The sequence below is a fragment of the Sabethes cyaneus genome, chromosome 2, assembly GCF_943734655.1.
Source record: "Sabethes cyaneus chromosome 2, idSabCyanKW18_F2, whole genome shotgun sequence".
Lineage (NCBI taxonomy): Eukaryota > Metazoa > Arthropoda > Insecta > Diptera > Culicidae > Sabethes > Sabethes cyaneus.
In genome coordinates, this window is record NC_071354.1 from 56083252 (window position 1) to 56226260 (window position 143009).

Below are 143009 nucleotides of genomic sequence, written 5' to 3' on the forward strand. Positions count from 1 at the left end.
AAAAAGCACTGACCGGATTGCCGTTTACAGCTCCAACACCTGTTTTGCGGGAAATGTGCCGCCGATATGAGGAATTTGTAGAACCATTGGAACTTCGCATCGGTTGCGGTACATACAATGTTAACGGTGGAAAGCACTTCCGAAGTGTTGTCTACAAAGATGTTTCTCTAGCCGATTGGCTGTTGGATTGTCATCGATTGGCAAGATCGAGATGTAGGTTATTGGAACATATCTATCAAGAGCAAACTAATAATTTGTTTAATTTCAGCCCTTGTTGATGTGAGCCATCCTGAGGAAACCGAAGAGCCACCGATCGATATTTTTGCTATCGGTTTTCAAGAAATTGTCGATTTGAACGCTTCGAACATTGTCGCGGCAAGGTGATTAGAAAATTTGAGTTATAAAAAAAAACTTGGATTAATTATCATTCAAATTTTTTCCCGTTTAGTTCCGACAACGCAAAAGCATGGGCTGAAGAGCTGCAGAAGGTTATTAGCCGTGATGAGGAATACGTTTTACTGACGTATCAACAATTGGTCGGTGTGTGTTTGTACATCTACATTCGACCTCAGCACGCGCAGTACATTCGTGATGTGGCAATTGATTGCGTTAAAACCGGTCTGGGCGGAGCAACGGGAAACAAAGGTGCCGCCGCAATTCGTTTCGTCATTCATGGAACGTCTATCTGCTTTGTTTGTGCTCATTTTGCCGCCGGGCAGTCGCAGGTTGCAGAACGAAACGCAGATTACGCCGAGATTACGAGGAAGATTGCTTTTCCAATGGGACGATCATTGAAATCTCATGACTATATATTCTGGTGTGGCGATTTTAACTACCGGATTGATATGGATAAGGACGAGTTGAAGGAACTGCTCAAACAAGGTGATATCGGCGCAGTGCTACAGTACGATCAATTGAGAATCCAACAAAATACTGGCAGTGTGTTTAACGATTTCCTAGAAGGCGAGATTTCTTTTCCTCCGACATACAAGTACGATCTGTTTAGTGACGATTACGATACAAGTGAAAAATGCCGTGCACCAGCGTGGACAGACCGGGTACTGTGGCGGCGACGCAAGCAAAGCCCAGACGCTGACAGGCATCCCAACTGGAATCCTGGCCGGCTAGTACATTATGGGCGAGCTGAGCTAAAGCAAAGCGATCATCGTCCCGTGATTGCAATAATCGATATAGGAATTTGTAAAATCGATCAGCAACGAAGATCGCAAGTATTTAATGACGTTATAAGGGATTTGGGACCACCGGACGGAACTATTTTAATTCAAGCGACAAACGCTTCTAGTGGTGGCACGGATTCTGGTGATGAAGATGAGGGCAGCATTTATGATGAAAATTTGATGAGCGCGTTGATTCAGGAATTAACTCAAATTGGTGAAGTGACATTGGTACGCTTCGTAGGTGATACGATGTGGGTTACATTCCGGGATGGACAATCCGCCCTAACTGCTGCCCAGAAGAAGTTTGTTCAGGTGTGTGGTGTCAATCTGGCAATCAAACTAAAAACAGAAAATTGGGTGCAGCGCGTCGAGAAAGAGATTCTTCTTTGCACTCCGAATACTGTTAGTTTCTGTGACAGTCAAACGGGCGATTACAATAGTCTCGGTATTCCCGAAGTTCCTTCTCGTCCAAAAAGTCCACCAACCGCGCAGCAACCGCCAATGCGACCAGCTCCTCCCGGCCGACCTCCGCTACCGAAGTCTCCTCAAGCATCGCCGAAACATCAACCCGTTCATCATCATCCGCATCATCACCACCCGAAGGCCGGTGTAATCAGTTTGGGAGCCGAAGTGTTGCTGGCCTCTAAATTGCAGCAGAAACCTGCCATTCCTCCCATACCGCTAGTACCGTCGTCGTCGGCAGCGTCTAAAACTACTCCTCCCATCGAGGAATATGCCAGCTCTAGTCCGATCAGTGGCTCCCCCGTTCATGGGACTTCGTCTGCAAACCACGCCCCCGTCCAGGATACCGGTGCGATCTACGAGGAAATTAGCGATGATATTGTAAGTTTCTAAAGTTTATTTTAGCGTCCTAGTAGATTGCGAAAATAGAAGGAAAGTAAAGTCGAAACTATTTTCAGAATTATATTAAAAATGGGATGAAAACCATCCGCTTACCATCACCGACGCAAAGGTTTTTAACAGCTGTTCGGCATGAAAGATAGATATGCCGGAAAGTTTGGAGATCTACCAGAGATACTCCTCCACTGTACTAGACAATAAAATTAGTAATAGTGCAATTTAATTGTGAAAATTGTTTCGATTTTTCTACCTTTCAACAATATGACGGGTGTTTTTTAGACTTATCGTACAAAATGAGCTAAAAAAACTAACAAATTAAAGCTCCAGTGCTGTCGGTTTTGAGCTGCCTTTCTCCAATCCCGGCGAGCATCAACTGAACGTGCATCATCCTCGACAATGGTGCGCGATCTGCCTCGAATTCTACGACCACTTTCTGGTTCTCTGCTGATTATTTGGCTAAAATAGTTTGCAGCCCACTGCAGCGTGCCACACTGTACCAGGGTGGCAACTACCTGGAAAAACCTGGAAAACCTGGAATTGTCAGGGAATTTGAAATTACCTGGAAAAACCTGGAATAATCAGGGAATTTTCAACAAAATCAGGGAATTTTTCAAACAACCCCAATGATCGATTCATTGAGTAGTCAAGAACACTTAGAAATAGATAAAGAAATACGGCACACAAGCGATAGATTGGGTTATCGATAATTAGCTCAGTGTTTTGCAAAGGGCCTTATTTTACAAGTGAAGTAATATAACAAATTCACTTTGCGCGTTTCGTTTGGCGTTGGTCAAGTCAAATCGAATGACATTGAAGTTTCAGGACGGACATTTTGCGGCATGTGACACAATTCGCAGAACATTGAAATGCCAGTGGCACCGCAACGAAATTCGGGTTTCGAGAAAAATGTTAGAGAAATTCCACTGATTCACGGCAGTACATAAACTCGCCATACTGTTGTAACAAATTGTAACCGAAATGCGGGTGTAGCGACACTACCTTCCACGTTACGAATTTTTGGCTCTATATTGGACCCGGAAGAGTAAATCCCGATCAATCCATGCAATGTGAAATAAGCCATGTTGGTCAGAAAGTAGAACAGTCACCAGTGGTAAAGCTAAATTACAAATTAGCTTAATTAAACTGCTTTTTTGCATGGCTTATGGCTCGAAGAACGAAAATTAAACATACGAACATTTCCGCGTGGCTGGCAGGAAAAGCACCACGGCGGGTTCGAGAGCTCGCCGCAATGGGCACTAAAACTCCGCTTGCGCCTGAGATTGCGAATAAACTTGCGCGGGAAAAAGAACAGATGAGGAACTCACGGGAGGAGTGTAATGTGCTGGTCGGCAGAATACGAGAAGGTGATTGAAGAATTCGCCTAGAGAAATAGAGTAGGTGGGGAAATTTTTCCTCGTAGATTGATAAACAATTAAAATATCAATGATCGAAAAACATATTCAGTTAAAATTATATCGCAATATGAAACCTAGAATTTTATTAAACACCGGGAAAAACCTTGAAAAATCAGGGAATTTGGTTTTTCTGATCCAGTTGCCACCCTGTGTACTACCTTCATCAGTATATCTATATACATGACACAGATCGTGGTTGACCCGTCAGTAGCACACTCCACTTTCCATTATGCCGCCAACTATGAAGCGAGTTTGCAAACTACGACACTTCAACTGGCTACGTAATCCGTAGAAAGACGAATTCACGGCTGTCGTCGTTTTACTTCGCGGCTTACATCGTTGTCACACGTCGTGAGCATGCGGCGGAGATCTCACCCGCTATTCTGCCGCATGATTTTAACTCATATAGCGTCACACGAATCAGCGTAGCTAGGTTGGACGGAAATCTATTTTCTAGCATTATCTGCCTTAGCTCATTTCGTTTGACTGAATCATACGTCGCCTTGAGGTCCACAAACAGATGACGAGTGCAAACGCAGAATTGAGCAATGTTATACCCCGATAGTTTTTACACTCGAGACGATCCTTTTTCTAATGGAACAAATGAAGTCGTCGAACTACTTCTCTGGCATTGATTTTTCCTCTCAGATCGTGACAATGATCCGGTGGATTGCTTCGTACAGCCGCTTACTCCTCGCTTGTAGAAGTTCCACCCTACCCAGCTGCCTTACCCTTTTCAGCTTACTGATTGCCTTTTTATACTTCTCCTGTACTGGTGGCTCCACAACTTGGATCAAACTTCTTCCCAGTGCTCCTCGACTGGTCCACACTTTCCAGGTCAGGCTTCACTTGGTCTAACCATCGAGCACGCTGCGCAGTTCTGCGTCTGGTACCAACCAGATTCGAGAGTTCGGAGCTTGAGGGTAAGAGCGGGATAATTTCAGTAGAAATAAGCTGTTATCAGGAGCTGGAAAAGAGTTCACAAATTCTAATAGACAAAATTAAACAAGCCTACCGTTTGAGTTGTCCGGAAAAAAGGCGTTCTACAAATAGGGATGTGTCGTGGTGGAACGATAGGCTAGAGAAATTAAGGAAAAGGGCCAGGAAATTATTTAATCATGCCAAAATCACATCAAATTGGTCCAAATATAAAGAGGGCCTGAATACAATAAAGAGATCAGAAGATCTAAACGTAGGGATTGGAGGTTCAATTGTGAAAACATTGAAAGTGTCCCGGTTGTTAGTAGGCTTCAGAAGGTTCTCTCAAACTCTCGTTCTAATGGCTTAGGATTTCTCAAAAATAGTGATGGTTCTTTCACTTCAAATACAAAGGAAACGCTAGATGTACTGATGAAATTTTTCATATTTCTCTAGCAGTTCCCAATCAAATGTTAGACATTTCAGACTCAAACTCTGAAATAATGGACAAGTGTGCTGAGACTAGACCAAACGACTCGCCGGATAGATCAGAAAGCTCTAATAGGGAGAATGAAAGTCTGGCCAATAAAATTTTCACACACCCAAGAGTAGAATGGGCAATTGATTCATTTGCCCCACTCAAATCTCCAGGAGTTGATGAAATTTTGCCAATATTTACTCAAAAAAGGCAAGACTGTATTAGATCCTGCTTTAACAAAGCTATATAAAGCAAGTCTTTTGCTGAAGTATATTCCTACAGTATGGCGACAGGCCAAAGTAGTGTTTGTACCAAAAGCAAATAAAAAAGACAAAATCATTTAGACCAATTAGCTTGTTCCATATTCCTGAAAGTAATGGAAAAACTAATTGATGAATATGTTAAAGGTATGATACTCTGCAAAAATCCTCTAAGTAAAAATCAATTCGCGTATCGAAGTGGCATGTCAACAGTTACTGCTCTCCATTCTATCGTAAATAAAATAGAACAAACTTTTGAAGCCAAAGAAGTCTTACTAGCAGCATTTCTGGATATAGAAGGAGCATTGGATAATGCTAACTATATCTCAATGGAAAATGCAATGAAAAGACATGGTTTTGCAAACTGCTTGGTTGAGTGGATAGTTGAAATGCTGTCGAAACGAGAGATACTTTCCAATCTTGGAGAATTTTCATTAAAAGTTATAGCTGTTAAAGGTTATCCACAAGGGGGAGTTTTATCTCCACAGCTTTGGTCGTTGGTGGTAGATGACCTTTTGCAAAACCTGGAATTGCTAGGCTGTGAAGTGATTGGTTTTGCGGACGACGTCGACATTATAGTCCGTGGCAAATTTGATACAACAGTCTCAGAACGAATGCAAACAGCATTAAGTTTCACCCTTTCATGGTGCAAAAAAGAAGGACTGAATATAAATCCTAGTAAGACCACAATTGTACCATTTACAAAAAGAAATAAAACTAACTTCATAACTTTGCACTTAGAGCAAACTCCTCTACCGTTTTCTACAGAAACTAAGCGTCTAGGAATTACTCTAGATAAAAAACTCAACTGGAATACACATATCGAACAAGTGATCAACAAAGCTACTAGTGCTTTTTGGGCATGTAAAAGAATGTTCGGTAAAAAATGGGGTCTAAGGCCAAAAATGTTACATTGGATTTACTCGGCTATAGTGAAACCTAGAATCACATATGCAGCATTAGTTTGGTGGCCGAAAACGAAACAAAAAACGATTCAAATTAAACTTCGAAAGCTGCAAAGGCTCGCTACTATCGCTATAACAGGAGCAATCGGTACTACTCCGTCTAAAACCCTAGATGCTCTATTAAATCTGCTGCCATTATCTCAGGTCATTCAACTAGATGCCGTTAAAAACGCAATAAGACTCAGACGAACCAAAAATCTTTTCAGTGGTGATCTAAAAGGCCACCTAAGTATCCTAAAGGGATTTGAAATTAATCCTCTTATTTTTCAAGCTGAAGATCTAATGGAAAAAATCGATTTTGACCATTTATTTAGCATCCATGAACCAGATCCTAGTGAATGGGAACGAGGGGGCCCCTATGTCAGAGATGGTTCAATAACTTTTTACACTGATGTTTCGAAATTGACAGACCGAGCGGGGGCTGGCATTACTGGTCTTGGACTAAATAGGTCAGTGGCAATGGGCAAATGGCCAACGGTCTTTCAAGCCGAAATATATGCTATTCTAGAATGTACTTCGATCTGCTTGAAGAGAAAATATAGGTATGCAAATATTTGTATTTTCTCAGACAGTCAAGCAGCTCTGAAAGCTCTAAAATCTGTTTCTTGCACTTCCAAATTAGTCTGGGACTGTGTAAAACTGCTTCAACAGCTATCTACACACAACAGGGTAAACCTTTTTTGGGTTCCCGGGCACTGTGGTATAGAAGGTAATGAAAGAGCAGACGAGTTAGCCAGATCTGGATCTGCTATGGAATTTATAGGTCCCGAACCTTTCTGTGGGGTATCCAATAGTACGTGAAGATGGAACCTGAATAGAATCAGGTCATTTTAATTTGGAATAATACTCTATCAGCCCGTCATGCAAAACGGTTTATTAAGGCAAATGCCTCAATCACGCAAAAGCTATTGAATCTTTCAAAAACAGTCACTGTCACTGGTCACTGGTACTGTCCAAGTAAATATCATCTGAAGGTAATAAGAAAGTTTAATGATGATAGATGTCGTTTCTGCAATCTAGAGTGTGAAAGTGACCATCATATACTGTGCGAATGCACGGCATTATTCAATAAAAGGCGCAAATTTCTTGATAAAGGACTGTTGGAGCCTTCGGAAATACGGGCTAGTTCTCCTCAGAAAGTAGTACAATTTATTCTCAACATATTACCGTGTTGGGATGATGCCTTCAATTAAAATAACAATTACTCAACAACATAGTAGCTGTTAATAAGTAAAGGCATACAGCAAAAGAGGACACACCACAATAGTTCAAAGAACTGGTCGTAGTGGTCCAAGGTCCCCAACAAGGAAGAAAAAAACCGGATTCGAGGCGAAAACCATTTATGCAGGGTTGTTGTCCGGCATTCTCACAATATGTCCCGCCCATTGTACCCTTCCAGCGCACTTTCTGGATACTCGGTTCGCCGAAGAGCTGCCCCAGCGCGTGATTCATTCTTATGCTCCGTACACCGTTCTCACACCTATTCACCTATTGTGAGGGTCGGCACCTCACCAGCTCACCACCCTTCGCCGTACCGATGTAGGCATTCTCCCTGCTGTCTTGGTATTCCGTTGACGCGCCATTCAGGTGCTCTAATTATAGTGCTGCTTCCACCTTTCGATCACCTTACGTTCATCCGACAAGGTTCCTCCGCCTTTATTTCGACATGTTTCTGCTCGCGGCAGAAAGCCTTTGCGGGTACATTCAGTTCCTTGTAGAATTTACGCGTTTCCTGAGAGTGATACCGCTGTTCCATGTCCTCGCATTCCATTTTTTCCAGCGGCACTTATCCCGGAAAAAGTAGGCTTGCTTTCTTCATTTCTGTCTGTATCGTTCCACGTTTTGACGGGTCCGCTGCTGCAGCATCGTCACCCGCGCTGCATTCTGCACATCTAACATCCTCTGGCATTCCTCGTTGCCATTACGTCGACTCCTCTCAGCGAACCCAGTGGCACCTTCCGCTGCGCCGTTGATGGCTGTTTTAACGCTATCCCAGCAGTCCTCGAAAGCGGCTCTCCCTCAATCGGCAGCGTTTGTATTATGGGGGGCGACGGTACCGAGTGTTGGTAACAACCGAAAGTCTGTGGTGCACTTTAACCATCAAAAGGTAGTGGTCAGAATCGATGTTTGCGCCACGACAGGTTCCAACGTCGATGATATCCGAGAAGTGCCTTCCATCAATCAAAACGTGGTCAATTTGCGAGTCCATAAATTTTTAATCTAAGGGATATGTTCCGCTACTCGCATAACAGTCCCATTTATATAGGAAACTCCATAGAAAATGGTACTGTTATGCGAGCAGCAGCAGATATCCGAGATTCGGAAAATTTTCTTTAAAGTTTTGTAGGAAATCACACAATTTCCATCATAAGTTCATTAAGCTCGTATACAAGATTTCATGATATTACGCGGCCATTTCCCCCATTTTGTACGATTATTTTTTAAAAATGTCCAATATATATATCCAAGATATAGGCATGCAACAATGAGGGCCTCTGTTCGTAGTTAACATATGCATCGTACCTATATCACAGCTAAAATACATTACTTAATTACAGGCCATACCGGAGCCACGTGGTCCACCGCCTCCTCCGCCACGCTGTGACGTATACGATCTGGATATCGTTGGTAACAACAACAACAACAGCCACAACAAACCACACAAAACTTCTCCTCCTGGTACATCCGGCGGCAGCTCTGGTGCTGGTTCTCCACAATCCTCGATGCCCTCGATGGGATCCACTGCGTCAGACATTCCAAAAACTAATCCTCCTCCGTTACCGATTCGACGCGGAATGCCGCCGCCGATACCAAATCGAAGCGGCGGGGCGCCTCCTCTTCCTGCTCGACCGAACAATCCTTAAATGAAATGTACTCCCAAAGTTTATGTTTAGTTCTTGCTCTTATAATACACAATCTTACCGCAATAATATATAAAAAGAGCCGTTTACCCATAATGAGGATCAAACTCAACCAGCAGAATCTAATCAGTAGCAGGATAGTCATTCAAAGTTATAAATTATGTCATTTATGTAGTACTATTATAGTATGGCTACGAAAATCAACAATCTGCATGATGAATACGCCATCCTGGCGTATCAGATCAAGAATCATAACCTGACTGTGTGTTGAAAACGATATTTACTAATAGGAAAACAAAAACAAGTGTACCAAACAAACGAAGGCATTCCAATGTTGATTGGCATTAGAGAGATTTTATCTCAGTTGCATTTTTCTTGAAATCCTAATGCCGTTATTGTTAAGAGCAGCTTTAAATGTGTATATAATTTCTTGTATTTATTATTAAAATATATATATTATAAATAATAGGCATGTTACTCGATTCCTTAATCCTAGTTTGTTAATATGACGTATTTCATGTACTAAAAAAACGCGAAATTTAGATTATGTTCTGAAAATACGCTCGAAATTATAAATACAACAGAAACAGACGATGACGGTGGGTAAACTGTGCGTTCACCTCCCTTATGTTATGGCCATTTGTTTTTTTTTTTTTTTGTTTACTGGATAAAACCCAACTATGGAAACATTCTATCTAGAATAAGAAAGACATGGAACAATAGCTATTAGCCTCTAATTAGCGACATTTTATTGTGTAAAACAGGTACCGCTATCTAGTGAAGGGTATTGCAATGGAAAAATATAGCAAAAACATAAAATAACACATTTGCGCAATTATAGGCATATCTGTTAATAACAATAAACACAAATAATTGCAACTCAGATTTTTATTCATTCAAGTATTAAAACATCACTTCCTCAACAACCTCCGGTTCGACATCGGTAAGCAGTACATTTTCATAAATTTCGGAAGCAGCGTCCGTTCGATGGGTAGCAGCAGCAGCAACCACATTACTATCATCCGGCTCGATACCGTGTTGTTCCTTCCGATGGTCGCGCAAAGCAGAAATCCGGCCATAGTGAGCCCCGCATGTGTCGCAGCCGTAGGTAAGCTTGTTGTTCGCCTGCTGATGTTCTTGCATGTGTTTTCGAACAGCATACAAGGTTCCAAACGGCCGGCTGCATTCGGAACAAGAAAACGGTTTAGTGTGGACCTTTTTATGCCCATTTAATTGCACAGCGGTCTTAAACGCCTTCGGGCATAAAGAACAGCGATAATTTCGTTCGCTTGAATGTGTTTTCAAGTGGTGATTATACGCAGATTGGACTTTGAATCTGAAATAAAATTGAAAAAAAAAATTAATTACTGCAGTGTGTAGCAAAAAAAAGTGGGTAGGGTCCAGATTTTGTGCCTTCTGGACCCAATTCGTGTTCCATCCTTGTCAAGGGGAGTGCTAACCTGCTCTCCTTTCAAAAGACACAATTTTTTCGGCAAAATACTAAGTATTTAAAAAGAACTCATGATAAATTAATTCTATCGATGTATATAGAACCTTACAAATGTGCTACAAATTGAAGCCATCGCCTCAATTAAACCTTGATGAAATAAGATAAATGCAACCTACCGTTTCTTGCAATATGAACAAACAAAGGGTCGGGAATCTTCGTGGGTTCTCAGGTGGATCGTCAGGCAGTTCGAAATACGGAATCGTTTCCCGCATATATCACAGCAATACGGTCGCTCGCCGGTGTGAATACGCTCATGCTTAACTTTTTCGTGTGGACGCTTGAATCGTTTGCCACAATAGTTGCAAGGATACCCACTGCCGGCACTGGAATTGATCCCGGTCAGTTGGACAAAGCCTTCACCATGGCCCAGAATGTGCAGCTGCAAATGTTCTCTATTGCTGAAAGATCTATTGCACAAATTGCAATGGTTGTCCAATTTTACTCTGGCAGCTGGGCTTTTTCTTCGGTCGTGCATTTTTAAATGAAGCTTTAGACTTCTTGCACTTAGCAATTCTGTTTTACAGACTCTACATTTGAAACCGGAAGACTCCTCTGAGCTGTCCTCGTCGGTAAGTTCTGCTATTCCAAAATCGTCTTGATCATTGGGCAGTTGTTCTTCCAATTCGATCATGACCTCTTCGTCTCGGTGGTACTGCCGGATGTGTTCCTCGATGGAATGAAATGCCATACCGCAGGAGTCGCAGTTATACACCGTCGACGAGTCCTCGTGTGCTTGAACTGTTTCCTCATGTTCAATTATTTCGTTTTCATTTACTATAAGAGATTCCTCTGGACATTCGTAACTGATAACGATCGATTCGGCTACGTTGGCTGAATCCAAATCATTCGCTTGGGCATTGTGCAAACCTAAAATTGACAATTAATTTAATATTGTCATTTCACTGATTCAATGCTATTTATACCTTCCATGCTGAAACGTAAGTAAACTTCTAATGCTATACTAATCGCGCACTTTTGAATACCTATATTATTAATAACAGTTGCTACGAGAAACGTGATTTTCTTCAGAAAATGCGCTAAATGTTTGAATACTGTTTATCGGGGACAACTTCACTTTAGAGTGAAACAAATGCGATGTGCAGTATTGTATTTTTATCTCTTGCGTATTTATTTGTTATTGGAAAAAAAATCGTCAGAAACGAAACAGATGATTGGAGTCGATACAGTAGATTTCAATCTGTCACAATATTGCACCATTGCACGTTAAATTCAACTTGATTGATATTTGTTTGCTTTATACAAATTTTTCATTCCACAATTTTTAAAACTTTTCTTCAAAATAAACTTAACGCAACATAAATAATGCTAATATGATAATTATGTATTACAATCAATACGGGGCGAGTTAGAATGAAATGTACTTCAGTCTACAGCACGAGGTGGGGCAGTTAGAGCACAATCCGCCTAAAGCTGATAAGGCCATTACAAATATTTTATAAAGTTTTTGTCCTACCTGTGTTCGACCACTTAAGGAGGTGGGCGGGGGATCTGCGAAAAAAAAACAAAGTGAATTTTTTAATTGAGCAAAAAAAACTTGGGTTTAATCATTTTTATTTAAAGTTTAAACGTGAAAACCGAATCTATTCTTGCTTATAATATATACGTTGTTATTTTCTGTGCAAAAAAAAAAAAAAAATGAAGGAAAATTGTTTTGGACTATTTTCGGAAATTCCATTGTTCGAATTTCCATTTTTGTTTGATGCTAAAAGCGTTAACTCAACTTGTACACTCATTTTTCGAGTTTTTCAGACTGTAGAGCCCACAGACAATTTTATAAAAAAAATTTGACTCATATCCTACAAATTATTTTTCTGCCCCCCCAAATTTTTCAAGCCAATTTCCAAGGGGGGGGGGGGGGGGAGGTCGGTGACAAAAACTTTGAAAATCATTTGCAATGGCCTAAACAATAAAATAAAAATTTTAAAATAAAACTTTAAATGAGTTGATTCAAATTCAAAAAAACTCAAAAATATAATTAATTGCTCATATTTTTATCTAAGGCTTTCTGCCCTAAGAAATAATCTGAGAAACAAAATTTCTCCAAATAACGTGATTGTGGGCTGCCGTTTTTCAATTCCTTGATGGACGCTGGGTACTCGCACCAATATATCCGCCCAGTTTTCGCCAACTTTTCAATCGTAATTCATCGTAGAGCTATGCGAACTCGTGGTTTATATACTGCCTTCATATTCCGTTTTCGTGTACGCCACCGTAGATCATTATTCGTCTTTCAAAAGCTCCGACTGCTCCGACTACTTGCGTCCTTTGGAAAGCAGACGCATTGATTAGATTTGTTGAAAATCGCGCCCACGTTTTGATATCCGCTCGATCCATCATAGTCGGCGAAAAATGAACACTTTGTAAAAGGCATTGAGAAATCAGAATGATCATCACATAACCAAGGAGAAGCTCTTGCCCATGTGATCTTCTTTAATCTGCATATTTTTAATGTAAACCCCGGTAATTTGAATGCGTTCACATTAGGCCCGGAAAAAAGCAAAAAACCTTAATACGTTTCCTCTTGCTAGTTAGAATTGCTCCTAGTCCATCTTCCTTTTTTCTACAATCCGAACGTTGAAAATTGGCACATATTTGAAAGGTTTTCAAAGCATTTGCTTTGCTCAAATCAAAACAGCAAATTCATAGGGTATGCAAATCTGAACGAGGTTTCATTAATATTCTGAATATTACCGGGGGTCACGGTTCTCGAAGTCTAGCTCATCTCCTTTCCGGTTAAATCGATGAATCATCCATCCTTCCAGTTCCCCGGTAGCAGTTTTCTATTTCAAATCCTTACAACCAGCCAGCTTCGCCGGGCTCATTTTCATAAACTCCGCTCCAATACCATCCTTCCCAATCGATTCATAATTCTTCAACTGCTTGCTGCCCCCCCTGAATTTTGGTTCAGCTGCTTGATTGCCCCCATAATGGCCTATCGTTAGGTATGGCATCATTTACATCTTTGTCGCACTGGCGAATTAATGGTTCTCCAGCTGGCACTATTTAGGGATTCAGGTGTTTCTCGAAGTACTGCTTTCGTCTTTCGGTCGCCTTTCTTATCCCGACACTTTTAAGCTCACTTCACAAAGCCCTTGCGGGATGCGTATAGTTTGTGGTAGAATTTTTGTGTTTTCTGAAAACAATGTAGCTGCTCACGCTTCGTATACTCCTGGTCTTCCAGGTAGCGTATTCCCGTAGCTGTACTAGCTTTAACGATGGCTGGCATCTGTACCGAATTCGGTTTACAACGAAGAGTTATGGGCGCATCCTTATCAACACTAGGTAGAGCTCGGAGTCAATGTTAGTATTGCGCTGGTTACGGAACTACATTATCCAGTCTACCATTGTTCCTCATCAAACGGTCCTCCACCTTTAATAATAAAAAAAAAGATTTACGTTGGACCGTGGTCGTTAGGGTCTTGTGGAGTCCGTAGTAAACACAACTGCCGGCAGGTATACGTCTGCGAATTTCTCTGCTGCAGTTGTTAGCCACCGTCATCAACGACTCGATGTATTCAAATTCGTCCACGAACACGAACTCTTCTCCGTCGACTACCATACTATTGCCTATGCGAGCTTCATCGCGCTCGATTTCTTCTGCTAACAGGTTTGGTGCCCTTCTGGCGTATGTAAAATAAAAATGAACCATAATTAAGCATGAAATATCACATCAAATAACGCTAGTTCTTACACACAACCTATGTATGGAATAATGGACTGAGTAATTACAATTCCTGCAATTAAAATTCAAATAGTTTTCGCGTCATTGACCTTCTCGATATCAAACGCAAATTTTATGTGCAAAATGATAATTTTTAAAAAGTATTTTTGTTCAGAAAGAAGACAGTGAATACATTTTTACGAAAAGAATTATTTTCAGCATAAAAACTGCTTTTGAAGTCTAAAGATTTATGATGACTACCTATTTGAACCACAGTCCGTACAAAGTAAGTTCTGGCATCTTAACTGAAAAACAAAAATGATTTGAAAGTTTCGATTAGTTTTTTAGCTATTTATTTATTTATCTAGTACCGTAGGGTAAATCTTTTTTTGGTTGCTACCTCTGAAGGACACGATTGGTAAATCCTTTTTAAATATCCTAAATATGTTACATACTAATCATTAATCTAATGATGGTTCCTCTTAAAATTTGCTACAACACCCCAGGTTTCGGAGTTAACTTGCTTGAGATGGTACCACCTTCTGAACGCGTTTTGGCGGGGAGGTGACTTACATGAGCATAGTGATTAAGTCCGTACACGAAGCGTACACAAGGCTATACGTAATCGACTCATGAAATTAGCACTTGTATTGATATGTAAAATTTCACCGAAAAGGAAGTGAGGTAATATCGGGTAATATTTTTCAGCATTCGTGTCAATTCTTCATCCCGGTCATACTGGTTGATAAAACCATTCCACTGGAAGTCTGCTTGGAACAGAAAACAGAAGTCCATCAATGGTTTGGCCGTCCGATATAACATCTGGCAGCAGATCCATCCGTCCTCGCATAAACATTCTTTGCTTTTAGCTTGAATAATGTGTTAATCTGGTGAGATCTGTATTCATCAATTCGACGAGATCACGTAAATACTCAACCTGGCGGCTAACTATCCGCAAAAAGTTGAATGTAACAGTGCCTGTTGGCAGATCGTTCACGTGACAACAAAACAGTAGCGAGTCAATCACCAATAGAGGGTGAGGAATAGTGTCGTATGCTTAAGAAACATCGAGTGAAAGTAATACAGCGTGCAGCAGATCCATTTTTATCGACACAACACTTTTTCTTTTGACATATGATGAATCAGGTTTTAACGGGATATTAGGCTTTTTCTTAATTTAGTAAATGCCTTGGAAGTGAAATTTTCAGATCCACACAGAAAATCTTTCGAATCAAGTAATTCTAAAAACTTCCTTTGCCAAGTTCCATCTTTGCTTCCGCATGAAAGTTAAGCTTGAACGTTATCGGTATTTTTATGTGGTAATAATAACCCTTGCATACTTACCTACCTGTTAGAATCGAAGGTTGGGCCATACAAGACTTGGTGCAATGAACATTCCGCTAATTATACTAACATCTTTTTTTGCATTCCATTCTTTCCTCTGAGAAGATATTTTGCTTACATACGAGAAGGATTAAATTTATAAATTTGAAATTAGAATAATTTTTTACCTTACTTCTACTAATAGCATTCGATCATAGTTCTACTAAACTATTTTATTGGATCGTTGACATTTCCATATCCATCTACAGTATTTACATTTTCTGATAGTGCCTAAGTTTTGTCAAACTTCAAACTCTTCAAACTAGACCTAAACTAAAACCAATTTAAGTTTTGCAATCTAGTTTACTCACATGTCATTAAATGCCAGAATGTAGCCTTATAATCTCAAAAAATTTAGTTTTAGTGAAATTTCTTTTATTTCAAATTCTTTTGCGATAAAGCTCTCGCCGGTGCGGGGGCTTGCGGCATGTCGATTGTGGTTTTGCAGCACAACACAGCAATTTTTTATACCTTCGATTGACTGCCAGTAATAATTTAAAATTTTCTCTTATACTGAAATGTGCTAAAGCTACTCACACTACTTTTTCGGTTCCTCCTTCGGTGCATCGGGGTACGTATTCGGAAATCCCAGATAGTAGTCCGCTATCCGTCCGGCTTCCCGCAAGCCACTGAGCAGAGCTCCGTGCACCGTGGCAGGGTAATTGCGTATCGTATGTTCTCCGGCAAAAAATAACCGTGGAATGTCTGCTTTGCTATCGTCTTCATCATTGTGTCCGTTGCCGGACGAATGGGCAGTTCCATTAACCCCGCCGGTACCACTCGTTTCAAAGCGTGGAGTAACCGGTGCTGCCAACAAGTCGTAATCGCTTCCGGATGATCCAACTGAAACGAAGCTGTAGGAGCCCCGTGCCCAAGGATCCGCCCGCCACCGCGTCACTACAGTTTCTTTTGGTTGAGGAACTGCTGAATTACCGAAAATACCCTTCAAAACTGCAATACAACGGCCTGCAAATTGAAAAATTATAACTACCACGAAGAGCGCATCATTTTCATTAACCCTTACCTACGATTACATCATCGGAAACGTTTTCCATTATGGCAGCTGACTGACCGGCGACCAGCGCTAGCAGAACTGGTGACTGAGAAATGTTCCAGAATAAAAATAGTTCGCCTCGACTAGCGGTTGTACTTCCGACATGGCCAAACAGATTGGTATTTGGATCCCAAAAGATGCGATCGAAACAAAGTACAACCTTGTTGAGATTACCGAAACCAAGACGTTGAATTGCGGACTGCTTCCATTCAGGCAGTGGAGGCTCGAAACGGACTGTGTTCGTCTGGGACGATTGGTCGGAAATGGCCACTTTTAGGACACCCAGCGTCAGCGTGCATAGCACCAAATCGGCCTTGTAATGGACAGTGGAATTGTTTGATTTGAGATCTGCCGTCACTTCGACACCACCCGGAAAATATTTAATTCGCTTAACAGCTGTGTTAACCCGTACATCTAAACCTTCGGTTAGCGCAATAGGAACACAAGAGTAACCGTTTCTGACTGTCGTGTGATTACCAATGAATTCAAAATCGTCATCCTGGTCCCAATGCTTTAGCGAGAGATTACTCAACGGAGTTGCGTTTGCAAATTCCAAGTTGGCAAAGTGCCAATCAAGTATCTGTCGGTCTTTGGAGGAAAGATAAACCTCACTGACTTGTTCGTTTTCAAGATCCTTTAGCTTGCTTTCTATTTGTTCCTGGTTAGTGCGAAGTCGTTCCATTTCCTTCCACGCTAGTTGTTCTTCACGAACCGTTACCCTTATGCTAAACTCATGTTCAATGTACTTGGTGTCGATTTCACTCGGCTTCGGTGGTTTTGTTTCCAGTAACTCCTTATGCTTAACACGCAACTCTCTTATGCGATCTACGATGTCCTTGATAGAATTTTGGTTATCGATAAGCTTTTGTTGCCATGAAATTATGTTGTTCAAGTGTTGAACCTGCTTTTCTTTAACGTGTTTTTCTTGTAGTTTTATGATCCATTCCAACGCTTGCCCTAGTGAAACAGGATGGTTTCCAGCATAGTTAAAATCCAGCTGATGGGAGAGATAGCTTGTAGCTTCCAAGAGGCGGTTAAATTCCCGTTCTACCATATCGTCCTTATGTTTCGGAACAGGTTTTCCCCCAGCTCCGTATAGAGGGCACGCAGTTTTTATCGGGGCCATTTCCATTCCAGTTTGTTTGCTAAGAATCGTTATGGGATTGCCCCAAATACCAGTTACTACCATTGCTCCTAAGTCAGCTGTGTATGAGTTCTTTCGAAAAGTGGCTATTCTACCTCCAACCCGATCTCTTGCTTCCAGTACGATCACGTCGAACCCAAATTGTTGTAATTGCTGAGCAGCCGCCAGACCAGAGATCCCCGCTCCAATGACTATTACCTTTGCTAATTTCTTACTAGGCAGTGGTTTGAGCCGTTTAAAAATGCCAAAATTTATAAATCCATGGCGTTCTAGAAATGCATGCACTTTTCGCACTAAATTTGGATCACTATCAAATGGCTGTTCCATGTTTTTAAGAGTGTTCTCTATGGTTAACTGAATCGTAGGATTTTCTATCCACATTTGTAGTATTCTGTTGCGTACATTAAGAAAAACGCGTTGAGCCACTAATCCGTGCTTAGTGATTTCAGGAAAGCACACCGCTTCTGAAGCAGTCATTTTTTCGAAAGGTAATCGCGATTGGAAAGCTGCTCCTTCCAATCCCGTTAAAATTTCCCGATGAGGATTCGGTTCACTTTCTCCTTTCTCGTCTTTAACTGTGAGCTCTGGATCTCGCTTTTTGACCTTTGGCTCAACCTTCATTTCCGGTTTCTTCTCGCTTGTGCTGTCGGTTGAATTTGTAGGTTTGGTGTCGCAATATTCAACCTTCGGTTTCTTGCGTCGACTTATTCGACGCCCTTCCGTGCTTTCGTCCCCGTCTTTGTTATCTGTCTGGTTAGGACCTGGACCAATTCGTGCTTTAGTCCTTGACGTCACGTCCGTCATCTCGACGTCGGAATCGTCACTAATAATTGTGACCGTTTCGATTTCCTGCATGGTGCTTGAGGCATTCAGTAAACTGCCACCACCGGTTGCGGCCGCTGTAATCGAGTTCGTATTCATTCGACGTTTGTAATTTTCGTCCACAATTTTGTGCGTTTGCAGCTAGCGGCTTCTTCTTTTTCTTTGTTGTCGCTGAAGCAGCACCAAAAAATCGAACTTCCAGCAACTGTTATGGCACCATTCTACAGCGGTTTTTGTTGCTTCTGCCAATCTTGTGTTTCTGTAATGAAAGTAGCAATCATTTTCACTGCACAACAAAAATTATTCATTATTTTTACGTTTTACCTTGCGCTTTCGTTTCGATTAACGAAGGATGCACAACAAGATCTTGACAAAAACCCAAAAAACAACCGCAATGAAAATCGTTTGGGCGTGTTGCAAATATAATAAAATTGGTTACGTTCAGAGATGCCAGATTTTTCAGAAAATACCGAAACTGCTCGAACTTGTGCTCGAATACAAAAGCTGCTCGAAATACGAATAATCAGACATCGTTCGCAAAAGACGTCCGGTATTTTTCGGCGTTTAAGAACCCCCTCCCCCACACTCTTAAAAAGAGTTTACCTGTAAATAGGTCAGATTTAGCTAAAACTTGGTTGAAACTACTCAAAATGCCCTTAAGGTGTAGAAACTCAAATTTGGGTAAAAAATTCAACCATATTTGGCTACTTGCCACCCCATCGACATCTCTATATCGAACTGCAGTAAACGTCAGCGACATCATGTCCGGGGCTCAAAATTTGACAGCGGGCCCAAATCAGACTGCTGGCAGTTGAGTGAAACGTAGTGCTGACATGCTATCTCATTTTTGCACACACGAGATGTTGGCGGCGAAAACATGGTTGTCTGCCGATGGGGTGCTACTTGCTACCGATAATTCTAGATGGAATTAACAAAAGGGCGAATGTCGCAAGCGTAAACAAAACGAGTGAGAGTTATTTTTTGCTGGACCAGCATATAGGAAAATCAACCCTCACTCGGTTTGTCTACGCTTGCGACATTCGCCCTTTTGTTAATTCTATCTTCAATTGAATTATTATCTGTGCCAAATAACGCACTTTTAAGTTCCTACTAGGGTAACCAACGTATTTTGGACCCCATCAGCAGCTGTACATAATTTGGAAACTTACAGCAAAATCAAACGCAAGTGTCCAAATTATGTACAGCTGCTGATGGGGTCCAAAATAGGTTGGTTACCCTACCAATTTTTTGGTTGAAAAACTATTCAAAATCTGAGTTTGTACACTTTAAAGGCATTTTGAGTAGTTTTAATCAAGTTTTAGTTTAGCTATAGAGCTTGCTAAGGGATGCAAAAACTTATCGTTTTTCACTCAAACTAGAGTGACTATATACAGAGTGGCGACAATGTCAAAATTGGAATGATAATTATCTGTCAGTGTCATTCCAATCGAGCAGACAACCTATCCAACGCGTATGCAGGAAAGAGAAAGAAAAACCTAGGATAAACCGCATTGCATACATTTGGGATGACTTGGCGCCACTCTGTATATAGTCACTCTAACTCAAACGTATGTTTTTTTACCGGGGTATAACTGGGGGAAAACAAAAACAAACGTGTAAAATCAATGTAAAATCTAACAACAGCAACAACAAATCGCGCGTCGATGTGTGCGTGCGGTAAACGTCAGCAAGCTCAATAGAGCTTTCCAGTTATGTGTGTGGTTGAAAATGAGGCAAACAACAGTAAACAAAAGAGATGCATTCCTTTGTCACCAAGGTACAGAATGAATTTCGTCTTCCGTTGGCTTAAATACCAGCAAATTTTCAAAATATTTGCTTGAATTTGGAACAGGATGGAAAATTTGACCGAAATATGTGCTCTGCAGTGTGGCAAACGGAGAAACACAACTAGTAATCGCTATTTTTCGGTTTGTTCCTCCAGCATCAGCTGTTCCCCAAAATGAGTTTGAGTTTGTACACTTTAGGGGCATTTTGAGTAGTTTCAACCTAGCTTTAACTAAATCCGACCAATTTACAGGTAGAATCATTTAAGAGTGTACGAATCACCAAACTAAATTGACTGTCAATCACCGTCAAGTATTACCGTCAATTAACGATGAGAGATAACACTTGAAATAACTATCGATATTACGGGGTTATTTATCGATGATTTGACGGATACTATTTCGAACAAAACTAGTCAAACATCAATAACAGTAATAATAATGATAATTAGCATAACAACACGATAACATCAAAAGAAGACCGAATTTTGCCACGTGTGTGTCACAAATCGCAAATCATTTCTAACAATGAAGTTTGACGATACTATCGATACCACACTAGCTTCGATAGTATCAACAAACCTTTGTACCATTCCCTTCGTTCGGTTTGTTTACTGATGAGCTTTTGATGTTTTTTTGGTTTTTGCATAAGTAAAAAAGGGAAAGAAATATATTGGATTTCAGTTTTGACATATGCTTGCGGGTGGCGCCGCCATCAAACGAATCGCCAAACTAACAAATGCGAGGGGTAACTTCGGGTAACTTTAACGTGAACGAGGGGTTATTTCGAAATGGCCGTTGCAAAAATTTACACAGGTTGGGTATGCCAGCCTGGATGTCTGTTCTCTGTGAGGACACATAGAAGAAAATCCTTTAAAAACCATCGTCCTGCACATTTTGCTTGCACACTAGTACCCTCTGTTATGCATGTTGCGGAGTAGCTAGCATTTGCAGGGTTTTATGCTGTAGGCACAGACAAACAGACATAACTCTTGGAAGAAAAATCAACAAAAATTATCGTACCTCACATTTAGCCTGAATACTAGCACCACAGACAAACAGACATAACACTCGTTTTCCATTCATCGTACCGATTAAACCGTCATTTCAAAATTGGGCTTAGTTGGGAATGTCTCCGTTTTGGTCAAAGTGGCGCTTTTTGATGAAAGAAGGGGAATTCCCCATAAAAAATACTTGCTACTTCGGGGGATACCCATATTGCTATTTGATATTTGGGAATGTCGATCATAGATGGTGCTAGTGTTCAGGCTAAATGTGAGGTACGATAATTTTTGTTGATTTTTCTTCCAAGAGTTATGTCTGTTTGTCTGTGCTAGCACCATCTATGATCGACATTCCCAAATATCAAATAGCAATATGGGTGTCCCTCGAAGAAGCAAGTATTTTTTATGGGGAATTCCCCTTCTTTCGTCAAAAAGCGCCACTTTGACCAAAACGGAAACATTCCCAACTAAGCCCAAATTTGAAATGACGGTTTTATCGGCACGATGAATGGAAAACGAGTGTTATGTCTGTTTGTCCGTGTTTAAAGGGTGCGCGTCTTGCGCGTATGTGAAATGAATAGAGTTACCAAATATTCAGATTAAAAATGAACTCGCCCAATCTGAACAAGGTTTTTTTCATATTAGTGGGGGTTGAGTGTACTGTAAACTGGTGTGAACATATTGAGCTTGCTGACGTTAAGGCCCAAACAGAATACTGCGTCAACGCATCCGTCAGCGTCAATTTGACAGTAAACCTATGGGAAAACTGTCAGAATAACGCTGACGGACGCGTTGACGCAGCATTCTGTTTGGCCCTTTAGCCGCACGCACACATCGACACGCGATTTGTTGTTGCTGTTGCTAGATTTTACATTGATTTTACACGTTTGTTTTTGTTTCCCCCCAGTTATACCCCGGTAAAAAACATACGTTTGAGTAAAAAAGCTCTATTTGAGTGAGCAAGCTCTATTTTGATGAGATAAAACGGATAAAACTACCCAGGTAACCAATAAGGATTAAAATAAGCAGTAAATCAGTCATTTATTAGCATCCCTGGCGTTTTATACTGCAGGTTGTTGTTTATCAGCTTTTTGACTGCATAACTGTTGCAAATTGGCATCCAAAATTCTATTTAAATTCTTCTTGTTGGTCACTAGCTGCAAATAAGCATTGTCAGCACTATAAGAGGGCTAGCAGTAAAGTAGCCGCATATTTTGCCAAAATAGCATTTAAGTAGCATTTAAGGCAACTTAAATGCTTATTGACTTGTTTTTAAATTGCATTGGAAATGCTTATTGGTTACCTGGGTATTTGAATGTGAATCTACTGAGAGGTAAAATGCGCAATATGTATTTATTAATATCACAGTTAATATTTAAAAAAACACTGCTGCGTTATTGCGACATTTGCCCCTATTTAGACTACCCCGATTTACACGATTATCACAGTCGAAGCTCGCACACGATTTCGCTCAAGGAAAATGAAGTGAAAAAAAGGGAAGGAAGGAAAACGAAGTCCGACTTATAAGTTGATTAAACTAAACGCCACTCTAGTGTCAGATTGACAGTGCAAAATGCGGTATATTTCATTAAATGATTATCACAGTAGTCTAAATAGTCATAAGAAGGGCAATATATCAGTTATATAATATATGAACGGAACTATATACATTTTCATCTGGGATGCCGTTAATTACGTCGCAGAGTTATACGTGTTGCATAATCATTGCAGAATTAGAATTAAATTTTGGATTTGGAAACTTTAATAATTAAATTATTCTACAAAAATTCGAGCGGTTCATGCAAACCGTGTTGCGTTTTAACGAAACGGTTAACCTTCATTATCGTCATTTTCTGACATATTTGACGAAATATTTACAATTTTCACCGTCAAAAAGCCGGGCTTCGGTAAAGCAGAACCACCCTGCTCTACTTTATCAGCCACGTTGGAATTTCTGACGGACGGATAAGAATGAATGATCGTCTTCGTTTTTCTTGCCAAGTAAAAGTGTCGGTTCTCGAGAATTGTGTCTAGAAAAAGTGTTTTATTGCGAGTTTTTCGCCAGTTTCGTTTGCCTATTCTTGTGCAGGTTGGTTTTACTTTGTGAAACTATAGGATTTTTGTAAAAAGACGCTGCAGACGACCGGCTTACGACGGTTCTTATTACTGATATAATCTATTTGTGTGTTTTGGCCAGCTCATCAATTTGTTTCAATTGTATATTTTTCGCTTTGCTTGTATAATTAGTATTGTTGCGTGTAATGATAGTGCCATAATTAAAAAGTTATCATTTGAAATCAGTTTGTAATTACTGAAATCTACATATTTTTGTAATGATTTAACACCTTTGAAAATGAATTATTTTCTGTTCTTTTTTTCAGTGAGTGATCAAAATGAAGTTGAAAGAGCTTCAGAAAATGGTAAACGTTGCATGGTCTCCGAGTCAGCAAGACACAATTATGCTTGCGGCCGGGACAGCAGCTCAACAGTTGGATGCGTCGTTCAGTACTTCTTCTTCGCTGGAATTGTTTTCCATCAATTTATCAGATCCAAGCTACGACCTCCAGCTGGTTGGTAGTCAAACTACCTCTCATCGATTCCACAAGGTTCTGTGGAGCCCTTTTGAATTTGGTGCTGCTCATCCGAACGGTTTAATAGTGGGTGGATGTGAGGGCGGTGTTATTCAGGTTTATAGTGCTTCAAAATTGCTGGCTGGAGAGAATGCATTGTTGGCTCAACAGGATAAACACAGTGGAGCAGTTCGTAGCATGGATTACAACCCGTTTCAGAATAACCTGCTGGCTTCGGGTGCTTCGGATTCGGATATTATCATTTGGGACATCAACAACACTACTGTTCCCATGAGCCCAGGTGCGAAGGTACAGCCGCTTGAAGATGTGCAGGGATTGGCATGGAACAGACAAGTTAAACACATCCTAGCGTCGGTGTTCTCGACCCGATGTGTCATTTGGGATTTGCGGAAGAGTGAACCGATCATCAAACTTAGTGACAGCCAATCGCGAATTCGTTGGCGAGTGGTCCAATGGCATCCGGAAGTTGCCACTCAGCTGTGGCTGGCTAGTGAGGAAGATCAAGCACCGTCCGTGCAGTTGTGGGATCTGCGATATGCTACGGCGCCGGCTAAGACGTTCCACATTCATCAGCGAGGCATGTTGGGCCTCACCTGGTGTCCGCAAGATTTCGATCTCGTAGCTTCCTGTGGTAAAGATAACAAAATCTACTGCTGGAATCAAAATTCAGAAGAACCGGTATGAAAAGGTTTAGAATGTTTTAGCAACAGTTAGTTTTTATTTTACATTTCAGAATGGAGAAATATTATCTGAACTGGCGTCCACTAATCAGTGGACTTTCGACGTATCTTGGTGCCCAAGAAATCCTGCACTAATTGCCGGATCAAGCTTTGACGGTAACGTTACTGTGTACTCGATTTTTGGAGGTGTTCATCAGCAGGTTCAAACCACAAATAAAATTGCGGATTCGTTTCCCGGCATGGAAAGCATCGGTCATGAGCCTGTCTCTCAAGCTAACGTACAACCTCAGTCGGTTTGTAGTGACTTAAAACGCGCTCCGAAGTGGTTGAGGCGTTCGGCTGGTGCTAGCTTTGGCGTAAGTTATTGTAGGTTAATAGAAAAAGGAAATACTAGTTTTGATTTTGCAGTTTGGAGGAAAACTTATCACCTACAATGGAAATAGTCGATCGGTAACGGTAAACCAGGTGATAACCGATCCGGAATTAGTTGACCGTGCTACGCGGTTGGAGCAAATTCTTGAAAAGGGAAATTTCGCTGAATACTGCCGGGCGAAAGCTGACCAAGCGACTGACCAACATTCACGGTTGCTGTGGTATTTTTTGAAGGCCAATTTCGAAGAAAATCCGCATGCTGAAATGCTTAATCTGCTCGGTAGGTGCCTTTGGACTGTTTTACAATAAGTTGAATCAATTTATTTATTTTGGATTTGTAGGATATCATACTGAAGATATTTCAAGTAAATTTAAAAAGTATACAGAAAATAACGATAAAACTGTGGATGATCATCGAGCCAAAGCCAATCCAGTGGATGGATTGACCGATCAAATGGCAGGTCTTAGTCGGGTAAGTTTTGGCAACTTTTGTCGTTAATTACTTTTTTGTTCCAACCTCGATTTTGCTTGTATGCTTTCTGATGCGAATTGGCTGCAGTTTATTCAATCTTTTTTTCATTTTAAATTAGGGCTTTAAAAGGATAGAAATCAAATAGTTGGTATGTCCAATTTTTTTAGATTTAAAACTGCTAGTGGCTTATGACTATGGCTTTTGCTCCATCTAGGTACAAGTTTAACAGCAGTAGTAAACGAGTTTTAGGAAAGCAATAGACAACACATTGCTGACAAGTGTCGTGCAAAATAACTCTACAGCACGTCATTTGAGTGCATCTTATTCTGCATATGAAACCCGGATCCAGAAGACTCTTTGGTGAAGTTTATGCTCCGTTGTCAAGAGCAGTCCAACAAGTGCGACTTCGGGAAGTCTGCGACAGAGAGCAGATTGATCAATGTTATCGATAAAGTTTTTCTGTTCGCTCCAAGTGACCTGAAATAATGAAATTACTGTAAAAGTCAACTTTAACAATGATGAAGTTATGAAGTAGGTTTATGTAAATCGGACAAGCATCAGACTTGAACGACCAGCTGTTCTACTAGTGGTCAGGGATGGTTCGATTACTTTGACTCCATTTTGATTTATTTGACAGTACCGTCTCAGCGGATCCAAATATGACAAAGTTATGTATGAGACGTTTGTAGAGCAAGCTATAATCTATAATTTTGCTGAATGAAGTTTTGCTGTATCTTTTGTAGTTATGGTGCTACGATGCTAGTAGTATCTTATTACTGACTAAATGAACGTTCATTTAGTCACTGATGAGTTACTAGCATTGTAGCACTGTAACTACAAAAAGACACAGCAAAACTTTGTTCAGCAAAATTGTAGAAAAGAACTTTGTCATATTTGGCTCGGCTGAGCCGGCACTGTCAAATGAATCAAAATTGGCTCAAAGTGATCGAGCCATCCCTGCTAGTGGTCTTTCCGTAAATGTTACGTTAGGTCTAACAACCGGATCTGTAAAGAAAGGGATTGCGGGCGCAACATTTAAGTATTTATCACATCTACTGCAGTGTCGACAATAAAGTAGAGCAACGTGCCGCATTGGTGTTACACGGGAAACAAATAAAGAATGTCATTAGGTGGAAGCCCATTAATTGACCGAACAAAATTTTCCCCCGTTAACCTCTTCTTCGGTGTCGATGCAACCCATGAACAGTGGATGTGGAATCGTACGAAGAAGTGCTGGTACTAAAAGCGATACAAGCGAAACAAACTCTATCGGATCATCCAGCTCTAGAGGACTGCTCCGCGCTCGTCCTATAGACAAAAAAGCCCGTGCAGAAGATGACGAAGATGATATGCAAGATGAGAGTAACCTAAGTGTTCGGAGATGAGGGTAACTGTTCTAATGGCTAAATTCTCTAGTTATAACCTTGCATCTATTAACATTAACAACATCACGAAGGTTGACCCACCTCGCAACTTCATACGAACACCAGAGCTAGATACCGTTTTTCTCCAGTAGGTAAAGAATAAGTAGCTTTCTTTTCCTGGTTTCAACGTGGCCTGCAATATGGATCACGCGAGATGTGAATCAGCAATCGCGCTTAAAGATTATATACCCAGCATTCTCACACGTGGAGAAGAGCTTGGATGGTCGACTCGTCGCAATACGCGTACAAAATACTGTGTGCTTTGTTCGAACGACTCTTCGAGTCCAGACACAAGCCCATCTGAAACTTGTACGGCAACTACAGCTGCACGACTTGAAGTTGTACCACAACCGTAGCTTCCACGCGCAACTACATTCCCACTATTCAGCACACGTTTGCTCCTTTACATACCACAAAGCTTCAACAGCCCGAATTTGCCTTCCCCACCTTGACCGCGAACAGGGACGCGGCTTTTGGTAGCTTCGTCCTCATCTGACCGCGCAAACATAGTGGATTTCCAGATACAGTGGGAGTCAGGGTCGTTAAATGTCCTGCTTGGTGGCACAAATTTGAAGACATTTGACATTTTTTCTTGCGGCATGTTTCAAGTACACGCGCAACAAAAAGGATCATAGCACTGGCCCCACAATTGTTTTGTATTCTAACAGCTGGCGGCGAAGTCTGTCGTATGAAACAAAAGGTCAAGTTTCGATAACGGAATGTAACACCTAGACTTTGCTTTGCTTTTATTTCCAGTTGCGCACGTAAGCACAACATACAGCTTTCCCTCAACAACGCGGTTTTCAGTAAGAACTTTGCCAATAAGGACGGCTTTGAGTAATAACATGCGGGGTAACGTGTTCTATCGCTTGTCCGTATTATTCCATCTAAAACTGTGTCATTTCTATATGACATTTTGTGTGACTGATCATCGCACATAAGAGAATAATTGCTTACTATCACGTACATATTAGGGCTAGTTTCGACGCTTACAATAGATAGGCAATGTCGATACATTGCAAGCCGGGTAAACGTGTAGAAACAGTGTCAACCGTATCAGTCGGTGGTGCTAGTACTAAATTCGTCAACGGAGATCTACACCAGCTAGTTGACATAATGGATATCAATTGCGAAGCCAAAAATCAAATCCGTCTTCGTTACAAATCGAGTGAAATATTCGGAAATTTCAATGCGGAAATTTCGGCCTAATATGGAGTAAGAAGGAAACTTCCAAAGAAGTCGTGCCTTGATAATGCAAGAGTCCCGCAGATGCGCTGAACTTTCAGGTTCAAAGTTACAAAACTTACAAAAGCAGCAGGTGTCGGATGATGCCTTGCCAATATTCCTGTGTCCGGTTAGGAGTCCCGTTGATAGTGGGTAGTTCACTACTAGGTAAATTGAGCAGTTTTTTAGCTACTGCAGGATTTGGGTAGGTAAACTGTTTAGCTTATTTACAACCCTGTGTTTGATTCCAACGGGATCCTATTTCTAGCTTTTCCCATGTTAGTAATTCGCCTTTCACGGCGGATATGGGGGTTCCCAACTATACTTCGTTATCAATCGAGCTTCCCGCAGAGTTTATCGTGTTAGTTAAAAGGAGAGGAGATGATATAGACCAGCGAGAGTGTATCGTTCGATCGTACTGCTTAAGGTCGACTTCAAAATCCTCTTGCGTGTGATAAAATCCCTAGTAGAACAAATACTCCGAACTCATCGTGTACTGAGCAACGTATAGAAGTGTGCAAATTGCGATCGATCTATTTCTCAAGCTATGCTCTCACTGCAGGATCGTATAGAACATCTCAAGGCAAGTAAGTAAGCAGAGAGGGAAGATGATTTCTTTCAAACGCGAGCATGCGTTCGATTGGGTTTTTTCACACGCATTTCTGCAACGAACTCTCCATGGGATTCAACGAGGATTACGTCTGCTGACTCTCTAGAATTGTTGATGCCTCTTCGTCATGGCTATAAGTAAACGATCACCTGTCACAGCCGTGTCGCATCGAACGATCTGTTCGTCAGGGAGACCCGATCTCAATGCTGCTATTTGTACACTATCTCCATCCGCTGGTTACACGAATAGAGCGTGTATCCAGTGGAGACATTTGCCTTGCTTACGTCGACGATATAACGGTAATAGCAGCCTCTACAAATAAAATCGTTCGGATCTATCAGCTTTTCAATGGATTTGAGACCGTAGCCGGATCCAAATTAAATCGACAAAAAACTTTTGCTCTCTATGCCGGGTTTATGAACGGAAGCCCTTTGGTAACGTCACTGACGAACTGACATGACACATAGAAGAAAATCCTTTAAAAACCATCGTCCTACACATTTTGCTTGCACACTACCACCTTCTGTTATGCATGTTTCGGAGTTGTTTGAGTATGCAGGGTTTTTACATTTGTATGGGTTTCTACTGTTAATTAGAAGCAACACTCGCGCGCCGCAGTGTGGTCATGTTGCAAGACATGCTTTTTTGAATGAGTGGTTTTTGATTGGACCATGGAATTAACGCGAGTGTCTGTTTGTCTGTGGTAATACCATGATTAAAAACAAATGACAAAACATAGGTTTGCAGCTCATTACACACGCGCTTAACCTGCAGCAGAAAGTGATATTGATGAACACGTTTTTCACAGCAGAAATAGGCTTTCTGTCATCAATCATGCTACCACTGTGCGTCAACACGGCAAAACTAACTGCAATAATGGGAAATTTCCTTTGATGAGTGGATCGGTGAACGAGCTGGAGAGAACTTAAACAAACAAAGGAAGCACATCCACGATGCGATTAGTACTGCAGTGCGAGAAGAATTGAGCCAGAACATAAATGTTGGTTGCAACTGTGATGCGCCAGAGGAGAAAGAGATACTAGAGCTGTCGAAAAGAGACTTTATCGTCGTAAGAAACGCCAGCACTGGAATCGTATTTTGCGGAAGTGGAAAAATTCTTCGAGAGGAACGATACGTAAGCTTCTTTAAAACGATCAACGAAATTAGGACCGTGTCCAGTTATGTGCAACAACAAGGAGGTGAACCTGACTTCAAGGTGGTGTTCGATTCAGTTTAACGAATTGCGTGGTGGCAAATTATGCTTTATTATGGATTTCCAACATGGTGATAGTTTTGAAGTGACTGATGAATTTGTCAAAACGATATAACGCAGAAACGATATGCACAGTAAGTTAGATAACCTCTCCGAGAGCTCCCAGGCAGCAGGTCTCAGTCAATGTAGCAAAGACCAAGTCTATGATAGTGAACACTGACAATTGCACCAACTTTATAGAAACGGGACAACAGGTTGAGCAGGGGGAAGCCTTTCACTATCTTAGTAGCTAGACAACGGCCAATTGTGATACCAACACTGCTGTAACCACATATAACAGGAAGGCCAGGGGTGTTTTTACAAGTCTGTGAAACATTTCGCGATCAAACCAGATCACTCAAAGCCTGAAATTTCAACTCAAAAGTTGAATTGCTATACGCCTGCGAAATATAGATATTTGTTAACCGCTGCTTGCGATATATCATTCGTACCTAGTGGCTGTCCACTTGATATTCAACGAGGAACTTCATTGTCGATGTCATCAACGGCTGATAACAACAGAAGTTCTAGAACGTACTAGATCAGACATACCTTGAGGAGCAGAGCGAACGAGATCTGCAGAAAAGCACTCAACTGGAATTCGCAAGGACAACGTAGAAGAGGCAGACCCAGAAGCTCATTGCGATGCAGCTTATCCAATGACATCCGGGTTGTTGACGTGAAGTTGCCCTGGCGACCAGTAAAAGCCATGGTGGGTTGCCAGTAGGGGGTCACCGTAATCGCAACCGTGTCTGTTTTGACAAGTGAATGGTCGGTGGTTCGAATCTTAGTAGAATCAGACCATTCGATGATAAGTCCCATTGGCATGGGTTTATTTTCAGGCCCATCATTACCCTTCTTTCATGCTTAATTCTATATTACTCCGATGAAGCCTTTTACAGTACAAAAGTCACTTTTATAGTTAAGTGTACTGGTCAAAGGAACGCAATGAGTCCTCGCCAGGAACGGCGATAAGCGGAGACAACAATAATGTAATCCGTGAAGTAAAAGCCGTAGATCAGCTACAAATAGGGCATTCTACGGTAGCCAGCACGTTTACATTAGCGGGTAGTATTGCAATTGTGAACAAAAACCGAGTGTTTCTGACTTGATCAAAGTAAATAAATCGTTGATTGAATTATTAAACTATCTAAAATACCACAACAGTGAACATTTTCATTTACATTAGGAGGTAGGGTTTTTCGAAAAAAAGTTATAAGTTATTATTAAAATTTCGAAAGCGCAAAGCTGTTTTTCTAACTTAATTTCATTTAGCTTAAATTTGTTTTTGTGCTTGACAGTGTGTCTGAATATTAGTTACATTAAACGTTCACAAAGAGACTGTTTTGCTTACTGTTACTTTTAATCCATATGAATCTCGTCTATATCGAACCATTTGCAACAACATGTCATGCTTTTTTCAATATATCACGAATAGAACAATTCAACCGAAACGGATCCAAGTACCGACGATAGCACTGACCTTTCGGTAAGATGATGTGGTGTTTTCGTTAGAGGAATATATGACGTGTACTTAGTTAGTAAGATATTTATGTCACTGTATCGTAGACGGTTGACCCCTGATTTAGACAATATTATTTCATTGTTAGGCTTTTGTACTATTCACACTACACTAGTCTGTTGATACCCCTTTAGACAGCCAGCCATTGTAATGCTTCACTCTAGTCGTTGGTTATATATGAAGTTTCTGTATGCGTTCATTTCGTTAAAAAAACTCTAATTTTTGTTGTAGAATCTGGATAACAATGCAGTCTTTGATGCCATCGCTGCTGGAAATAAAATTCTTGCCGAACAATCGCCAGATCAAAAAACCGACAATGAAAACGAGAAGAAATTTGAAGTCCCGTTCAAAATTCGTACCGGTCATGATAATGAAGGCTTAATATGTGAGGCTCTGTTGACTGGAAATTTGGAAGCGGCTGTAGAACTTTGTATGGAGGCTGGAAAGACTTCCGAAGCGCTAATTTTAGCTATGAATGGTAACATTATTTTAAAAGGAAAATCGAACTGTTTAATTTAACTCACATTGTATTTTTAGGTGGTTCGGAGTTGTTGGCCCGCGTCCAGTATCGGTACTTGAAGAACAGCGAAAGTTATCTGTCCAACATTATTTCGGCTTTGGTGACAGAAGACTGGAGTGGTGTTGTTACACAATGTACCATTGACTCTTGGAAGGAAGCACTGGTGGCTGCGTTGACTCATTGCAAGAACCAACTGCCTTTGCTATGTGAGAGGCTCGGTGAGCGGTTGCAAATGGAAGCAGCCGGCGACATGGAATTGGCCAAAAATGCTATTTTGTGTTATATTTGTGCTGGAAGCACTGAAAGACTGGTTGAAGCATGGAATTTGCAGAAACCGAACAATTCAATGAACGATTTTGTGAATGGCGAACCAGACAAAAATAATAATAGTAACCGTGACTTGCAAGAACTGGTTGAGGTTGCAATGTTGCTGCAAAAAGCTTTAGAAAAGCAAGGTCGAGCATCTAACGTATCAGGAAAGCTGGCCGATTTGCTAGCGCAGTATGCGCATCTACTTGCAACTCAAGGTGCTTTGGGTTCGGCATTAGTTTATCTCGTAAACAGTACAGATCCTAAGATGGAGCAATTGAAAGATCGTTTGTGTCATGCTTTGGGCCATATCAATGCCGTGCCAGTAGCACAACAAAATTCATATTATCACAGTGGTCCGCGAGGTTCAATAAGTAATCAGCAGCAACCTCCGCCATTCAATCCAATGTTTCCGACTATCGGACAAGCCAGCAAGATGAAGAATTGGCAGGCGGCGAACGCTCCCTCTGCACTACCCCAACCGGCTGTTCCTGCCGCTGTACCAACAATTCCGGCTTCAATAAACCAACCTTCTTGGAATACTTCTCCGTTCCAGCAACCTCCAGCGGTGACACCGTTTAATCCAACTCCATCATTACCGCCGGTGGCTCCCATTGCATCGAAACCCCCAATGGGTCCTCCAGTATTAGACAACAGCCAACCCCCACGACCTGCATCGGTTAGTTCTCAAACCGGTGGAACAACTTTGGGTCGTGCCAAGTATGTTCTAGATCCATCGGTCACTACGGGACCGAATTACGGCCAAACCGCACCCAACCCTTACCAACCCAATCCATTTCAATCACCACCAACACCACAGTTTAATCAATTCAACAATCAACCGATCAACCAGCAACCCCAGCCAGCACTTTATAATCCAGTTCAAGTTGCTGCACAACCAACAAATAATTTCAAACCGTTTACTCCGGCTCCACTGGTGCAGCCATCTTCGTATCTTCCCGGGGTACCTCCACTAGACGTATCACAGCAAAACTATCCGAGTCAACCGACAGCAACAGTACCACCACCGCCATTTGGTAACATGCAAAAGAATCCCACTCCACCACCAGGATGGAACGATCCTCCAGCACTGAAAAGTGCTCCTCGAGCCCAGGTAAGCTTGTCAATTCAACCATTTCTCTCAAATTACCCTCTAATACCCTCTTCTGTCCTAATTTCTTTCTCTATCTACTGTTTTTCGTTCTCCTATGGTGAACGAACGCTTTTCTTCCGTTATCAACCGCGTCGTTCTACATGTGTATATATATAGTTTAGTGAACAATATGAAATGTCGGCAATCCATGCTGGCACCCGCAGATGGCGCAAAATAATTGACTCACATGACCATTCGTCAAATCGGTCCTCACCGACGCAGGTTAGACCGCTTACCTGTTTGCTTTGCATTGCATTCCTGTGTTCTTGTTATTTTCGAATCCCCCTCGATAGGTACTTACTGCATTTACTGTTTCGTTTTTCTTTTCGTTGTGGTTTTAAACTCATCCCATTTTAACGCCCACATAGTACGTCCTATTTCAGTCTCCGAATGAGCATATTGAGACGTATTTTTTTTATTTATTTGTTCGAAGATTCATCTGACACTGTTGTCTACATGAACAAAAACACTAACTAAATAACTTAACTAAAATTTATTCTGGCTATATTTCGTGCGTATGAATTTTGGTGCAAGAAACTCTCTATTTCGTAGAAAGCGTGGGATGACACTGATCTTGATTTGAGCCATGACGGCGGGGCAAAGTTTCCTAATGTAGCCCCTTTCAATTTTTCGTCTTTTTTTCCAATGTGTTGATATTCAACAAACGAAAAGTTTTGAATGAAATTGTGTTGAATGGCTTCCAGTCTGGATGACTAAATACTTATATATAAGGGCTCCATACCACAACTGCGTATTCAATTACGGATCGCACGAGAGAGTAGTAAAGAGAACCCTGGCAATGTGGATCCCTAAATTGGTTGGTGACTCAAGGTACACCGAGGTCTTAGATAACGGAGACTCTATCCAACGACTTGCCATCGAAGTTGAAGTTCCATATAATCATACATAAGTTGACATCTTAGTAACACTCAGCATACATCATACAGTGAAAAGAACAAAGGCTTGGAATTGCCCCCTTGGGGGACATCAGATCGGTTACAAAATTGATTCGAATGTGCGTTTTCTAGTCTCACAGAAAGACGCCGGTTAATCAGATAGTCCACAAAGTTGGACACCACACTCAGCCGATTTACCTTGATCAGTTCTTAAAGATGATCGAACGTATAGCATCTGGTTCCGGTTACATTGAGAAGTTTCGAAGAAGTCAATTTCGCGTCTCAAGTATTCCCTCTGGATCATATCGAAGCACATTGTCGATTATTCGTGTAGCAAATTTTTCACTTTGGAAGGCACTGGAGAAATGATTTGCAAATAAGTAGCAGGTTTTGCATTTCAAATACGATTGGAACCGTTTGGGATCCCGCTTGAAACTTCTTTAAGTACGCTGCACGTGTGTAGCTGTTACTGGCTAAAACGAACTCTCGTTTTATAGATAGCATAGATTTAGCACGCTCTTCTTAATGTTCGTAGTTTCTAATTGGCCCATGGGGGTTTCTGTCTAGGTCGAGTTGCAGGCACGTGGATAATAACATAACATTCCATTCGACGTGTGTATCAGATAGTCAACCGCTTCATTGACGTAGTTAGCATTGTACAAGGGGATCCAATAAACCATCGCTATGGAACGGCTTAAGGCAACAAAATTAGAGAATTCGTAGGGCAATACTAAGAGATTATGGCGGAGCGTAATACTACGAACCAGTCTGTCGAATGTCGATTTCAAGACAACGTATGATAAAGTCGAACGAGAACAGCTCTGGCTGATAAATGAACGAGTATGGATATTCGGATACTTTTATAACGCGCTAAGGGTTAAGATAAACGGCGTATCAAAAAGGGAAGCGGTACGTATTTCAACAAGCTCCATAATCCATTCCTAGACCTCGCAGACGACTTCGACATTATTACTAGAAATTTTACGATGACGGTGGCAATCTACACCCGTTCATAAGAGAAAACTAGAAGAATTGCACTAACAAACAATGTGTCGAAAACCAAATATATGATATCTTGATGGAGAGGACAACTTTCGCCTTCTACGGACAGTGCATATTGATGGCTAGCCAGCTAGACTTAGGAGGTTCAACGCCGCATTCAAACCTACTTTCCACTCGGCAAGCTGTTTTGATCAACGAGTAACGTTGTACGAAACGTGGGTTAGAGTGTTAGAATAATGGTTCTTCCCGGTCTTGAAACTGTAACTGTTGCCTGCCAGCCAGTTCGATATCCAGTGAAAGGTAAGCAGTGGCTGAGTGGAGAAGAAGAAGAAGTGACCAAATGACAGCAACAGCAGATGAATTTTGCTCATTATCTATGATCATATAAACTCCATCAATAATATACCTAATCAGGCGAATCATGCATTTACAAACTTTGAACTGTCTGCGACCTGTATTTATGCAGCAGTGAAAATGTCTATCATCAATTTCTATGGAATTAAAGTACACTTTTGCGAGCAAAATGTTATTTGTACAAAAGCAGGAAGCAGTCCCAATTGCAAATTACTGCAGCTTTATGTAATGTTTCACCTGGAATAAGATTGCAAAGGGGTTATACACTGTTTGTTCGCCTCCCTCTAAATGCTCTTTTAATTTATCATGCCTTCAATTAAACTAAATTCTGCTTTTTGAAAATACTTCAATTTATCTTTCGTTAATTGAAAAACTCATACATATACTGTAAGTACTTATTTTGTTTTATTCATGCATCATTCAATTACAGCCAAAGGTTGATAACACCCCCGTTGCGCCAATCACTGCTCCTCTTCCGGGTGGATTTCCGGTTGGAACTCAACCGCAGAATGGATATCCTGATCCGAACAGCAACTATATGACCGGTCAGTACTTACCGACGGGTACTGGCCCCGGGTTACCTGCTCAGCAACCGACTATTTTCAATCCCGCTGCAGCTGGAATGCAGCAGCAGCAAACACCGGGAGGTATAAACTATCAGAACTTCCAGTCGAATCTACCGTTTCAGCAGCAGCAGCAGCAGCAGCAACAACAACAACAGCAACAACCGCCTGTGGGTAATAATTTCAATGCAAACCTCAGGCATCAGCCTGTGCCAGTGGCCCCAACTGGACCGGAACCTCCCAAACTCAAACCGCCACTACCGGAGGAATTTGCGTATTTGCAAACAGTATTTGAAGACCTGAAGAAGAATTGCATAGCGGCTGCAGGAAATCCGGTATGCTTAGAAAACTTCCGATATAGAAAAAAACTAATTCAAACTATAAATTTTTCCAGCAAACGAAACGAAAATTAGAAGATGTCTCGAAAAGATTAGAAACACTATATGATCTGCTACGTGAGCAGAGAGTATGTATTATTAACAATACACATCAGAAGTGTAGAATTTACCCAAACTAATTTCTGCGTCGCTCTTTACAGCTATCTCCAAACACGCTTGCTGCATTGACGCAGCTGGTGCAACTAATCCAGGCTGGCGACTATGCCAACGGAATCGGTTTACATACGCAGATGGTGTCTGGTCCAGATTTTTCCCAGATTGCGAGCTTTATGCCGGGCATCAAAGTTCTGCTGCAGTCCGCGATGCAACTGCAAGTTTACTTACGATAAATTTTTGTTGTTGCGGTGTCGAAAGTTGTTCAGTAAGGATATGCTATAGGTATGCGAATTATATAGAGTATATCAATAGGTAATTTGTAACACGATATTTACCTACTGTTAACACTAGGGATGAATCAGTGAAAATTGGAACTGAGTAACGCAGCTTGCATTTATTCTTTCATTTTTCTTATGGTCCCTTTATACGTTGTGCTTGGATCAAATACGTTCAATGTCTGATTATTTTTCCTTAATCCTCCTTTTCGTACTGTGTATGATCGTACTTGTATGCAAGCCAGTGCTATAAACTCTGAGATTGTGTTTCAGAATTTGAATTTTTTCATCGATTCGATAAGTTTATTTACATGTATTCTCTTTATTACTGTTTTATGTATCGAAAATATTGTATCGAGAAATAAATTCAATTTATTAACCAATTTGCGTAATGTACAATGTATTTCTCTGGTTTTATTTTCAGATTTATATTATACTGTAAGGCTAATATCACTTGTGAGTTGTGACGATACGCTAAGCTATTGTATATATATAAGGAAAAACCACTTGTGCAAAGCAGGTGAGTCTTGTGAACGAATATTTATCTTGTCCACTTTGTACATTGCATCACTATCGATATATTAATAGATTTAAAATGTAAGAGGAAATCGTGTTACAATATTTTCCCTGATTTATTATACAAAACAAAGAATATCTTTATGTAGAGTTGCGGCATTAATTTTTTTAGCGTTTCCAGTGTTTCTATTTTAAGCCTACCTTGATAAATTGGTTCTTCAGGTACAGGTAACACGAAAACAAAGTAGGCCCAATAATTAGAAGCATGCCGAAAATATCCTATGCCCTGTGTCATTTATAAATTTCACTTAATAGACCATCATACAAATTCGTCTTTTGCATCACCCCATAGCTATGCCTTTTGCCTTGGTTACGTGTACATAAACGACTGCCGAGGATTCGCGATTGCAATCGAAAAGAATTGAAGTTTTTTTCTATGAATTTCAGTGAACACTTTTGCCAAAATCATTAAAATATCTCTCTAAATTACTAATCGGGCGGCAAGGCAAAGTTTTCTGTGCCTCAAGTTAACTTCCGCGAGTGATTCGACGAGTTGCGAGCTGTTTCTTAAGATCCTGTTGGGTGCTCTTGACTGCCCTGCTGTTCTGTCGCAGCTTCAACTATACTGTCCCTTTCGGCCTCAAAGGAACCAACAGTTCCAATGCGTCGATTCACACCGTATTAACTATGGACTTCACGAGTCAGTTCGTCGTATGGCTTTGGAATACAATCGTCGCGGAAATAGCATGGACTTTTAGCTACTTTTTTGGGCAGTTTTTAAATGTTCTTTTGTGTAGTTATTTTACTGATTCTATGTATATGTCTATGTCTTGTTCTATGTATTTTATTGTATATCGATGTAAAAGACACTGGGTTTTTGTGCCACTTTGAGTAAGAGTATGTAACTTACTCAAGGTGGCTTTTCCCAGTCCAATCAAATTCATTAAGACGTATAGTCGGATGAATTACTCAAATAATAATAATAATAATAATAATCTAGTTCGATGCATGGCAGTTGGTCTCCAGTTCCGCGGGCATCCAATGCTAACAAGAGCTTGCTCCACCTGGACTTGGCACCTCGCTCGCTTTGCCCATCTTCGTCATGTTCCTTCTGGATTCGTTGCGAAAACCATTTATGCAGTTCGACATCTTCTATTTTCGGGGGTTCTCTGGAACATCAAACTTATCCACTTATAGTGAAATACTGGTTCCCCGGAATCTGGTTGGAGTCCGTTTTCGTCAGTTTTTGATCGTATAACTTCCGGGCACGGCTTTTCGAGACCGTATTATATTGGGGCCTTCTGAACATTGAACTTACGCAATTCAGCTTGAGTTTTGGCCTTCTGCACGAAACTTTTGCTCAGATTCAGATGTTTTTACTACGCAGGAGACAGTTTCCCGCCGAAGGCCCCAGCCACGCGACTGTGATCCTTAACAGTATACGGACGCCTTTTTTCTCCACATCTTGACTCACGACCGGCAGTCAGATGTTCTTCGAACCGTTTTATGACACGAGAAACCGTAGAATTCGGAATTACCATTTTTTTGCAGATGGCACAATATGATAGATTCTTACTTTCGATGTAGGTACTTGTGCAGATTTTTTTCGCAAACGAGCTGTTCTTTCGACTCCGTTTTTTATATTTTGGCGCACCTGAAAAAGACACACAGTATAAACAATGCACTTTGAGGTTTCTTCGTGCAAAGTTTCAAATAATTTTACCCAACGGTTCAAAAGTTAGTTAGTTGATAACCTTAAGACATACACTTTTTTGTTAAAAAAGTGCCGTGTCTGCAGTTAAAGCGCTATTTGAAACTGTTTGTCCGTGATGAATAGGAATTTTGTTACGGCGATATAATATCATAGATGAAACGCGGATTCGTCACAGTGAAGAGAAGACGGTGAAAGCAAGTAGGGTATAAACTGCTTCACAAGAAAGAGCGTTCAAACGCATGGCTGTTAAAAAATCCACGGTTTTTCGAACATATCCGAAGGTAACACAAAGTTTGGTTCGTGAATCGTAATTTACCGAACTGCCAAACCAGCCAGAACAGTCAGTAGGCAAGTGTATGGCCTCTGTATTTTGGATCCCGCATGGAATTTCGCTCATCAGCTTTCTATCAAACGGTCAGACATTTCACAGAGATGACGCAATTAAGCAAAAAAGGTTTTACATGATAAGGAAGAATGCTTTTGGAATTGAACTATTGCGGCAAAAAAAAATGCAATTACATTTTATTTTGTGGCAAACGGATGCACTTACTATTATGAAAATTAGATTTCAATCACCCATTATTCGGGCCCCCAGAATTAAATCTCACCTCAAATGTCTGAAAGGAAGTTTGCTGAAAATTGTTAATGAATTCGACGTTATTTTTAAGGGGTTATATACAGGTAGAAGGCTTAAAAAAGTCGTTTTTTCTAGAATTCGACTAGAGAAAACCCTTCAACTGATCAAAGTGAAAATTTGTATACATCTTACAGTGGCTTTTGGCTGTATTTTAACATATTTTGTTTTTGGAACAAGTTATTTAAATAGCTGCTTTAGTTAATTTCCTTAAACTCTTCTAAAATAAGGCGTCATGCGGTGACCACGATATCTTTGGACTGAATAATCGGAAATCGAAAAATCAAAAGGAATCGATGATAAAATATAATATCTATAGTTTGATCAAAGGATTTCGCAAAATAATCATTTTTGACGAAACGGCGGCTTTAAATTTTGCTCTCAAATTGTCCATAAAATGAGAAATATTAATCGGTAAGGAAAAACCTTTGATTAATCTCTAGAATATATCCTTAGAACACTTGTGTCAAAATTTGAAGTGATTCGGTTCAGCCGTTTTTGAGAAATATTGCTCACCGCCTTTGAAAACACGGTTTTGAGAAACGCGCGTTCAAAGTTTTGCGTTCCTTCTTCAATTGCTCTGACACTTCGTTACAAATATATGACTTCGTTAATATTTGCCGGATTGGTATGAAATTTTATGTGTGCATACTTAAAAATATATGTACACTACGATCATGAAATAAACAGAAAATCAATTTTTCAAAAATTCTAACTGTATATAACCCCTTAATAGTAAAAGCAGAAATATTGTAGGTTTAATGTCTAGTCACAGAATATGCTTTGAACTAATCTATCAGTTGAACCACCAAATCTTAGAGGGTTACATTTTGCATTTCATTGAAAAACAAAAAAAAAAACATTTCATCAAACTGGGATGGTTGTGTCTTCGTTCTTCTTTTTAGATTATGTATATGCATTAGTATTAAAACAGTGCAAAATGAATCATCAACCTTAGGTTTCATCATCATCTTTTAAATTTAAAAGTTCGCTTTTATTCTAGAAGTATGTCAAAATAAAGAAAACTACTAGCCATTCGTTGTGTTTGTCTGTATTAGATTTTTTATTCACGACCATAATATCAAAAATCAGGAAACATGTGAGAATGTCGGTTAGCTATTTGACAATTTGAGCATTAGTATCACTTACGGTTTGAAGATGGAACGCTTTTATTAAGAGTTATATATTTTTCAGACGTAGACGTGAAATCAACAGTAAATTTTACTTACAAAGCACCCTAAAAATTCAACATCAACATCATCATACCAACTAGCCAACAAACAAGATCTATTCGTACATTATTTATTGCCATATTCCCCTTTCAGTGTTCCTAACAGTGTAACTGCGCTATGATAATCGTATAAACTTTAAAAAACATCGAGTGTGGTGTTGATATGTGCTGCTGCTTACTTTGCCATAGTTATTGATAAGCTGGTAATATTACAAATCACAATCATACTTGCTATTACTAACACATACTAAGTATCAAAAATGGACGCATTCGTTGGTACATTAATATTTCGACAAATAGTTTGAGCCTAAGTGTTTAAGTAAAACCGATACTAAGTAGATCACGATTAGCGTCGAGATGGTTATGGTCATCCAACCGAGGAATGTTATTTCGGTTTCCGGAGGATGAACGTGATCCTGTAGGCCTAACCAACCTCCCTTTTCGACTAGCCAAGCACTGAGGTCTTCCTCGATCACATCGGTGGTGCCTTCGATCAGCTGCTGCAAGTAGTCATAATGTTCCTGGCGTACGCAATCGACTGCTAGTCCACCGGCAATAGCGAACAGCGAGATCACCTTTCCCCAGGTGATGTCTGTTTTGAATAGATCCTTTGCTACCACATGCAGCAGGTAGCAAACTGAATCAGGCTCGGTCAGCTCACCCCAAGGTTCAAGCGAAATTTGTCTGGTTACGTTCGTATACAATCGCGGATGCATCCTTTCCAGTTCCTCGCCCATGCCATTGAGGACGGGAATGGTTTCCCGAACGACCACACAGTTCGAAACTTCCATTGTGCTTCGCAGGCGTTGCACTATTTTGCGGTTCAGCAGACCAGCTCGCTTCAGACGAGCGCGGATATATTCGCCACAGAGACATTTTCCCTGTTTTGTTTTTGTAGCAACACAAATAGAGAGACGGAGAATAGTGTTAGAATAGTTGACCTTGAATATCGTCAGATAGGCGTGACGGAAATGAATGTGTTGCTGTATCTACTGCTGTACACTGTTATGTTTTGTTTGTAATGAATTATTATTTGGTGCTTGACTTTCTCCGAAATGCATAGCAGATTGATTCAAAGCATGAATTAATGATTGCCTTAGCACCATTTATTAGATCTTACCTGGCTGACTACATCTTGCGTCGTGGTAAGGTGAAGAATTGGACTGCGTCGGTTGGTCCAGCCTACAACGTTGGTAAACTTGCTGGTTGGCGTCTGGGGCGTCTGCGATGACATTCTGGTGCCCTGCCAATGAAGAAGAGATTGTCCAGTGGGAAGCTGCACACTCGAACGATCGCTGCTGCTGCTGCTGCTACTACAATCGTGGCCCGGACAATCAGACTAGTTTTATAACTTGAATTTACACTCTGCTGCACATCGGAACCGATCGCGATCTCATCCGGATTATGATGTTTGATCTATTTGACAGACTGGTTAGATAATTCAGTCGTGACCAGCTGCTGTTGCTGACAGAACAGTACATTGAACAAACCGAAATCACAAACCTCACAAACCAGATAGATGATCGTGATCGTGCACTAGTGTGAAACGTCAACCGCAAACAGCATATTTGTGTTTACATCAACACTTCCTAAACTATACTATCCATGCACCGCATGTGTGTGGAATTAGAGTAAGTGCGCAATGTTTCTCCCTAAATCAGTTTATTTGAATGTTGAAACTCCCTTTTGGAATAGTTTTTTTTTTCAATTAAAAAATCTTGCATTTTGCATTGCAACTTTAAGCTTCATTTTTTTTATTATAACAGATGATCCTTATTTGTTCGGCAAAACGTATACAACTGTGCGTTTGTTTAACAGGTTTATTACGATCATCCGAGAGACGGTCGTGTGATCGTGGAGTCGTCGATCGCAATGATGTAGCCAATGTATACGCAATATCAAAGGTAAAGTGCAGCGTTTCTCAAGTCGTTATGACGGAGCCAAAAAGATTTTGAAGCCTGTTCGCATGCAATTATGTATCAATATTTGTCTATAGATAAGAAGAATTTGAGTGGAACTTTTATATTTGATTTCTTTCTGATTTGAAAGCATAATATATATTTTAACCCATCTTTTAAATGTGACAAAGTGTATACACTGAACATTAATGCGTGTGGAATAAAAATGGTGAACTTACTAGGCAATTAAATTAGCAATTGCTGAATCAGAAAGACAAGCATGAAATCTGTAATTTAATTTATTGTTGATCTTCATGTTGACTTTTTTAGTTTTTTTCCATCATAAGATAGATGTTCATCAAAATCTGGTTTTGAATACCGAGTATCATTAAAATGTATGACATGTTTTTAAAGATATTTCATGAGTAAAAGTATTAGTTCTGAGAACATATTTTGAGATACAACTTCCCGAATAAGCTGATAGAAGGCTGTGGAATTCACTGGAATTATTCTTTTTTATTTTCGCACTAAATAAAGAGTTCAGCTGGGTTCCGTTACGTAAATATATTCGGAAATAAATACAAACCTAGTGTTTTCAACAAATAAACTAACACGAATAAAAAAACAACTAAACTAGCTCCGACGAAACATCGTCCAGCGAAAGTGATTTCTTCCGGCGGTGGTCGCACCTTATTTGCAAGACCAATCTAAAAGAATCAAAAAAATTTCATTACCCGGGGACAAAGTTTTGATTTGAGCATTTCTCACCCAACCACCGTTTTCGGAAATCCAAACGACCAGCTCGTCCTCGATCACATCGACGACTCCTTCGATCAGCTTGGGAAGATAGTCCGGGTGTCCTTGGCGGACGCAATCCACCGAAAGGCCGCCGGCAATGGCGAACAGTGACACTATTTTACCCCAGGTGATGTCGTTTTTGAACAAATCGCGTGCAATTGCACTGAGCAGCACTGGGGCAGTCTCCGGAGTCTTTAGTTCACCGCGACCAATCCGGGTTAGTTGTCGAGCTATTCCGTTGTAAACTCGTGGATACATTCGCTCTAGTTCGTCGCTCACCTGTAATAATATTTATACGTTTTGCTCAAGGCTCAACATTGATTGTTGGAAAGACTTACGCTTAACAGCGCAGGAAAGACCTCCCGAACAACATGTATCGAGGGTGTTCCAACGATGCTCCTAATTCGTTGTAATCCTAACTTCCGATTGAATACGCCGGACTTTTTTAGCCTGCATCGTATGTACTGACCGCAGAGACACTTCCCCTGGGTAATGATATCCTGCGATGGAACGACCGGCTGCTTCCAACCGATGGTGCTGGATAGTTTTCTAGTGACGACATCGCTAACGTTACTCAGTCTACGTCGCGCGGCCGAGGCAGTGCTTGTTGGCTGCAAAGGTCCGGAATTAAGCGAATCTCCTAGCAGCACTGTGGAATGTAAACTAGCAGGAAAACTAAACTTTCGGCGTGTTAGCATGGGAGCACTTAGGCGGTCCGAAAGGATGAGGTTCGATGTTGCTTCGGCTGTTGCCATTGTTGTTCAGGAGCTTCTGATGCAGTTAATCTGTGAATGAGAGCAAACAATAATACTTTTACTTATGCAAGACTGTCATGGGATGTAATTGGATAACACGCAAAAACGTTTAAGTTACCGCTAAGAGCATTCTACAAAACGAACAATTGTATGAGGCGGTAAATCTTAAAAACTCCAAATTCGATGAAACTTCTAGTGTCAAAACGGTTTAGTTGCCCGAAACGCTCCGCTCGATTTATTACCATTCAAAGGTATTGTTCAAAAGTCCTGTTGAAATTTAGCAAAAAGTGTAAAGCCACAGTCTGAGGTTAGCGAAATTAATTCACTGTAGACATTTCAAAGCGAACACCATTTTTACGGAGTTGTTGTCCGGCATTCTCACAACATGTCTCGTCCATTGTATCCTTCCAGCTTCAGCAACTTTCTGGATACTGGGTTCGCCGAAGAGTCGCGCCAGCTCGTGGTTCATGCTTCTCCTTTATACATCGTTCTCACATTCATCGCCAAAAATGGTCCTAAGCACACGATGTTCAAAAACGACCAGTGCGTTCAAGTCACGGTCGAGCATTGTCCACGTTTCGTGCCCGTAGGGGACAACCGGTCTTATTAGCGGTTTGTACATGATACATTTGGTGCGGGGGTGAAGCCTACCAGACCTTAGGGTCTTCTCCGTAGTCCATAGTTAGCACGACTTCCGGCAAGAATACGACTGCGTATTTTTCTGTTGCAATTGCTATCTGACGTCATCAACGAGGTATGCCAATTCGTCCACTACCTCGAACTCGTCGCCGTCGACTGCCACACTATTGTCTATACAAGCGCAATCGTGCTCGTTTCCTCATGCTAACAGATACTTGGTTTTAGACGTATTCACCACTAATTCAACCTTCACTGCTTCACGTTTCAGTTTGGTATACTGCTCAACAACCGCCTGGAACGTCCTTCCAGAATGTCCACGTCATCAGCGAAACAGATAAATTGGCTAGATTTACTGAAGATCGTGCCCCGCATGTTACACACACGTTTCATAAGACCTTCTAGCACGATGTTGAGCAGTAGGCAGGAAATATCATCGTCTTATCGAAGTTTCCTGCGTGTTTTAAACTAAACTGACTTAATGACGCGCCCGATGTCACACTGCACTGTACATCATCTATCGTGGCCATAATCAGTTTTGTCAGCTTCCCGTGAATGCCGTTTTCGTCCATAATTTTGCATAGCTTTTCATGGTCGATAATATTATGGGCGGCCTTGAAATCAATGAATAGATGCTGCGTAGGGAGTTGGTAACCTGAGCGTTGAGGTCTCCAACGTATAAAGCGTCCTTATCTCCCTCGTAGCTTCCTATGCGTAAGCTATGTTGAAGAAACGGTCTCTAATTCCTATATGAATGTTCTGTAAACCCCTTTCAGCATACGTCCCGCAGCGTTACTATGTCGAATTTGCGGGTCCTCAAAAATTCGGAAAGAATGTGGATACTTCCCAGAAAATTGAGAGACTTGCAGTGCCATGTTCCAAGCTTCCAATCGTTTATCCCTTTTTCGTTACCTTGGTCTAGGTGAATTTTTACCGGTACTTATTAACATTATTTGCTTCCTGTGCCGCTAATTTTACGGATGGCTTGTAAGGTCTGCACCAATCCCCTGTGTCGTCGGAGAATCATCGTGACAGTACAGTTTAGCGTCTCATACTGACACGAAGACGATGATTCCCACTTTCCTGTCAGTATATGACCTTATACTGACCTTATACTGATCGGGTTGGTTACCCGGTTTCCACTATTGTTACTCGTATCCCGGCTGGTACCACGAAGAGTTAGGGACAGTTGCTAGGCAAGACTCTGAAATGGGGTTTATTTTATGCATTATCCAGCTGTTTACCAAGCTTATCGCTCATTCAATAGCAATGAAAGTGCGGATTACTGCAAAGACCTAAGCGATATTAACCTTTTGCAGCTGAGGTGCCCTAATCTTAACGATTTTGCTGACGTGGTAGTCTGCTGGACACCTAAACTTAACATAATAATTTCGATTATTGAATAATGTTAATTTAGATTTTAATTATTTTTGAATTGAATACATATCTTTAACAATCTATTGGATGTAATTAGACAGCAGATATGAGCTTAGCTTGCCACTGCAAGCTTAAAAATCAAAATACAGTACAAAACGCATCTGTTGCATTTTTCTGATTTCTGGTGTCTGTCAGACTACCACCTTAGCTGCAGAAGGTTAAAATAGATCAATGTACTGCTGGCGACGATTAATTGCCACAGGACAAAAGACTGTCGTCAAATTTTTATGACTAAAAAGATACATAAAAACCCGATTTAATCCACCTAGTGGTGAAAGGAACCTTTGTTATACGGTCTTACTTGCTATTTGAGATAGAAATCGACACGTTTTCGGAACATAATTCATCTATTGGTTAACGTTGCGTAATGCGTTCGTTTACATAAAATTTTTGAAAATTGAATACGTTTACAAAATTTGAACAAAATAGGAACACTTTTAAATTTGGATAGCTCCTTTTTTCATGAAATTGATGAGTAAGGATAAGTAAGTTGTTATTAATCTGAGAAGTGAAAATAAAAGTAAGTTGTAAGAGGAAATCTTATTCTTTAACATATGGGTCATTCCATGGGAAATTTACAGTCAAAATTTTTTTTCTCTTCGCAATATTTTTTTTACGTTCTTTGTTAAAAAAAATCGACACGTATTTTTGTATTTCGATGTTACTGTTGGAATTCGCAAGATATGATTTTTTAAAGTATTGTAATCCGAAAAAAATCACTATTTTTTAAATACTGATTGTAAACATAGTTTGTAATATCAAAAAATGACTTTCTACCAGATGTGTTCACTATTCCACGAGCTTTCAAAATTGGTATACCATACCTCCTCTCGATTGTTTTTCAATAGTTAAATAGTGCATTTTTATAAACAATTGCAATTTTTTCAAAGTTGGAACTTTTTTTTCTCGATTTTTTCTACTTTAAAATATGTGTTAATCTTTCTCGAAGAAGCATGCAAAATTTGGAAATGGAGAAATGAAAACTCTAGAAGCTATGAATTTTTATATCGAAGCGCGCACGTTAATGCAAACGAGCGGACGAACGCGTGTGCTTCAACGACACGTTACGCTTAATAGCATCAAAGGCGGCCTCGTCATGAAGCTGCCCGTGGGTTAGAACATCTATTGAGCATCACCGCTCGCTTTACATTAACACACGCGCTGAGACATAAAAACTCATAACTTCCAGAGTTTTCATTTCTCCATTTCCAAATTTTGCATGCTTTTTCGAGAAAGATTAACAAATATTTTAAAGTAAAAAAAATCGAGAAAAAAAAGTTCCAACTTTGAAAAAATTGCAATTGTTTATAAAAATGCACTATTTAACTATTGAAAAACAATCGAGAGGAGGTATGGTATACCAATTTTGAAAGCTTGTGGAATAGTGAACACATCTGGTAGAAAGTCATTTTTTGATATTACAAACTATGTTTACAATCAGTATTTAAAAAATAGTGATTTTTTCGGATTACAATACTTTAAAAAATCATATCTTGCGAATTCCAACAGTAACACCGAAATACAAAAATACGTGTCGATTTTTTTTTAACAAAGAACGTAAAAAAAATATTCCGAAAAGAAAAAAAATTTTGACTGTAAATTTCCCGTGGAATGACCCATATACATTGCCTTGTAAAGGTCTAGTGTATAGGTTTTTGAACTATAAATAATTTCCTGTAATGCCATTCTATTTGATTCACATCAATAGAGTTTTCTTGAATAATTTTCGTCAATTTTTATTAACCTTCGGTTACTCACGCTGTTGTATTTTGTACAACACGTGTAGGTTTTCCAACGCCATATTGCTATAAGATTACAAATCGTTGTTTAACTAACGTATATTGTTCAATAAACTTATTCTGAGCAAAATATCATAATTATTCAATGCATTAATAATTTAAATTGTTGGGAAAATAGATCAGCATAAACCGACATCACAGAATCGAAGCAGAATCAGCATGCGAGGTGTACCGCAATTGACCCCAACTGGAATTTTCTCTCGTTTCTTCATACGGAAAAATGGTGTCTGTATGCAGCAAAACTAGCCAATGTAAAATGTTTAAAATGTATCCGTCTGCTGGTAGTCGAGTCGAGTCGAGTCAAAATTAAGGTATTTTTTATAATCAAAGTTCTACAGTTCCTAAACAAGCAAACATAGACGTATACTATATTCAGCAAAGCTGTTTATTTTTATCATTTGTACAACTTTGTAATACATGAAAAAGTCATACAACAATTACAAAAAGAGCAAAAATATAAAAACTGATTTTACATATTCATATACAATAAATAAGATTTTTCTATCTTCACTGCAGAGATAGAAGGTTATAGTCTTTAGTAAAAATTCTTGTAATAATATGCTCTATAACTTTGCAGAACACATCAATGTGTTATATTGACAGTGAAGAAAAATAAATTTATTTATTTCACTTTTAGGGGGATTAATCAAAATTTAAATTCCACCAGACGATAGAGCTTTTAATTTCAAGAAACTCTTCTAAAGGTTGGATAAACCTAAAACCAAGTTTTCCCAGTCAAAACTCTAGTACGCACGTTTTCTTTGGTTTGAGGCTATTGTGCGCGCGAGTAACTGTGTTACAAAAGTTGGCGCGAGTGTTCGAGGGTTAATATCTTTTGACCGGTACCACCAATTCTTATGAAATTTTGCATATATATTCGTAGTGTCAAAACCTCTCGTTTGATATTAAAATAATTGAAATTAGGTAAATTATCTTGGTTAAAATCATTATAAATTATTGTTAATTTTGGTGTGATGTATACGGTTGCTCATAACTTTCAAATTAAACGTCCAATCAAAAAATCATTCAATAGTGATCTATTAGGATATATTATCTTTCAAATGAGACTAATAGCGCATAAATCGGTTTGGCCATCTCTGAGAAACAGGCGATAATTATTACCTTGTCAAAACAGATTTTTTAAGCATAACTTTTAAACTACTTGTTTGTTTTCAATTAAAAAATCCTGAATAATTTAGCTTTAATAAGGGCTTTCATTTGATGCTAAGATCGTTGTAATCGGTCGTGTAGTTCTGGAGAAACCCGTGTCACGTATTTTTCACATTTTTGTCTATAACTTTTAAACGAAACGTCGTGTCACGAAACAACTCAATAGTGATCTACTAGACAATAATACCTTTCAAACAAAAGTAATAGCGAACGATTCGGTTCAGCCATCTCTGAGAAACAGGCGATAGAAAAAATCATTACATACATACACACACACACACACACACACACACACAGACATTGCTCAAATCGTCGAACCCTATCGATTGGTATATGTGACTTGGCCCTCCGGGCCTCGGATCCATTTCGTGTTTTTCGACCAATTTTTAAACCTTTGTTATAGTATAACAAAGGTAAAACATGAATTCAAGCTATAGACGGATTTCACGCCAACTCGATCAGAGGTTGGCATGACCCTCTCAGAATTTAATGAAACTTTGTGTGTGTAAAGAGTTCATGTAAATAAACAACTTTGCATACTTAGTTTTTCCAAAATTTGTGTAGACTAACTTTTGGGAAGAGCTTAATTTTTTTTCTCTTTTTTTATAAAAATTACTAGCTGACCCGACAAACTTCGTATTGCCACAAATTAAACTGTGTTGTACATAAATCGTGAATTTGTCACAATCTCAAGTTTTGCAAGTTTCTGGGGAGTTCATGGGTGTTTTAATATACAAATTTTCCTCACAGTAAAGTAGAAAACAACTCCCCCCATTGCTTAGCCTGATAAAATAAAGCGGTTAGCATTTAAATATTCGCCATCATTCGCCAAACTATTTCGCCGAATACCATTTTGCGGAACACCAATTCTCGGTTGACCATAACGCGGAATATAGAGTTACGCAGAATACCATTTCGCGAAAAACCTTACGCGGGATGTACCATTTCACGGAAAATCTTTTTTGTAGAAAGTACCATTTGTCAGGGGTGAGCTTACTGAAGGAAAGTAATAGAGGTCAGTAGATCCTAGAAACCTAGATAGAAGTGATCTCTACGGGGGGCTGCCCCCAGCAGTGGCCGGCGCTTACGACGGCAGGTCGCCGGCTACACTTGCGGCCTGTGGCCGTCTCGCGCTGAATTATCTAATGTTACTATTGATAGTTTTTGGTGGTCTTACGCAGTCTTACGAGTTACGCAAAAATTTCTGTTTTATTTGTATGAGAGTCCTTATCTCCCTACCACAGCGGTGAGGAGTCTCAAACCATCATTAAAAAAATTCCTGCCTCTAAAGCCCCCCACATGCCAAATTTGGTTCCATTTGCTTGATTACTTTTCGAGTTATGAGGAAATTTGTATTTCATTTGTAAAGGAGCCCCCCCCCCCTCCTAAAGTGGTGAGAGGTTTCAATTCACCATAGAAAAAATTCTTGTCTCCAAAAACACCCACGTGTCAAATTTGGTTCCATTTGCTAGATTAGTTCTCGAGTTATGAGGAAATTTGTATTTCGTTTGTATGGAAGCCCCCCCTCAATGGGGAGAAGTCTCAATTCACCATAGAAAAAAAAATACCTTCAAAAACACCCACATGCTAAATTTGGTTCTATTTGCTTGATTAGTTCTCGAGTTATGAGGAAATTTGTATTTCATTTGTATGGGAGCCCCCCCTCCCTAAAAGGTAAGGGGTCTCAATTCATTATAGAAAAAAATCATGCCTCCAAAAACACCCACATGCCAAATATGGTTCCATTTGATTAATTAGTTATGTTATGAGGAAATTAGTATTTCATTTTCATTTGTATGGGAGGTTTCATTTGTATGGGAGCCCCCCCTCTTAGTGGGGGAGGGTCTCTAACCATCATAAGAACCTTCCCTGGACCCGAAAACCCCTATATGCAAATTTTCACGCCGATCGGTTCAGTAGTTTTCGATTCTATAAGGAACATTCGGGCAGACAGACAGAAATCCATTTTTATAGGTATAGTTTTGTATATGAGACCCCTCTCTTAGGGGGGGATGGATCTCAAACCATAATAAGAACCTTCCCTGGCACCAAAAACCCATACATGCAAATTTTCACTCCGGTTCAGTAGTTTTCGATTCTAAAAGGAACATAGGGACAGACAGACAGACAGATATCCATTTTTATAGGTATAAATAACTCGAAAAACTATAGAAATTACAAAACAATGATCTATTGACTGAACTTTTAGGAAAATTTTCAGTATCTTTTAGGTGACTTTTAGAAAATCTTCTGAATTATAAAAAATACTGAAAAAAATAAAAATTAATTTCTACACTCGGAAAATCATTTTAAAAACTAAAAATCGATTTTCTAAAATAGGCCATCTCAGAAAACGATGAAAATTCTTTTGAAGATAGATAATTATATAACCTGCAAATCTACCATACATCGCGAAATGGGCATATTTAAGGAAAAAAAAATTTTTCTAACGACAACTTTTTTAAGTCCTTTCCGGAAAAAAGCATTTCAGTACATATTTTCGAAAATTATAGCACCTACAAAAAATGATCTATTGATGACTTTTAGAAAATCTTCTGAATTTTCATAGAAAAATAGAACAGGCTTGTCTCCGCATCGCAACTCGAAATATAGTGCAGCTAAGTTTTATAATGGTAGTCTTTCTAATAGGTAAAGGCAACGGTAGATGTAAGTAATGAAACAAAGGCGTTTTGTAGTATACGTTTGGAGAAGGTTGTTGATAAACGTTTGGAAAAAACTTTTATGACTTGTGAGCTTTGAAGAATGTTCATAATTTCATCTTAAATAAGTGTTATTTCATTTCACATTTATATAATATTATTGGTTTTGGCGTTTTTCTCATTTTCGTGCATTTTGCACCTTAAGTCAGCTCAATTTTATTTAATCTTTTTTATTATTTTATATTACCTTTTTAATATTTTAATAGTCGTCTCAGACTTGGTTCAACGTTGTAGCGTTACAGTACAGTTTATTTTACAGAGATTTTATTGTTGTACAATATAAAGAAGAAATCGTTAGATCCATCGTGGGACTCGATTCCAGATAGATCAAGTGTGATCGCACCGCTAGTCTCCGTTGACACTATTTATCTTTTCATCTTAATTTATTCCATGTGTTTACAACCTTTTACATGCGCTTTGAACATCCTACGCTCTATCCGCGGATCTGGCAAAAAGGTGTAGTAAAAATTGAAATCTTATTTGCATTACCGTTCATAATCGATTTATCATATTAAAATTATGCATAGCGGTATAGAAATGCCTTCGGGCTAACGAATGCATTCGAGAAACGGTAAACTGATATTACATTGGAATGATCTTTTTCGGTTGCTTTTACCGTAGCTTGGAGACGGCTTGGAATAGCACATTAATAACATAACTATTTACTCACGTGTCAGTGAATAAACTCGGCAAAACTATAAGCGTTTAAGTAACACATTAATTTTGTGATCTTATCTCTTTTTTAATACTACATTTTATCTGTTTCATTAATCTCTGCTGAAGTAGCGATAAAGCTGGTTTTGCGGTTGTAATAAAAATGTCTCATTTCTGCATGCCACACAACCGACGAGCGTCCAATCAGTTAAGCCGCGCCCACCAATGTTTATTAAACTGTAATACGCGGGAAGCTGCCTAGGTGAAATAGAGTTCAATAATCTCTTTAAAACCAGTACTATTTGCGCTGGACGAAATGATGCTGCTGTAGTCAATATTTGCAATAAAGCCATCGTGTTGAATTTTATTCCAGGCATAAAATAGGAATATTTACATTTACGTCCCCTGTACTGCGTGCCCGAAATAGGGTCGGTTATGTTTTCGGTTTAATACTCGGACGAACGTTTTGCACCATTTTCCACCAACGGATAGGCGACTTAGGCGTAGTTATAATGGAATGGCTTACTTGAACTGACTGTGTATTGTCTAGACTAGGCGGCAACGATAGAGGTGATTGTTTTGAGTGCCTCCGCAAATAATTACTGATATCAGCAGCAGCATGTCACCACTTCAACGCTGCACGGTAGCAAACTGCATAATCCGATCGGTTGTTTCTTTTGAAATTATCGTTGCTATTATTAAGTTTAATTTATTACAGAAGTTCTTTTACGGTTTGTTAATTGTGACTTAAAACTTACTCATCTAAGAGTTTCTGGTTGTGTATTTATCAAAATCAACAGATCAAATTATAATAGATATTGATCAAATATTCAACATCATTCGCCATCAATGCAACTTCGACTTCCAGCTGTCCAATTTGGTTTGGAATTGGCGCTTGTTGCATTTAACGGCAGCATAGAAGTGTGTGGAAAAGCACGTTGACAGCAGCGTAAAGCTGAGCGTAAAGTAACAACGAATTCATAAGGGCGGAAAAGCGGCTTTCATAAAGCGGTAAATTATGAAATTAACTGTAACAAACTCATATCTTGTACATCGACGCCCAATATGGCAGGTACAACATAACATGCACGCAGTTTGTCGTATTCCATAAAGTTGTGCAGATTTTTTGTTGTTGTTCAGTGTCTGATGCCGCACTTCGATACGCTCGTTCGATAGAGCTTTATAAAGGAAATTTATAATCGAAGCAAATATACACACCAGAGTGTGTCGGTTTTTGGTTGGGTTCGAGTGATCAGAAGAAAGAAAGCAGGTAGGACATATTTTAATATTTAGCCAGAACTGTTTTTGGCGTTTCACAATGCTATGGTGGAATACGTTCATGTTTCATATTTGGTTTAAATTTAGTCATGCTATTCATTAGCTTGTAAATTGCATTTATAATTAAAGCATTTCGCACAGCCGGATATTATTTGGTGGCGCGGCAATGCGGCCTAGTTTCGAGCCAAATGAAAGGCATAAAATTGTCTCTTGGACTTCTTTCGAAATAATCGGAAATCGGAATATGATTTTTGATGCCATGCGGCTTGAAACATATGAAACATGAATCACTGATTTTTTGATTTCATAGTTCTACAAAAAAGTTGATTTAAACGTACAGAGAGGCGAATACCACTGTTTGACCACTAGTCTCTGTGCATTTAAGGGCCCTATTTTCATAGCCACCTTCTCATTTCTCCCACGGACCATATTCTTGCTGTCACAGTGTCACACTCACTCTTATAGGTCCCATTTGTTTTGTGCAGTGACTCTCAGAATCACAAATTGTGCTTTAGCCTGTAAATGTAGGTGAAGTCTTTTTGTAGGTGAATGTAGGTGAAGACTTTTTGTTGAACAGTGATATTTTTGACATAATTTCTAGAAATATTTTACCCAAAAAAAACGATACGTGAAAAGTGAAAACCAAATAATAAGATTTATGAGATTTAAAAAATTAGTGAAAGAGACAGAAAACCAAATATGTATTGATTTTTGCGAAAAATAAGAAAAGAAAAAAATAAATAATAAAAGGTTATCTTCAAATAATATTCTTCTGTCCATAACTTTCTTGATGAGGTAGATTTGGATTTTAGAGATGCACGTATATGATGTTTTCGTGGATGTAAGCTACTTATAAAAATTATAACTGTTTTTTACCGTGGATATCTTTTATATTCTTGTGCAGTTCCTGCTTTGCATTATTTTCTTTTCACCAGTAAATTGCCTTCTGGAATATCTCTGCAGCAACCACCAAAAACAGCAAACCCACAGTTCACTTCGATAATTTTTTCGATTACAAGCGCAAAAGAAACATAACGATAAGAATATAAAAATATGTTTATGACAAATATAATCAACCTGTCATTGCTGTTTTCATTCAAATTATATTCACTCGAAAGTATCACCAGTTTACAGTCCACTTTTCGTGCAAATCAATTCAAATTTTACAGCATTAATCTTTCTTTTCATTCGAAACAGACGTTACCCACAAAATCGATTGCTTGAGAGAAAAGATTCAGTTGCAGAACTTTCAGTTTCACAATGCGTTGCATGCTTTTTCGACTGTACCACCAGTACCTTCTAGTAGTTTTTTACGGCCAATTTCTTCAACGGTAAACTTCAACGCGAAAAGTGTCCAAGCTAAGGTAAAGGGCGTTTTCTTATTGAATCATAGAAGTTGGTCTTATAAGGAATTAGTTAAAAATTATTTCCGCCATATGGCGACCTCGGCTGACTCGGAGGGAATCCAATACTTGAGCACATTTTGCAGCAATCAAGCGCGTATATTATTGATAACGTTGCGAATGTTACGTATGAATACTATGCGGCTTAGCGGTGTAAACCATTGCTTTCACATGATCCCACAAAAAATAGTCCAATGGTCTTAATCTTGGAGGTCAACTTTCGGAACTATTACACAAAATTTTTCGTTCGCCGAACATCCCAATTAATCAGTTGTTGCATGTTCGGTGCGACATGTTACGCCGTTTTGTTGAAACCGCAGCTACTCCACATTAATGGAGCTCAATTGTGGTACAAAATTGGATGATCATGTCACTGTATGTAGTGGTCATCTTTTAAAGCGGTTGTTCTCCCGGCTCACAACATTCGTTAAACAGTGACATTTTCAGCATGTAACGGTATTTTGACAATGGCATGAAGATACTTTTCACTCTGACACGAAACGACTCGCCAAATTGTAAAAAATAAAATATTTCTATGCTAATGTTGTAGTTTAAGTCAAGGTATCCTAAAAACTGCTTCTCGCTTTCAGCATATTTTTAGGTCTTCTTCAGGTCCCGCTTGACAATGGCACAATATTTCTCGATTGAGTGGAATTGGGAGGGTTTTTGTTCCTGGACATAACCTGCAACCTGCACTTTGTTGACGGCATACCATTCCATGGCCTTTGTTTCGTAATAGTAGTATGCCACATACGGCTAAAATAGCACAGCACAATTGTGTTGCTTCAAGAAAAGTAGCATACGTTGTTCCAGACACTCATTCATGCAAATTTCCTGGTTGGCGGCCTCAGTTGGAATAAAAATATCGCTGACCTGAAGTCACAGGTACAGATAGCCCGCCAAACCAGATTTTTTTTGCGAGCTTCGACAGTTTCATATGCTTGAAAATGTTTGTCACATTTCCCTCTTCCGGTTGCCGAATGAAACTCTTGTCCAGGAAGCAGCTGCCTTCAAGTCTGCATTGATGTAGGTCACATCTTCAATGCTGCGAAGCCCTCACGCGTGTGGTCTAATTTTCTTCCACGCGCGACCACATTCTAACGCAGTCCAGCTAGCCCAAGTAGCACACGTTGTCACAATTGAGTCGCAGCGGCTGATATGCGACAAATTTAAATGTAAAACTTCGGTTGCAGTAACCTAAAATGTAACAGTTGTGTAACCGAAATAGCGCAACTTATGTAACTAAATCTGGTTGCATTAACAGTTACTCAATAACCAATATGTAACATGTATAGTTACAAAATGGTTACTATTGAAGTTACACATAAACTGTAAATTGACTTTCAATTGGTGGCAAATTAGTTATCTTGTAACTTTTATTGCATAGCGAAAATGTAGCAGGTTTATTATTTCAATCTATGGCTGTCAACGTCAAGCAGTAAATTTAACTGTTGAATATAGAAGAGTGTATAAATTATTATTTCAACACAAATTTTAATGCAGTTTCAAATTTATGGTGAAATGCTTGATTCTAGCTTTGAAAAATTCACGCGCTCTTATTTAATATAGCTTTTCGTTACTTACTTCTTTGAAAAATTGATGTTTTGCAAATCAAATATAAAAATTTAAATTTAAATTTTTTGATTTTTTAAATTTATTCTTAGCAATAATGAATTAGTGGAGCATTCACCTAGAAACAATTAAAAATCAAGTTGTTTTCGCTATCACTTCTATCACAGTAAAATTCATAGCCATTTTGCCTTTGGTTCTAACTACTACACCATCGTCCTTGAAGTTTTGTATCGTTTTCGGCATATTGCATGAAATGATTTTAAGCAGCCATTGTTCATTGTTCACATTGTTGATAGCGGGAAAAGGTATTTTTAGTGATTGTTGTGAAAAGAAAGTGTTAATTTAATATCAAAGAATAGTTTCAGTTTGAATAAAACAGTTACCACCAGTGTTAATCATAGAAGGTTACATTTCAGTTACATTCTAGTTGTACGTAACCTTAGCCTTCGACCTGGTTACGGTATCGGTTATACGGTAACCAATATTAAATCTGTTGTAGTCACTTATTTCTTATGTCGTCATTTCTAAGTTACACTGTAACCTATTTTCATTGCCGGTTTCGTTTCGATGTAACTTGATCGTTTTGACGTTTGAGAATAATCATCATTTGTTTACTTAATACCAATGTCTGGGTGGAGAAGATTCCAAGTACCATCAATTAAGTAAATAAACGCATTTACAAGAGCATTTCACAACCCGTGTACCAATTGTTTATCTTTACCATTAGCAATATTCTTCAGGTCTAGTTTTTCCTTAATCCGTTGTGTTTACAAGGAACAGTGAACAAATTGTTGCGAAAATGTTACTAGCCGACTTTTTTTGACTTCGTAATTGCTCGTAACGGAAAATTAACTGTTTTGCGACCAGCAAGTTGATGACAGTTTGGAAAAAGGTTTCATTTGTGTCACTTGATACCAAATAGTAACTCGTAACTGAAAGGTGGCTGTTTTGCGACGACCAAGTTGTTGACAGTTCGAAAAAAAGGTTTCAATTTGGTCATTTGGTAACTACCTGGTAACTTTTTGAGATTTTTGTCACTAGAAAACTAAAAAGTAACTATTTTTAATTTTATGTAACCTAACTCGTTACAAGTATCCTAAATGTAACTGCTGTGCAACCTTTTTGTATTTTTTTATTTTTATGATTAGTTACATGTGCTACTTGGGAGCACCAAATCGTGCATCAATGTATGTGAAAATTATCGTAAATAACTCTTAACAAATTCGGAGTCGTACCTAAAGCTTAATAAAGTACGTTCAAGTTGATTTAAAATCATATATAATGATAATAACTGGCAGACATACGATTTTCAGCACAAAATTGTATAACAGTATGGAGCGAGTCGCGCTTAACCGAATGTAAATACTTATATAGATGAAATGCGTATAATTATTGCTCATCGCCTATAATGCCTCCAAAATAGCAGAGTTATGCCAGTTTTGCGCATCAAATACGATTTATTAGCATACATATTCGCACGGAATGCTGATTTTTAACTCTTATATATCTACTAGCTGATTGCCGGATCTTACTCGGGGCCTCTTTACCCTTTATCTCTCAGTCACTTGTACATTTGTTGTTGTAACGAAAATTCTAATAATGCTAGAAACAAAACCTTTTTTTAATTTGAATGTGTCTACTCCCTTTGTCAGTTCCCCTCTAACCACTTGTAAAACTATCTTCTTCTCGGCAAAAGCCTTTTTTATGTTTTTGAACCGCCCCGTTGTTTACGGCCACCCTATTCCCCCTTTCAAAAAACCAGGAACTTGTACAACTGCTATCGTTGCAAATGCAAGATAAATGCACCTATTTACCAATTTGAACCTTTGTATCTCTTTGCAAGAGACCGTCTTCCTCTTTTATCAACGCCCCTGCGCTGATACTTTTGCCAAAAAACATGTGTTCGACAAACAACGTTTGATGAAGAACAGTCCAATAGTTCCGAGGCTAGGGCGGAATGTACATTCAAACTCACGTTCCTCGTCCCTCTACCTGTCGGTTCCTTCCCAGTCAGCCCCCCTTCTGCCGCGTAGCTAATTATGCATCGGTTTGCTCTTTGAAAATCCCTATAAAGAAAATGAAACAAAGGTTTTTTTACCATATATTCTTCCTCGGTGGAACCACCCTCTTTTCTCAGAGTCACTTGCACAATTGCAATCAGTTTAAATGCAAGAGAAATGTAACCTCTTTTACTTAAAAACCTAAAAATATAAAAGAAGAAAACTTATCCAATTTAATTCTACTATGTATATTTTATTCACGACAGATACGTATTTCGTCTACGACTTGCAGGCTTCCTCAGTGTCTGTTTTCGAACCTTTTACTTATTTGGACCTCCCCCCTTCTGTCAACCTCCCAGTGCTAATTCCCTTATGTCATGGAACTTGTCATGTCAGAAACATCCAGGCGTTTCAGAGTTAGGGCCTCCACACTGTTAAGAACCCCATCCTTTTGTCAACACCTTCAGTTCTGATTCCCTTATGCCAAGGAACGTGTATGCTAAGTTTGATGAAAAACCATTCAGACATTTCGGAGTTATGGCCTCCCCCTGTTAGTGACCCGTCCTTCTTGTCAAGCCCCCAGTGTTGATTCCCTTATGTCAAGGAATATGTATGCCAAGTTTTATGGAGAACGGTTAAGGCGTTCTGGAGTTATGGTGGAACAAAAAAACATACTCACGCTCACTTTTATATAGATAAGTAAATAGAAGATAAAAATGCTAGCTGAGAGGGCGTAAGATGAAGAAGAAAAGAAGTAAAGCAAAATCTGTAACCTTACACCGTAGTGTGGCGATCGCGGGCTGTTGGCAGATCATGAATTGTTGGCTTCGTGCAGAAAGACGCTACGAGGGAGTGTGCAGGTAACAGAATGTTTGCACAGCGGTTGTTTGTCTTACGCTTGCGTCGATGGAGTAAGCGTTGGAAGCTATGCTTTTCATACTCGTTCGCGTGAGAGCGGACATCGTTTGCTTCTCGTTCGATTTGCAACATTGAATCGAACTTCATTAGATATTCCTCTTTCAGGGTCGTATTTTAGCTACCTTATTTTGTTTATCATCGTGATTTGGAGGCACTACTTTTTTATGTGTCGAGAGCCCGGCCCCTTTCGTTTTGTCGTCGCTGCGGCTTTCGACTTTCAATTTCCTCCTCATCTAGACTTTGGCTTTAGATAGTTGATTAGGTTACTTTTGATGATTTCGGTAACTCGATGTGTTCGGCTTTTCGCGATGCGGGCGCAAAATTTTAGTGGGTTCCCCCTATATGTTGGACGCCATTTTGATAACTGAAGAGCGGATGTCAACACCAAAATACTTACTTACTTACTTAGGTGGCTTGCCGTCCTAAGACAAAGCCTGTTGAACAAAATTTCTCCATGTAACTCGGTTGAGGGCTACCGCTCTCCAATTCCTCGGGCACCGAGTACTCTCCACCAGATCTCGCTCCACCTGGTCTAACCATCTTGCTCGCTGCGCTCCTGGTCGTCTTGTTCCTACCGGATTTGAGGCGAACACCATCTTTGCAGGGTAGTTGTCCGGCATTCTTGCAACATGCCCTGCCCATCGCATCCGTCCAGCTTTAGCTACCTTCTGGATACTGGGTTCGCCATAGAGCTGTGCGAGTTCATGGTTCATCCTCCGCCTCCATACTCCGTTCTCCTGTACGCCGCCGAAGATCGTTCTTAGCACTCGTCGTTCGAAGACTCCGAGCACTCGCAGGTCCTCCTCGAGCATTGTCCATGTTTCATGCCCGTAGAGAACAACCGGTCTAATAAGCGTCTTGTACAGGGTGCACTTTGTACGGGGACTTAGTCTGCTCGACCGCAATTGCTTGTGGAGCCCATAGTAAGCACAACTTCCGCTGATAATACGCCTCCGAATCTCACGGCTGGTATCATTGTCCGCCGTTACCAGTGAGCCAAGGTAGACAAATTCATCGACTACCTCAAACTCATCGCCGTCGATCAATATACTGTCGTTCGGCCTCAGTACCGCTGGCCAGCATGTACTTTGTTTTAGACGTATTTACCTTTAACCCAAACACCAAAATACAGGTGTAGTTTTGTACGTACACACATGTAAAGTGAGGGGTGTTCAGTTTAAAGGAAATGCGTCCAATTTTGTTTGTAACACTCTTTAAACTGTACATAATAAGTAGTAATAACTGTCAATAAAGTAAATAGCCAAAGAAATAAGACGCTTGCATCAATTTTAACTTTGAGTGATTTCGTGTAAAGTATATCCATAACATTTGTCTTAAAATAGTTCCGGTTACAGCTTTCACGCGCAATATCATGAAGCAATTTATCCCAAATCGTCTTCAAACGTTGCTTGAAAGTCAATCATTTGGTGCTCCCTGGTTTGAATAGCATGTAACCCCATGCATAGAAGCCGAAAGGATTCAAAATAGGTGAAGAGGTAGGTCACTCTTTCGAAGAAATAAAATCCGGAAAATTGGCCTCACACCAAGCCTGTGAGTTTTCGCCTGGTGAGACGGTGCAGAATCTTGTTGGAAGTAGTTTTTTGGCGATGAGAAGCAAATAGCTCTTCGAAACATTATCCATGTAATATTTAATGTTGATTTTAACACCATGTTTAATCAATAGCAATGGTACTTTCAACTTTTTGGAGAAACATCACGGAAAAGATTGCAGAATCAAAATCTGAAATAAAAAATTCAAGAGTTTTTCAAAAATTTTAGTCGATTATGTTCCCTTAAAGTAACTATAATTGAAAAAAAAAATGTTCCGAGGAACAACAAATGTACTCCTAGCACTCCTAGTCCTAGTTTTTTTTACAACTGACTTTCAGATTTATATTTAGTGAATAACTGTGAAATAATGCATGCGGTGATGAAGATCAAGTATGCAAATTAACCAATGCTATGGAGGTCGATTCGAAAAGTGAATTTTTTCATCATTCAGCTCATTTGTCCAAAAAAATATAATAATAATATAAGATGATATGATCAGCTACGTTCCTTAGTGCGGTAAAAGTACACACAATCCTGCGTTCAACGTAACGTTGACAGTGACAGGCAACATCATCACGCTATGTCATATGTGCTTTTTACGCTAAGTAGCAAGCCCATATCATATTGGCAGATTGTGTATGAATTTAGCTCAAAAGAGCCATCATTTATTGAAGGCTGCCTACGCGCAGGCTACCGGATGATTGCATGGGGCACGCTGTCGGAGACTCAGAGATAATTTATTGCTTCTTTCACACGCTTCCGAAATGCTGCGCCGCCACCAGTCAGCCAGTTAGTCGGTGGTGACTGTGACGATCTGGGTGCGTACAAGTCCGGTAAAGCAGAAATGTCTATATGTGGCGTTGAAGTCGACGGTTTTCATGCTGACACGGCGAATGCTTTCCGTTGGCCGGTACTAGCCGGCGTCGACTTTGTCTGAGCTTGCAGATTGGAAAAGGAAACCAGTAATGATAACGGAAAGGTAGTCAAATTTATGTACCCCTGACAATTGATTGATCTTCTGCGTTATTCCCGGCGAGTTACTTGATCGCTTCTTTGAGAGTTTATTTTTTTAATTCGCGTAGACATATTTACATCGCACTCTCGATTTACCAGTTTTTCAAGATTTATACTGCATCCAGTTAGATCAATTTTTCAAAGTCAATCTACATTTTTATTTGAAAGGATCTTCATTATCTTCATTTTCTTAACGACTAAATGGTAGGTTTTGTGAATATAACAACCAGCGTACACACTGATATTAACTTAAGCTGTATTGTACCACGTGACGTAAACATCACAAACGGTATGTCTATCGTTTATGAACGACACACATAATTACATGTCATTAGAGGTAAATAAATACACAATCAGTATAATTATGTTATTAAGTACTACTGTAAGAGCCCGGTATGTGCTGAATTCATTACTGTAAACTCTTTCAGTGCAGGTCCACAAAGACGGCGGGTCAATAGAATTCACGTCGAATTACATTAAATCGGTCCTTAATGCTTTAATTTCTTCCCAGCGGTCACATTCTGCACTAGTACCCTATAATAAATTTATATAATAACTTATTTAACCGAAGACTAGCTGCATCAGCCACTGGCAACGAACTTTTTTGCTGTGGAGATGTAGTTTAACGATGGCGTTGACTTTTTTAAATTATACCATTATAGCGGTAGTGTACCTAGTATTAAGCGATGATCTCGACTATCTGTATTAATAGCGAAGGCATGCGCTAGGCCGTTCCCGTATCATGTTCACTTTCGTTTTAGTGGGAACATTTTTTTTTATATATTCGCTGTTTAATTCGCTCTATACTGGTCATAGCAGGGCTGCTTGGTACGGTGCAATTTTATTATGCCCAACAGCGCAGTCAGAGCGACGAGGATTATTGCTGTCGCTGCAATCGTCAGCCAAACCGTGAGAACCGCCGGTGACGCCGGACCACCGGGACCAAGGTCGTTGGTTGCATTGGACGGCAGTAGGATGCGAAATGAAATCGTCGCCACTTCCGACGGAAACTCGTGCTCCACGGTGGCGTTAGGTCCGCTATTGATTGTCGTTTCACGCTTCGAACGCAGGGTAGCGCAGTTTTCCTGGAATTTAAAGTTATGGTGAATTTATTGCTATTGTATTACGCTAAGGTTTGAAGGTAATTTTGAAAACAGGGTGTCTTATCTGAAGCATTTTTTCTTCTAATTAGTACCTTTTTCATAGGTTAATTTCTGCCATTACATTTTAATTGGGACTTAAAATTTGTTCAGGTTTTTACTTCGTGCTTTTTATTGATGTAGTTTAATTACTGATGCCTCTAACTTTTATTTAATATTGCTGTAAGGTAGGTTCGTTTCGCGCGTCATTATTCCTAGTATACGGGTTTCCGCTTGTTAAAAAGTATATCACCTACTCTTTCGAACTAATGAATTCAACTATTTCCGTTAAATTTAAAATTAGTTACTTGATGATGTATTTTACATATTCTTTAAAAAATCCTTCTGCGACTGTTTTTCATGTTGGGCATTTTATCACTGCGACCATTTGTTTCATCTATTGTGATATATCCCCTATTTCATTATAGCTATGTTGTCAAAATGACGCAGCACTATAAGAAGCAATCGTCGTTGTTGGACTAATAGCGTTGGCCCAACAGATGAAGTGCATTACTGTGCTGGTAGTCGTTCTCCGAATATCAAACGGTTTTGATAACTCACTGTTGAAGAACTTTCGTATTTTATTGAAAATTGCTGGACATCGGCATAACAGATGTTCTGAGTCTGCGAAATATATCATCTTAAAGTTTTCTCATAAGTTTCCGATGATAGCGACTCGGACAATGTCCTGTTGTACGACCTGTATAAATGCTTAGATCATTCTTTGAAAGCTCCAGAATTTGGCGAGTCATAGAAATGTTAGGAGAGATAATCCGTTTCGACTGCCTAGCAATGAAAGTGTTACTCCATTTTGATTTCACTTTCGTACATTCGCATGCTTTATGCTTCATTTTTTAAGGCAAAAGGGTTCAAGTCCTGCGAATTGATGAGATGATCCGAGTCTTGCAAGCTCTTTCATTTTCATTAATACCACCATGACCTGGGACCCATTATAAGTTGACTTGGTTACGACAAGACAGTTTTTGAAGTGATTGAATACATTCCCAGACATGTTTTGATGTCGTCGACTTTAAAGCATTTAGAGTTGCTTACCCTTGGACATGACGCATAGACTTCAATGTGTATAGAATCTGCGTAAACATACAGTAGATCATTCTATGATTGCTAGAATTCCAGCTTGGAATATAGTTGGTCACCTGCCTATAGGAATTGATATGTCTTTCTATATCTATCTATACGTCTGGGCGAGTTACTCCTGCTCTCACTGGATTGTTCATTCTTGCACCATCTGTGCAGAAAACAATCTCACCTGAGCGATGATCGGGATCACCCACCCAGAGAAAAAAATTGAACCCTTTCCAAAAGTTAGTCTAGACCAATTTTAGAAAAACTAAGTATGCAAAGTTGTGAACTGAACTCTTTACACACAAAAAGTTTCGTTAAAATCCGAGAGGGTGTATAGACCAGTAGGTGTGAAATCCGTCATATAGGGTGTTAGGTAACTTTGTGCAAATATTTCAGGGGTGATAGAAAAAAATCCTACGCATATGGTCAAATCTCAATTGTTACAGAGTTATTAAACACTAGCTGTAACCCCCGCGCGTCGCCTCGCGTCTAATTGGGAGCAAATTGGAGGTACGCTATGTAACGCTATGTAACTCTATGAAGTGCAACTACGTTACTTTTGCTCGTCTTGAAAGTAATCTGGTATGTTTGGTTTGAGTCTTTGCTTAATGTGGGCTATTATTATCACGACAATACATACCGCGCCCCTCGTTTTGGCGATAGACATAAGCCTCTTATATTTATGATGATTTTTAGTTTTCGGTTCTGTTTACAATAAATTAGCTCTAATACAAAAACTATGCTGGCTAGCTCAATTCTGGTACTTTCATTCGAAAGCTGAGAAAATTTTGTACTGAAAATTGGTCCTAAACCTTCCACTTCATGAAATTTACGAACTTTTTAGAAGCAAAAAACTTTAAAATAAGTATTTCTCAAGGCATTTTCATCGAATTTCTCCTAAAAAGGTGTGAAAAAACTAATTGCTTTTATTCACCAGTTTAAAGCCCTGGTACTGTTCTCCAATTCGTTCTTTGACGTAAAACGCTTATCTCTTTTAGTTTCGTTCCAATTTTAATTTTAAACATATTGTGTTATTTGTTGAATTAGTATCTGAAAACTACCAGAATTCATACATCACACATAGCACACTAGATTACCGCGTGCGACGAGCACAGTCTGACATGTATGAAAAAAAAACAACAGCAACAACAATGTTTTTTATAAATTGAGGGCACACCTCCACTTTTGCTTGCATAATCTTGCAAAACTCAAGCCGCCTAGATTGATTTGCAGGAAGCAGCGCTTGAACCTGTAGTGTGGAAAGGATGCATTTTTACCCGACTCAGCACGCTCCACACCTTCAGAGAGACGTGAAGCCGTGCCACAATTTGCTTGTCTTAAGATCATTTCCCACGATCCGAAAAAAATTTATTGCCAATCGCTGACATCACTTTCTGATGATGCTCCCCTCGAAGCCTCCTTGAAAATAACGCTCCTTCTCGGAAGCGACGCTGCGTTGTCGTAGATATCCCTGAATTAAAATCATGGTGTAACAAAACGAACACTTCTGGATTTGTGTTCGCTTACTTGCATTAGGTAGCCAACAATCAGAAAATCTACAACCATCTATATGATAGTCAAACTGCGTCCCGCAAGCCGCATGTGGCCCTTCGAGATGATTCGTGCGGCCCGCGGACTGATTTAAAAAATGGTGGACTTATGAGAAATTTTTTTGATGACATAGGAGTCCCTCAGTTTACTCGTAATACCTCATGCATGTTGAATCTGAATGCTTTCCGGTTTAAATCTTGGGGTGATTCCTAGAAAATAGTTTTTGTTGTCGCATATTTTACAATTTGTTATGCACAGAAATGGCCGGTGATTATTGCGGCCCGCGGCTTTCATGGGCTATCTGATTTGGCCCGCACTATGCTTATGCCTGGGCACCACTGATCTACATCCTGCTGGGCTGTCGTTGTTACACAATTAGCAAAGCCATAACAAGAGTGAATGTCCGCGAGTCGTTCCGGAGAATACATTTTAATACTGCAATCGTTTTCAGAAACGTCCCAGAAAGACCCGAGAAGTCAGTTTCGTTATTCTTTTCCATATGTCCGTGTCCGTAGCACGCGATGCGCAAGTGTGCTATGCATGATGTATGAGTTCGTGCAATTTTCAGATACTAATTCAACACCCAAAACTATACATTTAAAATAAATTTGCAACGAAACTAAAAGAGATAGGCGTTTAAGCATAAGCATAAGCATAAGCACTAGGAGCAGGAGCATAGGATACCGCCCGTGTGCTGCTACTCCGTTATTGACCAGGACCGATGAAAATTGCAAAATGATGGCTGGAAAAAGCATACTTGGGACAGCACGCTATTTTTCATTGTGCAACCTTATCAGGTCCCTGCATGCTGATCAATACCGACTCCGGCCACGTCCGAATGCGGGTCCTGGTGGGATGGAAAGGAATGTTAGTCCAATACTTGTTGCTACTAAAGACCAGGGAATCCTCTGCATCTTCACAAGTATTCCGGGAAAGGAATTGTTGTTAGTAGATGGGCGGAGCTAGATGGATAATGTAAGTATGTAAGCATCAGTCATATGAGACTAACCTGGATATTCGAAAATTTTCTTGTAAAGTCAGTAACTACAAAAATTAAGATATAAAAAATACTTCTTTAACAAATTTAATACAATACCAATGGTGCTTATATACAACCATAATTTAATTTATATCGAAAAATACTATGCACATGCGAGATTTACGGTTCAAAAACCACGTAACAACTTGAACTTATCCGCGATTAGGGAAATCAGGGATAATGAAACGAGCCAATATAGTCCCTAAGTTGATAAGCATTTCCTCTTATCAACGCTAATATGCAGAGATATAGCGCCCAACACGCTTGTCGTATATAAATTTTGGTATTGGTACTCAAAGTTGAAAACTGTTACAAGTTGTACTGGAAAAAATTAGCTTATTTTCCAAAATGGACATGAATAAGTTTTTGTTAGAAAACTGTGCGATGTATAACATAAGGCCATTGCAAATTATTTTTAAAGTTTTTGTCATCCCCCTTTTTTGGTTCGCTTGGAGTTTTGAGCGGGAAAACTTGGTTTTAGGTTTATGGAACCTTTGGAAGAGTTTCTTAAAATTAAAAGTTCTATCGTCTAGCGAAATTCAACTTTTGATTAATCCAAGCAATAGCAATAAATAGAAGCAATCAAAAAAATATTTTTCTTCAGTTTCAATATATCACACTGATGTGTTCTGCAAAGTTTCATCGCATATTATTTCAAGAAATTTTACTGAAGACAGTAACCTTCTATCTCTTCAGCAAAGATGGAAAAATCCTATTTCTCATATATGAAAAAACGTTAAGATCCGTTTTTCTATTTTAGCACATTTTTGTAGTTGTATGACTTTTTCCTGTGTTACAAAGTTGTACAAATAGTGAAAATACAGAACATTGCTGAATATAGTGTATATCTCAATCTTTGCTTGTGTAGGAGCTGTAGAACTTTTGATCTAAAAATACCCTAATTTTGACCCCGAACTACTCGCAAAAAAGCATCATTTTGTTCAAATACTCTCTCCAGAAAACCAGAATAGTTTCATGCAGACTACAAAGTTTTATAAAACATGTTTAAAAGCACAACAAAATTTTTAGGCTGACAAAATCGGGTAAAAAAGCTGATAAAATCGGGGGTAGACAAAATCGGGAACTGACAAAATCGGAACATTATTGTATATGAAAAGCAAAATTAGATTTGGTTGAAACTAAAAGAGATAGGCGTTTCACGTCAAAGAACGTATTATAAAACGGTACTAGAGCTTCAAATTGGTAAATAAAAGCAAATAGTTTAATCACACCTTTTAAGGAGAAATTTGAGAAAATTGCTTTGAATAACTCTTATTTCAAGCCTCTTTGCTTCTAATAAGTTACTAAATTTTATAAAGGAGGAGGTTTAAGAGCAATTTTCAATACAAAATTTTCTCAGATATTGTATGAAAGTAACAGAATTGAGTAATTTTTTAAAGGTGGTGTCTTCGGAGAAGTTTAATAATAAAATATAGCGCATCTTTCTGCACTATCAGGAGTATTAGGACTATTGCGTCCGTGAATTAACCTATTACGGTGATACGAACTTTTGTTCTTTTTTTAATATAATTTAAAAAAAAAATTCTCCAAAAAGTTACAGAACATACTAAAAAAAGCAACTTTGCTAAATACAGTAACTATCTATCTCTTACCGGTTGCGAAATATAATGTAACACATAAAAGGATCACTTAAAAATCAATTATGCTCAATAACTTTGCACACGATATTTTTATTGCTTACAAGTGTTATACAAAGTTATTCAATATGTTAAAATAAACATTTTCTCTGAAGACTGTTTGCCACTAGGATGCATATTTAATAAGTTATAAAATAAGATGAAAAAAATTGCAATATTTAATTTTTTTTTCAATTTCGAACAACTTCGCGCAAACCAGACAACCACTAGGTGAAAGTACAATATTTTATCTATAAAAAAAAAATTTCCATCAGATCTCTAAACGAATCTCAGAAAAAATCAGTTGAAAAAGAAACGTAAAAATGAGATATTTTTGAGGCATAGTATCTTTGGAGAAGTTTAACAATAAAATATAACGCATCTTTCTGCAATCTTAAGATGACCATGAATTCACCTATCAGGGTGATGCAAACTTTTGTTTTTTTTAATTCTCCAAAAAGTTGCAAAACATACTAAAATTAGCAATTTTATATTCAGCAAAACTAGCAATTGTAACTATCTATCTCTAACCGGTTGCGAAATATAATATCTCCATCACTATCAATGAGAAGTAAATGTTTTATACTAGTTCTAGCGGGTATCAAGATTTTCGACTGATCTGATACAGAACCTCTACTCACCACAATACATTCACGCCTTTCCACACAACCAACAACGCGCACCCTTAGTACCATTTCATCTTCACTGTGCATTCCCTGGAACATGGCAGCTCGGAATGCCAACCTATTGCTCAACGGCGATTCCACAATTGGAGCTGCCGGACAAATGGCTTTCATCGCCGGATTAACGCATCCATTGGTAGCAACCAAGATGGCGGAATTTAGCACACTTCCGGTTGGCGATAATCGTTGCATTACCACTTCCGACAGTCTCGTATAGTTCCAGCCTGAAATGTAGAATTGCAACTGGCATTCAGGCATTCGAGTCAGTAGTGACGCAGTCAAACTCACCATCACCGCTTCGCACCTGTGTTTTCAGGATAAGGTCTTCACCGAGAGTTACAGCACCTCCAGGTTCGAGTGAACGGGTGAATCCGCCGCTGCCACTATCTTGCCTCCGAAATAGGCCCAGTTGCGAACGAAAGGGCCGCTGGGATCCACCGAAAGCGAAAGTTCCTGAAGCACTTCTTCCCTGCACATTATTACTGACACCCAACCGAAACGCGTGCGTGCGGGCTACCACCCGCTGTTGTATTTTACACTGTAAAGTTAAGATCGCATCCGCCGCCGTGCGCATTCCGGCAATTTGAGGAAACCTTAAACGAAGGCACAGTTCCCGTGCATTATTCCCGCACTGTACGACACCACACTTGGAAAAATCACTGTAATCAATGTTCACTAGCAGTCTTGTTTGTTGCACACGAATATTACAACCGGTTAAGTCTCCACCACTCTGATCGCCATCAATAACTGGAACACCATCGATTGCACTTTGTATTGTCAGCGTAGACCGGAAGTAACCTCCACTGTTCTGAAGGCAAGTTAGCTCATTTAATTGTAGCCTAATAGGATGGCGGTCATTGCTAACTGGCTCGTCCCGTAAGGCTCGTCCTGCAGGGGGTAAGTATCCATTAGCAGGAGGATTATACTGATATCCGTCATTGCCTCCGGCTGGAAATACAGATCCTTCATCCGCTAATGGTGGTCGAGAGCTCGCTGGTGCATAATGATAGCCAGGTTCTGTGGTGACGATTATAATTTCGTCTTGCTGCGGTATTTGTTGTTGTGGAGGAAGATAATCATTAACGGGGGGATCGGAGAAAATGGGATCATTATTTGGCGGTAGGTATTGGTTGTCCACAGAAGGATATTCGTCGGAAAAAGGTGGTAGCTGCGGTGGTGGCAGTGGTTCATCTGCGAACGGTTGTTCTGGGGGCAGATATTCACTATGCGGAGGATCGTAATAATATCCTTGTGAGTCACGCTGAGGAGCTGCAGTTGTGCTGGTTGATTTTCGATTAATTATCACTTCCGGTAGAGTAGTTGTTGTCGGTTTTGGTGGGATATAGTCACTATCACGTCGCGGCGGAACAAGTGCTCTGGTTATGCTTTTGGCAGCAAAAATATCTCCACGCGCTGCATGAATGGACATATAAAACACGACACAGAATATTAGAGCCATTTTTAAGAAGGTGGTTCCTCTTCCGGCTAAATACGCAACAAAACTGAACGTTCAGCAAAAAATGGTCCTACATTTATAAGCAATACTGAATGAGCACTTCCTCGTAAACTGTATCGAAAATCTGCATATGACCGCTGACAATGATCACGCGGGGACAATTTCCTCGTGCTGTTTCGAAACTAATAAAAAAAATCCGCACGATGTAGGTATGTGGCCCGAAGAAGCTTAATAATATTTGGTAACCCTTTAACCACGACAGGCGATGAACTTGCTGACTGCATGGGCTGCATTTATTTTCGAGCCGCTAATGGGTAGCTGCGAGCGGGCTAAACAAATTGAGTCACATTACTCACTTTCGGTTGTGTATTGCCAATCGTGATGGCCAGCTTGTACCGGGAGTACACTGCAGAAGAATTTAATTTTACTTTCTTCCCGCAGAAGTGCAAAGTGTGCGCGCGGGGTAGTTGGCGCCTGCTTCACGATTATTCGAAACAGGGCGGCCTTCGACGTAAATTTCAGTCAGGCAACGACAAAGAAATAAAACAAAACAATCGACTATTGAATGGACTGTGGAGCGCAATTTGAACAACCACGACTCGAGGAGTTTGCTGACACCTTCCTTCGGTGTGAATCTTGATGAGGGAGCTGACGGGCAGACGGGTTGTGAGCCTGGTTGAGTAATCAAATCACAGTGAATACAGAGTAATTTTTCCTGGCTTCCTGAATATCGCAAAAATTCTTTCGAATAATGCATACCTTTCTGAAAGCGGGAGCTTTCTGCTTCTATTTGTGTCATACATATAGTGACAATACCCCGTTCAATGAAGGAATAATCGTGAAGTATGCTATAATAGCTATATAAGGCATTAAAAATTTCGAAGCGGGATTCATTGTGGTAGCGGCAACGGTAAGGCGCAGTGCCTTCTGTTGATTGATTGACAAGCTAGCCGGGTTTGGAAATGGTAAATGAGGTATTATATGTTTGTTGAAAGATCACTTCATTGGGTATGACTTTAACCTGTTTTAACCTATCTGTATTTTGTTTTGGTTGGACCATGGAGACCTATGTTTGATGAATCCGTGCCCATCGCAGATTATTTTTCAGTGAGATCTTCTTAATCTGATGAAATATTATCTGTAATTTATTACAGCTGGATGCTCGTCAGCAGGGCCATTATTTTTCATTTTTGGTAATTCATTCTTTTAGTATTGCATTTTTATATAACCAGATCTGTTATCACTGAGCGAAATAAAAATAGCAGCACCCAATTTTTTCCTCGATATCAGTTAAATTATTGACTGTCGTCTCAATGATTTCCAATGATTAATAAGCAATGATGATAATTTGATCCAAATTGTGTAATAGGTAAATCAAGCATGAATTACATTTACTTCGTTCAACCGCATTGCTTAGAGCCCCAGAAAGCTGAAAAAAGGATGCGAAACAAAAATAATACCACACAAGTGGGTGATCATGTGTGTATGTGTCATTCTTACGGATGACTTCAATCAGACGCGAGTTCATGGATAAAACCAGGGTTTCAAGGTTTTCCTGCGAGATCTTCTCCTAGCACTCACGAATTCGACTTATGAGCTGGTTTAGTTTAGACGTTAAACTGATTGCCGTTTTCGTAACCACAAGGTGCAAGGACAGTCTAGCCGATCACCCTTTTTGTAGATGGGCCAACCATCCTTCCATAGGCGGTCCTTCCCAGCGGCTTTATTGGTCTTCAGCAGCCCGATTTCTCGTTTGACTTCTTGGAGATCAGGTGCAAGGACATTACTATCTTTCATGGGCGCTCCTAGGTTAATTTCCGTTCCACCTCCTTCTGCGACTTCGCCATTGAGGTATTCATCGAAGAACTGCGCGCTCGTTTGTGATTAGATTCCCTCCCTCGTCTCTACACATGTCAGGTTTCGGTGTGTAGCCCTTCCGAGTTTGGTTCACCTTCTCATAAAACTTGCGCGTGTCATTAGCTCGGAATAGTTGTTTCGATGGCTGAGCGTATTCTGCCCCAACCGTCTTCGAGGTTTGAAGTACCTAACTCCTCGAAAGAAGGCAGTGCCTCATTCAATACTCGCGCGTAGTTCTCGGCAGCTTGCGGATTATCTAGCTGCCTGATGTTCATCCCAGGAGGACGGCTTTGACGTGTCCGGTATACGGTGGACAGCTTTGAGCGCACATGTACTGCTACTAGGTAATGGTCAGAATCAATATCCGCACCCCGTCGGGAGCGTACGTTCGTGATGTTAGAAAAAACCGGCCCTCTATGAGAACGTGGTCAATTGGGTTCATTGTACGTTGGTCAGGTGATCTCCAGGTAGCTTTGTGGATATCCTTGCGTGGGATAAAGGTGCTTCGGATTACCAGGCATCGGGAAGCTGCGAAGTTTATACATCGTTGGCCGTTATCGTTAGTGTCGGTATGCAGGCTATGTAGTCCTACCACCGGTCTATACATTTCTTTCCTACCGACCTGGGCGTTCATATTCCCGATGACGATCTTAATGTCCCGTGACGAGCAGCTGTTGTACGTTGCGTCCAGCCTCGCGTAAAACGTTTATGCGTTTCATTTTATGCGCTTTACTATTTTTCAACCAATCTCATTCTCAAGGAAATGTGAAGACTAGTTATAATTTTCCCTTAGACAAGAAGCTTTATTCGCACCTCAAGCCAGTACTATTCCTATAACTAACTTGAGATGGAATGGAGACCAACTGCCGTCGTATCAAGATCTCTGTTCTCTAGTCAACATGGACACGATTCAATGCAGGCATAGAATAGCTGATATAGTGTTTTTTTGCAAACATTTTATCTGGACGAACCGATAGTCAAACACTTGTCGCACGGTTGCACTTTAATCAAAGTCAGGTTGTGCTCTGTAACAGACGTGTTTTCAACCCGCCTCATACAAATAGGAATTATTCTCTTCATGAACCAACGTGGTTTTATGAAAGCTTTCAATGATCTACAGCTTGTAATAGAAATTACTATGCCACCAACTACCATTAAAAATAGGCTTAGTTTATATTTAAGGGGACAACTGTATTCCTTTTAGTCATTGTATTCATTTGTATTCATTGTGTTAATATTAAGTTTTTTTTGGCAACGGGCTTGTAGCCTATACCTTAATGACTAATAAAGACAATAAAGACAACTAGTGCCGGGTAGAAGCTTCATGGTCGGTAAAGCCTGTTTCAGTACTAGGGGAGCATGTGTATGTATGTATGTGTTTTTCCTCATTATTTTGCATCAGCAATCTCGTTTCTAAAGCCAGGTAATGGAACAAGCAATAATTTGTCCATGGACAAGATGCTTCATTACATACCTCGAGCCAGTATCACTGATATAACCCTTTAAGCACGGAGGGTTGTAGCTACGATATTTTTGGTTTTTGGATCAATATAAATTTTTTTTATCTCTCGAGATACCAAAACCAGTATATTCTATACATTGCAACAACTGTTTGCTAAATTTAGCAACCTACACAATTGTGTGGGTTCGGCCTTATCTTATACCATTGCACTATGGGCAAAAACGAGCCGAAAAAACGGATGCAATTAAGATATGGCCTGCAGGCTGATAAAATATACGTGATCTTATGTAAAATTTTCCGGAGAATCGCATGGTGCTCACCGCTTTCCTGTATGTCATCGGGAAGTGCCCCATTTTGCTCATTTTCCCTTATTTTTACCATTTTTTACCCTTTTTGGACTATACCAAACCAGGCTTTGAAAAAACAAAACATGAAAACCTAATTATTTTGTGTAAAGAAGTCCACAGAGTTGAATAGGGTTGACCCCGTTTAGTTTGGAGCGAGATCATCGCTTCGAGGCTCATAGACTTCAGCTTCTGCAGTAGCGGAACGTAGCTATGGAAATACACGCAACTTTTTGCAAGTTAAGTTTTTACTAACCTTAATACAACAGATATACCGGAACGTCCAGATTGGCTTAAAAACATTCAAATGTTGATCCAAGAATTTGTCTTAGAAAATCCCGTAGTTGAATACACATTTGCCACACTTCTTTATTATTTTACAATTTATAAAACACCAGTTTTAGGTTCCGGTAGTACTCTAAACGGAAGTTCCGTAGTGTGGAACATGAACGAATGCTCTACAGTATAATGTATTCATACTTACTGACTCAAAATGAGATGGCAGCAGCAGATTTCGTTTTATTTCATCTGTTACTTACGACGTGAAAAAATAATCCTACTGCGATCTGGAATATCTCCGGGAAAATGGATCCAAAATTTGCTAAATAATTTTTTCATTGAAGGTCAATCTAAGGTGGTTCTTTGAAGACAAGTTGTACAAAAATCGATTAAAAAATAGTAAAGATAGAGCCAAAAGTGTAACGGTAAGTACACTAATTATTGAAGTCCCGGCGGGAACGTAAAGGTAAAAGTAAGTATACAATAAGGCCGAACCTACACAATTGTGTAGGTATGAAAAACAATGTGCATAAGTAAGTTGTAAAAGTTATTTTCCGTAAATTTTTAATTACATCAATTAGAAATACTTACTACCAATAATTTTTTATTTAAGCAATTTCGAAATACGGATCCAATAAGAAAATACGACAGATAAAACTTTTTGCTGTTTTCACAAGATTTTGAAGACTAGACAATAATTAATCCAACCGCAAAAGAAAACTTCTTTTCAGCTATTTTCTATTTTTTCTACGAGTTACGATGTTTACACAAGACATTGGTGCCATATATGTAAAAGTACGACGTTTAGAAAGGAAAGGAAAATTTTTTATAAGTAATCATATCTCACCCACACAATTGTGTGGGCTCGGGCTTAAAGGGATAACTTAGCCTGGCAAGAGAATTTATTGTTGTTAAATGCATAACTTAGTAAGAAGGGAGGATAAATGGAGGGGTCTAAGAATATACTTATGCTTAAGTCACAATAGCCTGATCCTACTAAGATTCGAATTCACGATCACTCGCTTATTAAGATAGACCTTGAGGCTAGCTGGCGAGGCCTTGTGCAGATTAAGAAGCGAGGCTCTTCTATATATGCCAAAAGGGCAATGGGTTAAAAGGCCACTGTGAAAGTCTTAATGATCGTCTTTTGGGGCAGACTTCGATTTCTGTACTGAGTTTACGGGCTGTTCATACCCATTGATGAAATTGAGCTAGATAGTTGTAATCCAGTGCTTCAATTCTACATGGTTAATAAAATCAATGACCTTTTAGAATTTGGGTTCTACACTCGATATAGAGCAAGAACGAAACTTTCGAAGAAGTTATGCCTAGATAAAGCAAGAGCCCCGTAATTGTAGCGTAGATGCGCTAAACTTTAAAGTACAGAATTACAAAAGCGGCGGCTGTCTGCATCATGCGATATCCTTCAAATGATAAAGCGGGACTGTGTTCAGTTAGAAGTCCCCTGATTGTGCACAGTTCACTATTTAACTGTTTAGTCTACAACCCTGTATTTTCAACGAGATGCTTTCTTATCAGCATAATGTAGGTAAGGAGCCAAGTGCAGGTTTTTATGCAAAATTATTTCGAGAAGTTCTGAAACCAATCAGTATAGGGGAAGTATGTGTTCTTCGCCTGGTGAATGGTCGACTGTTTTTTTAGGGTTTATATTGAGCCCCTCTAGTCAACAATTGCTTGTGAAGGAATGTGTCGCCCACCGGTTACCAAAGCAAGAGTGAGAGACTTCCTTGTGGACTTGTTTTCATCACCGGAATCGTGAACGAAGTATCTCTCAACGTTGCTGTGATTTCTTTGCTTGAAAGCATGGGTTGAACCGTAGCTCGTAGTCGATTCTGTTTTGAAAGAGAGCCGTAAAATCGAAGCGAAGGACGCGTTATCGAAAGCGCCTTCAATATCAAGGAAAACACAAATGATATATAAACGATTTCTCAATTAACTTCACAGCGCAATGCAGTTTCCGGGTAGAATACCATCCGAACCTGAAGATTTCATTGGTTCAAAAGAGCTAAGTGCTCATTTGATCGAAGCCTCCGTAATCAATCGGCGTGCAAGCACAGCCGAGTCCACTAGGATTATTAACATTTTTCTCTAGTCATCACCAAACGCGAGGCCCCCCCGAAGCGCGAGGCTCCATTCCACCGCACAGGTTTGCCGGCCTAAACTCCGGCTCTGGGCTACAGGATCCCGTACTGTAACATCTGGCTTCGAAGTCTAGCGATACAGACGGGTCAAGTCTTCGAAAACGTTTGAGTCCAAAGCTTTGCTTTGCCAGGTTAGGTCAGGATTGATTCACTAGTTTTAAGGTATATTTTAGCAGTAAAAATTTTGTATATGATAAAATAAGCCTCAACTGGCGATCATTTGCTAGAACCTTTAGTTTCCTGTTTACATAAGGCTTGTATAGAAGGCCGTAGTGGAGAGGTCAGTAATGAAGTCCGCGCTTGAGGGCCATCAACGGGCACCGCTAACAAAAATATGACGCGAAAAATTTGGAACTCAGAACGTCGAGTATTCCACTGCGGACTTGCCAAGTTTCATACACAACGAAAACATAATGGCAATCCTTTGCTCAATAAGCATTATTGTATTATGACCAGAACTAGAGACGAATTTAGAGTTTCACGGAAAAACATATTCGTGCTCTCTGGACGATGGGAGATGACTGATCGACCACTCAGCCGAAAGCTGACTACCACTTTTACTAAAATCTACAGGTTCGAGCACCCTGTTGCAACGTATAGTTGCTTCATAATACAATTACTGATATTACTTTTCGAATAAAGCCTGTAATCTGGGTAGTCGAACGAATCTTACTGGATCAGTCTCAGACTCGTTACGCCGATATCGTAGCACTGCGAATTTTACCGGCCAGGAGAGAAGATTAGGATGTACAGTACAGATCGGTATCGCAACAAACGGGCCGGGTGCTGGGTTCACCATGTTCAGAAAGATACGAGGTCATGTGATCGAGTGATAGATGATCAATAATAGGTTACTTTTATTGAGGATACCCGATATCTAAAAGACTGAAGCTGTACTGCTTTCACGGCACACGAAAGTTTTACGCCAGACTCAACGAATCTCGCAAAGGCTTTGTGTCGTGGATCGAAATGTGCAGAGATAAAAATTGAGGTATTTTGACTGACGATCGGGCGGTAATCGAAAGGTGGAAGTAGCACTACGATGATCACCTGAACGGCGTGCAGGCGGAAGACCATGATAGTGGAGAAGAAACGGAGCAGTGCGACCCCATCGATAACCGAAGTTAAAAAAGTCATTCAGCGGCTGAAGAACAACAAAGCAGCGAGAAAAGATGGCATTGAAGCGGAACTTATTAATATGGGCCCGAATAAGTTGGCCAGCTGTTTGCATCTATTGATTGTCAAGATTTCGGATATGCAACGACTACCGGAGTAGTGGAAAGACAGGGTTATTTGCCCTATCTACAAGAAAGATAATAAGCTGGCTTGTGACAACTACCGAGTGATCACTATCCCGAATGCTGCATACAAAGTGCTTTTCCAAGTCATCTTTCATCGACTAACACCAATAGCTTCGTGGGAAGTTATCAGGACGACTTCATGGGGGGTCGGTCTAAAACGGGCCAAATCTTCACCCTGCGGCCGATTTGCCAGAAGTGCCGCGAATTCCAAATCATCACGCATCCTTCGTTCGTTGATTTCAAAGCCGCATATGATAGTGTAAACCGACGATAGCTATGGAAAATTTGGGACGGAAACGGCTTTCCGGGTAATCTTACTAGCTTGAAGGTGTTACAAGACGAGTGGCGATCGAAATGCGGCGCACGGTTTTCAACAGATCCAGTCAATTTGCCTGCTTTGCTGATGACGTGGATGCTGTCGGCGGGACCAAGCGCGACAGGGCCCGCTCAGGCAGTACCGTCGTAATCGACGGGGATAAGTTTGAGGTAGTAGACGAGTTTGTATACTTTGGTTGATTGTCAACAGAGGACAACAATATCAGTAGAAGACGTATTACCAACGAAAGTTTCAGGTGCACATTGTACAAAATGCTTATTAGACTGGTTGTCCTCTACGGGTCCATACCATACCACCCAGTTAGCTCCGTGGTATGATGCTGGCTTAACAAGCCAGTCAATAGGATCTTTGAACTAGCCCCGTAATTTTCCTGTATTCTAATAACCGGCTGCGAAGTCTGTCTAAAAAGAAGGGTGAAGTTCTTAAGGACGTTTAAACCCATGGCTCGGCTTTTTTGTCCTCTACGGGTATAAAACGTGGACATTGCTAGAAGAGGACTTACGAACATTTAGGAGTTTTCGAACGGCGACGGCGGATGCTAAGAACCATCTTTGACCGTGTGCTGGAGAACGGTGTCTGGAGGCGAAGAATGAACCAGGAGCTCGCGCGTCTCTTCGGCGAACCCAGTATTCAGAAAGTGGTTAAAGCTTAACGTTGGGCAGGACATGTTACTAAAATTCCGGACAACTATCCTGCAAAAAAGGGGTTTCTCATCGTATCCGTAGGAACAAGACGGAGAGGGACATAGCGAGCGTGGTGGCAAGACCAGGTGGAGCGAGATCTGGCGAGCAACGGGTGCCCGCGGAGCTGGAGACCAGCTGCCGTGGACCGAATTAGATGGAGAACTTATACCACGCAGGCCTTGTCGTGACGTAAAGCCAACTGAAGTAAGTAACATGTCCAGTAGAAAGCGTTTTATACGTAGCTGGAGTATCTTTATGACAATGAGTCGCGTCGTAACTTCAAGATCGTCAATCACATGAACTCTTAGATAGGAAGAAAACAAAAGTACAAGTCGATGATTACCGGCTAGCACAGTCGTCACCTAGCCGACAACGACTAGAGGACTAGCAATCCAATGTGTCTTTTTCTCCCCAAGTACATCTACAAGACCTTAAGAAGGTCGTTTCTATGGGCGGTTTTTCTCATACATCACCTGAGTACGCATCTATCGTAGTTCGCACAACGACTTGGACCACTACTTATCGGAGATAAGCATATGCTAAAATTTGCTGTTCAGGACTACTAAAATTGCTGGTGAGGATTGCGCTATCTATGACAGAGGGGTCAGCTTCAGCATTTCTCCACCAGCCATTAGAATCCGCGACGACGGAAGTGATTAATCGGCAAAAGCGACTAGTATGATGAAGAAATGTGTTACAGCGGCGACAAAGAAAAATTGTTCATCGACGAATAGAACCGCGTAAAACAGTACTTAGCCAAGCATAGATAGGCGCGGTGACCACCGACGACCACACCAGCTAGAAGATCCTGCCTTTCCCTTCAGAAAAGGATGAAATCGTGTCGGGTACGTTGCCGCTCGAAGCTAAATTTATGCAAAAACACTAACTCGATCGGTTGTATTTTTTGGGCATTTTTTGGATGAGTTCGTTGAGATCCTGTAAGCCTTTACAGTTAGTATTCTGGGGTGGGAGAATACATCGTAAGGATATCGGGTACTTACTTACTTATTCAGCCGAGAGACGGGGTGGCTCTTGCCGTATCAAGAATTCCTCTCCATTGTACTCGGTCCTGGGCTACTCGCCACCAATTCGTTGCGCGTCTCGACACACGCAAGTCGGCTTCAACCTGGTCGAGCCATCGTGCACGTTGAGCTCCTCTATTCCTGGTGCCGGTGGGGTTCTTGAAGAGAACGGATTTCACTACACAGTCGTCCGGCATCCTTGCGACGTGGCCGGCCCACCGTAGTCTCCCAACTTTCGCCAGGTGTACGATGGGAATCTCTCCAAGCAGTGCCTGTAGCTCGTGATTCATACGCCTCCGCCACTCTCCGCTTTCCGTTTGTACTCCGCCAAAAATACTCCGCAACACCTTTCGTTCAAAAACGGCAAGTGCACGTATGTCTTCCGTAAGTAAAGTTACTGTCTCAAGTCCGTAGAGGACTACCGGTCTGATTAGCGTTTTGTACATCGTTAGCTTTGTGCGACGGCGTATGCTCCTTGATCGAAACGTCTTGCGAAGGGAAAAGTAGGCTCTATTTCCAGCTTGAATGCGTCGTTGGATCTCCTTACTCGTATTATTGTCGGCGGTGACCAGAGATCCCAAATATACGAACTCATCAACCACTTCCAGTTCATCGCCGTCAATAGTCACTGTCCGTGGGAGGTAAACGTTTCTTTCTCGGGAGCCTCTTCCTACCATATATTTGGTTTTCAACGCATTAATTTGTAACCCTATCCTCCTAGCCTCCGTTTTTAATCTGGCGTAGATTACCTCCGCCGTCCCACGGTTTCTAGTAATAATGTCGAGGTCGTCTGCAAAGGCTAGGAGTTGGCTACTCTTACTGAAGATCGTTCCCCTCGTTTCGATGCCCGCTCGACGGATCACACCTTCAATAGCGATATTGAATAGGATATCGGGTGCTATTTTCTTTTAATCATTTACACAACTTTACAAATTAAAACAAGTTGAAAATATGACATCCAATTCAGGTATTTAATAAAAAATCGCTGATAGCTAGCAGATTCCTCATAACAATCCATAAAGCTTTTAGCTCTGGTTCTGCAGGTGACTCAAAGCACATGTAAAGAGAGTGGCATACAAAGCAATATTTATTCTAAATCGATCAACGTAAAATAGCTCGGTGACATTTTGTTTACAAACGATTAATGCCAGCAACACATCTTGCGCTTGTCCTAACAAGAACTAGCCAGTCGGGCGAGCCGTTTATAGCATACAAGCCAATGAATGCTCATTTATTTCACCTTATTAGCCACCGTCGAATGTTGCACATTGCCGCATGCTGTAACAATCGCAAGCCAATCAAAATTCTTCTCATTTCATTTGTAATGTGTACCTACAGTACAAGCATCGACATTTAAACCACACCGAACTGAAATAGGCCAGAAGCGAGAAATAAAATGCGCGCTTAGATCGTTCTTTTATCGCATGATTTATCCCAGACAATCATTTGTTTTTACTACGGCCATAATTGCAGACCTAGTATGACCGACGGTGAAAAAAACCTACATACCACAACGTCTTTGGTACCGTCGTCAACGTGAGGGCCTGAACCCTGAAACTTGCTGACAACTAGCCGCCATTTAGTAACCAGTCGCTCTCCCCAATACGGACTATCGGCTGCCAACCTCAGACCGATTAGGCGCAATTTTCACAAAATGTGCTAACAGTTTGCAGTAAGTGCCTGTAATCAAATTAAATAATTATAGATCGATAGTTTTTATAGCTTTTTAAAGACCGAATTAAATGTTCCATTAAAAAGTGAGAAAAAAGCTACTAGAGTGGCACCCATATGCAGATGCTCATAGTTGTCTCATTGAGCTGAATCGGTCATGTCCATGTTGCAGGCAAACCCGACAGTCATGCTGTAACTGCGATATCAGTTCTGGGATCACAACGCAGACATATAGTAGTCATACGACCCTCTACTTAAGGCCGTAAAGCATACGACGATGATTGGTTGTATGGCTAACCAACCATCATCAGCGCAAGTCCGGTCTGCCTCGCGAGGACCGATCACCCTGTCAGTAATTATTCTCTAATGGGAAACAGCATGATTGCGGGGTTGAGTGCAATTTTCACTCGTTAGCAAAGCAGTAAAATGTAAAGTGTTTATGAATACGTCTGCTCCGGTACAAATGATTGACCAGCTGGTTTTATTGAAACGTGTCGAAACCGTTGTTTACAGCAGATGAAAACTATCAGTGTGCGGCGTATAAACTATGCCTTAAAAGAAAATCCTTAGTCAAACAGTTGACTCAGCAGAAGAAGCTCAGAACAGACGCCATTCGGATATTCGCATGGTATCATGTAATCATATTAATCACGCGAACATCGTGAGTGGCCTGTGCACCCTATTTAGAAACAGCATTGAACCGCTTATTAATAGCAAAAGTTGTGTGGACACTACACCAATGATTGGCTTCGGGTACTGAAGGTAACGACTATTTTCTCACTTCCAGTTAGAATAACCATAACATTATCTGATGAATACTTTCAAATAATTACATAATGCTGCTTCAAAACGTGTTATCTGATCCATCGTCTGACACTCATCCACGCTAACCAATCTTGAAGCGTTAATTGATAAATCAACCTCGATCTATCGGCATTCATTCGCCGTTAATTATTATTTCATTAATACGCTTATTACGCGCGACCATTACCCTACTTGAGACCAGGCAGGACCAACGCAAAATGTGCTCCTTCCTCTTGCGCCTTCATGCATCTCATAGCAAACTACCGTTTCAAATTACAATCCAAATCCATGTGCATCAGCCGGTGATTGCAATGATGCGACATAAATCAAGCAGTTCAATGCGAAACCGGTAGCCGGCAGGCATTCCGCCGACAAAATTGTCAACTAAACGAGCAGCATTAAATGCAATTACATGCCTCCTGTGTCCACCAGCCAGCCAGCAGCGTGAGGCTGAGAGAGGTACGACGCGTAGTCCGAAGAAGTCAAATCCCATGTCGAGAGACTATTTTTTGCACTGAATCAGCCACGCTTCAGGCATTATCATGATGCAGCGGAAAATGTTTAATTTATGTTTACTTTTTTCATATGTGTAATTCATAAGACAGCGCCAAATCGACAAAGACCTGACTTTGGCGGGTATGGATTAATGCTTTCATATCTTTATTTTCGTTAACTGTCACGTGATTGCACCACTACACCCTATGATGTATGGTAGACTGCATTCGCGCTAAAAACTCACCAAAAGAAATAAATTACTTTTAATTGCTTAAACCAGTCGTTTAACAGATCAGTTAGTATAAATTATTATGTATTTATCAGTATTACACCGGCTGTGCCAGCGTTCCTAGCGTGGCAAACATAATTTTAAATCGCGCATTTTGTGCCACAGCTAATCCCTAATGACTGCCAAGATTTACGACTCGAAGTGCTGACAGTCAAATATTTGAATGACATTAAATTAGATTAACAAGTTGCATATGAATGACCTCATAGTTGCAGGAGTGGTAAGATACTTTTCAATAGCAAAACTATTTATTCGCGCAAAACTATCAAACTTGTTAGTTTTACAATACAACAATACATTTGTTAACTTTTACAAGATTTTAACGTCACACGATAAATTTGAAACTATGAGTTATGCGTAAACTAAAGGATTTGCTGAAGAAATGCGGTTGCGTCGTTATAGGCCGAACAATGGTACAGCGACAATGGCGTCACTGTGATTTCAGCGAGTGGACTCCAATCAATACCGGAGAGCTAAGGCCGATTGAGGAATACTGATCAATCATGAAACTAAACAAGCGAAGATGGAGTTTGGGTTACCAAACAAGTCGGAAAAGAGTTCATACGTTTTACCTTTCATCAAGGAAAAGATGTTGGTGAAAATCGTTAATTAAATCTGGGACTGCATGGTTTTTCAGTATAGTTGTTCAGTATGACAAATGTGCTCTGTTGGCTATAACAGATTTTGCTGGTGAACTGTCGGTCTTTGTCGGTGAGCCAAGGTTTTAGCCGCCCGCACTGCTGTATTTTTAACAAATATTTTGCGTAAGGAGAATTTCTGGAGATCTGAAAGCGTGTTTTATGTTTCTGGCCTTCAAGAGTGTCGATTGTGTAGAAATTACCGGGGTATTGCTAATTTCTCTGCTGCAGAATTAATTTGCAGCACCTACCACTACATTTCTTTTGGCCAGTATAGATTCATGGCTGTGCACAGTGGTCCAAACAGCGAAATACGTGATCGTTTGATATAGCGCCAAAAGCGTCTTTAGGAACATTTCTTGGTATAACAAGCCCCTTCTTGTGTGAGAGAAATCTTTGGGTGATTAATTCCTTTAAAAGTGAGATACGAAATTTATTTTCTCGTACATTCGAGATACAGGTTTAGTACTTTCGACAAAGTTGTAGTAAATATCAATACAAACAACTTTGTCAAAGACACCATACTTTCATCTCTTCATGGAAATTGTCTATGACGTGGACAAACCCTTTAAAACAGTTTTTAAACCCTGATATATTCTGGTAAACTTTTACGTGTTCATAGTGTTCCAGAAAGTCGTTTATCTTGCTAAAATGTTTTTGTAGAACATTATTATACGTGATTTTCTGCAGTTTCGGAGATTTTGAGCATTTTTGATGAAAAATATTACTACTTTGAACTTAAATATTTCCCAAGGTGGCAAATCGTGGCAGATCACAACAGTTTGTCACATGGCTGCGCTCGTATTTGTGCGATAGAGTTTGTTCTATATTAGTAGCTAGGTTCGCATGTGCGTCTTTGTTCACAAATAAATCTGAGGAACCTCAAGGCAGTAATTTGGGACCATTTGTGTTTATCTGTTCTGAAACTGGTTGCACATTGGCATACGCTGCTGATTTTAAAAATCTCCATAACGATTCGTTGCATCAAGGGTTGTTATCGTTTTCAGTTTCGGTTATTGGATGATTACCTGGAGGGTTCCGGCATTGTTTTACATCAAATATCGAAGACGATTATTGGTGACGGTGACGATCGCGGGCAATAATGGTTGAGAACAAATCTCGAGAAGAATTGTGTGAAAGTATCATGCAAAAGCCGCAACGTTTCATTAACGTCTGGCATACAGTGCACTTATGACTATCAGGATCACTAAAACGTGTAGGAGTAGAGCATTGTAGATGTGCTAAGAGCGGAGGATGCATAGAATTAACCGAAAAAAGCGTTTCAGGAGGTTCGGCAAGCCTACACAATGGTAGAGTAACTTCATCTACAAACCACAAATCGGGTATTCGGTTCATGGCAGTTCCTCCTAAACTTAGTTGCTTCATGTTAAGCGACAAAATATTTGTAGTCATGATTGAATAGTTACACAGAAGTTGCGAAGTCATCGATTTGACTATGAATAGAAGTGCGCTCAAAAAACATTTATACTTCTAGGCCAGTTACATAAGAAACTAATTGCAATTGCAACGGTCTACGATTGATTGACGACGAATAAATAAATAAATAAATAGATAGTCTCACCAGAGAGCTAGTTTTTTGTTGAGACAATGTTGTAACCGTTGTCTATTATCGCAATAGCAAAATCGACGACCTTGTTCTTAATCCTCTAACATTTTGATAGTAAATACTGAGAGACGTTGCGTGTGAAAAGGGGCTTCGATATTCTCACTCGAACCTAACAAAGCGAAACCTGCTGTTGTATTTGGCAGGTTGCTGCCTGTGCAAGCATGATGGAAGACCTCTATGCCACCAATAACTACCGGATCGACGCCTCTAGAGGGCTGACTGCGAAAGGCTCGACTGGGTTGAAGTTTATGGGATTTTCCAAAATGCTTTCTACGATCGGTGCCGGTTTGATGTCGTCTGAGCTGATAGATACATTTATTTCGGGCTCGACTGTTGGTCGATATGCATTCAGAAAATATTATAACTTTTGTCAGTTTATAGTTCATGTGTCATAAAATGTCAGTTTATAGTTCATAAAATTACATTTTTATGTACGATTGATTTACGGTTTCTCTGGCAGTCAATATGACCAAAGCAAGTAGGGTAAGGAAGCGATTAATCAGGGGTCTCCTAAGAAAAATGCGTCGTGAAAGGTCAGATGAAAATGTGGCTCATTATAAAGAAGTTCTGCGGATGTTCAAAGCGGCTCACCGAGAAGAATATGAGGTATACTTAGGTGAATTGCAAAGTAATATAAAAGGTAACCCGAAACATTTCTGGAATTTCGTAAATAATCGAAGGAAAAACTCTGGTATTCCGAGTAACGTTAAATACAAGGACATTACAGCTACTAGCGCTCAGTCGTCAACGAACCTTTTTGCGGAGCATTTCAAAAGTGTGTTTGATGTACCTGCGAATGCTAATAATATACCACATCAAGACAGTAGTGCTGAGGTATACCAACTATCGCAAAATAGTGTTCGTAATAGTATTCGCAGACTGGACAAAAATCTTGCACCTGGCCCCGACACACTACCGAACAAACTTTTGAAAGAGTATCAGGATGAATTAAGGGGGCATAGTACTTTTTCAATTTAAAAAAATCGAAATTTTTTTTATTGATTATTTCGAAAGATTAACATTTTGACCATATGTGTTTCAAGTCATTTCGATGAATTCCAAAAATTGACAAAGTTACAGCTATTTGTACCGCGCATGTCTGGAGCGATTACACAGCGAATAAAAACTTCAACGCCGTTTTTCTCGAAACCAGGTTTTGAAAGTCGGTACCATAAATATCTCAAGAACGGCTGAAGCAATTCTCATGATTCATTTTTTTGTTTCAAAGCTAATAAAATTATCTAGTGTTTGACCCATCCTTTTTTCGATATTACAATTTTTGTATTTTTTAGAAATGTTTAAAGTCAATTTTTTCGACTAAAAACCTTACTTTTATGTTTGAATGTCCGCCATTTTGTTATGCATTCGAATTTTAAAAAAAGGATGGGTCAAACACGAGATAATTTAATATTCTTTCATGTCGTTTTGGAATTTTTCAATTCGGATAAGCCCCCCAGCGCCAATCCATGGTACCGCAAATCATGTTTTTTTCGAATGATCATGTTCAAGGAGCCGTAGGGGAGAGGGGATGAGGTTCACGTACGCAAGCAAAACTGCAAATATTAGTATAAAGTGCAATGTTTAGCAAGCAATAAACCCGAATCGATTCGCTTTTCGCGTTATCGAGAAAAAAATATTTGAAATAAGGCAAAAAATATGGTGTAAAAAGTACTATGCCCCCTTAATGGAACCTCTCGCGAGTTTGTTCAATGCGTCTCTCACTTTCGGCTACTTTCCCTCGATTTGGAAGGTGTCTCGAATTAGTCCAATTCATAAAAAAGGATCTCGTTCAGATGTGGAGAACTACCGCGGAATAACTATCAATCGGCTATACCAAAGCTTTTTGAACAGATTGTGTACGACTATTTGTATGAAAAAGTTGCGGAACGCATTTCCTCTACGCAACACGGGTTTTTGAAGAGAAAATCGGTTACTACAAACCTCTGTGAATTTACGTCTCTAGTGAATGACTCCATCTCGAAAGGATGTCAAGTAGATTGTATATACACAGATATGAGTTAAGCGTTTGATGCCGTTAAGACCGAAAGTATTATGCAGGCGGCTGCTGATTTTGGCATCGGAGGTCCGATCTACAATTGGCTAGGAAGTTATTTGCTACACAGAGTTCAAAGTTGAAAGGAAAATGTTAAGGAAAATGTTTCAGAATCCTTTGTTGTTAATTCAGGTGTGCCGCAAGGTAGCCATCTGGGTCCATTATTGTTTGTGCTGGTGATGAATAAGCTTCCAACTATGTTGTCCAATGCTATAATTTTAATATATGCTGACGATGTAAAAATATTCTTACCAATCAAGACTGACGCTGACTGTCTCAAACTTCAACTTGACATGGATAACTATGGAACGTTTTGCTCAAATAGCGGCTTAAATATCAATCCGGACAAATGTTCGGTAATGACCTTTTCTCGGAAAATACGAAAAATTGAGTTTCAATACTCTTACAACGGAATTGTCCTGCCCCGCAGAGAAATTGTTCGAGACTTAGGAATTGTTTTCGACAGCTCACTTTCTTTTACAAATCATATAGACAATGTTATTAAGGACTGCCTTAAATTATTATCTCTCGTGAGGCGATTCGGGCGAGACCTAAAGGACCCACATGCAATATTGGCTATATACATTGGACTTGTACGGAGTAAGCTTGATTTTGTGAGCGTTGTGTGGCGCCCTCAATACGTAACTTATATACAACGAATTGAGAGCATTCAAAAAAAGATTGTACGTTTTGCCTTGCGGAATTTGAGATGGAATGGAGACCAACTGCCGCCGTATCAAGATCTCTGTTCTCTAGTCAACATGGACACGATTCACTGCAGGCATAGAATAGCTGATATAGTGTTCTTCGTAAACATTTTATCTGGACGAACCGATAGTCAAACACTTGCCGCACGGTTGCACTTTAATCAAAGTCAGGTCGTGCTCCCTAACAGACGTGTTTTCAACTCGCCTCATAGAAATAGGAATTATTCTCTTCATGAACCAACGTGCCGTTTTATGAGAGCTTTCAATAATCTACAGCATGTAGTGGAAATTACTATGCCACCAACTACCATTAAAAATAGGCTTAGTTTATATTTAAGGGGACAACTGCATTTCTTTTAATCATTGTATTCATTTGTATTCATTGTGTTAATATTAAGTTTTTTTTTGGCAACGGGCTTGTAGCCTATACCTTAATGACCAATAAACAAATACAAACACAATTTACTGTGTTTTCGACAAGAAATATAAGGTATTAAAAATTGCTATCAAAAACCATTTTTACAGCTGCTAAAGAGAATCAAATAGATCATCTAAAGTCTTGTTTCAATCCAAAAGTTTTATTATTTTATAATAAAATTGAAAATAAAATCTGAGCAATCGAAACTTTTTTGACAGTTCGTAACGTATAAAATATCGTGTTGCTGAAACCCCCAATGGTGAAAATGTGGTTCAATAGTTTATAGAGAAATTATGTTTTTCCTTATTAAGTTTGCAATACATCAGTAAAATTCAAGATTGCTTGAAAAAGCACCTTGGTGATTAAAGTTAGTTCCTGCGCCTCAATTTTTAATGCAAAAATAGTAGTTTTGCCTAATAGATAGTGACTTTCAGTGGTAACAGCTTGAAGAACTATATTTAACAAGAAGATTGGTGTGCTGAATCTCCCATTTAGTCAACTCATTGTTTATAATAAAGTAAAACAAATAGTGATCCGCTTAGACAGCTCAAAATAGGTTTCATACCTTAGTAACGCATGATTCTCGTACCGAAAATTCAATTTGTTATCTAATGATTATAATTATATATGGTGTATTTGCATAACATAGATAAATACTTAGTTATAAGTTCTTGTTGAGTACAATATTTTATTAATGTGTATTGAAAAGAATGTAACTCCTAACATGTTACTTTTGAACTGTGTTACTCCTAAGCACATTGAATGCTGTGCAGCACTCGAATTCAAAATGCAAAAGCTAAATACCAGTACTCGAGTGGACTTTCATTAAGTATCAAAAATAATGCAATAAAAATTCCGCAATATCTAATTGATCCCACCTGGGAAGCCATGTAGTCAAAGTGGTCACGGTTCGAATTACACAGCTTTTGATTAGGATATTGATGGCACCGATTGCCGCGGCTCTGCTCCACCACCGGTGGGACTCCATATGTGCAATACCGCTCCGCTGTGCACTAACTACTGGAATAAACTCACTCCACTCCAATGCATTGACCTCCCTTCCAGCAAGCGAGCGAGGCTCATTTGCACATATGCATTTTTCACTGCCAATATAAATATATGTAAGTACCTAGCTGTGTTCGATATGCATCCTGAATATTGACATTTAAGCTGCGAAGTTTTGATATCTGGTCGAAGCTGACTATACGGGTCGCATGTGAAACCCGCTTGTTGGACCCTGATTCTCTCTGCATCGAACGGTTGGTGGTGTTTCGTGCTTTTGGTTTACTGCGAAAAAACGCCGTATATTGTACATAAATTAAATGATTACGGTTAATATGCATTTAATTGATATTAATCAAACATTTAACGATAATTATTACGTATTCATTATTCGAGTACAGGTATCCTTTCCATTGCCCGTTTACATCGACCGCGGACTGAGCAACCGATTTCTGCTGTCAAGATCGGACGATTTGTGTACCGCGGTTGAATCACGTGCACTTTGCACTACATGATATCGTGTCATTTGGTGAATGTCAACACGGTCCCGTGTTAATCAATCTGTTTGTCATCAGCAAGCACACTGTCCGCCGACTTTCGTCCTTTGCTAGCGGAGTGTTTATCGGTAAAACATCCTTAATTTCGTAAACCGAACGCAATCACCGCCCATCTCTGAGATGGTTCTCGGTGCTGCTATTTAACACTGGTATCGTGTGAGTATACGTACGTCTAGTTGCAGTTTCATGAAAGTTGGAAACAAACAACAATAAAGTAGAATGTATGTGCACATACAATCCGTTAGTGTTTCAGGCGATGGTCTTTCAGGCACACAGGCTAATGATCATGTGTCCGTATAATTACAGTAGTTATGCTTGTTTGACATCGATTGAAATTTCTTTAATGTAAATATTGGAAGAATACAAATTTTTTTTATTTTACCAAAAAATAGAAAGTAGAGCATTTAATCACTGAGGTGCCATGAAATGACGACTGAACCTTGCCATTGTTAGTGACCGCCAAAAGTGGTGGCATTCGGTTCGGTGGTACTCATTGGGTATTCTTTGCATATACTGTGCGATGACGTGCTTGTACGATGGTTCCGAGGCAAAATTGAAGCACTACGCACTAGCCGTAAACCATCAGTTGGTTTTGCATTGACAAACGCACGACGCACGACGTCCGGTCTCAGGGGCCACATTCTGTCCATTTCAATTTTCGACTTTCAAGTCGCGAAATGTCACTCGTTGTGCTGATATCAGTCGTTGAAGATACGAGGCACAGCTCGAATACCCATAAAAGAGCTAAAAGCCAACTATTTGAACATTTTAATCTGGAAATTCTATGAAAGGGCAAGAAAATAATGTAAAGTACAATTTATTTTTGTTCAAAACCTAGAGAAACTTTCATGATGAGAAAAAATAATTCATTTATGTATTTTGATAACCGTTTATATTGACTTTTGGAAATGTTTTATGTACGATGCATCGATAAATATCGCTAAAATGTTTCGAAGGTTGTAACATGAGTTTTCACTACTTCCTTTTTGTACCACAGAACAAACAGTTTCCTCAGTTACATGCAGTTCACATCATCGACTAGGCTATTCGAAATCCCCGTGGAACAACTAAATTCGTCCAATTCGTCGGTAACGATGTACGAGTTTCATATATTTAAGTACCAACAATTGACAGTACCATTTGCCGTTTCAATATTTCAAGCTGTGTTTTTAAGTACTGTTGATAGCCTTAACAAAGCTTGCAGTGCAATGTTGAATTTGAAACTCTAAGCTCGATACGTTTCAACAATGTTACATCCTTATAATGAAAATATGTTATAAATTGACGTAAAGAGGCAGGTCAGTTTCCATCTGGAGACGAAGTCGCATTTGTGCAGGATTATAATAGCCAGATGATAACGACGATGGTAGTACGATTCGTCCTAAATGCGCGTGGTCGCGAGTTCGTTGTACATACGAATTTCAACTTCTAGTGGCGTTCGCGATTTGGGATCAGGGGAACTTGTGTATACACATTCGTACGCACGGTTACGTTCTCATTATGGCAATTAAATTATGTTTTGAGTACGACACAGCATTGTGTATGTTACGGTGGAGAGCTGCTTGCCTGTAAGCAGATGCGTCTATTTTCCGAATTTTGGTAAATTGGATTTCGGTTGTTGGAAACCGGATAGTTCCACTATCATGAAATATAATTGGTATGCTGCAGGTCGGTTGTTGTTTGCCAGGATTCTGCGGGTTACAGATAATTATAGCTACCTAATGAGTGACACATTTTATGTAATTTGCACTGGAAAGGAGAGACAAGTTTATTTTAGCAAATACGCACGGCTCCAGTCGTTGGTTTGGAGCGAGCAATTTTGTTTCAAAGATATTCGACAAAATTAATTCGCTCTTGTTTCTTATTTTTGAACTCGTTAAGACATGGAAAAATTATTTTTAACTAAGTGTAGAATTATTAATTCAGGTTCCAATCCTTATATTGAGCTCGATACTGCTTCACCGATGATGTAGACGGCCTGCGCTTTTGGAACTTCAGAGCCATATACGTAAGTTATGTCAATTCAAATGACATTAACGGGTGGCAATTAAAATATTGGAATTTTTTTCTCAAGCTGTCAAAAAAAAACAAAGATACATGAAGAAGAGCTAATTTACCGAAATTAAAGATACATTATCCATTGTTGAAAAAAATTAGTGTACATTTGAAAACGGTCTGTAATCGGCTGTTCGGCGAAGCTTTCGTTTGACGTCGAAACAGGAGCGTTGTACGGTCGTCATGTCAACTTTGCGAATGCATCTCTTGATTGTACCAATCAACTGTTTGCAATTCGTGGCTCTCCAGTTATTTTTGTACACCAAGAAACTCAAAATCCCGAAGAAATCTTCGATTGGGCGCACCAAGACAGATTTTTCGGGTTGTGGTTTTTTGGGTAAAAATGGGATCTAATGGGTATTCAGGAATGATTGTGTTGTTTTGGCGTAATACGATGATGCTATATCCGGCCAAAACACGTATTGTCCATCTGCAAGATGTTTTTGTAGAAACGGGATCACAATTTTCTTCAAAAGTTCGTCTTTTACATCTTAATTGATAGCTAAACCAGAGGGCTTGTTGTTGAAGAAATGAGAAAGAGAACGATGTCCTTCTGCGTCCATGATTTTGGCTGGTCTCCCACTACCTTGGTTGCGAATAGTTGTTGGGCATCTTAGGATATGGTAAACAGTCAAAGCCGCAACATATTTGCTTTTTAAATGTTGTACCGGATACTTTTTGCCGAGATTTCTGTTTCAGTTCATAGAAGTGTACAACGCGCCCCCGAAATGCTTCTGGTTTCGACGCCATTTTTAACAAAACTAGGCAAGCATAAACAAAACAAAAAATATTAACAAAAAGAGGAGAGAGAGAGAGCTAACACATTCTCTCATTTCTCTCTGAGCTCGTTTGTTGTTGAGCAAAAGGGCCGCGAAAAAATTCCAAAATTTTAGTTGCCACCCGTTATGAATGATGTTCAGAACAGATTTCTTGGCAGTTTGAGAATAATATCACTACATCCTGAACATACGTTCAAAAACAAGAATTCAGATATTTCAAGTGATAATAGTACGCTACAATTTTGTACTTATACTGAATTGTTATTCGTGCAATGTTTTACAAGTTTTTGCAATAACAAATATCGATATCAGTTGCACATACGTTATTAGCTAATTGACGTACCGTAATAAAACGGATACTGTTTTATTGCAATAACACTTCTTGTCTCCGCTATGAGCCAGGTAAGATAGTAGATATACATACATATATGAGGTACTGAACTAACAAGCAAAATTAATTAATTGACTTTAGCTACAAACGGTATATGAAGTACAGACCCGCAAAAATCGAGGCAGAAAACACAAATCGAAATTCCAAATCGGGGCTCCATAAGAGTACTTCGCTCTTGGTTCGTCGTTATGTTTTGTGTATACAGGTGATGGTGAAGACTAAGTTTTGTAATCTACCTGAAATGTTCATATTTTAGCCATAGATTCGTTATCAACATGTATGTCAGCTACCTGGTAAATATAACCAGGTAACTGACATACATACATGTTGCTTTAAACATTTCAATGGATCATTGAAAAAGCTAAAAAAAATTCATAGATGGCTCCAGCATAGACATATTCTGTTAAACACACTCAACGGACGTCTATGATCGACTGTCAAACTGCCTTGCAATTTGATTGGTCCGCCTATAAAGACCGGTTCAGATTAACCGTTATCAACCGTCAACAACAACGGAACGGCAAGAAATTATGACGTGTAATCTGCTACGGGGTGAAGTGGCTGTCAAATTCATACATTTTCGATGTCCCACGCACAGGTACCAAAATGTTAATTTTGACAGGAACCAAAAAATTTGCTGGGAATTCCACTTTACCAAGGACCATTTGAAAGTTGCTCTCTTCACTCCTACTTCACTCCTGAGAAAGAGATAGCAACACACCATGCCCTTGGTAATCTGTACCTGCCTTAAAGTTTACTCTAAATATGCCACGTGGGGCTTTAGTGTCCATCTAGCGGTAAGCAAACACGCGGTAGCTTTGTTTCCAACGGTGAGTGTCTTGTCGTTCTTGTAGGTAGTCTATAGTCTATGTACTGGTAACACGGATAGGTAAAACCTCGATTGCCTGTAAAATTTCCAACCTGAGGTATTTTGACCATTAAATAGGTTGTATCTATCTACGATTCGTTAGTTTATTCTTTTACGAACTACGTGTTACATTCTAAAAGGAGCTAAATCGCACAAAAATCAACAATGGACCAATCCAAACTGAAGGAACTAGCCGTGCAATTGTTTGACTTACAGGTTTTCAAGTTCCGTGAAAGTACCGGTACAAACTCACCCTTTTACCTTGACATTGATCAATTCATGAGTCATCCACATATCATGGTATGTTATAGTTTATTACATTGGTGAGCAGAGTTTATACTAAAACTGGTTGTTATTTATTAATTTCAGAGTACTGTTTCGGATCTACTAACTGAGTATATGAAGCTAACCATGGTGGACTCGAAAGTTCATCTGTGTAGTGTATCGTACACGGCACTTCCTGTAGTGTCACTCGTATCAGTTAAGACTGGAAAATCTATCCTACCCCGTAAGCAAGTCAAAACCTATGGTACAAAACAGCAGATTGAGGGAAAATTCAGTACCGGCGATAAGTGTCTTATCTATGCTAATGTTGTTTCTTGCGGTACAACTGTACTGCAAACAGCAAAGGCTTTACGAGCGGAAGGTAAGTTACATAAGGCACTAAGCCTGGCGATTTTACTACTTGTATTGTAGAGAATGACTGGAATGCATCTTTCTGTAAATTTTTGTAACTGCCGTTTTGGAATATCTACCATATTTTTTTTTATCGTTTTACGATGATTTTCTATCCATCTCTACGCTTTTGCTTCATATTACAGTCAATATTAGTTGATCTATTGAAACCAAATATAAATTTTCTGTTTTAGGACTCGTCGTGACGGATGCTATAGCGATAGTGGATTCTGAAATGGGCGGTCTCAAAAACACTGAACAAAACGGTATTAGGATGCATTCTCTTTTCACGCTGTCATTTATTCTGAAAACCCTGCACGAAGCACATCGTATTGAAGAGCGCACAGTACTGGGCGCGTTGAAATTCTCCGAGGCTACTCAACTCGATAGACAACAGAATAATGACACCAAAATAGCAATACCAGATGATAAAAATTCTGTAGATACACGCACCGCTCATAGACCAATTTTTTTTATTATTGGTTTATGGGTTTCGTTTCATTTAATTATTTTCGTATGGAGAGCATACTCTTCTTATTGTTCGATTGATTCATTATGAACATGATTGTATGAAAATTAAATTAAAATTAATACAAAATATATGAATGATAAAATAAAGAATTTTCATTGGCAGTTTTTACAGTTTATTATGTACAGTTCTCCATTGTCGATGGTTATCCTGCATGGCTTACCTCCACACCAGGTAAGATTCGCATCAACTACAGTCTGAATAGCGTTGGCTGGGTTACTTCCTACCATTTGCTACAGATTGTTTGTAGCAAACATTGTGTTGCCCTGGTTTATACCGAAGTTCAATTCTCGTTTGGTGGTTTGACGAGACTTTGAATTACAACAACATTTAAAAAGCGGAAATGTTGCAGCTTCGACTGTTTAGCATATCCTTACTTACTTAGTTTAATGTATGCTTTCCGACTGTAATATGCAATTTTCAGGTTCTGTTTTTCGGCTATGTAGTCTGTATTCAGCAGCTAAAACGATGTTTTGCTTCTAGAAGTTCTAGTTCTAGTTTTGCTTCACCAGAAGTGCTTCACGATTATCTCTCGTGGGCTTTAGATCTCTATTAGGTTGCCGTCATCTAATGAATTGGGTAAGCTACCGAGGTTGTTACAGTACATTTACCCTAAATTAATGTTTTAGAATAAGCTCTATGAATCATCAGTCAGCCATTTCAAGGGCAATACGGGACTTCAAATTATTCCATTTCTTCGCTTTGCAAAATAGTTTTTTACCTCAGGATCCTTATTAACCCTCTAACGGGTAAGGCCGTCTGTAGACGGCCTTCGCTTTTGGAGCTCCAGAGCGAAATACGAAATTTGTTTTGATTCGACAATATGCAAAATGTGTTCAGAACAGATTTCTTGACATTTTGATATTAATATCATAACATTCTGACTGTGCATTCAAAAGTTATCATTTTTCAAAAACAAAAATTCCGAAAAATTTCGAAAATAATTAATGCGCGAATATTTCCTTTTTTACTTTTGATGAAAAAGCACATCTAGAACAAAATGATAGACCTTAAAATTTTTCTATGAGTAAATTTCATGCTTTATATCAATTTTGTAATGTATTTGAATTGAAAAAATATCTTGGTAGAGCGTTAGACATGAAAAACGAAAAAGAGAAATTGGACTTTTTCTAACCTGGCGCTCCTGCAGATAATTATATTTGCATGAAAATCAGAACTTAAGATTCTTTTGAGTGTACTTTCATGATAAAATAGTCATTAGCTTGATCGCATCGTTTTTACGATGCCCGTTAGAGGGTTAAATCAACCAGAAACCCTTTCCCGCAAATAAAGCAAAAGGTTCATTATCAAAAATCTGCTGATGGGCCTGAAGATTTATTTATACATTTACTAGCTGACCCGACAAACTTCGTATTGCCACAAATTAACCTGTGTTGAACATAAATCATAAATCTCGGATGATCTTTGTCACAATCTCGAGTTTTGCAAGTTTCTGAGGAGTTCAACCTTAGGTGATTCATTTTGGCAGTTACGTAACTATGAAAGCATCCCAGGTAACCAATAAGCATCACCAATGCCAACTGTACCAACCAACTGTAGGCCAATACGCATTTAAGTCGCCTTAAATGCTACTTAAATGCTATTTTGGCAACATATACAGCTACTTTACTAATAACCTTCTTATAGTGCTGACAATGCTAATTTACAGCTAATTACCGACACGAAGAATTTGAATACAATTTTGGATGCCAATTTATAACACCTATGCAGTCAAAAAGCTAATATGCAACAACGTGCAGTATAAAATGCAAGATACGCTGATTTGCTGCTTACGTTAAGGCTTATTAGTTACCTGGAATGGGTAGTTTAATATACAAATTTGCAATTTTTCCTCACAGTAAAGTAAAAAACAACTCCCCTCATTGCATAACCAGAAAGCGGATAGTAATATTCGCCATGATTGTACAACATTACGCCGAATACCATTTTGCGAAAAACCTTAAGCGGAATGTACCATTTCAAGGAAAACTTTTTTGTGGAAAGTACCATTTCGCGATCCTCTCCTTGCTCGCTGTCGCTCGTTCCAGGAAACCCAGGTAGACCTAGGAAAATAAATAAACCTAGACAGTAGTGATTTCTGCGGGGAGTTGCCTCCCCACAGTGGGCAGCGCTTCCGACGGCGGGTCGCCGGCAACACTCGCGGTCGTCTCGTCCTGAATGATCTAGTGTTACTATAGATAGTTTTTGTGGTCTTGTTATTGGTCTTGTCTTGTCTTGTTATCGAATTTCTCGAGTTCGATTAGTTTTTGAGTTTCGCAAAAATTTCTGTTTTATTTGTATGAGAGTCCATATGGGGTGAGAGGTCTCTAACTATCATAAAATAAATTCAAGACTCCTACATGCTAAATTTGGTTCCATTGGCTTGATTAGTACTCAAATTATAAGGAAATTTGTATTTCATTTATATGGGAGCCCCCCCCCCCCCTCTTGAAGGGGAAGGGGTCGTAATTCACCATAGAACAAATTTCTGCCATCTAAAACTCCCACATGCCAAATTTGGTTCCATTTGCTTGATTAGTTCTCGAGATAAGAAGAAATTTGCATTTCATTCGTATGGAAGCCCACCATCTTAAAGGGGAGATGGGTCATTTTTTTTTTGTATGGGCTTATCACTTTGACCACAACATTATTGATCTATTGTAATGTTGCCCGGGTGTATGCTGTATTCTGCACTGCATTTCTGTGCTTTATCGTTATTGAGTAAACGATAAGCTTATATTTTTTTATGCGTGCTTATGTGTTGAGGGTTTTACCCATGCTTCGATGCATGTCCTACTATACCAAACCTGTTTCGCCTCGTTATAGTTAGCACTGGTGAGTCCTCCTGAGGTTCAAAACCATTTCCTCATTAGGTGCTCATACCAGTATACTAACCACAAGAAGCGTCTTCGGGATAATGTAGAACTCAGCATGAAGGAAGGGTGATGAGGGGCCAGAGAATAAACCCATGCTAAAGTCACTTTGACATCGAATGGCCTGATTCTACTAAGATTCGAACCCATGACCATTCGCTTGTCAAAGCAGACTCGGTAACCTTGCGGCTACAGAGCCCCCCTGAGATGGGTCATAACTCGTTTTCTAAAGAGGAGAGGGGTCTCAATTCACCATAGAAAAAAACTTGTCCCCAAAACCACTTACATGTCAAATTTGGTTCCATTTGCTTGTTTAGTTCTCGAGTTCTGAGGAAATTTGTTTTTCATTTGTATAGGAGCCCCCCTCCTAAAGTGGGGAGGGGTCCCAATTCACCATAGAAAATATTCTTGCCTACAAAAACACCCACATGCTAAATTTGGTTCCATTTGCTTGATTAGTTCTAGAGTTATGTGGAAATTTGTATTTCGTTTGTATGGGAGCCCCCCCCCCTCCTAAAAAGGTAAGAAGTCCTAATTCATCATGGAAAAAATGGTTGCCTCCAAAAACACCCACATGCCAAATATGGTTCAATTTGCTTGATTAGTTCTCGAATTATGAAGAGATTTGTATTTCATTTGTGTAGAAACCCCCCTCTTAAAGTGGGGAGGGGTCCCAATTCACCATAGAAAATATTTTTGCCTCCAAAAACCTCCACATGCCAAATTTGGTTCCATTTGCTTGATTAGTTCTCAAGTTATGAGGAAATTTGTATGGAAGCCCCCCCTCTTAAAAGGGGGAGGAGAGATGATTCTCCTTATAATGAGGGGAGGGGTCTCAATTTACCAATAAATTCTTGTCACCGAAAACACTTACATGCCAAATTTTGTTCTATTTGCTTAATTAGTTCTCGAGTTATGCAGAAATTTGTGTTTCATTTGTATGGGAGCCCCCCCCCATATTAGTGGAGGGAGAGGTCTCTAACCATCACTAAAACCTTTCCTGGCCCCAAAAACCTCTACATGCAAATTTTCACGCCGATTGGTTCAGTAGTTTTCGATTCTATAAGGAACATACGGACAGACAGACAGACAGACAGAAATCCTTTTTTATAGGTATAGATTTATTGTCAAGATATATGGGCTTCGCCCGTCATCTAATACAGAATACAAATATAAAATATAATACCAAATACAAAATAATATAAAATGCAGAGGTTATAGTGTACATTTAATTGACCTATCAGAAAGGATCACAACGGGTGAACAGTACCGCAGGCTTTTTGTGATCTGCACTAGCATTTTATTTCATCAACTTTACGTAGTCCTACGTTAGACAGGCGGTTGAGTCTTGAAAACAACCTTCCACTTTTTCAAACAGTACAATTCAAATGTCAGTTAAAACCAACTTCTTTTCTATACTATCATTAAAGATTTGCCGACATCAAATCGTTTCGAATACAAGTCAAGGCAAGATGGGTAATTTACCAGCAGTTGGAATAGTCACTCGTCGCGCAATATTCTGCTCTCAGGTAGAACTTGGTTTATGATTAATTTCCATGCCCACTGGCTGAAATGCCCGGTTATCGCAGATGACGGCGCGAAATTGCAATTGAAACACGTTCCGGCACAGGCCATCCTACAGTGTTCAGCTATCATAACTCACCTTTAAACAACGTCAATATTACAACAAATTATTTTAGATTATAATGTTAATTAACCTACAGGCCCGGTAATCACATTCCCGTTGAGAATTATGTATATAAATCATCACCATAATGACACCCTCATAATGAGCTTGTGTAGATAATTTATCGATTTGGTGACGATACTTTATTAATGGTACGACGAGGATATGCCCCTCCAGCACTTTGTTTCTCTCTATCTGCCACAGAACGTCATGTCAATAGCCTAGCCAATAGCTTCTCGGTCAATTATCAGTGGCACTGCAGTCAGCTGCATTGCATCATAATCTGAACCGACCGACCGGCCGGTAGTTCTCGACGATTTTAAGAATGGCATTGCACAATATTGACATACCTATCTCGCCTCAGCCGGAAACCTTAAAGCACTCGCAACCCAGCCCGACGGAAAGAAAACCTGCTGTTACGTGCCGGCACAGACACCGTAACTATTCGATCATTCAAGATCTCGCACTAGAAACTGACAGTTGAGGAATGATATTTAATGAATACATTTTTCATAATAATTTATTATAATTTAATTACATGCAAATATCTATAATTATGTATGCTAATCTTCTTTCAGGGCAGGCCAAATAGCTCGCGGTTGTAAAATTCTGCGAGGACAGTACTCACTGATCCGTTATATGCATTATGGCCTGGCTCGAAGAGGAATTTCTGTAAAAACTTTTATGTTGAATCATTACAAATATGTGTACGAGCATCGATAACAATGGATTCGATGATTTTCATCGAGCAACAATGAGGGAGAAATAAAAAAATGTGAACATTGCCAATCACTTCCATTTAATTTTTTTAATTCACCGCAAAACGCTCTTGTTCTTTTTGCCGTGATTATGTGCATATAATTTAACGAAAATCACAACACATTTTAAGAAAACATTAAATTAAGTGACAATGTTATCTTTCTCGCAACGGCCGATTTGTGATACGAAGAAAAACAACACGCACCTTGAGTGAACACTGACAACCTGCATGAAATAAATCTATATGCGGGATGGGGTATCGCTTCCGTAAGAGACTGGAGACTCCACACTGACTGGCGTCGATCGTTCGTGCCTGATGTTCCCCCGGGGGCGAATCAATAAATTAAAGTGCATGTAAATACAGTGAACACTGGAACAAAAAGTAGTTGGGTTGATTTTTTTCGCGTCCTTTCTGCATTAATGTCTCGACACACGGATAGGTGCCCAATTGTCGGCTATATTTTTGTTGAAATTTAATGGAATGTGTTGTCTATATGGGTAGTTGTTGGTAACCTCCTCTTTACATACATACTTGATGGTAACTGTGACACTACTGGCGGTTTTATTAGGTGCTCGATTAATGTGCGAAGCCAATTGCATGAATTGCCACTCAATGTCGAGCGCAGGAAATTGATTGCTCAACAATACGATTATTCCACGATTATTATTAAGCGCCGTGGTTGGTTGTATTGGATGTTGATTGAACACTTAATAATACATTTTCCTAGCAATGGATCCGATCCCTTCTCTTATAACGTGTTATCAGTGCAGGCTTTTGGTACATATTTAGAAAGTACATGAAATTTCATCCGCAGCTTCTTAAAACTGCACCAAGTTTGTGATAATTATCAACTTGTGCTTAATTTACGGTGTTGTTTCACATCTAAGGCACCGATAAGCGCATGTAAAGCGAATTGTTAACATAATGATCTGATCTACCTTCGTACGCACGTAGATCTCGACTAAGATGTAATTTATACATACGTGTGAAAAAAAACCTGGTGTTAAAACACTTTAAAAGAACATGCCATCATTCCTCGTTTCCCCTCTCATTATTTTTCATCACCATTCTAGCAATTAATATCACTCAATCTGAGTTCAGTTCGCCGGAACGATAATGGTTTTCCGATGTAATCCACTGCGCGAGTGCTCGATATTGACACCTATTCGCGTGTGTTCGCGTTGATTAGCGGTTATGAATAAGATTTAAATTGCTACTGCAACCTTTTCTTTTCTGTGCGGTATCCTTTGCGTTTCGCAAAGCTCGTCAGCAGCAGCCGCTAGCGCCGTTTAAGCTGTCGAACGTTATTGGCACATGTATCACGTTTGACGGCTCACACTTTGAAACGATCGTAAACGTAAATATTACAACAAAAATCTTTTTTGTCCATATGCACCATACGATCTTTTATTATGTGAGTCGTCATTTGATTGCCAATGTGCCGAATGACTGCTTGTTCATACCTTTATGAGTTGTCCGGAAAAAACGATACAATAATTTGTATTTCGATGAGAGGTTTAAAATATTAGGCGTGTCCAAAAGGGTAAACTGTGACACGTGCTTCAATACCCTCAACAACAAATCAGATCGGATCTTTGGAATGGTATGGTTTATGGTCCAGTATTATTCAGTTATCGTCTAGATCTGATTAACTTGTTGAATAAATGTTTTTGCTCTTCAACTACCTATATTTCCGAAATATGACACGTTGTAAAACAGTGATGCACCATCCTCTTAAGGGAGGGATGTTGTGTGAAATTGCTAAAAAAATTCAATAAATAGTAATCATCACAAGTATTTCACTGTTTGGAAAGCACGAAAAAAGCATTTTATTATACATTTCCAAATAAAAGGGACGTGCTTCGAGGACGCTCTTTCGCGAAAGCAAAGATAATTTCTATTCATTTATTCAAATTAGCTTTGACACACTGAACGTCAAATGTGCCATGGGACATGCAATCATCGATAGATGCTAGGTAGATTCGTACGTGAGAAATGCATCAATGCATGAATCGTAAAGTGGTATACGATGACGCTTCAACACTGGGCTTTGATTGTGGTAAATTCATGCGATTTACTCTTACCTATGATGTGAAATGCCACCAGGTATACTTAGTTGCTTGAATATGACAAGCATTATTTTTTTACAGCCAATAACGACACACTCGATTAAACTTGTGTCAATTGAAAAAAATCACGGAACCTAAGAACTTTTACAAAAAAAATTGACATAACCTTAAGGAGTTTATTCAGGAAATGTGGAATTATTTTCAATCATCATAAGATATTTTGGTTTATACTCCGGGTTCTTCATTTGACAAAAAAAAATCAAATTTATATAAAAGAAGGTAAATGTTGAAATTGCGCCTCCCAGTTGATATCGTGGTACGTTGTATATTCAAATCTTGGCTGGGAGAGATTATTAGAGTTAATAGGATCGAGTCCCTTCCAGGCGCGGCAAAATTCGAGACAAGTTTATTATTATTTTTATTATTTATTTATTTATTTCATCCGACGAATTGTCTTAATGAACTATCTTATTATCTAAATACAAATCGTAACAGTCTATTTTTAAATTCATTGTTTGTCACATTAAAATCAAAAAGGTGCGATACATCATTAAAAACATCCATCATCGCTCGAACAGGCTCATTTATGGTATAAACTTGTCTACCCAACGGAAGTCTCAGGAACTCTGCACGGCGAAGCTGGTACCCGGGAACATTCAGATCAATAGAGCTTTCTGACAGTTCAAGCACCCACACTAGCGAACACGAAATACGCGTGTTATATACATGATGTACCTCATTTTGGGGAACAGCTGATGCTGGAGGAACAAACCGAAAAATAGCGATTACTAGTTGTGTTTCTCCGTTTGCCACACTGCAGAGCACATATTTCGGTCAAATTTTTCATCCTGTTCCAAATTCAAGCACATATTTTGAAAATTTGCTGGTATTTAAGCCAGCGGAAGACGAAATTCATTCTGTACCTAGGTGACAAAGGAATGCATCTCTTTTGTTTACTGTTGTTGTTTGCCTCATTTTCAAGCACCAATACACACATAACTGGAAAGGTCTATGAGTTCAAGAAGCTTCGGTGCATCAATATCACCAGTTAACAGTTTTCCAATAAAGATGGCCTTAGCCCGTTTTCTTCGCTGCTTTAGAGTTTCCATCCCAATCAATGCGCATCGATTTTCGTATGGTGGCAAAATCAGGGTATTATTCCATGGTAAGTTTCTCAGGGCGAACCTCACGAACCTTTTTTGAACGGCTTCAATTCGCGCGGTAGTGGAGCTGTGATAAGGGTTCCATATTACTGAAGCGGTTTCCAGTAACGGTCGAACAAGACTAACATTTCAGTATATACGGGTCCTTGAATTCTCTGGCAACTTTGCTAATAAATCCGAGTTGACTGCGAGCTTTTTCGATAATAGCCGCCTGCAATGTTGAGATCCAAGCATTCGGTTACATGGTCCCAGAAGATTTGCGACAGATACTGGCTTAACTGTCTAAAGTAAGTTTTTCTAAAATTAAGCGCTTGAGCATCAAAATCTTGGTCAACAAGCTCCGATGAAAAATCACTTCCATAAAACATGCACGTGAATGGTGGGTGGCAGCAGTTGATTGTAACAAGGGGGTCGCAGTCGTCATCGATAACAATCGAGTGCGAAATCTCCTCATTGACGAATAATAGATCTAATGTGTTACCATAACGGTTTTTGAAAGGATTCATTTGTCGCATGTTGTTGGAGCTCATTCCATCTAGCAATGCTGTATTGGCGCGAGTTAAAGTTGAGGTTTCAATTTCAACGGAGCATATCAGCATAAGTTGACAGCTGACAGCCTTGAGGAGATGATCCGGCGGAGCAAAATCGAAACGAGAGACTTAATTTTCAATGAAAATAGAAAACTTCTTGGCTACGCAGATGACTTTGATATTATAGGCCGAAACTTCGCAACGGCGGAGGCCATCTGCGCTAGACTGAAAGCGGAGCAGTCCAAACACCCCAAATAACAACGCAAGTTTTATTGCACTCTTAATGCGGTTTTCCTGATCAATTTTGGTCATAAATCGGACATCTGGTGAAGCATACGGTACACTTCGGCGGACCGGACAGTCATAAGGAAAACGATTCTATTTAACAACCCCACGGGCACCCAAAACAGAGGGACCCTACGAGTGAGATGGCCCAACTTGGTCTTACGATTTACGCCTTCTGGAATGCCTGGGAATTAGGCAACGAGTAACTCAAGATTGAGTTGCATGCAGCCGACTAGTTGAAACAGCACGAGGTCTATGCTACTGACGTCGACAACGAGGTTCGTACAACTAGTTCCGTAAATTTTCCTGTGCTCTAAGCAATTGGTAGCAGAAATTTCAAGCTACAAAGTGTAGAACAAATTTTCGTCTGGGACGGGTTTGAACCCCCAAAACCCCCCCGTCGCTACGTCCATGATGGAAGGTAATTTTATTAGCTTATTTGCAAGAAAAATTCTATGCCCTTGCGAGCGGCCTTCCGGCAGTTAACCGGAAAATTCGCCATAGCACAGAGGAGTATTTGGACCAAAAAGCTGGCCAAAATGAAGAAAATTGAAACTCGTTCAATCCCCTCCAATTAAACCTCGCTGTCTTCCCAGATACCTATCACACAATGTAACGTTAATTTTGAAACCATTTGTTAGGTTTACATCTTGCATAGAGCTGCCAAACTTCGAGTAAAAATGGGCCATATATTTTCGCTCATATAGGTAACGATGTTGCATTTCACATTTCTAATGCTATATATACAGTCAACCAAAAAAGTATTCGGACAGCAGCGCATAAATTTTTCTTTTAGTAATTTTGCGCAGTATTTTTGCAAAGAATGGAACCACATATTTTTTAAAACAATGTTTAACTAAAGCATATTTAGATGCACAACAAAAATTCGGGGAAAAGATTTCCGTTTTGAAGATAGAGTACATATAGTTTGAATTGGCTAAAAATGCAGCCAAAAAAGTATTCGGACAGTTAACTATTAGTTGAAACAAATGTCCTTTCTCGCTCAACTACTACCTTGTAGGATCATTTATATTCTTGATGACCTGTTTTAATCGGTTTGGGATAAAATTAACAATTTTTCAAATATCCCTCTGTGAATTGCTGACCATTTTTTTACAAGACCTCGGTTTAAGTCATTTTAATATGAAATCAAATAATTTTTCATTATAGAAATGAAATTGTCTAAAAAATTGTTCAAAAGGCTTCAAATCTAGACTGAATACTGATGTTTCGATAGCGCTAGGACAATTGTATGGTGCCTACCGCTAACAATTATCGACAGTATGTTTAGATTCAATATCCCGGTACAATATGTATGTACCACACAATTACAATTTTGCTTTAATTTCGCCTAAAACTGTTCAGATAATTAAGTTTACACTTAGTTCTATCTTAAAATATATATCTTTGTTACTTCGGAGCTTTGCATGCGCCCAGCAAGGTATGTCAATATATGCTTTAGTTAAACATTGTTTTAAAAAATATGTGGTTCCATTCTTTGCAAAAATACTGCGCAAAATTACTAAAAGAAAAATTTATGCGCTGCTGTCCGAATACTTTTTTGGTTGATTGTATCCTATCGACCAGTTGTAAAAAGGCTTTTTGAACTCAAAGATTTTACAATTATTTGTTGACATAGACTTTAGATTTCAATGAATATAACAATGACAAGCGAGCAGTATTTATTATAGCAAAATAGCACAGATATGTCGCTACTTTAAAGTGATATTTGTTTATGTTCTCACCATTTCTCATCACAATCTTTGATGCCAATTGATAGCTTGGAGTCCCAGGAAGAAGGTTGAGAGAGAAATTTTTGCAATTTTATGAAATAAAAACTTTTTACTAAATGATGAAATATTCAAATTCGCAGCATTTTTCTTATGATAAATTATACTATCATGAAATTTCAAGCATTTGAAAGATAAATTTTATGTTATTGTGCTTGTGAGACACCAGAGGAATGCTCTATAAACTAATTGAACAAGAAATTTCAGGTATTATAAAAAAATTCGCAAAATTTCTTTGATTTCTATTCAATTTGCGCATGCTTTAAGTCTCATCATTACGCAATTCATTCGATAAGCGTGTTATCAGTTAAAAGCCTATTTTGTAAGAAAAATAAGTACATGCTGGATCTAGATTAGGTTTTCCTGTGATAATTCTTGAGGGTCGCCTGTCGAAGGGATTCCATAATGGACCGAGAGAATGCGTAGGAAAATGAAGGGAAGTGTTAAAGGTCTCACCTGTCTCTCTTTTTCTCTCTCTCTCTCACACACACACACTCTTTTTCACTCTCTCACTCTTTCTCTCTTTATCTGACTCTAACTCTCTCTCTATCTTTCTCCACACACCTCTTTCTCACACACACACACTTCTCTATCACCTCTCTCTCTCATATCTCTCTCCCTCTCTTACATATCTCTATCTTACCTCTCTCTCCCTTTATTGATGCAATTTTTATAAAAGTTTCCATTCTTCAACTACAGTAAAAGCAATAGCAGAAAAGTTGTGCTGCACTACTAGGTAGATACAATCATAATTTCATAAAAAAATACTTTATAGAACTAATGATACTATTTTTCACTCATTACCGCTTGTTTACTCTAATAAAAATGAATAACAATACTTTTGGCCAACTTTTCGGCTCAAATATTCCTATGTGCATGGTAGACGAAAACATGCGTGTAGGCATGTTTTTGAGTTCTTTCTTCATTTTATTTATAAATTCCTCCTCAGTTTTGCGACAAAATTGGTGGAGTAGATCTTACGCTTCAGGTTTGCCCAGAAATTCACGATGGGACGCAGCTGGGGGACGTTGGGTGGGTCCGCCGATTCCGATATTCAGCCGCTCCATCTCCTCCAACTATCGCTTCGACTATAAATTTCCTCGTTCACGGCCATTCCGGAGCGAAAGAAGAGCGGTTTTGACATCCCTTTCGCACTGATTGTCAGCCACAGCAGCACCTTCTTGGGGAACTTGGTGTATGAAATAAACTTCACCTCGGAGCTAACTTCCTTCGTGGGGGAAGTAAAATACGGAGTGATCTGCCAGTCGTTACCATCCAGGGTGAGATAGGTCTCGTCGTCCATCACCACCGCCACGTTGCGATTCGCCGGGAAAATCGTCTTGACCTTCTTATTCAGCCGCTGCCGTTGCGTCATTGCCTGCAGCTTCGAGACTAGTGGACGGGATTGCCGCTTCCTGACATGTATGTCCATGTTTCCCAGATACTTTTTCACGGTTTGGCCGGTTGCACCGAGCTCCCGGTCAAGCGCACGCAGCGATGTAGCCACTTTTCTCTCGGTCTTACTCTTCAGCATCCTTAGGAGCTTCTTGTCGTTCAGGGTCTTCGGCCGTCCGCAACCGGGCTTTCTTTCGATGCACTGATTGTTTTCTAATAATGCCAAGATGTTGTAGATGCCGGAACAGGCGAATCCGGCGTCCACAAAGTTCCGCACGAAGTTCGGTTTCGACGCGGCGGGGTACCGTTCTTTGAACGCGCACACTTCTGTACGGAGTAGCTTCACTCTTTTCGCCATCACGGTTAGAGTTCGACTGAGCTGTAGAATTCTTTTACAAGTAAGTTAATATAATTACCTTCCATGGAAAATTTATGAAACTCAATTAGCAATCTTAGTTTTTTTATCACCATCCGAAAAAAGTCCATGTTTTAATGCATACATTTTAAATATGTCTTCCCAGGTACGAAGACCGGTTCCAACTTTTATTTTCGATACACTAGTGCAGCTTCTTCTAAAAATTTAGTTCACAGCTGTCTCACAATGATTTTCAAGCTTTATGCAGATAGATTCGTTCTTCGAATTTTCTGACAACTAAATTCCATCGGAGCAAATATGGATTTTATGAACTGCTGAAGTCATGCAACCGTACCTCCACATGGATCGAAGAAATATTTGGCTTCGAATATGTTAAGTACCTCCTGCGCTTTCAGTAGAAGAATAACAAGGCTGCAATAGACATAGTTTTAGAATTACACTTTATTGTAGATAATGTCAAAGTTGTCAGATGCATCGATCAAAATACAGGGTGCGCGATGAATTTTCGCAGTAAATTTCAAATAACAATTTCTCATGCTTGCGAAGCAAAATTCAGATATATCTGGCAGCACTGTACTGTTGGGTGTCAGATGTAAACAAACAGTGTTGAGTAAACCGAAAGTTGTCGAAACAAGAAAATAATCGGTCAGCCGTCGTTGTTTTATTGCACGCCGAAGCAAGCGTAAAGGCCCGCGCATAATTGGTACTTTATTGGTACTTATTCTGAAGGATGGTGTGGTCTCGTGGATGAAGGATGTTGCTGCTGGCCATCATTTCCTCTTCCAACAAGATGGAGCACCTGCTCATAATGCCAACAATACACAAAAATGGCTTGCTGAAAATGTTCTGGAGATTTGGGAGAAGGACATTTGGCCCCCTCGCAGTCTCGATATCAATGCTTTGGATTATTTTGTGTGGGGACTGGGGAGTCGTCGAACGGGATACCAATAGGATGCCTCACACCGCGCTTGGGTCGCTCAAAGATAAGATCATCGAGGTGATAACATGTAGGAATCGAATATGGTAAAACGTGCATGTGGCAGTTTCCGGAAGTGACTTGATAAGTCATTGAAAAGGAAGCCAATTGTTTTGAATGAAATAATTTACAATTCCCATATGTTACGAAAGAAAATAAACCACAAAACATTCCTCTCATATATGACTAACTGGGGTTAATTTTCTCAAAAATGTCATTTAGTGCAAAAATTCGTCACGCACCCTGTTCAAAAGTTTCGGGATCTTGCATAACTCAGAATTTGTTTGTAAATTTAAACGCGGCGTACTATTCAGTCTAGCGAGATGAGCTGTGGGTGGCATATAATGTTTACATAGTTTTCCAACGAAATTAATTAAGCTGAACGGAATGTAGCACCTAGGCTTTGCTTTATGACAGTACCGCCACAGTCAAGCCAAATTTAAAAAATTTGTACGTGGAACATTTGCAGAACTACTTATTATCTACAATATTGCTGAATAAAGTTTCCCTGCATATTTTTTATTTACGGTGGTCCAATGCTGCTTTTCCGTTGGTAGTTAAGTGAACGTTCATTCGGTAGCAGCCGTTTAGTATTATAGATACAAAAGATACAGCGTAGCTTTATTTAGCAAAATTGTAGATAATAACTGATTCTCAAATGTCCAATCAACATTTTTTTCAAATTTTGCTTGGCTGTGACGGTACTGTCAAATGAATTAAAATTGTGTCAAAGTCATCGAACCATTCCCGCTAAAAGGTGTACTTCATACTATATGGCATGAAGGCAAACCGTGTAAAGGAATAGCATAGGAACGAGATTTTACATGCTTCTAGGTTTCGAGGAAGACGCAAATATCACTGGAATCCGAATTGCATGCATTGCATAGAGTACTAACATACTATACACAGTAAAAGAATTTTAACGTAGCAGATCGTGATGGGCAGAATTCGGGACAGACTCCGCACATGATAGATGTAAGTGGAAGATACACGTTTCGCTGATGTTCGAAGCAATTGAAAAATGGCTGTCCAAAACTAACAATACTTTAGAACCATATAACGTTCGGCGTTGCTACAAAACCAAACTGCACTACGATAATCTTTTCAGATTTAAACTGATACTTTTCGGTAAAATTTCCTCAAAAAGTTGACTAAAAATAGAATAGATTATTTCTATCTCAGAGTTTAAAACAAAAGATAAAATAATTACGAGTGAAAACAAATCCACCAAGAAAAGTGTTAAAGCAACATTAACAACGGAAAAAGACTTGAAAAATAAGAACAAAACTAGCAAACATAGCGACATACGACAACATTAGTTTGGTTTTGTTTCAACTTGGTTTATTTATAATTATAATTAATTTAGTTTTGTACATTTTACTTATACTCAAAATGTTAGGCTATTTTACATCAGCTAAATCTTAATTATTATTATTTTTTCAACCTTAACGAAGCTTAAGTTTTGATCATACTACAATTGTTCAGTATAATGGACGCTGTGGTCCTCTTTCCCCATAAGAAAAAAATAAAATTTTAATCTAATAGCAGTCTCGATTATAACAAAATTGTTAAGAACTGCATTAAGTTTCATTTAATCATAATCAAAATATAACAAAAGACATCAAAATTTGATTAAACTAAGCTAGACTAACGTTAGATTAAATTCTCTTCGAGAATGTGGTTTATATCGCTTACTCCCGCACGTGGTTGTGCAGATTCCCGAATCTACTTATCAGTATTTTAGCCAGATTAATTGCGTTCGACCTTGAAACACACCTACCGAAAATTAAATATCTAGCTTTCTCTTTCTCTTTCGGTGCTGTGCTGTAGGTAGGTACAAACTGAACAAATTAAGCCGAATCGGGAAAAAATGTTTACTGTTTGCTTTTGGGTTTAACTGTTCTCGCCCCGTCGGCGGTATCGCAGTTTGGGTAGATTTTCTACCAGGAGATGGTGTGTGCCGGTTTTATCGCTTTGGGTGCAAGGAATATCACACATCTTACTAATTATTTGATAGTATATACCCAGATGGGTACTGTATGACGCTGAGTCTGATGATGTTTGTAAATCTTAAGTAGTCATAAATTTGCTTAACAAATCTGGCTTATGGATAGATGAGGGCATTAAAACGAACTAATCAGTTCGAAACTTGCATCTTCGGGCCTCAGATTATTTATGGGTTTGCCGACCAATTTTTGTGTTTCCACCCGAATATCTCGACCATTATTGTTTCTAACAGATATGAAAATAAAATGAAAGACGTGAGTTTCCCCTTTTTCATCTCAAGTTGTAAATCGAGCGAAGAAGAACGTCCTTCTTAGGTTCATTTTTGACGCTGATTTTCTGATCAGTCAATATAGGGTTGGCGTTCGACTGATAAATGGCGGAGAATTGCTGGAGGAAAGTTTTATTTATGTTCGCTGCTTTGCTCACTATTTTCTGTCCAGCTCTATAGTAAAACTACGTCAATCGCTATGAAAGTTAAATCGATTTGACGAAGAATTTCTTTTGAAATTCCACGATGCCCTAAGCGGATAAGGATACAGTCGGTCGTGAGGTGGGTATTTTCTTTGCTCTACTTCGACAAACAGCTTCCTTGGTCGGTTGCAGAGTGCCACCAGTAGAGGGACCCGGAGTTTTATGTGTCGCATTTGATCATTTAATGAATTCCGTTGTAGAAGGATGCAATAGGGAAAAGTTTTTTAAAATTGGACCTTTTATATACTTACTGATTTATCCGCTATCCTACGAGTTCGTTGTTACAGCTGCACATTCGCTCAGCCAGTATCAGATGAACTGTCAAGATCCCTCAGATCGAAACTTTTTTCCAATCGCGGCCGGTGGTCTGGCGATCCGTTTATTCTTCAAATTATTCTACAGATTGCACTGAACTCACAGACTTACTTCGTTAAGAACTTTTCAATTAATCACGCTGCATTACAACTGACCTGTCACCGTATTCTGAACTGCCATTGTGTCTTTATGTCACGAATGCTTTTTTCTTTCTCAACTTCTGTTCAGTGGTAGATTTTCTCGTGCAATTTTTATGTACTTTTATGTCTCGTTTTTTTATATTTATTCATCCCTTCACAAATGTACCTTTAAGACTTAAATGGCTTGAACATGAAACACAAGCTCGTTCTGTCAATCGTCAGTTCGTGTTATTGACAAAACAATTAATAATGTCGGTAAATATTTATACATCAAACTACTTCTTTCCGAACATGTGTATTGTGTGCAAATAATAGTCTATTGAATGCTATTTGTGGTAATCATTTGAATTAAACTGTTTTATCTTTACACTAGTAAAGGCGAAACCCATCAAACCATGTTTATTTGAGTTCAAAAATCTTTATCTAGGTAATACTAGAATTTTTAATTCTACGTCAACTGATGAATAACGTAAAGTCAATCACCAATTGAATTCTAAAATTCCAATAAATTAAAATTCACAGTATCATTCCAAAATTTCACCAAACGTATTCGTGTATTGACAGAAAACACAAAGACAACATTTCGAGTTAACAGTTATTCTAAAACCAAGCTTTGCCGTCAAAAAGCGACCGGTAAATCACGTTGCCACTTGTTAACTGCATCACAGCGTTCTGCTATCTTCAACAGACACACTCCCTGGCAGTTTACGCGTTTTATTCAATAATCACTTGGCAGTCGATCTGCTGCTGCTGCTGCTGCTGCTGCTGGTAGGCTCCCCCGGGCTTGCGTTGGTACGTACTTCACACCATGAATTTTTAATTCAATTTTTGTCGGTTTTGCCTTTTGTCAATTGAAAGTTTGGCTTGTCGCTAGCACACTTCGGTCGTACGTAAATAATTATATTCGCTGCCGTTGCTCATCGAAGCTATCGCGCGCGCGGAAACTGCCGGTTCAAACGTGACTACGAGTATGGTGTCTCCCGTTTACCTCAATTAGTCACCGTTTTGCGGTTCATAAAAGGTCTCCCTGCACTGACACCTCCAAGCCACCTGCTTCCTTGAAGCAGTTTGTTATCATTTACCTACAGGTTCTTGGTATTGTTTTAAGCCAGAGCGCTGGCACAGTTAAGTTTTATGACTTTAAAGTTTTCGTGTAAAATTGCGCCTGTTTTACATGCAACAATCACTTTTTCAATTGCGCTATCAAAGCCACAATTCATTACGTACCGTGCATAACATAGTAAATAACGCGAACCGAATTGACCGCAACCTGTTGCACATTGCAAAGGACGCGATTTGTTTGGTCTGACAACCGTTATCGATGTCGCTGGCTTTAACCGGTGCCACTCGCGCACTTGCATTCGTGATGCATCACCTGCAGACAGTGCGGCTGCCGATGGGATACTAATCATATTCGGATACTTGGCGTTGCGCGAGACTCCCGGCGCAGACAGGTTTTACTAAGCAGTGTTGGCTGTGCCGATGATTGCTGCAGCAGAGCTGAAGTCTTCAGGTTGTGCTGGACGTGTAAACTATTACATATTACTTATGTTACACTCCAATTAGCGGGATTTTTTTTGTTATTTAAAAAGCACATGTTTGACACAAGATTATTTATTTGCAGGATTTATTATCGTTTTTGAGCTTTTCCCACCAATAGCTCATCAGAGCAGTAATTCGAACGGAAAAAGTCAATAGATCATCAATAGTAATCAATCACACTAATTTCCTTCAACCAACTAAAATATGTTTATAAAACTTTCCGCCATCATTGTATGTTTCTGGCAACACTTTATTCACATGTTGTTTTACTGAGTACACTGATAGTAGCAGTGAACACATATTTATCTACATATTACATACCGATACAGTCTCCTGCTTGCCGCGGCTACATGCCACTGAACTAATAGCAGCGCTGATTTAGTCCGTTTGTTTTGTTTACATGCTTTGCTAAGCGTCATTAATACATTAAATCATTACAAATGTAAGCACATGATTTAGTCACTGAGTACTGAGTATATCATAGATAAAACATTTTATCTACTTTTGAGCTTTCGAATTTGATTTTCGAATTTATCTTACTTCAGAAGATCGCAAGAGGACCCGACATCGTCGAAACAAATTAATGAAGCTGAATCTCTCCTACCTTCTCTTCACTCAAAAAGCGACTTGTTTCATTTGTTGAACAGAATCTTTCAAGCTGGTAATTGTTTCAGCTGACGGCGCCGAAAGTCGGGCACGATTTGTCTATGTTATGCTAGATTAATTATACCATGCGTTACATTAAAGGATATATGTAAATCATTTTCAGTTCATTTGCAATCAAAGTTTCTAGCCTTTTACTAAATATTTGATAGACAAGTACAAAATAAACTTTAAAAGCTATCGTCACGATGTAGTGAAACCTGCCTCGCCGATGCAGATTGAAGCTGTTTTAAAGCGGAGTGGTGCTCTTCAGTTGACACCAAAACTTCATTTCTTCATTGATTTGTGACGATTTGCAATTGAAGCTTGTTAGAGCCTTTGTTCGAAATTCATAAATCGTGCCGATTAAAATATTTTTTACTAATAAAATTACATACAGCAATTCGATAAAAAAATCAGTAAGTCTACTCTCTGGATGGAGAAAGTTAGCAAAACGTGGAATCTTTTTATAATTTCATTAAAAAGATAACTTTAAAATCAGGTTATCCGGAAAAATCAAGAAAATTTAAATTTCTTTTTTTCGAAAAAATACGCGACTGTTATTTTCTATGATTTTTTAATCGTACACTACTTCTCAAAAGATTAAGCTATTTTATTTCTATTTTAGGTTTATGTGACGTCCAAAGGGGGGGGGCGGGAGGTTGAGTTTTGTGACACAATCGGACAGAGGGGAGAGGGGGGGGTCTAAAAAAGCAGAAATTTGGTGGACGTCATATTTGAATCGTCCCTTTTGTTTTTTGCAAATATTTCCGCTCTATTTATTTTCGCAGTGATTCTGAAATAGTTATCATGCACGAAACCAAAGTAAAATAATTGTGCAGTCACTTCTAAAATCTATCTGCGTTAACTCACGATCTCGTAAAATTACTGGATTATCCTAGAAGTACTGTGGCAGAAACAATTAAAAAGAACTAGAAAACTCTCACGACTATCCACATAGTGCAAACTACGCGTCGGAGTGGAACCCTTGATAGGTAACCATTGAAGGCCATTCGGAAAGTCAGGGCTGATCCGAATATCTCGAATTTAATTTCCGTTTGGTCTAAAAACGGAGTGCTGACCGCTATATTATGCGGCGAATCCGTCTCCGGAAAGTGTTGCTAAGCAAGTAGATAACCAAACTAACTGAAGCTTCAAATAACAAACAGTGGCCAGAATCCAGGTTCGGAAGCTGTACGAACTGGTGCTGACGAGACACGATGGAGCGGACTGGTCCTTTGTGATTCAAGGGTTTCGCAATAATGGCAGGCAGAAAAGTTGGAATTGAATCCAATTATAATTTGCTCCTAGTTTGGTAAAAAGGAACGAACTATGAATATAGCACAATATAGTAGGGTATGTTGCTACATCGTCGTAATTGCCTATTCCCGTCCTATCCAACACAAATTATTAAAAATATCACCATTTTCATGACACACAATGCAAAACTAGTTATTCCCTAATATTTTAGTTAGTTGTCTATCATACGCAATCAATTAAAGTGAGCTGAGATCTATTTAAATGCTTTTTATCATTAAAGAAGTCCTAGGGCAGAAGCACCGGTTTTAGCCATAGCACCTGTATTGGCCATACTTGTATTTAAATGGAAATTGATGAAATATATGGCTAATAACACAACTAAATGAAACTAAATCAAATTTCTGTTATTTTTCCGGATAACTTATATGAAAACTAATGCAAGAAAATTATTATTCTATGAATATCGCAGAAATAAAAAGGGCCGTCCTTAATTTCGTACATAACCTATTGCCAGCATAGTACGACAGCAATTTTAAATACATTACATTTATAATCCAAAATTATTGATTTTTCGTTGGGTTTCACATTTGATATAATGAATTATTTTTCAAACCATATCGATCATATGATAAACGTAAAGTAGACGTTTTTATAAAAATAAAATATGTTTAGTCATAGGAGGCCAAAAGCTTTCGCTGTGCCGCTTTTGGCCATACGTCAAAGCGGTTTCATATTTCATATGCCCGTTTTCGCCATACGAAAAGTCTATTGTTATTTAGTTCCGAAATTATAGTCGGGGATTTCCAAAATTTGTTCTTTTTTATCGCTGGAAGACAGTGAGTTACTAAATTGATTAATTTATCAATTAAGTTATTAATTATTTGATATTCTTTGTTCAAGATTGTACACAAAACGATGGCCTTATCGAAACACACTGCCTGTCAGGTGTACAATCAAAGTACACTTCAATCCTGTGTTCAGGAATCAGGATACATCAACGTCTTTGGAACACGCAGCCCGTAAAAATACGGTGTCTAAAGGTGCGTTTAGATTGGCAACATGTGGCATGCAACTTTTTCCAAACTGTTGCCAAATGTTTTCAAGCAACATAGCAACGTATAACAAATGTTCAGGTGGCAACAGAAGCAGCATTGAGTAACAACTAGCAGCATGTCGCATACCAAATGTTGCATTCCACATGTTACCGAAAAATTGCCCAGTTTAAACGCACCTTAAGATCTACAATTTGATACCGTGGCAAGTGGCAGAAAACCACCACACGGGATACCGGAACGATACTGTCTAAGGAGGAGGAAACGATTGTTTTCTGGCTTATAGAAATGCTACGTCACGATTTTCCAGTGCAGCGCCGGACGTAGTTATTTAATGTGAAGGATTTTCTTATCAAAACCCTCGTGATACTCCATTCAAAAACAATCTTCCATGTGATTTCCATATTGTTCAAAATATTCACATTTTTTGGCAACTTTTATTTACGTTAGACAGGAAATGGTTCTCGCCTTTAGGTCCCGTCATCAATTCTATCAATTCTCCCAAAACTGTGACTTCAGCCCGCGCCCGAGTTAGCAAGGCGGACATGAAAATTTTCGCGTTGATAAACCACGAAGGAATCATGATTTGATTATCCTCCAGGACAGCGTCCCAGGAAAGAAATCGCTCAAGCTTTTCTCTCTACATGGGAACTTGGTCAAAGAGAACGGGGTTGAATGAGCACTTCTAATTTAAAAAGCCATATAAAAGCCATGTAAATACTGGAAAAAATAAACAGTCCCTTGCACAGGATAGTTTTCTCAAAGGGAAGGTCAAGTTTTACTTTCATATCTCGATAGGTTCTAATATTTCTACATAGGGAAGTACTGTATCGGACTTCAAAATATTGTTAGAATATAATCTATTTCTAGAACAGCATGAAATTTTTTTGATTATTTTCGCTATAAGCGACGATTTTTCTACCGAGAGGTTGAGAGGCTCAAACAACAGCATCGTCAGAAAGGCTAATTACCTTTTTCCTTATGATATCTAGTGATAATTACTCGTCACGATCACAAGGTTTTAAGATAACTGTGTTTGAAATCCATATATTACGATATCTCAAGAATCTGTCCTATGTACAGCTGAAAGTTGAATGTAATTTTTTTACAGTCGTGGTTTATGGTAAACGCTCTTAATTTACGGTGTCGAAAATCGGATAACTTTGTTTGACTGATTACACCCATAGCAAGCAATAAAGTAAAGCAGAAGTTGTTGAATCATCGACCATGAACATTATCCAAAATATTTACCATATTTGCTTATATTGCTGCAAAAACGCATTTATAACTGAGAACTGGATAAACGATTGGAACTAATTTCAAATAAACTTGAGCACAAAGAAAAATATATTCTTGTTTTGACTTTTTTTCTCGAAAACCAATTTTAGCAAACTTTATCAAATAATGAGGGCGAGTGAAGGTTAAAATTCCTGGAGTATTACTGATCCGTTGCAATTGCATATTTAAAGATAACTAATTCAGTAAAATAGATTACATAGTAGTTTAACATGTTTTGCGAAACTTTTTAGCAGGGTGGCCAAAATAGGAACGCAGAGTGGCGAATACAAGAGCACGATGGCCAAAATAGGAACCCAGCAGAGGTTATTCATTCGATAAAAATTAAAACAAAAGAGCAAATTTCCCTCAAATAAACTTATACGTTATGAAGATTAAGAATAAAATTACCTGTTCATGATATTAACCATATTTAGTTTATTCGTTTTTTTTTTAAACATGATCGATATCTTTGAAAGTTTGACAAACTATGGCCAAAACTGGTGCTCTTACCCTACCAGCCAAATTTCCTACGTTTTTTCGTGCGACGAAGAAGAAAATGTCGACTAATCGTTTTAATTTCCGTCATTCATAAATGAAAATAACTCACGCAAGGCATTGTCGTTATTCTTCAGCCAGAAAAACTTGCCTGACCTGCAGAAATTTTGTAGAATAACATTTGTCATGCTGTCCTACACAAATACATGCGCGTTAGCTTCGTAAACATTGTTGTGATTTTTAGTTCGGACGATGAAAAATTTTGTTGGACGGATTTTAAAACGGTACGACAAATTTTAGTAATGAAGTCAGTTGCGTAATTTCAATAATATGCTTTAATAGTCGCTTTTCAGTGATTTCAAAGTTCACGGATCGGAAGGTAAGTGTGTTTTAGTCATATCAGTACAAGAACTTTTGGAGTATTCACTAAATCCATCCAGAAAATGATGAAAATTAGAATGGCTTTCCTTATTACGACGGGAATTAGAAAAAGACCCTAAGTGTTGTTTCGATGACTCTGAAATAAAAATTAAAAATGAAATAAAATTGGTCGCGCGTTGGTCGGTTTCTCTGCATTATAACTGATGATGCGTTACTGGAAAACAATAGAAAATGTAGAAAAGTTGAAGATGAAGTCTAGATTTGAGTCTCAAAATTTTAGTTTTTGTCATCATTCGTACGGTAATATCTCTTAGCAGTCAGTAATCAGAAAGATGCATGGATAATTGTGAATAGTGCGTTAGGAAAGGGACAAGAGCGCAAGCAAATTACATCAATTCATAATGGTGAGATCAAAAGCACCGACATGACGTAAATTTGCTCGTCCTTTAACAACTGCTTCTGTAGCATCGGGAGTAATTAGGTCTCCGCTATACACAGAAACCTAGACATCCAGCAATTAGATGCTGCAAACCCACAACAAACTTGTATGTTCATAAATCCAGCTACCATTAACGAAACCATCATTCTGATAAACAATTTGGAATTCAAGACCAGGTGACTGGTCTTGACAGTATGCTTCCCAACTTTGTGAAAGATCATCACAGCATATCCGCACCGTTATTAACAGAAGTTTTCAACGAAATTATTTTGACTGGACAGTATCCAGAATGTTTGAAAGTTGCTCGTGTGGTCCCAATTTTCAAATTCGGTGATCCGAAAGACCTGTACAATTACCGTCCAATCTCTTGCTTACCTGTGCTTGCTTAGCTGGCACCCTGTTTATTGACCTTAAAAAAGCTTTCGACACGATAGACCACAGGATATTAGTTCAAAAATTATAACTCATTAGAATTCGAGGGATAGCAAATGCGTTTCTGAACAGTTACCTCAATAACCGCCAACAGTTTCAATTGGCGAACAGTGAACTGCGTCAAATATCTACTGGAGTACCACAAGGCAGTAACTTGGGATCTGTATTGTTCTTGTTGTTCATAAATGACATATCCAACCTGCCGCTCTAAGGAAAACTGTGACTTTTTGCTGATGACACGTCTGTGCCCTTCCAAGGATCCTCTATTGACGCAACACAGGAACAAATTAGGCGCGATCTTCTCCTGCTACGAGGTTTCTTCAGTGCAAATTTGCTTTCGTTGTACCTAGGATAAACAAAATACATGCTGTTTCACTCTGCGTACCGACGATTACCGGCCTGTGTCACTTTGGAGATTCATGGCGAAGTTATAGAGGAAGTAGCTGAATATACTTTCTTGGGACTAACTTTGGGCTCAACGTTAAGCTGGTCAGTACACATCAACCAACTCAAAAGTAAATTGTACTCGTTGTGTGCACTGCTGAAAAAAATTTCTACGTTCATTGCAAGTAACTGGTACGCACTAAATCAGGCTGAAGAAACTACAAATCAGACAAAATCCCTACCTCGAAGTAGTTTTATAAAAACCGTACCTGTTTCCCACTGAGTCGCTCTACACGGACCACAGTGACCCGATCCTGCCGATAATAGCTATGCATGAGATGAGCAGCTCATCACTTTCATACACCAACTATTGTCAATAACAACAACGCACCACAACATGATAATCGGCAGAATCCACAGTGAATGTGCCTCAAAACAAGTCGGAAACCTTGCCCTCACCAGATGTAGAACCCAAGTTGGAAAAAAGGTTTACGTACACTACCAAAATCACCAGAAGTCTAAAAAACTCCAAACTTTTGACGAAACGAGCCATCAAACAACAAATTTGTCGATTCCTCACCTAATTACACTGATGTGCTTTATTTATTCTGCTCTTTCCACCGTCTCCACCTAGGTCCACCACCGCCCATCGCCTACCGCTCAATACCCATCACCCATCGCTTACCAACAACCCATCGCCACTCCATCGATCATCGCACCCTATCACCGTCATACCGTAATCTATACCTATAAAAAAGGATTTCTGTCTGTCTGTCTGTCCCTATGTTGCTTACAGAATCGAAAACTACTGAACCAATCGGCGTGAAAATTTGCATGTAGGGGTTTTTGGGGCTAAGGAAGGTTCTGTCGATGGCAAAAGACCCCTCCCCCCACTAAGAAGGGGGGGGGGGCTTCCATACAAATCTATGCCTATAAAAATGGATTTCTGTCTGCTCTATGTTCCTTACAGAATCGAAAACTACTGAACCAATCAGCGTGAAAATTTGCATATAGGGGGTTTTGGGACCAGGGAAGGTTCTTATGATGGTTAGAGACCCCTCCCCCCACTAAGAGGGGGGCTCCCATACAAATGAAATACAAATTTTCTCATAACTCGAGAATTAATCAAGCAAATGGAAGAAAATATGACGTGTGGGTGTTTTTGGAGACAAGGATGTTTTCTATGGTGAATTGAATCAATCAAATGGAACCATATTTGGCATGTGGGTGTTTTGGAGGCAGGATTTTTTTTAAAGATGGTTTGAGACTCCTTACCCCCGTGGTAGGGGGATAAGGACTCTCATACAAATAAAACAGAAATTTTGACGTAACTCAAAAACTAATCGAATCACAGAAATTTTAGACTCTTTCATAAAATATTAATCAATAACAACACCACCAAAAACTATCAATACTAACATAAGATAATTCAGCGCGAGACAGCTACAGTCCGCGAGTGTTGCCGGCGACTTCCCGTTGGAAGCGCCGGCCACTGCGGGGAGCAGCCCCTCGTAGAGATCACCTCTATCTAGGTTTATTTATTTTCCTAGATCTGATTTCCTAGATTTTCCGTGAAATGGTACATCCCGCGTAAGGTTTTTCGCGAAATGGTATTCTGCGAAACTCTATATTCCGCGTTATGGTCAACCGAGAATTGGTGTTCCGTAAAATGGTATTTGGCGAAATGGTTTGTAATGATGGAGAATATTTAAATGCTATCCGCTTCATTTTATCAAGCTAAACAATGGGGGGAGTTGTATTCTACTTCACTGTGAGGAAAATTTGTATATTAAAACACCCATGAACTTCCCAGAAATTTGCAGAACTCAAGATTGTGACAAAGGTCATCCGAAATTCAAGATTTATGTACACCACAGTTTAATTTGTGGCAATTCGAAGTTTGTCGGGTCAGCTAGTCTATACCTATAAAAATGGATTTCTGTCTGTCTGTCCCTATGTTCCTTATAGAATCGAAAACTGCTGAACCGATCGGCATGAAATTTTGCATGTAGGGGTTTTTGGGCCGGGGAAGGTTCTTATGATGGTTAGAGATCCTTGCCCCCGCTAAAAGGGGGGGGAGCTCCCATACAAATAAAATACAAATTTCCTCATAACTCCAGAACTAATCAAGCAAATAGAACAAAATTTGGCATGTGGGTGTTTTTGGAGATAAGAATTTTTTCTATGGTGAATTGAGTCCCCTCCCCTCTTTAGGAAGAGAATTATGACCCCTCCCCTCTTAAAGAGAGGGGCTCCCATACAAACGCAAAACTATTTTAACATAATGTACCCTCAAGCTGTTGCTGCCATCGTGAAGAAACACTACGTAGACGACATGCTCGCTAGAGCAGAAACGAAAGAAGAAGCAGTGAAGACGGCACACAACGTGAAACGCATCTACGCAGTAGGAGTGTTTGAAATCCGCAACTGGTTCTTAACCTAACCGACAGTCTTGGCATCCTTTCTGGAAGCAGCGACCAACGAGAAGAATCTGGAAGTTGGAGAAGAAAACCCTACACACCATCTTCTCCTTCAAAATATCTCCATGTTTAAGATCAAGACCTGTTCTCCGGTTGTCGGCGACGCACTAAACGCTACGTATTTTGGATGCTCATGATGATGTTCGACTCGCTTGGCTGCATTTCACATTCCTTGATATACTTGAAGGTACCTACTACTGCAGGAGATTTAGAGGTTCTCGGTCAAATGGGATATGGGATATTCGAATCGAAGAACCATATTTCTAGAAACGGCTAATATGGTTCTACTGGAAATTATTCCACGTACAGATTCCTCGCTGCTCGATATATATGGAACTAAAAGCAGATGATAGCGAAACTACATCCAGTATCTGTCGTCATTCGCACGAAGGTTTTGAAACGGGGCCAACGTGAACAACGGAGAATAAAAGAAAAGCGTACAAGTAATAAATGATAACCGTTTATACTTCCGCTATCTATATCTATACCTATAAAGAAGGATTTCTGTCTGTCTGTCTGTCTGTCTGTCCTGTGTTCCTTATAGAATCAAAAACTACTGAACCAATCGGCGTGAAAATTTGCATGTAGAGGTTTTTGGGGCCAGGAAAGGTTTTAGTGATGGTTAGAGACCCCTCCCCCCACTAAGAGGGGGGGCTCCCATACAAATGAAACACAAATTTCTGCATAACTCGAGAACTAATCAGGCAAATAGAACCAAATTTGGCATGTGGGTGTTTTCGGTGACAAGAATTTATTCTATGGTAAATTGAGACCCCTCCCTCTTTATAAGGGGAATTGTAACTCCTCTCCCCTTTAAGAGGGGGGCTTCCATACAAATTTCCTCATAACTCGAGAACTAATCAAGCAAATACAACCAAATTTGGCATGTGAAGGTTTTCGAGAGCAAGAAAATTTTCTATGGTGAATTAGGACCCCTCCCCACTTTAAGAGGAGGGGCTCCTGTACAAATGAAATACAAATTTCCTCATAACTCGAGAACTAATCAAGCGAATTGAACCAAATTTGGCATGTGTGTGTTTTTGGAGACAATTTTTTTTCAATGATGAATTGGGACCCCTCCCCACTTTAGGAGGGGGGCTCCCATACAAATGAAATACAAATTTCCTTATAATTTGAGTACTAATCAAGCAAATGGAACCAAATTTAGCATGTAGGAGATTTTTGAGTCTTGAATTTATTTTATGATAGTTAGAGACCTCTCACCCCTGTGGTAGGGGGATATGGACTCTCATACAAATAAAACAGAAATTTTTGCGAAACTCAAAAACTAATCCAACTCGAGAAATTCGAGACTCTTCCATAAAACATTAATCAATAACAAGACCACAAAAACTATCTATAGTAACACTAGATCATTCAGGACGAGCCGGTCGCGAGTGTTGCCGGTGACCCGTCGTCGGAAGCGCCGCCCACTGGGGGGCTTGCAAAACTCGAGAAGTGACAAAGATCATCCGAGATTCATGATTTATGTACAACACAGGTTAATTTGTGGCAATACGGGTCAGCTAGTACCTATATAAATGGGACTATTATGCGAGTAGCGGCAGCACACTTCTATCTAAATTTCTTTCCTTCTAGAATTGGTGAAATATCCTAGACCTACTCAATCATAGAATTTACACTATAGTAAAGGGTGTCCCACATCAAATTGCACCACGGAAGAAACGCTGTAGAAAATTACCTAATTGACCGATTCTTTTCAAACTTCCAGACAATAACATATAACCCATTAGTAAGTTTTCGGTATTTTTATTTCATTGAACTTCAATACCATAACCGCATAACGCATAAGGTTCTGTACAACAGCTGGCTGCAGCTTCTTCTGTACGGAAATCCACTTTTCATCATGGCTACCTCAGATATGGCTTCCTTGCGATGCTTCCGTAGTGCCTGGTTCATAATAGCCTAGTATTTCTCGATGAGCCTTAGTTCTGGTGTGTTGGAGGGGTGGGGGGGGGATGCTTATGTCCTTGGGTACAAAAGTAACCCCGTTGGCTTCGTACCACTCAAGGACAACCTTTGAATAGTGGCACGAAGCTAGATCCGGCCAGAAGGTCGTAGGGCCCTTGTGTTGCTTCAACAGAGGCAGCAGAGGCTTCTGTAGACACTCCTTGAGATAGATCTGCCCGTTAACAGTCCCGGTAGTCACGAACGGCGCACTCCGTTTGCCACATGGGCAGATCACTAACCAAATCATGTATTTCTTAGCAAACTTTGAAAGTTTCTGCTTCCTTATTTTCTCCGGAACATCAGTCTCATCATCCATGATGAGACAATCAGGCTTCGTCAGCATGTGGATGTACAGCTTCCGGACTCGTGACTTTTCCACCGTATTTTGTCGTTCGTCACGATTTGGAGTCTTCTGCACTTTGCACGTAAGTAGTTTCTCCCATTCTTTGGCCCTCTGAACGATAGATTTGCACAGATTCAACTGTTTGGCCACATCCTTGACCGAAGCATTGGGTTTCTCCTTGAACGGTTCCACGATACGCTTGTGATCCTGATCGCTAATGGAACATCCATTCTGACCGCATTATTCTCCTTCCGTTCGATGCTCCGAGTTGTGTAGTAACGTTTAACCACACGACTCACAGTTGAGTGCACGATTCCGAGATGTTTTCCGTCGTCCCGATAAGATAGTTGAGGATTTTCCAGGTGCTTGCGCAAAATCAATCCGTGACGTTCCTTTTCGGGTGACGACGTTCCTTTTCGGAAATTCATATGATGCACGGCAAATAATTCTCATTCATTGAAAAATGCGATTCAGTTACCTCTGAATTGCTACTACTTATCGCAGTAAAGAATCACCTAAAGTAAGTTGGTAAAATAGTTAATAGTTACAATATCTAATTTTCTGGATTTACAGTAATTTTTCAATTTTATATACGTTACCTGGATTCTTGAATTAATTCATAAAATCAAAGATTCGTTTTTAACTGCACCAATACTTACGAATATGCATATCCCCCAGTTTAATTCCCATACCGGTTATCTTCGTTATCATCTAGCCTCCCAGTTGGCTTCGAGATATGACGCTGGCCTAGCCAGTCGTCGTATGCTCGAATCTCGGCTGGGAGAGGCTGTTTGAGTCAATAGGATCGTAGCAACTGGCCCTGCAATTGTCATGTACTCTAACAGCTGGCTGCGAAGTCTGTCGTATACAAAACAGAAGGTCAAGTTTCGATAACGGAATGTAGCACCTAGGCTTTGCTTTGCTTACCGGTTATCTTAAGAATAGGCCGATTAGTAAGAATTAAAATAGTGCCTCACGAGCCGACACGAGCCTACTGTATAGGGGAAAAAGCATGGGGAATTTTTTATTGGGATGTACTTGCATGCAATTCACCATGTTCAGCTTGTGAAGAAACTGTGTATAGTGCGTACATCGATTGCCTACATTTTGGCGTTCTTCTGAAAACTTATATTATGAGTTCTGCGATAAATACGACTTGAAATTAGAGATGGCCGGTTCGCTCATGAGTTTACTGATGATCTTTAATTTTATGACAATTTTCTAAATTATTTCGCTCTTGCTGCATTCAGAGCTAAGGAGTGAGCGAACCAAAAGAACCAACAGCGGAACAGACCTTGAATAACATACGATCCACCAGGTTTGTGAACTTATTTTGATTTTTTAACTGTAATCGATCAATTTTTCTAAATTTTTAATGGAAAATGTGTTCGCATTAGAAAATTTCCAGTGAAATCATGAACAAAATTTGGTTGAAAATGAGATACACACAAATATTACATTCTTTTGTTACAAATGTACAGAATAATTTCTTTAGATAAGTGAGCAGATTGAATCTGAGAGGTTCATTATATTGAACCCCAATTTTACCCATGGCATTTTCGGAAGACTTTCACTTATTCGGTACTCTCTGATTATGTTTTTCAGAAACCGGAAAAACCAAATCATCACCACGATGTGCAATCAAAATCTACCGGTAAGAAATAGTAACAGTTTTTTCCTCATAATATGGAGTTCAGAAAGGGCAGAGCCGGCGTTTAAGCCGGCAAACCCGTGCGGTGGAACAGAGCCTCGCGGTGCGGTGGAACAGAGTTGTCTACAGCCGTATACAACATAATTGACTGTTCAGAAATTTGCATGACTTCCATGCAGAGGTGGGCACCGCTAACCGTAATTTTAGCTTCGCTAACAGCTAAACCGCTAATTCATAACGTTAGCTTCGATAACCGCTAACCGCTAAATTAATCAACAATTTAGCGGAAGCTAACGCTAACCGCTAACCGCTAACCGCTAACCGCTAACCGCTAAATTGATTAGAAACAAGCGCAAATTTCGCAATATTTTTTTGAACATCGATTTTGGAAACTTTTGTGAAATAATTTTCCAAATAATATATTTTCTGGATCGCCAAAACACATTACATTTTCGTTTAAAAATATTTGCTCTACTACATGCTTGGTTTCTGAGATATGAATTATCAAAGTGGTACAAATAAGGCAATGGTACAAGAATTCTCCGGTGCTGTACACCTACCGCGATTTCTCAGCAATCTATCGATCATCAAAACTGACTTTTGGTATATTGTTAGAGCCCGTTATAAGCTTGTTAACACCAAACACCAACTAAATTGACTAAGAGGAAACTGGGAAAATGCAGTGGGCGTGTACCTCCACTCACCGTCTTATTCTGTTAATGAATATTTCAGGAATCCGACTTTTTTGGTCATCACTCAGAAATAAAAAAATAACACTATCGTGAAATTTTATTCTCCAACAAACACACATTTGTCAGTATGTGAAACAATAAAAAATATTTTGGAAATTTTCCATAAGGTAGAGTATAGTTTTTCTAAGCTTGCTTTGGAATTTTTCACTTCCATGGTAAATTTTGTGAAAACTTTTTTCCAGATAACAATTTTGCTGCATTGTTGAGAAAACTTTGTTACATTTTTATAATATGTTTTCAATGGTGCTTGGTTCAAGACTTGTGAATTTTTGAAGTAATGTATGTGAAGTAAGTGAAGTGAATAAATCCAAAAATTTCTCTTCATGTTTTCTGAGAATATAGGTGATCTAGAATTTTTTAGATATTGATTTAGTCTGTGAGTACATTTACTGTGCTCGCGTACAAAAGTTTATAAAGTTTTGGGATCCTTCAACCCAGATCTATGCGATTGAGAGATAATAGCTAGATAGTTGAATTAAAAGAAAATTTTCATATTTCTCAACAAATTTCCTCTTGCTAAAAAAAGTTAGCGGTTTATTTAGCGGCACATAAATTTAGCGGAAGCTAACAAAAACGCTAACGGTTTTAAAAATTAGCGAAAACGCTAACCGCTAACCAAAATGTTAGCTGAGCTAATTAGCTGTTAGCGGATTAGCGGAATCGTGCCCACCTCTGCTTCCATGCATGATAAATGTAGAATATAAAGTGTTAAGAAAACATTGATGAAATTAACCCTCGCTGCTTTGGAATGTGTCGTTACATAATGTGCCAAACGACTCAGCTTGGCTTACACGCCGATTGTTTACGGAGGCTTAAATCAAATGGGCGCTTAGCTCTTTTGAAGCAATGAAATCTTCAGATCCTGATGGTGAACGGACAGCGTTATAATGTATGAACTTAGCAACATTTTTCGAGCCAGTTTCACTTTGGGACATATCCAGAAGAATTGGTGGAAAGTAGGCAGATACCTAAAGGCATACCTAAGGCCGATAAAAGAGAGAAAATAATGCAAAAGGCTTTCAGACCAATAAGTCTAACACCAATGCTTCTCAAGTTGATACAGCAAAGCGCGGATAACTATATTCGCAATGAGTTTTTAAATAACGCTCCGTTGCATGGAAATCAACATGCATACCAACACGGTAAATCTACTGAAACTGCACTGCGTTGTGACGTTGATTGAGAAATCATACAAATATCAAGAGATGGCACTTTGTGTTTTCCTTGATATTGAAGGCGCTTTCGATAACGCGTCCTTCGCTTCAAGTTTTACGTCTCTCTTTCAAAACAGTATTCACCATGTTGCTATGTTTACTAGAGGGGCCTAATATAAACAGTCGACCATTCACTAGGCGAAGAACACATACTGTTACTCGCTGGATTAATTCTGCATAAAAACCTGAACTTTGCTGCCAACCTAGAGTATGCTAGAAAGCATCAAGTTGAAAATATAGGATTGTAGACTAAACAGTCAAACAGTGAGCTGCGTACAATCAGGGGACTCCTAACTGGACACAGTCCCGATCTTCATCTTTTAAAGAATATCGGATGATACAAACACCTACCGCTTTTGCAATTTTGAACTTGAACGTTCAGCGTGCTCTGCAATTGCGTAGCTCTTGCTTTATTTAGGCATAACTTCTTCGGAAGTTTCGTTCTTACTCCATATCGAGTATAGAACCCAAATCGCAAATGGTCATTGATTAACCATGTAGAATTGAGGCACCAGGATTTGAACTAGGATTACAACTACTAACTGTGGTGGTAGTCTGACTGAGGTGGTAGGCAGACACCGAAAATCAGACAAATGCAAGAGATGCGTTATGTATCGTATTTTGATTCTGAAGTTTGCAGTGTCTTCCTGACACATATCTGCGGATTTATTATATGCAAAAGGTTGCTAAATATATGATCTCAGTTCTAAAATAATTGAAATCTGAATATACATAATACAATAATAAGAATTATTAAGTTAAGTTTGGGTGTCCAGCAGACTACCACGTCAACATAATCGTTAAGATTAGGGCACCTTTGGCATACAAAAAATGGCCTCGCTGCTTAACCTGCACAGGGCCTTGCGTGATGTAACACCGACTCTGAGAAAGGGTATGCCCAAAATAGAATTGGTCAGTCGAAGAAGCTGGTCAATGTATTGCCATGGGTAAATATGTTCAACAGCTGGTGTCTCTGATTCTAGAATACGATAATAGAACATAGAAAGAAGCGTTGCATATCAGAGTTGACGTTGTCCAGTAACTTTCGAATTCTTGGAATAACGCTTGGTGAGATGACCGTGATTTCTATTGTTCCAACGATTCTCACCGCTCTTTTACAATGTCTATTTCTTCGTTTTACTTACCTTTCTTCAGAAATAACAAGGGGTAGTTCTCGAAAATTTTTGAGCTAAACAGGCGCTTATTTCTTTCAAAATTAAAATTCACTCTCCGCCCGTTAATTTGAATTGAAATGTTTTATTTTGAAAATAATTTTAGTACATAAATCAGTTTTGCTTTCTTACTTTCAGTTTTTGTTTTTGTGTCACGTTCTCTTTTCATCGTAAATGTAAGTGCCTGTGTGTGTGTGGTTTCTTTTGTTTTCATGCATCGAAAAAATAAATGTGGTTGTACTTTTAATATTATTATTTTCATTATTACTTGTTTTTTTTTCTTTCACATATTCGGCCTGACAACCAGATATCTGGGGTGCAGGTCGCTTAGATAAACTGAAGGAAAATAGTGTTTAGACTCCACAGTGATTGATCAGTTTTTCGTTTTTCACTTTCTAGTTTTACTTTTATCTCACATACTGTTTTTTTTGTTCAATATATTTAAAAAATGGAACATATGTATAATTTGTAATATTTTTTTTATATTTTCATATTTTTGCTTCGGTTTCTCGAAAACACTAGGTTGTTTTGTTTTTTTTTCTCTTATGTTAATTTAGATACTTTCTCATGTGTTCATTTAAATTTTATTTTATATTGTATTTTAATCACTTAATCAAAGAATTGCTACACAACTAATCATAGGATTTTTCCTTAAGGTTCATTAATAATAAAAGTGATGTTTTCATTTATTTTTATCAACAACAATTTATCGTTTAACATTATTTTATTACTTGTTTTAAAATTTAATGTTTTATTCTTCCTTCCAATTGTTCTGACCCCGGCTTCTTGTTTTTTTTGCTGTTCGAAGTCCGATTGCGGAACACTCTAACTACCTCTCGGAATAGTCTCGGATGGGTTTTCCGAGTAGCACTGCGATAGCCTTTTTATTTCTCGGGAAGGATCGTAAAAGGATCCACCGGGGTGCTTGCTTTCCGTGTTGTTTTCGTTCGTTTGTGTTTTGCTTTTGATTTTTTTGATTCTCATTCTTGCTACTTCATACAAATGCGAATTTTTTTTTTCATTAACGCACAACGCACCTTAATTCCATAGACTTGATCTAGTACGTTAAAATTTTCTTTAGAACTATCACAGACGCAGTGGTGAATGCACGCGGGTCTCTCGATACAGAAGTCTACGGTACAGCACACGTCTGCCGCCAAGCACAGTGGTTGGCCGGTTTTGCGCTTTGCTATTTGCTCGCTCGATTTTCGACGACACATTTTTTTTCTGCTTAGATTTCTCGTTTCTCTATTTTGCTGATGATGGTGACCTTCGTTTGCTTTTTCCTGCGGGAAAGTTTTGCTGTACTAGAGCAATGCTATTCTACTGCATCCGTGTTCCTCAACCGTGTTTGCTGAGGTGTGCTACCGATGCAATCAACGCGTAGGGTTCGTTCGATCGATTGGTTTTCCTTTTTGTTTTTACACTGCTTTTTTTGATGCTCACTGGGGGGAAAATTCTATTCGTCGTAGTACTAGGGTTCAAATCGAGAGTTAGTGACTCCTCACAGTGACTCGTTTACTTCTTCACTGAGAGCAAACGGAAATACTTTTCGTGACTTTTCATATATGTGTGGTGTATTATTATCAATAATGATAATAGTAATTTTATTCATACAATGTTTTAAAGTATTTTGAGTAATGTTTTTAATAGTATTTTATTACTAAAAATCTTACAGATTATTTTTTATTAAGATTTTGTTTTTCCTTTCAATATTTCAATTAGAATATTTGTTGTTTTCTTTTTTTTTTGTTTCTGATGCAAATATCTTTTTATACAAATAATATTACCTTGCGGTGTATAGTTTTCATACGAGTTTTATAAAAAAAGTTGTGGGCTTTTGCGTGTCTGTGTATCTGGCTAAACCAACTGCTTGTTGTTATTGTTTTCTTGTTGGCTCAGTGTTTAAAGTTTATTTCAGCGACTATTTTCTTTTGTGTTGTGTTGTAAAGTGTATCATGGTTTAACTGGGAAACATGCTGGAGGGAAAAGTCCTTCACAAAAAATGATGAATTTATTGTATTATCCTTGTTATTTGTGTGACTATTATTATTATTAGTTGTCGGGCTTGTATTTTCTTTACTTTTTTTCTTGGGGTAACGACGGCTGATATTCGTCGATTCGGATGTTGTTTGGGTTTGGGTTTTTCTTTGTCACTTTTTGAGGGTTGCTTTTTGAGTTCATCCAAAAGTTTGCCGTTTCTGTTTATTTCTCGTTTACGTAATCGAAAGTCATGAAACGGAAAGCAACCTAGTTAAGGATAAGTTGGGAGTTTTCAATGGCTGGAGTCTGAATTTCCCGACAGTCAAATTAACCGAGATAATAACGATAAAATGAGTATTTCGATTGGGTCAAAATTTAGAAACACCCAGCCAAAGGACTTACGGTGACTTAAGTTCTACAACATGTAACAACAAGCAAAAAATGGCAATGATCATAACTGATTCTGTTTGCGTTGACTAGACAGTATAAAACAAAATCACAACGCGGAAAATGTGTATGCCCAAATCCGGGTAAGTTTCGTACAATTCACAGAAAGTGTTTTTCTCCGAACTAAAATTAAATGATTTTAGCGTTTTTTTTCTTCGTCTGGGTTTTACGGGAATTTAGTTCCAATCAGTTTTCCGAGTGAGTTTTATTATCCGTTTACTTTTTATGCTTAATATATCACAGTATTTGCTGTTTTATCATTCGAAATAATTTTGTGTTTTGTTGCATCAAAAACAAAGGAATATGAAACTGGAGCGAACCGTTCAAATTCTTTCCTAAAATTTTGAAATTTATTTTCTACGATACGACGAAAACCTATTGTTTAGTTACGAAAAGTGAGACCTTGATTTTGCCAATGTTGAAAATTTAGTGTGGGAAAAAACTTATCAGGACCTTGCGTAATTTGCTGTGTGACTATTCAAATGGTTTGATTTTTTTATCTTCACGAATACTTCAGTTGAATCAATTGGTTCTTGGTACGCTTTCAATGCTTTTTTTTGTTTACGCTCGAACTAAAACTTAAACCAAATGCGCTCGGGGCGAGTCGGATGTCATCCCATCGAACGGCATTGGGTTAAAAAGTTAGTCGTCAATTCAGTGGTTGTAATTGTAATATTCCATGTTCTGTAATTTGGTTTTATTTTCATTCTACTTTTCTGTCTTCGGATAATTGTTCGAAATGTTGTATTTTCCTTTCGATTGTTGTTAAAATACAATTTAATTGTTTAATATTTCAATTCTTTTCAATTGGGGATTTCCTTTCAGTTAATAATAATAATCGTAATAATATATAAATGTATCTCCTAGCTATCTAAAAAATATTTGTTCTTTTTTATTCATATTTAGGTTTGCTTGCTTTCCCTAACCTCCGTACTTTTCTACAGATCTTAAATACACATTCATCTCGGATATCCCTCCCATGTTTGTTTGTTTTTTTTTTCACGGGTTCAAACGGCAGTCACGTTAATCCAAGAAAGATCAAAACCAAACAAAAGAAAGAACCGTTCGTAACTAGATCAAACAATTTAGGAAATATACACGTACAAGGGAATATTCATAGTTCGTTTAGTTCCAGTTTGATACCAGACAGTCAAATTTTTCATTTCTCCGAAGATATGTGCCAACTGTGCGAAGCGCAACCGACCCCAGAGCAGTCGCTGGGGGCTTACCGGTCACTTCACTCTTACTAGTAATGATTCACTTGGTTTTGTTTTTTTTTGATAGCATCCAATTCGGATGGGTTCCTGCTTGATACTTTCCTTCCGTTTTTCTCAATGTGAATTGTTTGCAAAGAAAGACTTTTATAAAATCTTAGCTTTTTCAGTCTTGACAAATCATATTTGGTTCACTTTCACGTAGTTCCTCTGTATTAATGAGTTTCTCCTGCGTTCTATCATAATCTCGACCGAGTTTATGAGTTGTTCTCATTTGATGCCAAGCGAAGCGAAGTTTCAATGATGTCAAAGTAGTGGAAATTTGCATGCGATCAGTGAACTAGCCGTCGCGTAGGAGTGCTCCTACTCCGGGGAAGAATTCAACGTTCAACCGGTGTTCAAAACACTGCTGGTATCAGGAGAAATTACATCGCAAATTTTGGAGAGTAACTTGTTAATATTTGATTACAAAAAAAACATGTTGCAATTGCAAGCTAGCATCAAGTTCTATGCAGAGAAAGTTCGAGTGCAAGCAACTCTTTCGTCGACCAGTTCACCTTTGATAAGCAAAAAAGCAGCTTTTTTTTAAAAAAAAACTAGCAATTAATTTGGGCAAATTAATAGTGGGTTTATCGCAGCATTCAAAATGCAATGAAACGTTTCTAAGCTGCAGTCGAAAAATTAAAAAAAAAAATCATAAGCTAACGAAGTATGTCGTGACTGGATGGGATCCCTTCCCGCAGCAAAAGCAAGCCTTGTTTCTTTCTTTATTTCTCGGTCGTTCCAGTTTTTTTTAGAAGATTTGTTTTATTATTTACTTCTCCTTAGGTATTTATCTTAATATTTTTCTGTTTTCCTTAAGTTAGTTTTCCTTTTTTGTGATTTTAAAACGATTAGTTTTTACTAGTTTTCTTATTTCCAAAAACATTTTGAATGTTTTTGAACGCAACTTGAAATCGTTCGGAGTAATTTTCTGTTCACCACTTTTTTTTGTTTGTAATTCTCACAGTTTTATTTATAAATACATATCTCCCGCTCCCCTTAGTTGGTATTTCAACTACGTTTTTTAAAATAAAAGGAATCAATTCAACAAGAGCAAAACCATGCAATAGTTTCGAAAATTATAAATATAATAATACGATTTGAAGTAACTTTAAAAGTACGATAGATTTTTTTTTCTGTTCGAGAGTCGCTTTATTTTTTTTTATTGTTTTATGCTTGTTTTAGTTCTTACACGTAGGAGATTGTAGTAGGAATACTTTTGATTTAGTTTGTTTTATGAGTGTATCCTGTTAAACTCTTCAAGAGAAAAATAATACTAAACAATATGAAAAATGAATCACAACATCTAAAAACAAAAAAACACAGAGAACAAACGAATTGTAAATAATCGCACGGAAAAAAAATGAAATTACAAAAATAGAGAGGTATTATCATTTTCCACTTTCTCGTTCAGTTTTGTGTTTTTGTTTTGTATAGTCAATCTAATTTTTCACCGCTTTGTATTGATATTTAACACGAACAATTAAACTATACAGTATCGTTGTTCCAATAGGACGTGATTTATCATTTAGTAGTTGAGTTTTCCTCCGTGTCGCCTTTGCCCCGGTGATGCCTCGGTCTCCTCTCTCGAGAGGAGAGAAGTTAATTATGCGCCATCCTTGCGTTCGCACCCTTCATCAATATATATTGCGTGAGTCTCCCGTGTCCGGTTCTGTACGCCACAGTATCGGTTAGTATTTATGTGTGTGGGCGAGTGGTGGTTAGTGTGTGTGTTGGTGGAAAACGTGATTTCAAATTAACGCTTGTGTGATTGTGGTTTGATGTGTGTTCGTGTGTGAAACAATCGTTGCTTTGAAAAGTTCCGATTGGGAAAATGATTCAAAACGAACTTTGTAGATGCTTTGCAGGATTCGAACTCTAAGAACTGTTTCATTTTTGCTAAATTTTGACCTTATTCCGTTTTGTTTCGCTTCGTTTTCCGAGAAAGTTAACCTAAAAGTGGATTTCTTGTGTGTATAATAGCTTTAATAAATTTGTATAGATTATTTCTTCACGGAATCATGTTTTGATTGACTTAGTACAAAATTTAATACAACGTTTTATATAGGTTCTATTCAATTTTAGTAGAAAAAGTATTACTTATAGAGCTTATGGTGTTTTACTACAACTAATAAATATATTTACCCAACCATAAGATTATAGAACTGATCATTATTGAATTCAGATTTCCTTCTCATATTTTTTCCTACAAACAAATAATATAATACATACTCAGTAATAGTGAATAAACATAAAAAAATATTCGAATACATAACTTACTAATACGAACTCTGAAAATTGTCCCAAAAATAATACACAGTAATAAACATTGCAAAATAAACGAATCAAATTGAATTTTGGAATAGTTTGGGTTCGAAAAGTTTTCAACAACACGCATACGGTCTCGCAACATAACATACAAAATACATAATGAAAAACTCCTTTCTCCTTTCACCTGCGGAAGATTTTGCAGATTGCTCTCTCTCCCTTTCCATGCAATCCTAAATTCATTCTTCACTTATTGTTCTGCCTTCCACTGCCCCACTGTTTGGGGCTGCTGATTTGTTTGTTTGTTTGTTTTGCTTTCATTTTAGCGTTCGCTTGATGACATTCGTTGATACTCTATTAATAGATTAGAGATGAGATATTTCTACTCGCTTTTGGAGCGTTTCGATTCACACACACTGGGCCTAAGTTCAAACTTATAATTTAATGCAAGTTCTGATGATGAGAGTGGATGGGTCGAGTAGGGTGGTGGTGGTGGTGTGTGGATATTCCTTTCCTGTTCTAAACGATATTTCAATGAATGTTGTTTATCCGCTATTCTGCTAGTTTTGCCGTGGCGGCCATTACGTTCGCTGGTGGCAGTACGATCGGTATGTGGTAGTATTTACATTGCTTGCGCTTACACATACCCTTTGCATGGTCACGACAGACCGCCACGCGCTGATCACATACTTCTACTTTATCACCTGTGGATGGATGGAAAGGGGAAGAAGAAAAACGTTTGACATTAGTGTTAGTGTGGTTTTTGATTTTAGAGGATCTCAAGATAAGACGAAACTTTTGCAACGAATTGTAATTAATTTTAAGTCAGATACAACAGGTCAAATTCTCACTCTCCGACAAATCCTCCTGAAATGTCAGGAGTTCAATGTACCCACGCATCATATTTTCGTGGATTTCAGGGCAGCATACGATACAGTCTAGCGTGAACAGTTATGACAGATACCTAATACATGAGTACGGTTTTGCGGACAAACTAACGCGGTTAATCAAAGCTACCCTGGAGCGAGTGATGTGCTACGTGCGTATTTCGGGGGCACTCTCGAGTCCTTTCGATTCGCGAAGAGGGTTACGGTAAGGACTGGACTGTCTTGTATGTAATTCAACATCGCTATTGAAGGTGTGATCTGTCGAGCAGCAAGAGTAGCCTTCGCAGACGATCTCGAAATCATTACATTACATTCCAAACTTTGGGATGGCGGAGGAACTCAACGCCAGTCTGAAAATAAAGGCAATGAGGATAGGGTTACGAATCAATGCGTCGAAAACCAAATATATGGTAGGAAGAGGCTCCAAAGAAAGCAATGTTTGCCTCTCACGGATAGTGACTATTGATGGCAATGAACTGGAAGTGTTAGTTGAGTTCGTATATCTGGGATCTGTGGTCACAGCCGATAGTAATACGAGTAAGGAGATCAAACGACGCATTCAAGCTGAAATCGAGCTTACTTTTCCCTCAAAGCAACCACCCCAAGCTGATGATGTACAAACGTAAGTGTGCAGGCACTACTTGGTGAGATTCATACCTGACGAAAATTGGGTGACTACGGAGGGCCGTCCATGTCTCAAGGATGCCGGACGACTGTGCAATGGAATCCGTTCTACTCAAGAACCCACCGGTGGCACCAGGAATAGGGGGGCTCAACGTGCTAGATGGCTGGACGAGGTTAAAGCTGACTTACGTGTGTCGAGACGATCAATAAATTGGTTGCGAGTTGCCCACGATCGAGTACAGGGTGAGTAGTAATAACTGTCAATGTTTTTTGGACGTGTTTAATTAAAAATGGGTTAACCACAGATGTGTCTGCATATTTTTCGTTTAGAGTGTATTCAAATGTCAACATAGCTTGCATAGCGGACGAAAAAATGATATGCAGCACATTTTTCTGATACTCCGCGGGACAAATCGGCTGTTCGAAAGTTCAAGAATGTTGCCAGGGTGCTGGTATGGGGACATTTTTTCAAAAATTTCAAGGTTTCAATGCTGTTTATTGAACCTGGTGTTAAAATCAGCACTAAGTATTACATCGATAATGTTTTAAATTTGCTTTCCATTGTCAAAAACCACTACAAGAACGTGCAATACCGCTTCTAACAAGAGTTTGCACCGTCTCACCAGGCTAAAGCTATCACAGGCTTGGTATGAGGACAATTTTCCGAATTTTATTTCTTCGAAAGAGTGGCCTGCCTCTTCGCCTGATTTGAATCCTCTCGACTTCTAGCATGGGCTAGATGCTACGCAAACTAGGGAAACTAGGGAGCACCAAAGGATTGACTGTGAATACTATCAAATACCGTTTGGAGAAGATTAAGGCTGAAATGCCTCTGGATATCGGCAAGAGTCACCCCGGCTCTGTGCTGCCAGAAGCAGAAAGTTTTATTATGTCCCTCTAGTGGTTTTCATGACTAATAAAACTGCCTTCCGACCAAATGGTCCACTCTTCAGCAGGTTATTATAACCTCATTAAGCAGATTCCGGGGAACCAGAATTTCACTGTAAAGGATCAGTTTGATATTCCAGAGACCCTCCGAAAACATAAGATGTCGAACTTTGCCAAGAAATTCTTGATTTGGCAAGCAATTTGTTCATGTGGCCAACGGAGTACATCTTTCGTGACCATCGATACCATGAACGGACAGGTGTATTTGAAAAAGTGTCTCCAAAAGCGACTTCTTTCCCTCTTGAAGTCTCACAACCGTCTCTTCTGAAGTCTCACAACTGTCCTACGATTCCCTGGTAGAATTTGGCTTCATGCCATTGTGGCCATAGTGGAGCAGTACAGAATGGAACTCGAACGACGCAAAAAAATCTCACACAAACACCCGGAAAAGCCAGAGTGGTCTGAATCAAGCTAGCCTAAAGTGCTAAAAATGCCAAAATCAAAAGTGTGTTATGTTTTGAAGGGTTCAGTGCTTAGAAATCTCATGTTCAATATATGCAATACGCCTGAATCGGTAAATATACTGCTCATTCCTTGCTGTTTCACTTGCGTTCATGTTCGTGTTGTTCTCTACATTTATTTATTCTCGACAATAGTGAATGAAATCGAATGTGAATCAATCATTCATTTTGAACTGCCGACAGCGGCAAACGTAAATGTTGCTCTGAAGTTTTAGTTAATTTCCTTCAACCAGGTTTTGGCTGATTTAAACAACCAGGCAGTTTAAAAACCTAAACTTAGAGCTAAAATATCAGTCAAGAGCAAGAAAATTGACTGACAGGTTAGTTCTGACAGGATCAGAACTGCAATTCATGAATTTTTTGTATTGAAGGGTAGAAAACTGCGAAAGAGAAACACTGTCAGCAGCTCAGGAGTCATTTCCATGAGCTGACAGATAAAAGAATACTGCCAGGGGTAAAACTGTACGCGCTGAATGCGTTTTATATTCGCCTTCATGCAGCACTGAAAAGGTTTTAAGGAAAACATGGGTGTGGAAAGGTAGCAAAGACTAATTACAAGAAAACCGGAACTAGGGATCGATGGAAGATGTTGAGGTGTGTTTGGTCTAATCCGGGATATGGCTGGAAGATACGATGGGATATCAACTATCAAACAACGCAGAATATCGTCGGTTGAGAATGTTGTAGGTCTTACCGTGTCAGTAAAAAACCGAGTTGCCACTTGGACCAGAATTTGGTAGCCAAAAAGGGTGCTGGGCATTTTTATGAGCAAGTTTTGACGCAATTCAACGGATGTATTTTGATGGACGACTAAACCTAGGGTATGTTGCTGCATCGTCGTAATTGCCTATTCTCGTCCTATCCCAGACAAATTATAAAAAATAGCAGCATTTTTATGACACACAATGCAAAACTAGTTATTCCCTAATATTTTAGTTTGTGGTCTATCATACGCGATCAATCAAAGTGAGCTGAGGTCTATTTAAATGCTTTTTATCATTAAAGAAGTCCTACAAGTCAAATTTCCTACGTTTTTTCGTGTGACAAAGAAGAAAATGTCGACTAATCGTTTCAATTTCCGTCATTCATAAATGAAAACAACTCACGCAAGGTATTGTCGTTATTCCATAGCCAGGAAAACTTGCCTAGCCTGCAGAAATTTTGCAGAATAACATTTGTCATGCCGTGTTACAGATAGACATGCGCGTTAGCTTCGTAAACATTGTTGTGATTTTTAGTTCGGACGATGAAAAATTTTGATGGACGGATTTTAAAACGGAACGACGAATTTAAGAAATAAAGTCAGTTGCCTAATTTCAATAATATGCTTTAATAATCGCTTTTCAGTGATTTCAAAGTTCACGGATCGGAAGGTAAATGTGTTTTAGTCAAATCAGCGCAAGAACTTTTGGAGTATTCATTAAATCCATCCAACAATTGGTGAAAATTAGAATGGCTTTACTTACTACGACGAAAATTAGAAATAAACCCTACTTCAAAATGGATTTCAAGAAACTTTCCGGTCAATAATTTTTCATTGCAACTGGGCATGGCGATGCAATGATAATAAAGCACAGGTTAGGCAGATCGTACAAGCGTATTGGTACTCCGCCTGTATTATACAGCACAAGCAATCGAAGCGCTCGGGAACTACGTCACAACGTTCAATTCGTTGCTATAGATTGCATTGAAATTTTTTAACCACGTGGTGTAGTTGCCATGAGCACATAGTTTGTTGTATCAGTTTTCCTCACTAATATAATCAAGCACGTCTTTCCTCCTAACCTGTCTATTTATTATCATTGATGGCGATGTGGGTCGTGCTTGCTGATAAATTCTCAAAGAAGGCCATGATCTGGCAAGAGATATGTAGTCGTAGACTGAAGACTGAGGTTTTCGTTACTTTCTCAACACTGTCATTACTCTAAAGGGGTTCTAGAGTGGTATGTAGCTAATCCTCAAGTGGACCAGTGGGATGAATAAAACAATCGCTAATATCCGAATGGTTTAGTGCGGACTATCCGAGGTCGGTTACTCGAGACCGTTAGAAGCATCAGAAGTTTATACCATTAAGAACTTGGATTACCACAGCAAATCGTTGGATTTCGATAGCAGAATGAAGCAGCATTTTAGAACCCTGCCAGTCAGGAGTACTTGTTGCTAATTAGCTAATTATGGTAAATAATTCCAATCTCATGGCAACGGTTATGGAAACAAGAAATTATGGAGTTTTCGGATAGTAGACCTTCGGCCGAAGGTCGCCTGAACTGTCTCGAAGTGCATCTCGGAAAGAATCCAGAGTTGTGTGAAAGCGTATGCTGATAATGGCAGACTATCATGCAACAGATTATAACCATACGGTAACGGAAAAATATGACAGAGTTTGATTGGCGCCGGGCATGGTATCTTTCTCTCGGAGTCGTTTATAACCCTTACAAACCCTTGTTAAGGAGAAAATGAAAGTGGCTAACATTATTGTGTGAGAGCGACAAACACTGTACTGTATATCTCATGTGTTCGTTAAAAACCTAAATGTTTTTTTGAATCTTGCATTAGTATTGTTAATATATGTCAAATAGCAGAGCTTGCAAACATAAACACGACTGATCCGCAGCCAACCGCACCGACTACGAACATACCGAAATATGGTTTGTTTTCTTTATCAAGACACTAGCTGAGTACCCGATCTTACTCGGGGCGCCTTGTCTCACAGCCACTTGTACATTAGTTATTGTAACCGAAATGCTTATAATGCAAAAATATAACGCTTGTTACTCTTTTGGACGTTCCTCCCCCATTTGTCAGCTCCCCCTCTTTTGTCTACCCGGCCACTTACACATCTGTTTTCTTTACGGAAATCGCTATAAAACCGCATAAAGAAAAAGAAACAAATATATTTAACCTATTTGTTATTTGTTGTTATTGTTACTTGTTATTTGTTATTTATGTTTTGTTATTGTACTTTTCAAAAAAAGTAGAAGGTGCAACAGTGTTTCTTCCATGGATACAAAAAAACCTCTTATTCCTTTCATCTCACTTCAAGACAAAACTTGATCGTAAACAATTACCCTTATTCTGCGAGTCACATGACTCAATACGACAATTGTCACTTAGGTGACTCGCCACGGCGAGTCGAGTCACCTAAGTGACAATCGTGTCACCTAGGTAAGAAACCCTTGTCACCTAAGTGACAAGGCGAGTCACCTAGGTGACAATTGTCACCTGATTCGCGGTGACTGCAACATAGTCACGTCACTCGCCTCGCAGAATAAGGGTAAATGTTTTTAGTTTCACTACCAGGAGCAAGTATGCACAAATTATTTAGTGTTTCGTGTTTTGATTTTTTCTGTTGTACGGATAAATTGTTACAGTCATGTGGGCGTTACTCTCCCCTTCCTGTCAGCAACCTCTTGTCATCAGTTTCCTCTTTTGTCCCACCGTCACTTAAGGAAGAACCGTCCTAACATTTCGGAGTCTTCCCCCT

General features: G+C 39.3%; 8 protein-coding genes and 1 non-coding gene across 14 annotated transcripts in view; 3 read left to right on the forward strand and 6 right to left on the reverse strand.

Moving 5' to 3' along the window:
- Nucleotides 1-9780, forward strand: part of LOC128738810 (synaptojanin-1) — a 12773-nt gene extending 2993 nt beyond the window's left edge. Inside the window, exons 5-8 of the mRNA XM_053834214.1 lie at nt 31-213; nt 269-380; nt 449-2021; nt 8634-9780. Coding sequence (XP_053690189.1) covers nt 31-213; nt 269-380; nt 449-2021; nt 8634-8939 — 2174 coding nt within the window. The 3' untranslated portion in view covers nt 8940-9780. The remainder of the gene's footprint in view (nt 1-30; nt 214-268; nt 381-448; nt 2022-8633) is intronic.
- A 59-nt stretch (nt 9781-9839) lies between these two features.
- Nucleotides 9840-11476, reverse strand: LOC128735450 (zinc finger protein 595-like). Its single transcript, XM_053829932.1, has 3 exons — nt 11370-11476; nt 10563-11313; nt 9840-10272 (listed from the first exon to the last, which is right to left on the reverse strand). Exons 1-3 carry the CDS (start codon nt 11374-11376, stop codon nt 9840-9842), a joined length of 1191 nt encoding a protein of 396 aa, XP_053685907.1. The 5' UTR covers nt 11377-11476.
- On the reverse strand, nt 10318-10418 carry LOC128739035 (U6atac minor spliceosomal RNA). The gene has a single exon (XR_008412173.1). It is a non-coding gene; the product is annotated as a U6atac minor spliceosomal RNA (small nuclear RNA).
- Nucleotides 11477-15665: 4189 nt separating the features above from the next.
- Nucleotides 15666-18925, reverse strand: LOC128734573 (possible lysine-specific histone demethylase 1). Its single transcript, XM_053828837.1, has 3 exons — nt 18856-18925; nt 16536-18790; nt 15666-16477 (listed from the first exon to the last, which is right to left on the reverse strand). Exons 2-3 carry the CDS (start codon nt 18628-18630, stop codon nt 16050-16052), a joined length of 2523 nt encoding a protein of 840 aa, XP_053684812.1. The 5' UTR covers nt 18631-18790; nt 18856-18925; the 3' UTR covers nt 15666-16049.
- Nucleotides 18926-23289: 4364 nt separating this feature from the next.
- On the forward strand, nt 23290-37419 carry LOC128734610 (protein transport protein Sec31A). Its single transcript, XM_053828891.1, has 10 exons — nt 23290-23408; nt 23701-24588; nt 24644-24946; nt 24999-25242; nt 25304-25434; nt 31698-31944; nt 32004-33409; nt 36131-36598; nt 36658-36729; nt 36802-37419. Exons 2-10 carry the CDS (start codon nt 23713-23715, stop codon nt 36988-36990), a joined length of 3936 nt encoding a protein of 1311 aa, XP_053684866.1. The 5' UTR covers nt 23290-23408; nt 23701-23712; the 3' UTR covers nt 36991-37419.
- A 3553-nt stretch (nt 37420-40972) lies between these two features.
- Nucleotides 40973-42622, reverse strand: LOC128737022 (bcl-2-related ovarian killer protein-like). Its single transcript, XM_053831567.1, has 2 exons — nt 42248-42622; nt 40973-42008 (listed from the first exon to the last, which is right to left on the reverse strand). Exons 1-2 carry the CDS (start codon nt 42359-42361, stop codon nt 41409-41411), a joined length of 714 nt encoding a protein of 237 aa, XP_053687542.1. The 5' UTR covers nt 42362-42622; the 3' UTR covers nt 40973-41408.
- Nucleotides 42623-43521: 899 nt separating this feature from the next.
- LOC128738138 (bcl-2-related ovarian killer protein) lies at nt 43522-114535 on the reverse strand. 6 transcript variants are annotated; one of them, XM_053833025.1, is made up of 5 exons: nt 114391-114535; nt 112960-113329; nt 44162-44608; nt 43794-44102; nt 43522-43732 (listed from the first exon to the last, which is right to left on the reverse strand). In XM_053833025.1, exons 3-5 carry the CDS (start codon nt 44576-44578, stop codon nt 43580-43582), a joined length of 879 nt encoding a protein of 292 aa, XP_053689000.1. In that variant the 5' UTR covers nt 44579-44608; nt 112960-113329; nt 114391-114535; the 3' UTR covers nt 43522-43579. The 6 variants fall into 6 exon arrangements, with proteins under 6 accessions (XP_053689000.1, XP_053688999.1, XP_053688996.1 ...); XM_053833024.1 differs by having other exon boundaries at nt 112960-113337; XM_053833021.1 differs by having other exon boundaries at nt 112960-113489.
- LOC128738140 (uncharacterized) lies at nt 63428-71337 on the reverse strand. Its single transcript, XM_053833027.1, has 3 exons — nt 70154-71337; nt 69824-70089; nt 63428-63815 (listed from the first exon to the last, which is right to left on the reverse strand). The coding sequence occupies exons 1-3, from the start codon at nt 71322-71324 to the stop codon at nt 63522-63524; spliced, it is 1731 nt and encodes a 576-aa protein (XP_053689002.1). The 5' UTR covers nt 71325-71337; the 3' UTR covers nt 63428-63521.
- LOC128735451 (uridine 5'-monophosphate synthase-like) lies at nt 95288-96356 on the forward strand. Its single transcript, XM_053829933.1, has 3 exons — nt 95288-95422; nt 95492-95768; nt 95992-96356. Exons 1-3 carry the CDS (start codon nt 95288-95290, stop codon nt 96354-96356), a joined length of 777 nt encoding a protein of 258 aa, XP_053685908.1.
- Nucleotides 114536-143009: the final 28474 nt, after the last annotated feature.

Bases quoted from the DNA above. Each gene is read 5' to 3' on its own strand.
- LOC128735450 (XM_053829932.1), bottom strand. The intron at 10,273-10,562 runs GTAGGTTGCATT...ATTTTATTTCAG, and splicing joins TGTTCATATTGCAAGAAACG to ATTCAAAGTCCAATCTGCGT.
- LOC128734573 (XM_053828837.1), bottom strand. From the start codon at position 18,630: ATGAATACGAACTCGATTACAGCGGCCGCAACCGGTGGTGGCAGTTTA. The intron at 16,478-16,535 runs GTAAGGGTTAAT...TTCAATTTGCAG, and splicing joins TTCCGATGATGTAATCGTAG to GCCGTTGTATTGCAGTTTTG.
- LOC128734610 (XM_053828891.1), top strand. From the start codon at position 23,713: ATGAAGTTGAAAGAGCTTCAGAAAATGGTAAACGTTGCATGGTCTCCG. The intron at 31,945-32,003 runs GTAACATTATTT...TTGTATTTTTAG, and splicing joins GCTAATTTTAGCTATGAATG to GTGGTTCGGAGTTGTTGGCC. The intron at 36,730-36,801 runs GTATGTATTATT...CGCTCTTTACAG, and splicing joins ATCTGCTACGTGAGCAGAGA to CTATCTCCAAACACGCTTGC.
- LOC128737022 (XM_053831567.1), bottom strand. From the start codon at position 42,361: ATGTCATCGCAGACGCCCCAGACGCCAACCAGCAAGTTTACCAACGTT. The intron at 42,009-42,247 runs GTAAGATCTAAT...AAAACAAAACAG, and splicing joins CGCAAGATGTAGTCAGCCAG to GGAAAATGTCTCTGTGGCGA.
- LOC128738138 (XM_053833025.1), bottom strand. From the start codon at position 44,578: ATGGCAACAGCCGAAGCAACATCGAACCTCATCCTTTCGGACCGCCTA. The intron at 44,103-44,161 runs GTAAGTCTTTCC...ATATTATTACAG, and splicing joins TCTTTCCTGCGCTGTTAAGC to GTGAGCGACGAACTAGAGCG. The intron at 43,733-43,793 runs GTGAGAAATGCT...TGATTCTTTTAG, and splicing joins TTTCCGAAAACGGTGGTTGG to ATTGGTCTTGCAAATAAGGT.
- LOC128738140 (XM_053833027.1), bottom strand. From the start codon at position 71,324: ATGGCTCTAATATTCTGTGTCGTGTTTTATATGTCCATTCATGCAGCG. The intron at 70,090-70,153 runs GTGAGTTTGACT...TCTACATTTCAG, and splicing joins ACAGGTGCGAAGCGGTGATG to GCTGGAACTATACGAGACTG. The intron at 63,816-69,823 runs GTGAGTAGAGGT...TTTAAATTCCAG, and splicing joins AAAGGCGTGAATGTATTGTG to GAAAACTGCGCTACCCTGCG.
- LOC128735451 (XM_053829933.1), top strand. From the start codon at position 95,288: ATGGACCAATCCAAACTGAAGGAACTAGCCGTGCAATTGTTTGACTTA. The intron at 95,423-95,491 runs GTATGTTATAGT...TATTAATTTCAG, and splicing joins TGAGTCATCCACATATCATG to AGTACTGTTTCGGATCTACT. The intron at 95,769-95,991 runs GTAAGTTACATA...TTTCTGTTTTAG, and splicing joins AAAGGCTTTACGAGCGGAAG to GACTCGTCGTGACGGATGCT.